This window comes from Gymnoscopelus braueri (genome assembly GCF_963280865.1).
Source record: "Gymnoscopelus braueri genome assembly, chromosome: 13".
NCBI classification, from domain to species: Eukaryota; Metazoa; Chordata; class Actinopteri; order Myctophiformes; family Myctophidae; genus Gymnoscopelus; species Gymnoscopelus braueri.
In genome coordinates this window covers 27,282,429-27,426,607 of record NC_137615.1, presented here as the reverse complement: position 1 = coordinate 27,426,607, position 144,179 = coordinate 27,282,429, and the positions used below count along the sequence as shown (strand labels likewise).

The following is a 144,179-nucleotide window of genomic DNA, read 5'->3' as shown; positions in this document are numbered from 1 at the left end:
ATAAAAATGGGCCATTTTCCAGATTTTAAGGGAAAAAAGAAAAGTTTCAAAATGAAGCAATGTTTTATTTAGGATCTGAAACGAAAATCAGTAAAATATACTTTTCAGACGCTTATTCCAATTGAAAAACAAATAATAAATAAGATGCCCTGACTCCAAAAGCCCGGGGGATCTTAGTATAATCTGAGGTTTAATTTGGAAGTGATTATTTGAAAAATGGAACAATATTTAATTTGGTTTCTGAAAGGAAAATCAGTAAAATTATTGTTTAAAAAGTGAATTAGAATTGAATTTCAAATTATACTAAGATCCCCCGACCATCACCCAAGGACTAAATATTAATGTGCCCCATGGTCTCTTGCACACCAGGGATCATTATCAATATGTTTTACAGCAGCAATTATTAATAATAAATTATTGAAATATTACAGAATCCCATCCATTTCAATGTTATCTTTCAAAAAATCATAAAAAATTCAAAAAACATAGTTATCACCCAAGGACTAAATAGTTTTATTTCCCTTGGTCTCCTGCACACCAGGGATCATTATCAATACGTTTTACAGCAGCAATTATTAATAATAAATTATTGAAATATTACAGAATCCCATCCATTTCAATGTTATCTTTAAAAAAATATTAAAAAATTCAAAAAACATAGTTAAACCCAAGGACTAAATAGTTTTATTTCCCTTGGTCTCCTGCACACCAGGGATGATTATCAATATGTTTTACAGCAGCAATTATTAATAATAAATGATTGAAATATTACAGAATCCCATCCATTTCAATGTTATCTTTCAAAAAATATTAAAAAATTCAAAAAACATAGTTATCACCCAAGGACTAAATATTAATGTGCCCCATGGTCTCTTGCACACCAGGGATCATTATCAATATGTTTTACAGCAGCAATTATTAATAATAAATTATTGAAATATTACAGAATCCCATCCATTTCCATGTTATCTTTCAAAAAATCATAAAAAATTCAAAAAACATAGTTATCACCCAAGGACTAAATAGTTTTATTTCCCTTGGTCTCCTGCACACCAGGGATAATTATCAATATGTTTTACAGCAGCAATTATTAATAATAAATTATTGAAATATTACAGAATCCCATCCATTTCAATGTTATCTTTCAAAAAATCATAAAAAAATCAAAAAACATAGTTATCACCCAAGGACTAAATAGTTTTATTTCCCTTGGTCTCCTGCACACCAGGGATCATTATCAATACGTTTTACAGCAGCAATTATTAATAATAAATTATTGAAATATTACAGAATCCCATCCATTTCAATGTTATCTTTCAAAAAATATTAAAAAATTCAAAAAACATAGTTAAACCCAAGGACTAAATATTAATGTGCCCCATGGTCTCTTGCACACCAGGGATCATTATCAATGTTTTACAGCAGCAATTATTAATAATAAATTATAGAAATATTACAGAATCCCATCCATTTCCATGTTATCTTTCAAAAAATCATAACAAATTCAAAAAACATAGTTATCACCCAAGGACTAAATAGTTTTATTTCCCTTGGTCTCCTGCACACCAGGGATGATTATCAATATGTTTTACAGCAGCAATTATTAATAATAAATTATTGAAATATTACAGAATCCCATCCATTTCAATGTTATCTTTCAAAAAATCATAAAAAAATCTAAAAACATAGTTATCACCCAAGGACTAAATAGTTTTATTTCCCATGGTCTCTTGGGTCGGGGGATCTTAGTATAATTTGAAATTCAATTCCGATTCACTTTTCAAATAATTATTTTACTGATTTTCCTTTCAGAAACCAAATTAAATATTGCTCCATTTTTCAAATAATCACTTCCAAATTAAACCTCAGATTATACTAAGATCCCAAGGTCAGTTGGGGGTATCTTAGTATAATCTGATATATTATATTCAATTCAAATTCACATCTGAAAAGTCTATTTTACTGATTTTCCTTTTAGAATCTAAATTAAACATTGCTTCATTTTTCCAATTTTCTAGCCCACAAAAAAATCAGGAAAATGCTCCATTTTTCTGATATTGTGCTTAGTATTTTGGCGTCTTTTGATTTGGGACTGACACTGAGAAAAGCTCAAAATAGGGTTTTTTTCAGTTTTTTCATCCCAGAATAAAAATCAAAGAATGTCTTCATTTTTTCAATTTTCTAGCCCACCCAAAAATCAGGAAAATGCTCCATTTTTCTGATATTCTGATTAGTATTTTGTCATCTTTTGATTTGGGACTGACAAAGGAAAACATCTTTATTTGTCTTTGTTTTTCAAAATGTCAGTCATCTTTTAATCTACATTTTTCATCAAAACAAAGATGTCACGTGACCACGTGTTACATCACATGGTCTTTGTCCTTCAAAGTAAAAGTTGTAGTCTAACATGTAAGCAATAGGATCTACAGACAGTCATTAACACCACATCTAATGACTGTATGATGTTGTTTTTAATGCCTTTTCTGTCTTTTTTTTTAGATCAAAGCTACGGCTCACAAAAGTATGTTGCAAGACTACCAAACCTTTCTGGGACATAAAACCGTAAATCCCTTACAACTATATACTTGTGGTGTGGAAGCTCCACCAGCAGGGGTCATTCACTTTCCCCTTGTGCCTCCCAACTTCACAGCACCTTAGTAGTTTTACTGAGGTGCTGTCAACCTAACAACCTTTTTGTTCTTCTATACAAATATTTTCTTTCACATCAGGATTTAAAGGACGAGTTCACCCATTTTCAACCTGTCTTCATATAATTGTTCCTCAATAATGCTCATGATAATATGGCACCCATCGAAAAAAAAAATCCGATGGGGAATCCAAGATAATAGAAACTACAGGCTTTCTATTCCTGTTAGCACGCTATAATGGAAACCATTGTTCTCGCGTTAATAAAAACAAATATATACAATTTTAAATATTGAAGGGAAAAAAATCCTTTCTGTTGAACTGATAATCGGCTGATTCTTTGACCAGATCCGAGAGCCGCCATGAGAAGTAAGTAAAATCGATATGTAAGGCTTAGGCTGTGAAAACCAACTAGGCTGATGAGTTGTCTGATGCTTATCTAAGAGTTAATGTCGCTCGGTTTCACTGATGAACTCCCTTAGCCATGATGTCAGTCCTGATGAACTCCCTTAGGACTTTGATGTTTGTCCTGGACGTTTTGGTTATCTCCATATATGGAGTTCCAGTAGGGGTTCTCTGATGTCAGCGCTAGGTATGTTAGGTATCTCCATGATAATCGTCTAGGAGAGATTCTATGATGTGTTGGAGATTTCAGCTATTTAAACAACAGACAAATTGTGCAATGACATAATTTGTCGTTTGTCCGTCCATTGTATTGGTGAAATTAAGAGCAGACAAGACTGTTAAAATTAAGTGTATTAATTAATCAAGCAGTAAGTTAAAAGTTAGAGAAATGTACTTAACAGAGATCTCTGGGCTCACACTAGCTTTCCTTATCAGCAACAAATTGCATCGAGGTCACCTCACTAAGTCTGAGCCCTCTTATCTGTCCCTAGAGCCCCTACAGTATATACTGAAATGTGGGATGGTCTTCAGGTTGGTTCGCCACCTGACTCAGCATTTGTCTTCAAACAATGGGGGGGGGGGGGATTTCTCTCCAACCTGCATCTTTCTAAGATTAGGGAAGGACAGAAAGGAACAGAAACCACAAATGCATACACATGTACAGACAGATGACCTCTCATCACTTCAACGGCCGGGCCATCTGACAGTTTTGTCTTCTTTATTGGGACAGCAATTAAACAATAGTAATTAAAGCAATCGCATATTCTTATAATACCAACTAGTATTAACTAAAGCTTTAAAGGGATATCAATTGCCATCAGATGTCAGACTTGGGGAGGTTAATTGTCTCCATCTATGGGAATCTCCATTTGGGAAGGTTGTGATCAAATAGGTCACTAAAGTCGGGACTGAATAGGTCATTCATCCCATTAGGTTTCTGGGCACCTTGCCATGATCCACCTTGCGGTGTTATCCATCTATGGCTAATGCTGGCAAGTATTAGCCTGGTAAACACCCCCTCCCTCCGGAAATCTCATGCATTGCATTGCATTTGGTTTCAGGAAGGAGGGTCTGGGATTGCTCACAGAGTAAAGCTGCCCGAACCGCTGCGCATACGAACCAATCAGCGGCTGCTAGGGGCGGGATCATCCAATCACCTGCCTAGTATCTTGAAAAAATGAAACTCCGTCTGTCATCGATTCTGCGCCCGAAGTCTCAGATGCAAGTACGCTGTGAAACAAAATGTGTGTCGCAAGCTTCTTCCATTTGACGGAGTGAGGTTAGGCAAGTATGCCCTGAACGTTCTTTATACTTTCACTGGTAGATGCGTTTCTGAAGTGTCCATAGCCCTCCTATGAGACACAGACTGAGAAGAAAAAAATCACACAATTTTAGCAGGAGCATTAGTGAGGATCTATGAAGATAGGTTGAAAATGGGTGAAGTCGTTCTTTAATGATCATTAGACTAATAACCCATTACCCATTATCAATAAGTAACCCACCTATATCCCAAACTCCCTCCCCAGTCAGAGTTCATAGTTTTATTGAATGTAGAATTATGTGCAGGATGTCATTTGTATATGTGAGGGAACTTAATTTACTGTCTTTCCCTAGGAAAGACAGTAAAAAGTAGGACTGACCGTGGGTAGCTACCTGGGATGTAAGTTGGGGCTTGATCAACCCCGGCTGGGTCACCTGGGCGAGGGTTCATGTTGCGAGACCCGAAACACCCTATGACCCCAGGCTACAACACTGATGATACATCCCAGGTGCATCCATGTGATGTATTCTTTAGTGTATGTACTTAATATCTCAACTGTTCTTGGCTAATATGACCCCAGGGAACAACTTAGGAACTGTGACTAATTCTCTATCCGGAATGAAATACCCGAAAATGACCACGCTCTTTTTTTAAATGACCATAACCGGTGCACTACTTCCAACATGGCTCTGGAGCTACAGATTTACTGAGGTGTTCAAAATGTTCAGAATACTTATGATTAGGGGAACATAGTAAAGTGTAAAATTTCTAATTTGATATTTGACAGAACAGCTAAAAGAAACGTATTACTGTCCAGGGCCATAAGGATATTTTTGCGCAAATCAATCTAAGAGCACCACATTTGTCCCAGATGTAACCCAGGGCATGCTCTAATGATTTAGCAAGAGCGCCCGAGCCAGCAACCTTCAGGGTCATCATAGTGGCTAAATCCAATATGACCACCACCTGACAAAGTTTTTGGCTATAATGTTTGAACCACATTTTCAGCTATGCAAACTTGGTGTCTAAATCAAGTTTTTTTGACAATTAAAAACATGTTTGAATGCTTATCTTTATGATTTAATCTATCTAGAGGACACTAATTTGATTATCACAAATATGGCTACTATGTTCTGAAACAACCAATGTATCTTACGATGTAATTTCATTGAAACAAGAATGATTTAACAGTAGAACTAATTCCTATGATGATAGACCTACAGCTAGAGCTAATACAGTATGTTCAACAATGCTCAGCATAAAGTGTAATACTATATAGTATTACTATTCTATACACCATTGACTAGTATGATATCATACGGTACTAGTCACTAGCCACTGTCAGGATTCATCTACTCTGCTGTGGCCACCACGGCTCTTGCCGGCGTACAGTATATGATGATGACCATATACTCCAATCTTTGGACATGGAAAGTTGATCTTTTCAGGCTCCAAAGTAAGGGTGACCAGAGTTTATTTGAGATACCTGCACTCCTTTTCCCATAGTCAGGGAAGGCTGATGTTGGTCAAATGGTAACCAGGTCCCTTGAGAACTTCCTCCCACCCAAGCTGCACTGATTCAGCATGTCCGAACCTGGGAACCTTACTGGACCCATCTCGCAGATGCCAGTAAAGCTTGCGCCATCCTCCTCCACTGTGGCTGCAAAAGTCATGTAGTGGACACAGCAAATGCTGCAAAACTGGAGTCTGCTGCATCTCGATATTTAGATGTTGTGTGATTAGACATTAAAAACAATCATCACCCGAGGAATCAAAAGGACTGAGCACATGCAACTGTGTGTGTGTGTGTGTGTGTGTGTGTGTGTGTGTGTGTGTGTGTGTGTGTGTGTGTGTGTGTGTGTGTGTGTGTGTGTGTGTGTGTGTGTGTGTGTGTGTGCGTGCGTGCGTGCGTGCGTGTGCGCGCGTGTGCGTGTGTGTGTGTGGTGCAGTATGTATCAGTTATCGCAGAGCTGTTCTGTTGTTGTAACACCAAGACACATTCCTAGCAACGATTTGTTGTTTAGCAATTCACTTTTCAGATTCTAATTTGAACATATTGTTCAAATTCCATACACCTTTGACTATTATGATAGTATTCACTTTATGCTGAGCATTGATGTTATGGTTTGCTGACCAGCTGCTGCTGGAAGTGCCAACTGCACCCACTAAAGTTACCAGGGGTGACCGGGCCTTTGCCGTGGCTGCCCCCTCTGGAATGACTTTACTTTACGCATCAAAGCAGCCCAGTCATCTTTACTAAAGACTCATTTTTTGTCCTTGGCATTCAGTAACAACTAAAGCAGCCTTACCTTCCTCTATTGGCGCTAATGTTTGTTTGTCTGTGCTTACTCATTGTTTACTATTTTTTTGCTTTGTTTTGCTTTTTACCTGTACAGCACTTTGGTTGACCTGGTCATGTTAAATGTGCTATATAAATAAACCTTGATTTGATTTGATTTGATTTTTAAAAGGGCGTGGTCATTTTCGGGTATTTCGTCCCGAATAGAGAATTAGTCACAGTTCCTAAGTTGTTCCCTGGGGTCATATTAGCCAAGAACAGTTGAGATATTCTCTCCTAAATGAAGTGCACACATATCTTAGCCAGGTCCTAGAAAGTGAATGACCCCTGCTGGTGGAGCTTCCACACCACAAGTATATAGATGTAAGGAGTTTACGGTTTTATGTCCCAGAAAGGTTTTAGTAGTCTTGCAACATACTTTTGTGAGATGTAGCTTTGATCTAAAAAAAATGACAGAAAATGCATTAAAAAACACATCATACAGTAATTACATGTGGTGTTAATGACTGTCTGTAGATCCTATTGATTACATGTTAGACTACAACTTTTACTTTGAAGGACAAAGACCATGTGCTTTGACCCATGGTCACATGGCTTCTTTGTTTTGATGAAAAAGGTAGACTAAAAGATGACTGACATTTTGAATAATAACCATTCCAGGCTTTTGGATTCCAGATGAGTTAAGAAAAACAAAGACAAATAAAGAGCTTTTTCCTTTGTCAGTCCCAAATCAAAAAATGCCAAAATACTAATCAGAATATCAGAAAAATGGAGCATTTTCCTGATTTTTTTGGTGGGCTAGAAAATTGGATAAATGAAGCCATTATTTGATTTTTGGTCTGGGATGAAAAAACGCCAAAACCTTTTTTAAGAGCTTTTTTTCAGTGTCAGTCCCAAATCAAAAAAAGCCAAAATACTAATGAGAATATCATAAAAATGGGCCATTTTCCAGATTTTTTTGGGAAAAAAGAAAAGTTTCAAAATGAAGCAATGTTTTATTTAGGATCTGAAACGAAAATCAGTAAAATATACTTTTCAGACGCTTATTCCAATTGAAAAACAAATAATAAATAAGATGCCCTGACTCCAAAAGCCCGGGGGATCTTAGTATAATCTGAGGTTTAATTTGGAAGTGATTATTTGAAAAATGGAGCAATATTTAATTTGGTTTCTGAAAGGAAAATCAGTAAAATTATTGTTTAAAAAGTGAAGTAGAATTGAATTTCAAATTATACTAAGATCCCCCGACCCTCTTGCACACCAGGGATGATTATCAATATGTTTTACAGCAGCAATTATTAATAATAAATTATTGAAATATTACAGAATCCCATCCATTTCAATGTTATCTTTCAAAAAATCATAAAAAAATCTAATAACATAGTTATCACCCAAGGACTAAATAGATTTATTTCCCATGGTCTCCTGCACACCAGGGATGATTATCAATATGTTTTACAGCAGCAATTATTAATAATAAATTATTGAAATATTACAGAATCCCATCCATTTCCATGTTATCTTTCAAAAAATCATAAAAAATTCAAAAAACATAGTTATCACCCAAGGACTAAATAGTTTTATTTCCCATGGTCTCTTGCACACCAGGGATGATTATCAATATGTTTTACAGCAGCAATTATTAATAATAAATTATTGAAATATTACAGAATCCCATCCATTTCAATGTTATCTTTCAAAAAATCATAAAAAAATCTAATAACATAGTTATCACCCAAGGACTAAATAGATTTATTTCCCATGGTCTCCTGCACACCAGGGATGATTATCAATATGTTTTACAGCAGCAATTATTAATAATAAATTATTGAAATATTACAGAATCCCATCCATTTCAATGTTATCTTTCAAAAAATCATAACAAATTCAAAAAACATAGTTATCACCCAAGGACTAAATATGAATGTGCCCCATGGTCTCTTGCACACCAGGGATCATTATCAATATGTTTTACAGCAGCAATTATTAATAATACATTATTGAAATATTACAGAATCCCATCCATTTCAATGTTATCTTTCCAAAAATCATAAAAAATTCAAAAAACATAGTTATCACCCAAGGACTAAATATTAATGTGCCCCATGGTCTCTTGCACACCAGGGATCATTATCAATATGTTTTACAGCAGCAATTATTAATAATAAATTATTGAAATATTACAGAATCCCATCCATTTCAATGTTATCTTTCAAAAAATATTAAAAAATTCAAAAAACATAGTTATCACCCAAGGACTAAATAGTTTTATTTCCCTTGGTCTCCTGCACACCAGGGATGAGTATCAATATGTTTTACAGCAGCAATTATTAATAATAAATTATTGAAATATTACAGAATCCCATCCATTTCAATGTTATCTTTCAAAAAATATTAAAAAATTCAAAAAACATAGTTATCACCCAAGGACTAAATAGTTTTATTTCCCATGGTCTCATGCACACCAGGGATGATTATCAATATGTTTTACAGCAGCAATTATTAATAATAAATTATTGAAATATTACAGAATCCCATCCATTTCAATGTTATCTTTCAAAAAATCATAACAAATTCAAAAAACATAGTTATCACCCAAGGACTAAATATTAATGTGCCCCATGGTCTCTTGCACACCAGGGATCATTATCAATATGTTTTACAGCAGCAATTATTAATAATACATTATTGAAATATTACAGAATCCCATCCATTTCAATGTTATCTTTCCAAAAATCATAAAAAATTCAAAAAACATAGTTATCACCCAAGGACTAAATATTAATGTGCCCCATGGTCTATTGCACACCAGGGATCATTATCAATATGTTTTACAGCAGCAATTATTAATAATAAATTATTGAAATATTACAGAATCCCATCCATTTCAATGTTATCTTTCAAAAAATATTAAAAAATTCAAAAAACATAGTTATCACCCAAGGACTAAATAGTTTTATTTCCCTTGGTCTCCTGCACACCAGGGATGAGTATCAATATGTTTTACAGCAGCAATTATTAATAATAAATTATTGAAATATTACAGAATCCCATCCATTTCAATGTTATCTTTCAAAAAATATTAAAAAATTCAAAAAACATAGTTATCACCCAAGGACTAAATAGTTTTATTTCCCATGGTCTCATGCACACCAGGGATGATTATCAATATGTTTTACAGCAGCAATTATTAATAATAAATTATTGAAATATTACAGAATCCCATCCATTTCAATGTTATCTTTCAAAAAATATTAAAAATTTCAAAAAACATGGTTATCACCCAAGGACTAAATATTAATGTGCCCCATGGTCTCTTGCACACCAGGGATCATTATCAATATGTTTTACAGCAGCAATTATTAATAATAAATTATTGAAATATTACAGAATCCCATCCATTTCAATGTTATCTTTCAAAAAATATTAAAAAATTCAAAAAACATAGTTATCACCCAAGGACTAAATAGTTTTATTTCCCTTGGTCTCCTGCACACCAGGGATCATTATCAATACGTTTTACAGCAGCAATTATTAATAATAAATTATTGAAATATTACAGAATCCCATCCATTTCAATGTTATCTTTCAAAAAATATAAAAAAATTCAAAAAACATAGTTAAACCCAAGGACTAAATATTAATGAGCCCCATGGTCTCTTGCACACCAGGGATCATTATCAATGTTTTACAGCAGCAATTATTAATAATAAATTATAGAAATATTACAGAATCCCATCCATTTCCATGTTATCTTTCAAAAAATCATAACAAATTCAAAAAACATAGTTATCACCCAAGGACTAAATAGTTGTATTTCCCATGGTCTCATGCACACCAGGGATGATTATCAATATGTTTTACAGCAGCAATTATTAATAATAAATTATTGAAATATTACAGAATCCCATCCATTTCAATGTAAATTCTGAATATTGTTTATTGTTTATTGTTCATTGTTTATTAAGGATCCCCATCAGTCTAGACCATAGCGGAGACTATTCTGCCTGGGGTCCAGGCAAAAATCATCAAAATACAAATCATAAAATGCTGTACAACATAATCAATTTGTTAGTGAACAAAAACACAAACTTGGAGAACTAAATTTACATTAACAGTAAATGAAGAATTACAAATAAAACACAACAATAACAACAACATAATCTAATCTAATTTCCTCTTTGATTATTGCTTCCTTAAGTTTCTAAAACATTGTTTTTGGCAACACTCTACTTAAAGGTTATAAATGTTTATAGTTATGCATAACTATAGGTTACTAGCGTAACCCCGGTTTTATGATATAGGGAGAGAGAGTCTCGCTTATGGGAGAGCGCCCTCTGGCGTGAAGCACTACTTATTACCCTGATTGGCTGGACTTGGATAACTCTCCTGTCCGGAGGTCCTGCCCTCCGTGGTAATAAATACCCAGGATAGATCCGCTCCCTCCTCATCAAGATAACAGTTTTCTTCTTGTTCGCCTAACAAGAAGGGTGTTGTGGGCGAGACTCTCGCTCCCTATATCATAAAACTTGGGTTATGCTAGTAACCTATAGTTTTATTACGAAGAGTCGCTTCGAGTCTCGCCTATGGGAGCAAATTTGATAAATTCCCGTATTGTTGTCACAAAGTCAGAGGTCCCAGACTCAGGTACCGCCCGGTGCCTGGAGGCAACGCATGGTATCGTATGTGCCCCTAAGGCGCAGATACGTCTCACCCGTAGAAACCTTCCAAGGTCAGAGGCGAAGCTCGGCAAGTGGCACACCACAGGGCCTCAGGCCACAGGGCCTGAGACATCTCCAAACAGTGTCCCATATGCCGCCCCCTACAGGGTACTGCCTAGAGCCTTGAGGCCACGTTTAGGACTGTATGCACCACTGAGGGTGCAATAACATCCACACTATAGAACCTCACAAAAGATGCCGGGCGAGGCCCAGCTGGCAGCATCTTATATAGCCTGGATAGAGACTCCTCTAAACAAGGCCCAAGATGCATTCATTCCCCTGGTGGAATGCGCCCACAGTCCTTCTGGGGGCAACGTGCCACTACTGGAGTAAGACAACTGTATAGCCTGTAGGGCTGCACGATTCTTGCTCAAATGAGAATCACGATTTTCCTCCATAAGAATTGAGATCACGATTCTCACACGATTCTCACACAATTCTCTTGTAAATATAAAATTATTAAGCAAAAAAAAAAAAAAAAATCGTAATAATCTAAAATCGAGATCGCATAGGTGTCTGAATCGAGATCACGATCTTTTTTCGATTAATCGTGCAGCACTAATGGCCTGAACTACCCAGTGGGATAGTGCTTGCTTAGCGATGGGCCTACCCCGCAATCGTGGTGCCCATGACACAAACAACTGATCCGACTTCCTAGAAGTCCTGGATCCGTCCACATACATTTTCAGTGCCCTCACTGGGCAGAGATGATGCAGTCTTTCATCCTCCCATGACGCAAATGGGGGCGGATGGAACGCCGCCAAAGTCACAGGAGTGCAGGGCGTCAGAGGGTTCTTGGGGATATACCCAGGTCTGGGCTTAAGCACCACCCTCGTCGCCACTCTGAGGCAGCCCCTCGGTGCCCAGGTTCATCCGCTCACGTGCCAAGCCCAGAGATTCAGTTCCTCTGGGTGTGGGCAGAATATCTCACCCTCCGCTTGCGTTAGCATGTCCCTGCGTAACGGTAGGGGCCAAGGGCGCTCATGTAGTAGAGGAGTGATTTCTGAGAGCCAGTGGCCCCACGCCGGGGCCACTAGTATCACCCTCAAGCCCTCCGTCCTCACTCTCTTGAGTGTAGGAGCGATGAGAGACAGTGGGGGAAAAGTGTACAGCAGTGTCCTGAGCCACACATGTGCTAGCGCGTCCAGGCCCAGAGGTGCTGCCCCCCTCACTGAAAAGAACAAGCGACATTTTGCGTCGTCTTGTGAGGCAAATAGCTATATCTATCCGAGGTCGCCCAAAACGAGCCCAGATCTGTTCTGCTATGATGGGGTGTGCTTGCATGCAGGGCTGTGTGATGCGTAGTGCGCTAGATCTGTAGTATTAGTGCTTGTAGTTAGTGCATGCTGCTTCTGCTTGCAACTCTGCTTTCAGCTACTGCCGCCGGCTAGCCCTCCTCGTGGAGGGTGAAAAGAGGAGCCGAGTGCGTAAGTCTCCTTCTGCCGGTACAAAGCCGCTCCACCGTCAAGACTCCTGCAGTGTCTCCCCGTGGCCACACATGGTAACTGGGTACCGCGAGGTCCCAGGCTAAACTGTTGGGGATCTCGGAGCAACAGTGGGCCCCAGAGGCAAGGCGTGCAGGCCCACCGGCGTGTGGACATGCCCTGGCGCCTGCCAACCACTGTCCCAGCTATGGGCAAATAACATGGGCAGATGGGGCTCATAGCTATGGTATGCAACCCATCTAGGAGAAGGACACTCTGAAATAAAACCAGGAATGTGAGGAGTTGCGCCCCACAGTCCTTATATAGCATTGTAAAGCCCAACATGGAGAGTCTAGTTATTTCAAATCCTATACTTCCAGTGGCGGGAGTCCGTAGGAGCCTCGCAGCGGACCGTAGTGCTGGTCCTCCTCATGGGGGACAACATGACGACTGGACCCCAAACCCGCAAGGGAGGATTCAGTCCGAAAACAGCACTCGGTCTAATGCTATCTTGCGTTGCAGGAAAACATTTATAATGGGGACCTTCAACGCATGCACAGTCAGAGAAGATGGAAGGTTGGAGGAACTTACACACTGTGTAGAGAGCAGAGGAGTGGAGATCCTAGGAGTCCAGGAGCATAGAAGGGTGCACGCTGAGATTAACATCAAATACTGAAGGGTTGAGAGTTACACCTTCGTCACCTCCTCTGCATGGTGGAACGAAGCCCAGGCAGCAACCGGAGGTGTGGGGCTGCAGTTGAGCCCTCGTGCACGCAAGGCAGTCCGGAAAACCCACCTTCTCAGAGCGGATCCTCATTGCTGAGTTTGATAGCAGCCCAGTAACAACCATCATGGCAGTGTATTCACCCACCAATGTGGCGTCAGTTGAGGAAGCAGAGAAGTTCTACAGGGACCTGGCAACAGCAGTCCGTAACGTCCCTGCTCACAACTTTCTTGCGATTCTGGGTGACTTCAATGCAAGACTCGGTCGAAAGGACGCACCTTACACATTCCATGAAGACACAAACCGGAATGGAGCATATCTTGCTGCTCTACTCCTGGAACAAGAACTAATGGCTGCAAACACCATGTTCAGGAAAAGAACTGGCAAAAGATGGACCTTCCAGGACCGGCCTACTGGTATGAGACGTCAACTAGACTACATACTAGTGAGGCGAAAATGAAGGAATTCCATCTTGAATGCGTAACCCACAGAGTTGAACACCAACTCTGTGGGTTCTGACCACCGGGTGGTATCCATGAGAGTGAGGCTGAGCCTTAGGATCCCAAAACCGAGCCCCAGGGTACGCCATGACTGGAGGACTTTCTCCACAAACCCTGAACAAGCCAGATACACAGCAGAGGTCAGGGACCGCGTTCACATACAAGATGTGAAGGACGAACCGGGCGCAGTGTACATGAAGTTCATGGAAGTAAACGAGGTAGCAAGAGCGAGGTGTGTACCGGTGATGCAGAAGACCAGAAGCCCTGCGAGATCGAAACACCCGGATGTCATAGCAGCACGTCAAAAAGTGGAGGACGCACGCCACGCAGCTGGTCAAGACCCGTCCACAGAACAACGCGAGACACTGAAGGAGGCCAAGCGACTTCTCTTTGCTGAGTACGACAAAATCAGAGGTGAGGAGCTGATGCAAACGGTCCGCAGAGTGGAAGCTGCTCAGGGAGAACACCAGTACAGCGAATCATCGAAGGTGATCAATGAGATGTGTGGAAGGAAAAGACCAAAAGAGGGACAGGTTGCAGGAAACAGCCCAGAAGAGAGAGTGTCCACCTGGTTAACTCACTTCAGGAACCTTCTTGGTACACACCAGACAGTGGAAGATGCCGAGAAGGAAATACCTGCAGTCCTGAAGGATCTCAACATTGATGACGGCCCTTTCACAGCTGGGGAATTTGCCAAGGTCAAAGCCTCCCTGAGGCAGGGGAAGAGTGCTGGACCTGACGGCATTCCCCCAGAGGTAATCAAGAACTGCAATCTTGATGATGTCATCTTGGAGATCTGCAACCAAGCTCTGATGGAAAACATCATGCCAGAAATATGGTCTCTCTCATACATCATCCCGGTACCAAAATCTGGGGATCTCTCAAAACAATTACCAAGGTATCAGCCTGACCTGTATCATTGCGAAAATGTTCAACCACATGATACTGAACAGGATACGGAGTGCTATCGACCCCCACCTCAGGGAAAACCAAAACGGATTCCGAGAGGGGAGAACCACCTTAGCCCAGATCCTTGCGTTACGGAGGATCATTGAGGAGGTAAAGAGGAACAACCTGGCGGCGGTGCTGTGCTTCATCGACTTCAAGAAGGCCTTCGACACTATCCACAGAGGAATGATGTTGAGAATACTTAAGGCCTACGATGTTCCTCCCAACCTACTCCGAGCCATTGGGACCATGTACACGGGAACGAGAGCCCAAGTGACAACGCCCGACGGTAACAGCGAGGAGTTCAACATCCAAACCGGAGTGCTGCAGGGTGACACCCTAGCCCCCTTCCTTTTTATAACAGTACTGGACTATGCTCTGAGACAAGCTATGAAAGGAAGGGAGCATGAGCTCGGCTTCACTATCACGCCCGGAAGGTCAACGAGAAACCCTGACAGACCTGGACTAAGGTGACGACATCTGCCTGCTATCTGACCACGTAAAGTAGGCACAGGAGCTCTTGTCCAGAGAGGAGTTAGAGTGTGCTAGGGTTGGCCTCATGCTAAATGCAAAGAAAACCGAGGTCATGACCTATGTTATCCCCCAAGAACATCCGCCCCAACAACAACAGAAGGCACTGTGCTAAAGGAGGTCAGTGACTTTAAATACCTGGGCGCATGGGTCGGCTCCACAGAAAAGGACCTTAAGGTGAGGAAAGCAGTAGCCTGGAGAGCTCTTAATGGCATGACCAGTGTGTAGAAATCCAACCTCCCCCGATGCATCAAGATCAGTTTCTTCTCTGCGACTGTGGAGTCCGTTCTCCTCTACGGCTGTGAATGCTGGACACTAAAGCAAGACCTACAGAAGTCCCTGGACGGGTGCTACACCAGAATGTTACGTGTGGTACTGAACATCAACCAGGACGAGCACATTACCAACAAGCGTCTGTACGGGGCACTACCAAGTGTATCAGAAAAGATAGCAGTCAGGAGGATGAGACTAGCCGGCCATTGCCACCGGCACAGAGAATTCCCGGTCAAAAAGCTCGTACTGTGGGAACCAACACACGGGCATTGATCAAGAGGACGTCCCACACCTACCTACGTGGATGTACTATAGAAAGATGCTGGTGCAGAAAGCACAAAGGAGCTGGCCAGATGTATGAAGAACCGAGATGACTGGAGACTCCGATGGAGGGCTCATCTGAGGACGACGTAGAGAGAGAGAGAGAGAGACCTTTCTGCGTAATGGCATCTACCCCTGGATAGTAGACCTGCCCACTTGTTCAGGAGTCCCGCCACGTGTGACACTCTGAGAGAGAGCAGTCGTGGTTCGCTCAAGATAAGCAGTCTGTGTGCCAGCTCGTGCAGCATACGAGACTTCGTGCCTCCCTGCCTGTTGATATAGCACAGCGTCGACATGTTGTCTGTCCTGACCAACACATGGCCAAGATCACGGCCAGGAGCAGGTAGTTTGTGTTGGGTCTGCCGTCGGCTGTCCCACACACCCCTGGCTATCCTGCCGTTGTAGGTGGCACCCCACCCTGTCAGGCTGGCATCCGTGGTGATCACTACTCTGGGGGTGATCATGCCCATCGTTACGCCTGAGGAGAGAAAACCCGGTTCTCTCCACTGGTCGAGTGCTGCTACACCTTCCCGCGTGACTAGCACTCTGCTGTAGGGACCGTGACTGGGAATCCCCAGTAACGTCATCCACATTTGAAACGGCCTCATGTGCAGCCTCGTCATGTGTATTAGCGGGATGGCCGAGGCCATAAGTCCCATCATCCTCATGCAAGTTCTGAAGGTGACCCTGTGGTCCACTTGGAACTGTCAAAGACATCACTGAAAAGATTGGACCCGCTCTGGCTATAGGCGAGCCGTAAACGATACAGAGTCTAGAGCTATGCCTATAAAAGACGCAGTCTGGGTTGGTATTAACAGCTCTTTTCGTGGTTGATCTTGAAACCTAGTTTCTGTAGATGATCCACTACTCTCCGTGTGTACTGCAACGCCTTGGGTTCCGAGTCTGCCTTCAGTAGCCAGTCATCTATGTACGTGGACAGGCGAATGCCCTCTCTCCGGAAGGGGGCGATCGCGGTGACTGTACATTTGACGAAGACTCTCGGGCTGAGTGACATACCGAAGGGCAGTACCGTGTACTCGTAGACCTTTCCCCTGAATCCGAACCGTAGGAATTTCCTGTGCGGCGGATAAATGGGCATGTGAAAATAAGCGCCCTTTAGGTCGATTGCACTCGCCCTGGCGCGTTTAGGTCCAGGATGGGCCGTAGCCCCCCCCCTCTTTTGGACCAGGAAATAGTGGGAGTAAAACCCGCTGTTGACCTGATGTTGTGGCACCTCTATTATGGCTCTTTTTGCCAGACCCAAGGGGTCGGCCTACATGAGGCTTTGTCGGTCGGTCGGTCGGTCGGTCGGTCGGTCTGTCCCTCTTTTCCTGTCCTGTCCCTCTTTTCCTCTGCACACACGTCATGCGAAGTCCGGCCATTCGGATTTCAACCACTAGGGGTCTGGCAGTACCAGGTCTCCTGGTTCCCTTGTTTTCTAACAGGGTGAGAACCTCCGCCTGTAGTATGTCGCTCGCCTTGCCCCTCGCTTCTGAGAAAATGATTTTCGCAAAAGCGGGGGGCCTCGATGCGAACTGGAGCCTGTACCCCCTCGAGAGAGTGTGGATGACCCATTGAGAGGCTCCGCACTGGATCCACTCTGGGATTCTCGAAGTGAGAGAAGTACCTACCATTGTGTGCCCGGCCACCTGAGGTGCGAGGTTGCCCTCTGGTGGACGAACAGTGTAAAGACTTTGACTCAAAACCCTGTGGAGAGAATTTACCTTTCTTTCTTTCTACTTCGTCCGATTGTCGGCTCTGACCCGCCTCCTGATCGTCTGCCGTGGAGTCAGGAGGTGGTGTCGAGCCTGCCAGAGGGAATTTCTTGTCCCTCTTGCGGAGTTAGCGCAGGTCTTTGTCCCCACAGACCGTGCAGAAATCTGCCCCCTCTCGTAGGCCTCGAGCGGCGTGCTCCCGGCCCAGACAGGCTACACACTGGGTGTGTTTGTCTTGGCCGGACATCAGGCGGCTGCACATCTCACACGTCTTCTGTCAACTGTTGAGGGTCGTGGACCTCACGCTGCGTCTGGTTCCCGAAGCCATGCTCTTCTTGGTGAAGGCGTGGGGGGAAGGGTGGGGAGGTGGACTCGACCCGTGTGGGAGAAAACACGAGATTCTGTCGTGCTTGTCCGAGCGCATACGTTTTGGTAGCTTAGCACTATGGTGGCGAGCGCCACGTGTTGCCCAACCGCTTAGGCTATGGTAGGCTAGCTGGTAGACAGGGCTAGCTATGGTAGTGTAGCAGAACAGCCACGCGGAGTCACCCGATAGCAAGCTAACGATGTGCTGTGCGGTTAGCTGGTGGTTAGCGTAGGCCTGAGACACCGTTAGCTGTGAAGCTAGCGTGTGCTGGGCTAGGCTAGGTAGCAGTCGCGAGGCTCGAAGACGCGAGCTGTGAGTTCAGGCTTAACTGTTGTAGATCCGTGTGTTCGTCACCTAGCGGAGAAATAATCAGATCACCTGGATTAAATGCGCCTCGCGGTCAGAGAAATCTATCCTGGCCTGGTGAAGCTCGATAGCAGAGATAATCCTTGAGGTGACTGAGTTGAATGCGTCTGTAGTTCTCAACGAGAAGAAACGAAAAAGGAGGAAGCGGAGGTGTCCTGGGTATTTATTACCACGGAGGGCGGGACCTCCAGACAGGAAAGACATCCAAGTCCAGCCAATCAGAGTATTGCCCGGAGTGTATCAAGTAATGCTTCTATGTTCACCCAGAGGGCGCTTTCCCATAGGCGAGACTCTCGCTCCCTATATCATAAAACCGGGGTTACGGTAGTAACCTATAGTAATGCATAACTATAAACATTTATAACTAGTGTTATGAAGCATTATAAGTGCATTATAATTCATTATGTGATTATAATGCATTATAGACAAGACCTTTAATGTGGTGCCTGGTAGGGATAATGTGCTGTTCCACTGAGTTTATAATGCATTATGACCAGCACTTAAAAATGATATTATTATAAGTTACACTTCATAACCCTTGTTATAAGTTGTTATGTATAATTATAAACATCTATAACAACTGTTATAAAGCCTTATAAGTACATTTTGCGTTAAAAATTTAAGTATAGTGTTACCAATTGGTTGCAAAAATAAACTTATGGAAGCAATAATCAGAAAATAATTTAGATTAGATTATGTTGTTGTTATTGTTGGTGTTGGTGTTTTATTTGTAATTCACAATTTACTGTTAATGTAGATGTTGTTCTCTAAGTTTGTGTTTTTGTTCACTAACAAATGTATTATGTTGTACAGCATTTTATGATTTGTATTTTGATGATTTTTGCCTGGACCCCAGTAAGAATAGTCTCCGCTATGGTCTAGACTAATGGTGATCCTTAATAAACAATGAACAATAAACAATGAACAATATTCAAAATTTACATCGAAATGGATGGGATTCTGTCTTTTTATGATTTTTCGAAAAATAACATTGAAATGGATGGGATTCTGTAATATTTCAATAATTTATTATTAATAATTGCTGCTGTAAAACATATTGATAATCATCCCTGGTGTGCAGGAGACCATGGGAAATAATACTATTTAGTCCTTGGGTGATAACTATGTTTTTTGATTTTTCTATGATTTTTTGAAAGATAACATGGAAATGGATGGGATTCTGTAATATTTCAATAATTTATTATTAATAATTGCTGCTGTAAAACATATTGATAATGATCCCTGGTGTGCAAGAGACCATGGGGCACATTAATATTTAGTCCTTGGGTGATAACTATGTTTTTTGAATTTTTTAATATTTTTTGAAAGATAACATTGAAATGGATGGGATTCTGTAATATTTCAATAATGTATTATTAATAATTGCTGCTGTAAAACATATTGATAATGATCCCTGGTGTGCAAGAGACCATGGGGCACATTAATATTTAGTCCTTGGGTGATAACTATGTTTTTTGAATTTGTTATGATTTTTTGAAAGATAACATTGAAATGGATGGGATTCTGTAATATTTCAATAATTTATTATTAATAATTGCTGCTGTAAAACATATTGATAATGATCCCTGGTGTGCAAGAGACCATGGGAAATAAAACTATTTAGTCCTTGGGTGATAACTATGTTTTTAGAATTTTTTATGATTTTTTGAAAGATAACATTGAAATGGATGGGATTCTGTAATATTTCAATAATTTATTATTAATAATTGCTGCTGTAAAACATATTGATAATCATCCCTGGTGTGCAGGAGACCAAGGGAAATAAAACTATTTAGTCCTTGGGTGATAACTATGTTTTTTGAATTTTTTATGATTTTTTGAAAGATAACATGGAAATGGATGGGATTCTGTAATATTTCAATAATTTATTATTAATAATTGCTGCTGTAAAACATATTGATAATGATCCCTGGTGTGCAAGAGACCATGGGGCACATTAATATTTAGTCCTTGGGTGATAACTATGTTTTTTGAATTTTTTAATATTTTTTGAAAGATAACATTGAAATGGATGGGATTCTGTAATATTTCAATCATTTATTATTAATAATTGCTGCTGTAAAACATATTGATAATCATCCCTGGTGTGCAGGAGACCATGGGAAATAAATCTATTTAGTCCTTGGGTGATAACTATGTTATTAGAATTTTTTAAGATTTTTTGAAAGATAACATTGAAATGGATGGGATTCTGTAATATTTCAATAATTTATTATTAATAATTGCTGCTGTAAAACATATTGATAATCATCCCTGGTGTGCAGGAGACCATGGGAAATAAAACTATTTAGTCCTTGGGTGATAACTATGTTTTTTGATTTTTTTATGATTTTTTGAAAGATAACATTTAAATGGATGGGATTCTGTAATATTTCAATAATTTATTATTAATAATTGCTGCTGTAAAACATATTGATAATCATCCCTGGTGTGCAAGAGACCATGGGGCACATTAATATTTAGTCCTTGGGTGATAACTATGTTTTTTGAATTTGTTATGATTTTTTGAAAGATAACATTGAAATGGATGGGATTCTGTAATATTTCAATAATTTATTATTAATAATTGCTGCTGTAAAACATATTGATAATCATCCCTGGTGTGCAAGAGACCATGGGGCACATTAATATTTAGTCCTTGGGTGATAACTATGTTTTTTTTTTTTTTTTTTTTTTTTTTGAAAGATAACATTGAAATGGATGGGATTCTGTAATATTTCAATAATTTATTATTAATAATTGCTGCTGTAAAACATATTGATAATCATCCCTGGTGTGCAAGAGACCATGGGAAATAAAACTATTTAGTCCTTGGGTGATAACTATGTTTTTAGATTTTTTTATGATTTTTTGAAAGATAACATTGAAATGGATGGGATTCTGTAATATTTCAATAATTTATTATTAATAATTGCTGCTGTAAAACATATTGATAATCATCCCTGGTGTGCAGGAGACCAAGGGAAATAAAACTATTTAGTCCTTGGGTGATAACTATGTTTTTTGAATTTTTTATGATTTTTTGAAAGATAACATGGAAATGGATGGGATTCTGTAATATTTCAATAATTTATTATTAATAATTGCTGCTGTAAAACATATTGATAATGATCCCTGGTGTGCAAGAGACCATGGGGCACATTAATATTTAGTCCTTGGGTGATAACTATGTTTTTTGAATTTTTTAATATTTTTTGAAAGATAACATTGAAATGGATGGGATTCTGTAATATTTCAATCATTTATTATTAATAATTGCTGCTGTAAAACATATTGATAATCATCCCTGGTGTGCAGGAGACCATGGGAAATACATCTATTTAGTCCTTGGGTGATAACTATGTTATTAGAATTTTTTATGATTTTTTGAAAGATAACATTGAAATGGATGGGATTCTGTAATATTTCAATAATTTATTATTAATAATTGCTGCTGTAAAACATATTGATAATCATCCCTGGTGTGCAGGAGACCATGGGAAATAAATCTATTTAGTCCTTGGGTGATAACTATGTTATTAGAATTTTTTAAGATTTTTTGAAAGATAACATTGAAATGGATGGGATTCTGTAATATTTCAATAATTTATTATTAATAATTGCTGCTGTAAAACATATTGATAATCATCCCTGGTGTGCAGGAGACCATGGGAAATACATCTATTTAGTCCTTGGGTGATAACTATGTTATTAGAATTTTTTATGATTTTTTGAAAGATAACATTGAAATGGATGGGATTCTGTAATATTTCAATAATTTATTATTAATAATTGCTGCTGTAAAACATATTGATAATCATCCCTGGTGTGCAGGAGACCATGGGAAATAAATCTATTTAGTCCTTGGGTGATAACTATGTTATTAGATTTTTTTATGATTTTTTGAAAGATAACATTGAAATGGATGGGATTCTGTAATATTTCAATAATTTATTATTAATAATTGCTGCTGTAAAACATATTGATAATCATCCCTGGTGTGCAAGAGACCATGGGAAATAAAACTATTTAGTCCTTGGGTGATAACTATGTTTTTAGAATTTTTTATGATTTTTTGAAAGATAACATTGAAATGGATGGGATTCTGTAATATTTCAATAATTTATTATTAATAATTGCTGCTGTAAAACATATTGATAATCATCCCTGGTGTGCAGGAGACCAAGGGAAATAAAACTATTTAGTCCTTGGGTGATAACTATGTTTTTTGAATTTTTTATGATTTTTTGAAAGATAACATGGAAATGGATGGGATTCTGTAATATTTCAATAATTTATTATTAATAATTGCTGCTGTAAAACATATTGATAATGATCCCTGGTGTGCAAGAGACCATGGGGCACATTAATATTTAGTCCTTGGGTGATAACTATGTTTTTTGAATTTTTTAATATTTTTTGAAAGATAACATTGAAATGGATGGGATTCTGTAATATTTCAATCATTTATTATTAATAATTGCTGCTGTAAAACATATTGATAATCATCCCTGGTGTGCAGGAGACCATGGGAAATAAATCTATTTAGTCCTTGGGTGATAACTATGTTATTAGAATTTTTTAAGATTTTTTGAAAGATAACATTGAAATGGATGGGATTCTGTAATATTTCAATAATTTATTATTAATAATTGCTGCTGTAAAACATATTGATAATCATCCCTGGTGTGCAGGAGACCATGGGAAATAAAACTATTTAGTCCTTGGGTGATAACTATGTTTTTTGATTTTTTTATGATTTTTTGAAAGATAACATTTAAATGGATGGGATTCTGTAATATTTCAATAATTTATTATTAATAATTGCTGCTGTAAAACATATTGATAATCATCCCTGGTGTGCAAGAGACCATGGGGCACATTAATATTTAGTCCTTGGGTGATAACTATGTTTTTTGAATTTGTTATGATTTTTTGAAAGATAACATTGAAATGGATGGGATTCTGTAATATTTCAATAATTTATTATTAATAATTGCTGCTGTAAAACATATTGATAATCATCCCTGGTGTGCAAGAGACCATGGGGCACATTAATATTTAGTCCTTGGGTGATAACTATGTTTTTTTTTTTTTTTTTTTTTTTTTTGAAAGATAACATTGAAATGGATGGGATTCTGTAATATTTCAATAATTTATTATTAATAATTGCTGCTGTAAAACATATTGATAATCATCCCTGGTGTGCAAGAGGGTCGGGGGATCTTAGTATAATTTGAAATTCAATTCCGATTCACTTTTCAAATAATTATTTTACTGATTTTCCTTTCAGAAACCAAATTAAATATTGCTCCATTTTTCAAATAATCACTTCCAAATTAAACCTCAGATTATACTAAGATCCCCCGGGCTTTTGGAGTCAGGGCATCTTATTTATTATTTGTTTTTCAATTGGAATAAGCGTCTGAAAAGTATATTTTACTGATTTTCGTTTCAGATCCTAAATAAAACATTGCTTCATTTTGAAACTTTTCTTTTTTCCCTTAAAATCTGGAAAATGGCCCATTTTTATGATATTCTCATTAGTATTTTGGCTTTTTTTGATTTGGGACTGACACTGAAAAAAAGCTCTTAAAAAAGGTTTTGGCGTTTTTTCATCCCAGACCAAAAATCAAATAATGGCTTCATTTATCCAATTTTCTAGCCCACCAAAAAATCAGGAAAATGCTCAATTTTTCTGATATTCTGATTAGTATTTTGGCATTTTTTGATTTGGGACTGACAAAGGAAAAAGCTCTTTATTTGTCTTTTTTTTTCTTAATTCATCTGGAATCCAAAAGCCTGGAATGGTTATTATTCAAAATGTCAGTCATCTTTTAGTCTACCTTTTTCATCAAAACAAAGAAGCCATGTGACCATGGGTCAAAGCACATGGTCTTTGTCCTTCAAAGTAAAAGTTGTAGTCTAACATGTAATCAATAGGATCTACAGACAGTCATTAACACCACATGTAATTACTGTATGATGTGTTTTTTAATGCATTTTCTGTCATTTTTTTTAGATCAAAGCTACATCTCACAAAAGTATGTTGCAAGACTACTAAAACCTTTCTGGGACATAAAACCGTAAACTCCTTACAACTATATACTTGTGGTGTGGAAGCTCCGCCAGCAGGGGTCATTCACTTTCTAGGACCTGGCTAAGATATGTGTGCACTTCATTTAGGAGAGAATATCTCAACTGTTCTTGGCTAATATGACCCCAGGGAACAACTTAGGAACTGTGACTAATTCTCTATCCGGGACGAAATACCCGAAAATGACCACGCCCTTTTAAAAATCAAATCAAATCAAATCAAGGTTTATTTATATAGCACATTTAACATGACCAGGTCAACCAAAGTGCTGTACAGGTAAAAAGCAAAACAAAGCAAAAAAAACAAAAAAAAAACAGGAAGCAAACAATGCAATGTAAGCCGACAATAGTAAACAATGAGTAAGCACAGACAAACAAACATTAGCGCCAATAGAGGAAGGTAAGGCTGCTTTAGTTGTTACTGAATGCCAAGGACAAAAAATTAGTCTTTAGTAAAGATGACTGGGCTGCTTTGATGCGTAAAGGAAAGTCATTCCAGAGGGGGCAGCCACGGCAAAGGCCCGGTCACCCCTGGTAACTTTAGTGGGTGCAGTTGGCACTTCCAGCAGCAGCTGGTCAGCAAACCATAACATCAATGCTCAGCATAAAGTGAATACTATCATAATAGTCAAAGGTGTATGGAATTTGAACAATATGTTCAAATTAGAATCTGAAAAGTGAATTGCTAAACAACAAATCGTTGCTAGGAATGTGTCTTGGTGTTACAACAACAGAACAGCTCTGCGATAACTGATACATACTGCACCACACACACACACGCACACGCGCGCACACACACACACACACGCACGCACGCACGCACGCACGCACGCACGCACGCACGCACGCACGCACGCACGCACACACACACACACACACACACACACACACACACACACACACACACACACACAGTTGCATGTGCTCAGTCCTTTTGATTCCTCGGGTGATGATTGTTTTTAATGTCCTAATCACACAACATCTATATATCGAGATGCAGCAGACTCCAGTTTTGCAGCATTTGCTGTGTCCACTACATGACTTTTGCAGCCACAGTGGAGGAGGATGGCGCAAGCTTTACTGGCATCTGCGAGATGGGTCCAGTAAGGTTCCCAGGTTCGGACATGCTGAATCAGTGCAGCTTGGGTGGGAGGAAGTTCTCAAGGGACCTGGTTACCATTTGACCAACATCAGCCTTCCCTGACTATGGGAAAAGGAGTGCAGGTATCTCAAAGAAACTCTGGTCACCCTTACTTTGGAGCCTGAAAAGATCAACTTTCCATGTCCAAAGATTGGAGTATATGGTCATCATCATATACTGTTCGCCGGCAAGAGCCGTGGTGGCCACAGCAGAGTAGATGAATCCTGACAGTGGCTAGTGACTAGTACCGTATGATATCATACTAGTCAATGGTGTATAGAATAGTAATACTATATAGTATTACACTTTATGCTGAGCATTGTTGAACATTCTGTATTAGCTCTAGCTGTAGGCCTATCATCATAGGAATTAGTTCTACTGTTAAATCATTCTTGTTTCAATGAAATTACATCGTAAGATACATTGGTTGTTTCAGAACATAGTAGCCATATTTGTGATAATCAAATTAGTGTCCTCTAGATAGATTAAATCATAAAGATAAGCATTCAAACATGTTTTTAATTGTCAAAAAACATGATTTAGACACCAAGTTTGCATTCATAGCTGAAAATGTGGTTCAAACGTTATAGCCAAAAACGTTGTCAGGTGGCGGTCATATTGGATTTGGCCACTATGATGACCCTGAAGGTTGCTGGCTCGGGCGCTCTTGCTAAATCATTAGAGCATGCCCTGGGTTACATCTGGGACAAATGTGGTGCTCTTAGATTGATTTGCGCAAAAATATCCTTATGGCCCTGGACAGTAATACGTTTCTTTTAGCTGTTTAGCTGTTTAAATCTGTAGCTCCAAAGGTTTAGCAGATAGAGCCATGTTGGAAGTAGTGCACCGGTTATGGTCATTTAAAAAAAGAGCGTGGTCATTTTCGGGTATTTCATTCCGGATAGAGAATTAGTCACAGTTCCTAAGTTGTTCCCTGGGGTCATATTAGCCAAGAACAGTTGAGATATTCTCTCCTAAATTAAGTACATACAATAAAGAATACATCACATGGATGCACCTGGGATGTATCATCAGTGTTGTAGCCTGGGGTCATAGGGTGTTTCGGGTCTCGCAACATGAACCCTCGCCCAGGTGACCCAGCCGGGGTTGATCAAGCCCCAACTTACATCCCAGGTAGCTACCCACGGTCAGTCCCATAGGGAAAGACAGTAAATTAAGTTCCCTCACATATACAAATGACATCCTGCACATAATTCTACATTCAATAAAACTATGAACTCTGACTGGGGAGGGAGTTTGGGATATAGGTGGGTTACTTATTGATAATGGGTAATGGGTTATTAGTCTAATGATCATTAAAGAACGACTTCACCCATTTTCAACCTATCTTCATAGATCCTCACTAATGCTCCTGCTAAAATTGTGTGATTTTTTTCTTCTCAGTCTGTGTCTCATAGGAGGGCTATGGACACTTCAGAAACGCATCTACCAGTGAAAGTATAAAGAACGTTCAGGGCATACTTGCCAGCATTAGCCATAGATGGATAACACCGCAAGGTGGATCATGGCAAGGTGCCCAGAAACCTAATGGGATGAATGACCTATTCAGTCCCGACTTTAGTGACCTATTTGATCACAACCTTCCCAAATGGAGATTCCCATAGATGGAGACAATTAACCTCCCCAAGTCTGACATCTGATGGCAATTGATATCCCTTTAAAGCTTTAGTTAATACTAGTTGGTATTATAAGAATATGCGATTGCTTTAATTACTATTGTTTAATTGCTGTCCCAATAAAGAAGACAAAACTGTCAGATGGCCCGGCCGTTGAAGTGATGAGAGGTCATCTGTCTGTACATGTGTATGCATTTGTGGTTTCTGTTCCTTTCTGTCCTTCCCTAATCTTAGAAAGATGCAGGTTGGAGAGAAATCCCCCCCCCCCCCCCCCATTGTTTGAAGACAAATGCTGAGTCAGGTGGCGAACCAACCTGAAGACCATCCTACATTTCAGTATATAGGGGCTCTAGGGACAGATAAGAGGGCTCAGACTTAGTGAGGTGACCTCGATGCAATTTGTTGCTGATAAGGAAAGCTAGTGTGAGCCCAGAGATCTCTGTTAAGTACATTTCTCTAACTTTTAACTTACTGCTTGATTAATAAATACACTTAATTTTAACAGTCTTGTCTGCTCTTAATTTCACCAATACAATGGACGGACGCACGACAAATTATGTCATTGCACAATTTGTCTGTTGTTTAAATAGCTGAAATCTCCAACACATCATAGAATCTCTCCTAGACGATTATCATGGAGATACCTAACATACCTAGCGCTGACATCAGAGAACCCCTACTGGAACTCCATATATGGAGATAACCAAAACGTCCAGGACAAACATCAAAGTCCTAAGGGAGTTCATCAGGACTGACATCATGGCTAAGGGAGTTCATCAGTGAAACCGAGCGACATTAGATAAGCATCAGACAACTCATCAGCCTAGTTGGTTTTCACAGCCTAAGCCTTACATATCGATTTAACTTACTTCTCATAGCGGCTCTCGGATCTGGTCAAAGAATCAGCCGATTATCAGTTCAACAGAAAGGATTTTTTTCCATTCAATATTTAAAATTGTATATATTTGTTTTTATTAACGCGAGAACAATGGTTTCCATTATAGCGTGCTAACAGGAATAGAAAGCCTGTAGTTTCTATTATCTTGGATTCCCCATCGATTTTTTTTTTCTCGATGGGTGCCATATTATCATGAGCATTATTGAGGAACAATTATATGAAGACAGGTTGAAAATGGGTGAACTCGTCCTTTAAATCCTGATGTGAAAGAAAATATTTGTATAGAAGAACAAAAAGGTTGTTAGGTTGACAGCACCTCAGTAAAACTACTAAGGTGCTGTGAAGTTGGGAGGCACAAGGGGAAAGTGAATGACCCCTGCTGGTGGAGCTTCCACACCACAAGTATATAGTTGTAAGGGATTTACGGTTTTATGTCCCAGAAAGGTTTGGTAGTCTTGCAACATACTTTTGTGAGCCGTAGCTTTGATCTAAAAAAAAAGACAGAAAAGGCATTAAAAACAACATCATACAGTCATTAGATGTGGTGTTAATGACTGTCTGTAGATCCTATTGCTTACATGTTAGACTACAACTTTTACTTTGAAGGACAAAGACCATGTGATGTAACACGTGGTCACGTGACATCTTTGTTTTGATGAAAAATGTAGATTAAAAGATGACTGACATTTTGAAAAACAAAGACAAATAAAGATGTTTTCCTTTGTCAGTCCCAAATCAAAAGATGACAAAATACTAATCAGAATATCAGAAAAATGGAGCATTTTCCTGATTTTTGGGTGGGCTAGAAAATTGAAAAAATGAAGACATTCTTTGATTTTTATTCTGGGATGAAAAAACTGAAAAAAACCCTATTTTGAGCTTTTCTCAGTGTCAGTCCCAAATCAAAAGACACCAAAATACTAAGCACAATATCAGAAAAATGGATCATTTTCCTGATTTTTTTGTGGGCTAGAAAATTGGAAAAATGAAGCAATGTTTAATTTAGATTCTAAAAGGAAAATCAGTAAAATAGACTTTTCAGATGTGAATTTGAATTGAATATAATATATCAGATTATACTAAGATACCCCCAACTGACCTTGGGATCTTAGTATAATCTGAGGTTTAATTTGGAAGTGATTATTTGAAAAATGGAGCAATATTTAATTTGGTTTCTGAAAGGAAAATCAGTAAAATAATTATTTGAAAAGTGAATCGGAATTGAATTTCAAATTATACTAAGATCCCCCGACCCAAGAGACCATGGGAAATAAAACTATTTAGTCCTTGGGTGATAACTATGTTTTTAGAATTTTTTATGATTTTTTGAAAGATAACATTGAAATGGATGGGATTCTGTAATATTTCAATAATTTATTATTAATAATTGCTGCTGTAAAACATATTGATAATCATCCCTGGTGTGCAGGAGACCAAGGGAAATAAAACTATTTAGTCCTTGGGTGATAACTATGTTTTTTGAATTTTTTATGATTTTTTGAAAGATAACATGGAAATGGATGGGATTCTGTAATATTTCAATAATTTATTATTAATAATTGCTGCTGTAAAACATATTGATAATGATCCCTGGTGTGCAAGAGACCATGGGGCACATTAATATTTAGTCCTTGGGTGATAACTATGTTTTTTGAATTTTTTAATATTTTTTGAAAGATAACATTGAAATGGATGGGATTCTGTAATATTTCAATCATTTATTATTAATAATTGCTGCTGTAAAACATATTGATAATCATCCCTGGTGTGCAGGAGACCATGGGAAATACATCTATTTAGTCCTTGGGTGATAACTATGTTATTAGATTTTTTTATGATTTTTTGAAAGATAACATTGAAATGGATGGGATTCTGTAATATTTCAATAATTTATTATTAATAATTGCTGCTGTAAAACATATTGATAATCATCCCTGGTGTGCAGGAGACCATGGGAAATAAAACTATTTAGTCCTTGGGTGATAACTATGTTTTTTGATTTTTTTATGATTTTTTGAAAGATAACATTAAAATGGATGGTATTCTGTAATATTTCAATAATTTATTATTAATAATTGCTGCTGTAAAACATATTGATAATCATCCCTGGTGTGCATGAGACCATGGGAAATAAAACTATTTAGTCCTTGGGTGATAACTATGTTTTTTGATTTTTTTATAATTTTTTGAAAGATAACATGGAAATGGATGGGATTCTGTAATATTTCAATACTTTATTATTAATAATTGCTGCTGTAAAACATATTGATAATGATCCCTGGTGTGCAAGAGACCATGGGGCACATTAATATTTAGTCCTTGGGTGATAACTATGTTTTTTGAATTTTTTTTTTTTTTTTGAAAGATAACATTGAAATGGATGGGATTCTGTAATATTTCAATAATTTATTATTAATAATTGCTGCTGTAAAACATATTGATAATCATCCCTGGTGTGCAGGAGACTATGGGGCACATTACTATTTAGTCCTTGGGTGATAACTATGTTTTTAGAATTTTTTATGATTTTTCGAAAGATTCCTTGAAATGGATGGGATTCTGTAATATTTCAATACTTTATTAATAATAATTGCTGCTGTAAAACATATTTATAATTATCCCTGGTGTGCAGGAGACACTTGGGCACATTCATATTTAGTCCTTGGGTGATAACTATGTTTTTTGATTTTTTTATGATTTTTCGAAAAATAACATTGAAATGGATGGGATTCTGTAATATTTCCATAATTTATTATTAATAATTGCTGCTGTAAAACATATCGATAATCATCCCTGGTGTGCAGGAGACACTTGGGCACATTAATATATAGTTGTTGAATGATAACTATAATTTTTAATGATGTTTCGAAAGATTACATGTAAATGGATGGGATTCTGTAATATTTCAATAATTTATTATTATTAATCGGTACCGTAAAATATATTGGTAATAATCACATATTGTAAAGGACACACATTGGCACAATAACATTTAGTTGCTGGTTGATAACTTTGTTTTTAGATTTTCCCAAAAATTACATTGAACTGTTATATTTCAATATTTTATTATTAATAATTTGTGCAGTAAAACATTTTGGTAATAATCACAGACGAGAACATTAGACACAAACAATGTTTTTAGATTTTTTTAGATAGAGTTTTATTACATTTTTACATGTATATATTGAAGTGATTGGGATTTACGATTTCATTGAACGCACCATCAGTTCGCCTAACCGTAAAAGGCCACGTAGTTGCGCAGCAATTTTTGAAGCACGGCTAGTGCGACCGTCTCTCTCTGAAGTGCGGCCAGCGTGACCGCAGTTGTATGTACCACATAGGTTCTAAACCCACCCAAACCAACCAAGGATTCATTGTGCTCACACCTTTATCCCCCACCGCACTTTTCCTCCTTTTTTCTCTCCCCCTTCTTGTCTCTCTGACTCAGTCTACTTCATTCCATGGATCCTATTGTGCTGGTGGGTCTGGTGGCCACTAAAAACTCTTGTTTTTGTTCAGTTTTTTATGAGAAAAAGAATAATGATTAAAATACTTAACTACTGTTAAATCAAGACGCAAACACTGCATAGTTTCACTTAAAATGATCATTAGGCCTATATGAAACAAAGATATCATATAGTCTCCTGTAAATATTGAACAGTAGGTATAGGACTTCAAAAGAGCTCTTTAAAGTAGAGTTATTTAAAGAAAAATGTAATGGATGGATCATCGATTGAGTTCTGTACAATTACAATTGGGCACAGTTGGGGTGGGCTGGTGTGGCCCCAATGTCATATTTTCATGGGGTTCAAAGCTCCTGGTGACTGTCCAAGCAAAGAGCCAACAATCTTATGGTGATGATGAACTTTGGTCAAACCCTTGGGTTTTGGTTATAGCTGATATAAGTGCAAATCTTTTTTTTATGTGTTGCTTTTGTGCTCAGTGAGTGAGAAATCTGAAGTAATAGATCCATTCTACACACAATCACATCATGTGACAAAACATTTGAATTGCTACTTAAAAATATACTTCCGGTTTCTCGCTTACAGAGCAGAATCCATCCAATTTGGACTTATATAATGCAGGAAATCGAAGGTTCTACAATGTTCAACATTACTTTATCTATAGTTTTCCAAAAGGGCAAGTGTAAATCTGTATATGGAAGATATAGATAGAGGGATATTTAGGCTCTCTATATCATGCCACGTTTCTTGACCAGAGAGAGGCAGGCAGCTGGTGAATTTTCAAAACATGCTCTGCTGATATGGGCACTTTTTAATTAATTTACATTTTTTTACTTTGCGGGCTAGATTTCCATATTTGCATAGATCAAAGTGGATAAGATTGATCGTTTGGACCCATTCTCATGCTCTATGTATCAGGACTGTTCTGTCATATCCTGTTGCTGTGTGTGACACCAAAGATACACCACAGATACTACTATCCACAGCCAAGCTATGTCCATTTGTCAAGGACTGTCCCAGTTTCATGCAGTATTTTTGGGGTCTGCATGGGAGCACCTGATGATATATGGCAAGACAGAAGGGCCATTTGTTCTATAATAGACCAGTGTGTGTGTGTGTGTGTGTGTGTGTGTGTGTGTGTGTGTGTGTGTGTGTGTGTGTGTGTGTGTGTGTGTGTGTGTGTGTGTGTGTGTGTGTGTGTGTGCCTGCACCTGGGTATGTGTGGGTATGCCTGAGCATGTGTGCATGTACGTGCACGTGTGCACCTGCCTTCAAGCATGTGTGTGCCGATGTGCATTTAAGCACATACCCGTGCAGTTACATCAATTCATCTATGCCTCCACTCATTCAGTCAGTGGCTTGTGTTTGGTATTGAAAATGTATTCCATCTCACTGCACCCCTTCTGTGATTCTGCTGAGACGGCTTCCCTCTGATATCCTTTTACTGCCACGCCAGCAAAACACTTACTGCCAGCCAGGGAGAGATGGTTGTGCGTGTGTGTGGGTGGGTGGGTGTGTGTGTGCTTGTGTGTGTGTGTGTGTGTACAAATGTGTGTGCATGCTTGTGCATACAGTATACGTGTGTCTGTGTATTTGAGTGCATGCAGGTGTGCTTACTGCAGGTGTGCCTGTGAATTAAAAACTGTAACCACTCTCCTAAAAAAAACTCTGTCACAGCACAATGTCTCTCCTTGAAAGATGGCCCAGAAAGAGACTGGAGTGGGGGGCGTTTTTAAGGAAATAAGGCCAACTGTGTTCCACCATTTACTACACACCTGTGCCACTTTACTGAAACTCTTTTGGGTGGGTCACTGTGGTCATGCATGAAGTTCTCCTTATTCCCCAGCAGAGGGGGTCACTGTCCTATATGTGTCATCTTGGCATATAAACTGGGTGAAAGGCAAATGGAAGGCTAGTGCTGCTGACAGAAGGAGGCCAGCAGAGAATAATAGATCATATTTATATACAGCTGCACCTCTCTCGGCAGTATTCAGGCTGATTTGCATTGTACTGAGGGCAACACATTGACTGAGGGTAGTCTACCCTTCGTGTATAGTAAAAAGTGAATTTAATTTCCTTATTTTGACTGTCTATGCATTTTTTATGAGTCAATTTGATCATAGATGTCCATATGCCAGTGATCAGACAGATAGCAGGGTTGAACACCGGCCAGTTTGGTCATATACCTTCAAGGGGGGATGGTGAGGAAGGTGACATGCTGTTTTTATTCTGCTCTATACATGTAAAATCACCTCCTTGTTATGAAGAGACATTGTATCAGAATGGGAAAAATGGAAAGAGAGAGTGAGGGGCAATGTCAGAGGTGTAAAGAGGTGTGGAGGCCCCCTGGGAACTGAATGTCTTTTCTTGTGGTTTCAATGGCCTTGACAGCACACCACATCTCCACCCCCTCTTCTCCCCCTCTCACTCCCCCTTTCTCTCATTTTCATTGCTCAAACCACAGCTCCCCTCCTTTCTCTCTCTCTCTCTCACTCTCTCTCTCTCATTTTTACATAGTTCACTGCAGTGCCTGTGCATTTTCCTCAGAAGCAGATGGCTGTGCATGCATCATGTCTTCCTATCACAGTGACCAGGTTGCATGCATGGTGTTTCTCCAGAAACCCTGCGGCTTCTCAGATCTCTTGACCACACACAAAAAAACACAGGAACATACACAGAGTCACAGTCACAGACACAGACACAGACACAGACACACACACACACACACACACACACACACACACACACACACACACACACACACACACACACACACACACACACACACACACACACACACACACACACACACACACACACACACACACACACGTGCACCAGTGACAGCAATGTAAATCCTGTTGTTGCTGTATTTGAATATATTATTATATATTATATATATTATATTTTATATACAGTATATACCGTGTGTGTGTATATATATATATATATATATATATATATATATATATATATATATATATATATATATATATATAGATCAATTACATTTTTAAATCCTTAATTTATCAATTTGTAACTGAGAGTGTACAAATGTAACCAAATGGACCCACAAGAGTCCATTAATAAGGGCTGCTCGCACCAAGCACTAACTATAACGATAACTATATCGCTCACCGTTGTCTTTCTTATATCAGTGAGGAACTTTTTTTTTAAACTATATCTGTTATAGTGCTTGGTGTGAACGGCCCTATACTCAGGATTTTACAATGTACTATATAATTACATTTCAGTCAGTCAGTTTGCCGATGTTTCCCTTGTTGGAGTTGTGTGTGTGCTCCTTTAAACCCTCCTCTTCCAGTCCTCTTTCTACATCCATGTGAGGCACTGTCTCTGTTGATTGGCAGCTACCTCATGAGAGCAGCAAGCCTGTATGTGCGTGTGTGCGTGTGCGTGTGCGTGTGCGTGTGCGTGTGTGTGTGTGAAGGGGGTATGGAAGATGTTTATGTCAATCATCCCAGTGGCATGTTTATTACAGCAAGGAGAGGAGGGCATTCATGTGTGTGTGTGTGTGTGTGTGTGTGTGTGTGTGTGTGTGTGTGTGTGTGTGTGTGTGTGTGTGTGTGTGTGTGTGTGTGTGTGTGTGTGTGTGTGTGTGTGTGTGTGTGTGTGTGTGTGTGTGTGTGTGCTTATGTTTCAATCAGTTTGTAAATATGACACTGTAATTAACCTTTCTTACAAGTAATTCAAATCATGTTCTGGATTTGTCTTGCTGCAATGCAGTAGCATTTCTGTAGAGTAATAACAATAGAATGCTTGTGTAGAGACTGAGATAAGGTATGATGAATGATTTAGCCCTACAGGCATGCAGTGGCCGTGTATGTGTGTGCGTGTATGTGTGTCTGCGTGTGAGGGAAGGAGAGAAAGAGAGAACACAGAGTGGGTGGAGATCACCTACAATATCTGTAGGCTTTTGATGTGATTTACTGCTGCCAACCTCTTATCTGCCTTTCATGTCGTACAGCTATAGCATTGGAAATGGGCTTATGAGAAAATGAAAGCATGGGCATACAGTGATCTGATATTACAATATGTGTAGATCAACTACCTGACCAGTGTTATATTGAGTTAATGATTGTTATTGTGCCCTTATAAAACACACAGTTGTTTGACTATAGATACTGTGTTGAGGGGAAGGTTAAGTGCTTGTGGAGGACGCCTTTTTTATTTTCATTTCCAGGGAGGCATTTGGAACCCATGCTGAATTAATCATCAGTCTCTCCACTCCTCATGTCCCTTGTGGGTTAATACAACCACGCTCCATGATAGTCTAGACGCCAAATCAAATAATTTACCTGATCCTTCATCTGATAAGACATAATTAACCCAAAGCCCAACGATGACGAGAAAAGTCGCGAAAGATTTCGGAATGCAGCATGAAAATCTGGCCAACATATTATATTCCCCAATGCTGCAAAATGAACCGAGCTTTAAATATTTTATTAAATAGCTTCTTGTTTTGTTTTCTTTCATTAATGATACACACAGCTGAACCGGTTAGATTCAGTCTGGGCTTATTTGGACCATCCTAAAAAAAAGCAGTTAATAGGCTATAGGCTATAAAAACGCATAATCTACCAAATGGTGCCATCTGGGCCCTATGTAATGCATCCCTTTGAGAAGCATAACCTAGAAATAAGCAGCTAACTCTCATCTTGGTTATTACTTGACCACCAAATAAATGATGTTACGTCAATGAGACAGAACCGCTATTCTTTTGAGCGTAAGTACAATAAGGATCTGGAATGATCACTGAGTTATTTGGCCACGGGCTGCAGGCAAACAGCTGAGCAGGTTGTGACAGAGCTGTCCTGCTGTCATCATTCCCTCTGCCTCCAGGACCCACAGGAAAAACAATATCAGTGCAACACTATATCAAGCTTTGGACATTTAAAGGAAATTGGTTCACACATAAGGCTTCAAATGATTGTGTAGTGGACAGGCCTATATTGACCCATAGTTTATAGGCTACTAGATGTTCTGTCATTATCTTATCCCATGTCTACTTGTGTACAGATTAGATGCCTGTAGTTTTAAATGTGTTTTATGGTACTTGGGGTTTGACTACATATACGGACTGTGAGATCATGTGATTAATAATATTATATATTGTATTAGTATATGAATATGAATATTAATAATGACACTATGGCATAAAAATTACAAGTAAGAATATATAGTTTATCAGAGACTGAAGAAGTAGGCTACAGTATGGTTTATTTTTTATTACAGGCAGGCAGCTGGGGAAAACAGCCCACATAATGATTTATGGAACGACCGTTACCTCCAGGCTACATCTCATAACCTAATCTACGGCCTAACTAGATACCCACCTCGGATTAGAGACAGACCCTTCATGACTACCGTGTGATTTGAAAAGAAAAACAATCAGAAGATGAAATTGTCTCCTGCCCGGAGTGCGAAAAGAAAGCAACAATAGGCCCTAATGTGACGCCATTGTTCGAATCCCCAGTCGGAGCTGGCGAGAACAAAAGAGTAGCTTGGTCCCATCGGACACCCGGACGGGACATCACTGTGATCTCCTCCTGGTAATTCCCTCTTCGGGTCCCGTCAGGGGTGACAGGCGCAGCGCGCAGACAGGTCAGCGGGGTGAAAGCTGTTGCATCACGGCCTCCTTCTCCTCTCCCTTCGGCACGGTGAATGAATGTGACTGACTGCCTGCCTGCAGCGGGGATCCGGTAAAATACAGTGCACTTATTTTCCCGTCACTGAATCCATGTCCTTATCACCCGGATTCTCGCACTGAACCGCCGCGGCTCGGTGCGGTGTGTTGTCGAGGAGGAAGAGGAGGAGGAGGAGGAGGTGTGGATCGAAGCGAGTTCAGTGGAGCTTCTGTCTCTCTCGTTTCTGCAGCTCTTCCTCTACCCCTACACCGGGGTGCCTTGAAACTGTCTCGCGAGAGGAGGAGGGGGTTGGCTTGATATGGGTAGTTTGAAACCGCCTCAGATTTTTTTAATCAACATTTTTGTCACACTGAATTGAGGGAGCGCTTTACTTCACACGAAACTTATGTATACAAACATAAATGGACGGAACCGTGAACGAGAGAGAGAGAAAGGTAGATTGGGGGAAATGTATGTGAAATCTTCAGAGACGAGACGATTCACACGTTCCGTGCTGAAAGGTCTTCTGTAGTCTGTAACCTGCACTGAATGAATCCAACACTTTTTACCCCCTCTCCTCTTCCAATTCAAATCTATTTGATCATACTCGGACAAGGGTAGATTCTGCTCAGTAGGAGACACCCAGTGTTGCCTCATTAATTTATATGTATAGGTGAAAGTTTATAGACGTCTTTTTTAAGATTGCAAATGGGTCTGTTGGAATTGAGCAGTTGAAATGTGGGCCACAGGTCTAGCCTAGAGAAATCGTGGTTATTATGGTAAACTCGTGTTTAGAGTGCCCTCTATTAAACCAATGTGGATTGGACAAGATCTGTTTAGCCCAAAGGGGCGTTGCATAATGACAAAGTAGAAAACTGGTTACACATGGGTCTATTCTCTACAGTGAGCCCCGGAGGGCTCCCAGTGATTGTTCTTAGGGTTCAATTCACTGCTGCACAAGTACACATAACACTCTAGAGCAGTTGTCTTCAACGTCTTTTCAGACCAAGGACCCCTTGGCTGAGAGAGCGATGAAGCAGGGACCCCCCCACTACATATTGTTTAAAATTGTGTTGCAGATTAAACTTTTTCATAGATTTCATAGAGCTTCATAGACTATCAGTGTTGTGTGAATTAATGTTTTTGTTTATTTCAGACATTTAACCACTTCAACCTAAGTAAACTTGACCTTTGGCTCTGTTTTCCCTCTACACACCAACCCTCTTTGCCGAAAATGGCAGATCTACAAGCTCACAAAATATCAAGCATAGTGTCATTTTAGGAGGGGCGAGGCTTGTGAGCTTGTAGAGCTGCTATTTTAGGCTAGTAAAGTTCTCCTCAGAATAGAGATTCTAGGGTGGAAGTGAAGAAGAAAAAAATCCCTATCACACTCTGTGGACCCCCTAGGGGTCCCGGACCCCTGTTGAAGACCCCTGCACTAGAGGTCATATGCTATCCGTCTTTGCAGTAAATGCGCAGTCCATATGAGATTAAAATGTGCTTATACGAGCTATTAAACCGCATTCACAAATCACAAGTGCTTATAATGCTCTTGCGAAGGTCCAAGGACGCCTCCCGCATGACAGAGCGGAATGCCTCATCATGCGTCCTTACGCGTCTATTTTAATCGGCGTGGAAACTGGGGAGTCGCCTTGAAACCATCAGCCTGATCCCCTTAAAAAAAAAAAAAAAAATCCCACTGCTTGTTTTGATCATTCAGTCTTGAAGGAAGAGGGGACCTTGAAACGGCTCAACCTCCTTGGTCCATAATTGGTTTTATAGAACTGGCGAGCAGCCAAAGTGTTTACATCGTGTTGAAGGACACTTGACGCAGCCAATCAGAGAGGCGGCTGGTGAGTGTGTTGGGGCTGGGTGGAGGGGGGCGGGTCTTGTAAAACAATGCTTGTTTCATTGCTGAGGAGTTTACGGACGAGGAGTGAGTGAGGGGCTTTTCTCCCCCCGTTCTCCCCCAGTTTACCTTCGGACGAGCCTCTAATGGACTACTCCACTTATTTCAGCAGCCGTTTGGATTCTGAGAAACATTTACACTTTTTCCTGCTCAGATTTTCCCTAACAAGTAAGACGTAGACATGTTTTTTTCCCCTCCTAAAGTGACACTACGCTCGATATTGTGAATTATGTTAAAACATATTCGTACATTTATCTTATAGGTCCTAAGTAAAAAAAAAAAAGGCGCGGAGGTATTCATGTAAATACTTGTGGCTACATTTTTGTAATTTAGCTGCGTTTTAAGCACTAAATAAAAAGCATGTTGCCCTCGGGACTCGGGAGATTTTCTCAGAGAAAGTTTTTAGTCTCGTAATGGAACCGTGAAAAGTTTGAAACGTGGCTGATCTGTGCTGCTGTGCTGTGCTCCTGTACCGCATGGCTCTCGGGTCTGAAACGCAGTCTATCGACCCCGTTTTCAAGCGCGTAGAGAAAATAATGTTCAAATGGGTTTGTTGTAACGTCCAACCCCGGGTTTATGGTGCTGATTTTCCAACCGAACCCGCCCGAGCTTCACGAGCCGTGGTTGTGATCTGTAGCCCCGCGGCTTGGAGCCGCTGCAAGTCACCCTGTTTTTGACTTAAAATTAGGCAAATAGGCATTTGCTATAAATATTTAACTCGGTTTTAGGTTAGATTACAGCTTGGATTAAACGTGAAATTAGCCTACAGTTCATGTCCTTTTTTGTGAGACTTTAAAAATAAACATACGGGATAAAAAAAAAGCCTGCGCGTCGTTGTCGTGCTTAAAGTAGCCTAACTTTGTTCGAATTCGCTATGCCCTATTCTCTATGTAATTGTCTCCAAGTAGCTCCAAAAATATTTTTAATTGACCCTTTGCGCATTCTAGTCATCGCATTTCTGGAAAATACAGATTACCGTAAGTGGAATTAGGCTATCTGAGCATTTGTTGGCTATTTTAAATACACATAACTTTAATACTAATCTAAACTTGGCCATCGATTGTAAACTTATGATATCTGTGGTTGCAAAGGAGGTTATAGTTTTTTTTTTAAAGATCGGAATGAAGTGTTTACGGACTGGGTTTTGATTTCTTTCCATGGGCAGCACCCGTGTCCACTTGCGGACTAAATCCGCATATGTAGGCAACAAAACACCACTAAAGGTCCTTGCACACTGGTGCGTCTTTTCGTTGCGTTTTTTTTACAACAATGAAAAAAATTGAAAAAACAATGAAAAAAAAAAAAACGCAACGAAAAGACGCACCAGTGTGCAAGGACCTTAACCCTCCTGATTAATGATGCAGCCTTTTGCAACCTTATTTATTTTTAACCCGTTTGAAATTTATATTTGATGCGCCTTAGGTATTTATGGTGTATTGGTTTACATAGGGAGTCGGCCCTTAACCCACATCACTGGTTTACGGCTTAGGAAACAGCTGGGCTACACGGAAAATACAATCTGGAATATGTTATTAATATGTGACTATATATTTCCCGTGGAGAGTATTTTTGATCGGCCGACCTAACGGCCAACCGTGTGTTTGTTGCCCGTGGAAGCGGAGCCCTGGAACGGCTGCTGGGTCGGTATGCAGTGGGGGATGGAAAGCTTGCAGTCCGTTTAAACATCACATAATAGAAGGCTATCGTAGAATTAATTTAAAACTGCACTGCGACTAACATAAGCGACACCAAGACCAGCTCGTGTGGTGTTTTTGTCGACAGAAACGGCTCTAAATTTAGTTTTTAAAGTGTTTTCCCGAACTGCGTCATTGCTCGGCTAATGGGCGAAACGTTCGTTGGGAAGAAGAGCAGAAATCCTAAAACCATCTGTTTACGACGGTAACTGTGATTAGCCTGATCTGTTGTAAATTGTGTGTCAAGCGATTTCTTCCCTGTGGTGTTTTGTAGGTCAGCAGGATGGCTGAAAAGGACCCCGAATCTCTCGGAAAACTAAAGACATTATTATAGCCTTGCACTGGCTCTTCGGAATATCCGAACGGACAATTTTCTTTTCCTAACTTCCCCTCCTGTGGATAATGGATGGCCGAGATTTTGGACCTCCCCGATCCGTCCACGTCCCACCTCCACTGTTGGCAGGACTCGCTATGGAGTCTCACCGACTCGGAGCAGCAGCCGCAGCCGGGAGAATCCCTCCCTCGCCCGGCCACTTGGGCTCAAGTCATCCGCCGCCTCTCCACTCCGGAAAATTCTTGCCATCGGCCATTAACCTACACCCACACCACGGTAAGTGCACGGTGTTGACCTGCTAGCATATTGTAATGCATAGAACGTGGCTCCGATAGCCACAACGCCCTGAAATATAGATATATAAACACTTTAAATAAGGCTGCGCAGAATGCGCACGTTTTCATAGGCTACTTGTCCAAAGTAGGCAATGCAGTCATCGGTTGAGCCTCTGGTGTTGATTGGGGGAAACTAGCCCCTATTTTGGTTATTCTTACAGGGGAGTGGCTGTTATAAACAAAATTGTAGATTTAGCTGCGAAAATGTGGATGCCTATGACTTTTATGGTTTCCCAACCTTTCCTCTACAACGGTCGAAAATGTGTTGGCAGTTTGCATTGACGTGCATACCGTGAGCTCATAGGACAAGACATACCCAAACACGAGTGGGTGTTGTTGCAGTAGTGCAAGTCAGTGAAATTGGTCTTGGATTATGGATCATTACACTGCCACTGCTGTGAAAGCAGAGGGGTGTGTGTGTGTGTGTGACTGTGTGTGTGTGTGTGTGTGTGTGTGTGTGTGTGTGAGAGCAGGCAGGTGTGATAAAGTTGTGACTAAAAGGGAAGACAGACCACTCCTCACTATGTCGGGGAAAATGGCTCTGCTGCTATGCTTGTGAGAGTGCAAATGTGTGTTAGACAGTGTAGTGTAGAGAGCAAGGCAAATGGCTGTGGTTAAGTCACCCCTATTTGAAGTAAAACCCGCCCTTCTGGAACATTTGGCAAACGGTTGATCGTGTTTTTCCTGCATTTGTGCTGTTCTGTTGGATTACCCTCATTGCTGCTCAAGTGCTAGGGGGTGCCTCCCTATGTTTATATATAAATGGATGTATGTGTATGTGCAGTCAAATGAACAAGTCTGCCAGTATGCATTTAAACTCAAAGTGGTGCATGATTTGATCTGTTCAGCTGATAAAGGGAAGGTTTAGTAATTCCCAGACTCCCTTTATAGCAACCCATAAATGTGTTCTTTCGCTGCCATGCCTGTGTACTCTTCAGTTTGTGTGTATTTAGTTTTTTTCTTCTGCCCAGACAGTACATCACATCTATACCGTATGCTATTCCCTTCAGGGCTGTTTTTGATTTTCTCATTATTTCTACTGGTGTACAATGACGCATGGTACTGCTAATGGAAGCCTTGCAGTTGAACTAACATTATGCAAAAAGACAGTGTTTCTATGTTTGCATACATTATTTTGTGGTCAGTACATAGCGAGCAACAATGCTGACTTCAAACCACAGAGTATGTCGAGGAAACTCAGGTCTGCTAGGCCTATATCTTTTTTAGAAAGTGGAAAGTTTGACACAAACACTCGCATAGAGTTACTCACATCCCTTCACAGTAACGTAGCTACAGAAAGAGATACAATTGCAGTTGTTTCTCTAGTTTCTTGAAGAGGTAGCGGCCCATATCCGGAAGTGAATATCCCAATTTAGCAGGGCTCAGTTGGCACAATTGTAACCATGCCTGTTCACTACAATTCTAGTCATTTGACACAGTAGTAGAGAGGCTTGGACTGGGCTACACACTGGATCCGAGGCACATACAGTAAAAAGCAGCTGTAGAGTCCAATTTTAGGGCAAGGACAGTAAGAATGATTGACATAAAAGAGCGTGAAAGGTAGAGAGATTTTCATGGAAAACAAGTGATGGCAATGTCTTTATTGCAGGTGATCTGCCTTTTGAGCCAATCTTGTGTTTTTTAAAATGACATGGAAACATTTTGGGGTGCAATCATTAGATTTGTGGAATTACTATTAATGTGCTATTGCCGTTTGTAGATTAAGTGTGGCTTTATGCCACATGCGTGTATCCATTCTTGTGTTTATATGTCTGTATGGCACGCAGTGTTGTAGTTCAGGACATCAATATTTCTTTATCTCTCCGTATGAGTATGAAAGAAGATGAAAACTGTGTGTGTATTCACACGCATGCATACTGTATATGTATGTGTGGACTGGAGCAAGTCGGATGTGTAACCAGGGGTTGGGGAAGTGGAACAGCCTCCGCTGCTGTTCCATTCCCTGTTTGGCAGTTTTAAACACTTCTTAAAAGCAGGATCCATTTTTATTCTGCCCACACAGTGACCTCTCTGTGATTCTCATCTCCCCCTCTATGCGCTGTTCGCAAAGGCCTACCCTCCACCCACTAAAACACACCACTGTACGACACAGGTCATTTAGCTTTATGGCTCACTTCAATATCAAATCCCCACACATTACATTACTTGAGCAGAATGGGATCTGAGTCCCCTGCTTGTAATAACAGCACACAGCAGCACTATTACATGATAATCACAGAGTAATTGCAAACATACATAATGGTGTCCTCTAATTGCAATAAAGCACAGATCAAGATCCACTTGAACCCTAGCATCCCTTTTCTGGGGGGACATTCGCCAAAAATAGCAAGGTCACAATGCAAATATATTTGGTGTAGACTAGAGGGAAAAACAGAGCAGTCCTTAAGTACAGCGCCAACTGTACTTCCAGTTTACTAAGTATAGAGGTTGAAAGGTTGTCTGTGTGGAAACTAGGGTGCCAGGAACCCCCCCCCCCCACACACACACACACACACACACTCGCGCATACACGTTTTTGTTGAGGCATTCTCACACTGCCTATCTTAACTCTTTACCGACAGACTGACTCGGTTTACCAAGGCCACCGTTCGCATATTTCCCAGTTCCCACTAGTGTCCCCTTTTTCATATTTGAGATTTATAGGATTTCAGCACGATTTTAATAGAACAAATTGTTCCCCAAGGAAAATCTCCCTTATTTTCACAACTTGGGTGTCAGCAGTTCCATGTATGCAGCAGCTAAACATGAGTTCAAAACTTATTTTTGAGCTGTAAATACTTTGACAGTTGTGTCACTTGTAAACACTGCAGCATGGGTGGGTGTGGGGGGGTCTATTTTGACTAAGAGTATTTTCCATCAGCAAGTCATGCATGCCCAGTTTTTCTCCTCTGAGTAGTATACGGTAGTATAGAGGGTTTAAAGGGGTATTTCACTTTCAAACATGTTTGGGGTCATTTTATTGTCTACTCAGGCTTTTGTGTGCACCTCAGACAGTTTTTAAGGTGTTTTATTAAATATTTATACATTTGTAATTGATATTCATTTGATCAGACACGCCACCTTCCTTCCTATATAAACCCATTTTACCTTCAAACTCCATTTTGACCATGTTAGACTAATTTAAAACACACATCCCTGTCTCCTTGTTTTTTTCCCCCATTTATTTTATATCTTTTTCTTTTTTGAAAATGAAATAAATAAAATAAATGAACAGGCCCTCACGCATTAGAAGGACAACGTCAGTGTCCAGAACCAAGGATGTGTATCTTCAATGAATCTAATGGGGTTAAAATGGAGTTTGAAGTTACAATGAGTTTATATAGTCTAATAAAATGAATATCAAATATCTAAATACTGAATCAATCTGGGTTGCACACAATTGCCTGAGTAGATGTTAAAATGACCCCAAACATGTTAAACTAGTGAAATATCCATTTTAAGTGGTTAACTAATAGTGTACAAATTTAACGGGTCCATTTGGTTATTTTATTGATATTGTGATATGAGATTAGATATTGTCTGGGATTTTGGATAACGCTTCATGACATGGCGTGACATGACTTAAGTCTTTTCCTGATTTTAAGGCTGCATGACAGTACGGTGATGTCATTTTCTGAACTTATCTGATTGTTCAAGCTGTTATATTATTTGCCTTTACCCACGTAGTTAATATATAGCCTAGGCATTACTTATTTATCGAAGATCTCATTGTGTAAATATTTAGTGAATGCACCAATAGTCATCCCCGCAATAAAATATTGTGATATATGATTTGTTCCATATCGCCAAGTTTTTCCTCACATTCTCGCATGGGAGAACAGAAGAGGTAGGTAGGCTTCAAAAGAATGTGTGTAGTGGACTGCAGCACTGATCTATAAGCTTGTGTGTTTATCTATCTGCAAGATATGACTACAAAAAATGATGGCAGGTTTCTTGGTGACAGTTTTACCAAACTTATGGTGTGCGGAAAGCTTATTTTAAGAATAAAGGCTACGGAAAGATTTAGCCTAATATGATATCAATAGCATGTAGTATCTGGGATGGTTACATTTGGGCTGGTTACATTTGGGCTAAGGCCATGAATGCAAGTCAACTGAATGACTTGACAAGTAGGCTACAGAAGTTCTAATGCCAGGCGATGCATGTTTACATTGCCAAAGCACCAGTGTCTTCAGGGTGGTGTGCCTCCTCTGTGAGAATGGAGGATGACATACATGCAGCTAACACACAAATTCCTTCACTGCTCAAACATGAACAACAACATTGAATGGTTTTGTCCTCTAATTACCGGTGTGACACAGAGGCAAATCTAGGTGTATTGTTGGAGACGGAGAGAGGAGAAGGTGGATGTATGGGTTTTAGTGAAAAGATGAAGAGTGTTGCATAAAGGGGAGGGAGAGGGTTCGTCTCTGAGAGAAAGAGAAGGAGGGCGTGATCCCAGAAGTGGAAAGTAGTGTTTGCTACTAAAAGCTCAGGCTTTTGTGTGTGTGTTTGTGTGTGTGTGTAAGAGAGAGTTGGTGAAACTGTGTACATGACAAACGGGAATGGGAGCATGTGATTGTGCTTAGTGCAGTCAGGCCGGGGTTTCCCCCTGGGACTCACTGCAGAGAAAAAGAAAGATTTATCCTGACCACAACTCGTTTATACACGGCTTGATAAATGTGGTAGCCCTTTAAGTACCCCCCCCCACCCCCCTCCGCTCTCTCTCAAACACACACACACACAGACAGAGTACAGTGTATTGTACACATTCACACAGACATAAAAGCATAATCTGCACAGCATGCAGGGCAGGCCACTCTTGGCATGGCATGGCTCTGCTCCATACCACGTTGTCTACCATGCTACTTGGTGTGTGCAACTGTTTACATTTTGAATTAATGTGGTGAGTGTGTGTTTATATATATTCAAGACACGGAACGGAGTGAGTGCGCGTGCATGTCTGTCTGTCCGTAAGCAACTGCACGGACGCGTTGTCTCTCAGATTAATTGAATCCTTCAGGAGGGAAAACAGACTCCTTAAGAGAAAGCACAAGGCTCTGCTGCCGTGCTACAATAAACCTGTCACAGGCAGAGACAAATGACACACACGCACACACATACACATACTCGAACATAAATGACAAACGTATAAGACCCACACACAGACAATTATGCACTCACACACGGCACACATACAAGGGGGGCTATCCCTCTTATGTTTGACAGCTGTGGTATGTGTGTGTGTGTGTGTGCATGTGCGTGTGCGTGCGCATGCACGCGTTAGAAGAGAGCTTGTCATGGCATGTTGAAATACCCAGTGCATTAGCTAACTGACTTATCTGCCAAAACCCTCCCTCAAGCCTCAAACAACAGCCTCCCCAACATGCAAAGGTCACACAGGCTATGGCTGTCTATCTTATATGGAAGTATATTGGTGTACCTTATTATGTAAAACAAAAAAGGGAAGAAAAAAATCATTATTTTTCACAATGGAGATCGTGAAGAAAGTTGGAAGCAACGTAACAATATAATAATAATAATTATAAACATATAATAATAATAATAATAATAATATGGAATGTGCATCAGATTCAGCATGTTGAGTGACATGGTGACATTTACATCAGATTGTTGGTAGTGAAAGTGAACAACTTTATTTTAAGTCACCCCACATTCACATAGGCCAACTGTGAACTCCACTTTGCCCACACGTGTTTTTAGAGGCTGTACTTTTGTGGGGGACTATATTCACATTCATGTCTTTCCACATGTGTATTGTATGTTTGTGTGAGAAAAGGTGTTTCATTGCGTCTGTGCGACTTTGTGCCTTTGCATTCCATTGTATCTGTGTTTGTACATATCTCCATGTCTGCGTGACTGAATTTCAGTGTGTATCTCTGTGCTTGTTTGTGAGTTTGTTCCCATTTGATGCTATCGGCAACTGTCAAAGGAACACCTGTCATCTTCACAGGAGATTTCCACAGTAATGCAATGCTGCGAAACAAGCATTACCTAACTCGCACACATACAAGGCACATACAAGGTGTAACGAGAACAAAGTGAAGTGGCAGAGGATTGGATAGTTCAATGAAGCTTAGAAACATGTGTTTTGATTTGAGCTCAACCATTCTTTTTCTTGGAATATGGACGCTGTTTAAAGCAAACACATAGTCATACACCCATAATAAATTACAGACACATGGTTTAGACACACATTTCATAACTAGGAAGGAAGATGGGACTTGCACTTTTAATTAAATGCTCCGAAGCCAGCTTTATTTCCCTTTAATAAAGCAGGGTTTGGAGCGTTTAATTAAGTCTGCGATTCCTATCTTCGTCTCTATTTTTATCTCTGAACCTTTAAAAAGTTTTTGGTGTGCATGTTTCTTCTTTACACTTTATGCGCGCGCGTGCACACACACACACACACACACACACACACACACACACACACACACACACACACACACACACACACACACACACACACACACACACACACACACACACACACACACACGCCTGTATGACCTATATGCTGATTAAGGGCCAGAATGAATTATTACCGATGCCATAGCGCCAGCTAGTTGTTCTGGGAGAGATGGATAACATGGCTGAGTTATACTATTTGAGTGTATTCTTCCTGTAGGGAATAAAACCCAGAGATCAATAGAGATTCCCCTTGTGCTAACCCTGCCCTGAGTAGCACTGATGGAGAACAGATGGGTACAGAAAGTGTGTGTGAGGGAGAGACAGAGATAGTATGCATTTTGACCAGAAATAGTTTTTCCATACATTGTACATGTTCAGAAGCATTCAGATTTGTGTTTGTTTCTGTGAGCGCTTGTGGCTTTGATCGATCATTGATTGAGGATTCACTGTTGCTTTGAGTCTGTGTGATTCCACAGATTTTTGTGTGGGTGTCTTCAGCCTGCTGGTGGTTGTTTATCTCCAAACTGATCTCTCCAGTGGTTCTCTCTCTCTCTCTCTGTCTGATGGGGAGGTACTGTCATGTATGAGTCTGTGAAAATGGAGGTTCAGAAATGTGTCAGGAGTCAGAGTGCTTCTCTTGGCAACTCACTTTTCCCAATATGGCCAACATTACTGTCTTGAGAAGAGTGAGAGGGGAAGAGAGGGACTAGGCGGGAGAGAGAAAAAGAGAGGCAGAGAGAAAGGAGGTAATGAAAGAGTAATTCCAAAACGTTTAAAAGAACGTTTCCCTCCCAGCCACCATTTGGATGTTTTTTCTGGAACATGGAGTGCAAACATTTTCTCTCGTTCTACCCCTCCCTATTTTTTCCTCCCTCCCTCTATCCCTCTCTTTTTTTCATTCCCCCTCCTTGTTCAGGGAGGGAATTGGGATTAGGGGTTCTTTCCTTCAGCCATTAGTATAGGTCTTAACTGTTTTTGGGTAGGTATAGTTCAGTATTCTATTCTTTGTGTGTGCACGCGAGTGTGTGTACTGTGTATGTGTGTCTATCCTCCTGTGTACACATGTATGTTTAACATGCCCATGGGCATGTGGGATGCAGAGATTGATCCACTGTGTGTGTGTGTGTGTGTGTGTGTGTGTGTGGTGTTTAGCCTGGAGGAATGGGAACTGCTGACATCCTATCAGGACCTCAACAGTCTTGACAGCAGGGGGGGTGGGGGGTTCGTATGCAGTCTGTACACACACACACACACACTGTGTCAATCATTGGGAAGAGGATTACGGGTGGGAATGTGGTTAGATACACATTGTTGTAACACAAACACATGCAGAGACGCACACATGAGTAAAGAAAAGAAAAACAGACAAAATAGGAAGGGATGGAATGGAGCCTGCAGAGGAAGAGACGGTAGTAAATGCTGTTTACTTTCACTTTTAGTGGTTGATGAAATTGTAGAGACCACGTTGTCAATTTGGTCAACCATCAGGTAGTTGAATTGCATTCCATCTGCATGTTGAATTAAGTGAATTGCATCGTTCAGACCAGGCTCACATGTTACTCTAATGCTATTTTTCATGGTCTCGCACAAACAAAATAATGGTTTACGACACACACAAATCGGATCATCGTACATTTTTGTCAAATGTGTCACAATACTATGTACCAGCACAAAACACCATAGGGATTAGGAAGTGTATGACAGAAATATAGATATTAATGAAAGTCACGATGAGACAGTTACAGGGCATCTGATGGGCATAAAATGAGAATCTCTTCTGTGCAGCATATGAAGGACGCACGTGTACACACAGATGGTTTATAGATGACCGCCAGCTGCATTCAGACAGGCCAACAACAGTTGTTTGTGTGTGCGTGCATGACTTTGTCTCTCTCTTATCTGCTATGATGAATTATGGATGGTACAATAAAAGTATACATCCAAGTAATGCATGTCTCTTTATTGTCTTGCGTTCCTGTCCATGTAAGATCTCCGCCGTGTCCTTGTGCTGTCCCAGAACCACTTTATGGTGGAGCCACTCATGAGGCCATGTCATCCACACTAAAACGTTTTATTCTTTAATCCGTGTTTTAACATGAAAACGATTTAGCATGCTCCACAAGAGCGTTTTAGCACTGTTTCAGAAATGATCTCTGTCCATAATAACATGCCTGAAAATGAATATCACATCATAGGGATCCTAATGCTAATTTAGAATTTGTAACATGACTGTTAACCAACCCCTGCTAATGGTTAGTTAACCGATAAAGGATGAATGTCTGTGACTGACTCGGGGTCCCAAATTAAAACCCAATGAGGACTGTTTGAGTATATCCACAACTCTAGATATCCTACACACGGTGGAGAAGTTTGCTGTTGCTATCGACTACTGTAGATCTGTCCTGCAGCGTGTTATCATGCACAGTACGGAATTGCATCAGCCATTCAAACCACACGATGTTTGATCGATGCAAAGCTAAATTATTGATTCAGATCATAACTTTATAGCAAAACACTGTTTTATTCTTGGAAAAGACATAGTTTTGAAATGAATATCCCACAGCCGTCAGGGCTGTCTCAGCTTGTCAACCTCCTGAAGTGTGCATGGTTCTTCATGTTTTATTTCTTATTTCCCAATGTTTACTTGTGTAAGGCAGCAATCATAAAGCAGTTTGTAGCTTCATAATGTGACTGCTGCCTCCAGGCGTCACTTTAGGGGGATAAATGTAGTATGTACTATAGCACCAACCCAAAAAGTTAAATATTTAATCTTTAGTATTAATCGGTTACAACCATTATTATCAGTTAACATATATAGTAGTTTAAGCATTTAATTATTAACATTCCCAGACTATTCATGTACACTGGGCTAGTCGAGGTGAAATCCAAAGTCAAGATGAAAAAAAGTAAACTACATCTACGATAAACTTCTCTGTGGATCTCTGTGGAGTCTTAACTATGCAGGAGTGGATACTAGAACAATGGACACATTAAAAGGATGACACGTAGAGCTGCAGAAAGATTATTTTTTGGGGGAAATTAAGCGAACACCAAGGGTCATCAAATGCTTTGATGACTGCTTTCAGGGGAGAGGTGTAGTTTTAAATCTTCAAATAGCATTATAGGTGTGGTTTTATGAAATTAAGCAAGATTTCTATGCCAGTATCAAACGGCAAAGGACGACAGGCAGAGCTGCACAAGGATAAGAATGACGAACTTGACAAAAAAATTAAATGTTGCGTAGCAACCGCCTTGTTTGTGCAGACAGTCTGAGACTACTTCTTGTAGATATTATTCTTTTAATGAAATTGTTAATAATACTGTGTAATCGGGACGTATCTATGATTATCTATTTCCATGGTGCCATGTTTGGTAATTCTCACTCCAGGCATTTTCAAAAGTCACTCTCTGCCTGTCCAGACCAAAATTCAATCCCTGAGTTTTCAAACTAAAACAGGGTCAGCTCAGCTGCATTTTCAAAATAGTAGTGTGGATGCTAGGCATAAACGTAGAAAAAGTTATATTATATTTTTTGAATTAAAATGTATTAGTGTGGCTGTAGCCTGAGACTAACTGAAGGTTAAGCTTAGAACTGTGTGTGTGTGTGTGTGTGTGTGTGTGTGTGTGTGTGTGTGTGTGTGTTTTCTGATATGTGGGGTTGTTTCCCACATGTGTGTGAGGGGGTGCACGTGTCTGTATATCTCCCACTGAGCTTCTGACTCAAAGGGCATTCACTGCGAACACACACAAAACTGTTTGCACATGTCAGTGATCACACAGCAATGCAGTGCAGACACTTAGAATATGCACACATGGGGTGTACACACACACACACACACACACACACACTTTCATAAATCTGTGTCTAATAGTGTGGAAGCTTTCCACCTACACTATTTTCAGGGCAGAGACTAAAACACACTACACCATTGCATGCTTGTGTGTATGCACAACTCTGTTGGTGATTCATTTAAAAGGTGTATTTGCTATTGATTTAAAATTCTGTGCGTACACGTATGTCTGTCTGGTGTGTGCACGCTCAAAGCCCCTGATGGACTGTGGCTTTAATGTACTGATTTAGATGCAGGGGAAACTCTGTGAGCACAGCATGTGTCTCATAGTCCCATGGGACTAATATGTAACTCCTCTCCCAAGCCCCACCCCCTCTCAGCTATATGGGCAGCACCCTTTCCCCTACACACATGGTTAGTTTTATCAGGGTAATGGCTGTACTGTGCATACAGTAATGGGCTGGGAGGGCAGTGGACATTGGGGTGGATGTGTGTGTGTGTGTGTGTGGGGGGGGGGGTTGTCTAAACTAAACATAAACAGTTTTCCATTGCTGTTGGAAAGGTTGTGTGATTGGAAGGGCTGGAATTGGTTCAAAAGGTCCAAAGTTTACAGATGGTCATATCATTCAGTGTGGAGTGGAGTGATTCAGAGGCACATGACAACAGCTCATGCTGTAAATCCAATAAAAGGAAAATCAATGGAGGCAATCGCGGGCGACGGTTGATATGAAATGTTTCGAAAGGGCTTCACCGTATTGACGTTGCAGTGGCCCCTGAGGTGATATTGTGGTTGTGTGTAAAAACATAACATTGCATACTGCACAGATCTCAGAGTTGGCTGTCTTTGGCCAACTTTACCCAGATGCATGGTGGGAAGGCAATTTTAATTAATTGAATTAATGACAGTAATATAATCACTGATAGAGTGTGGCCTGACAGCCAAAGTCTACCTTTTTAAAATGAAGGGTTATGGGTTTGCTCTCACACACACGCATGCAGCCCTGGATAAGAGCAAAATGTCAAACTATTACGACATAATTTGCTTGAATGAGGTAGTTGCAAGTAACTATCGTCCTAATCCAGACTCATGTTATACTGTTAGTATTAAACTACCTCCTTTTATGGACGCACAAACCCCCCACTGGTAGTTTGGGGGTCGGCTGCCCTTCAGAATGCACCACATGGTACTGCGGTGTTGTGGTGATCTTGGTGGTGAGGTTGAGTGTCCTTCTCTCTGGTAGCAGTCAGTCTGTGGTTTGGCTCGTTGAAATGGAGTGCACCATGGCTCGGGAATAATGTGATTACAACAGACTGCTCAAGCATGGAAACATCAGCGCTTATCGATTCCGTGCAACAACCCCGCCCCCCGGTCCCCACCCTGCCGCACCCCGCCACCCCTCTTATACACAATGCACACAACACACACAAACATGCTGGTAAGAATCCATAAACCACCTTGAGCAGTTTGTTGTGGTTAGTTACCAAGTTGCGTTGCCTTATAGTCTTCTTCTGGTTTCCTAGGTGATGCCTTCCCAGCAGGCTCCAGTCCTTTCCTGTCTGGCTTCCCAGGACCATCCCACTTGACCTCTGACCCTGCCTACAGAGCAGCCAATCCCAGCAGTCTGCAGATGGCTCAGCTCTGGGCCTCACATGCCCATGAAGGTAAGTTGGCAGTTGGCACACGCAATGCATCCATAGGCCTCAGCAGACAGACAGAGAGCCAGACATACGGCAGATGCACACACTTAAACAGCTCTACTTTTAAGTTGGGCTGGGCAAGATGTATGGGATGGATCTATTTTAATGAATGATTAGAAAAATCCAATATCATGATATTGAAAATATTCATTCAATATTCTATATTATCATTATTATTATCATGTCTTCTGATATTAATTATGGCTAGTAATTGTTCATTAACACGGGGCTCTCCAGCTCTTTAACACATCGGGTGCCAAACACGGTCTGAACCGTGTTTTCACAGAGTAGCGCTTTGGTGCCGAACACGGTCTGAACCGTGTTTGGTGTCTTTTAGTTTTTTTAGTTTTTTTCCACACGGGAGGGGCTGGAGCAGCTCTGGAATCACCCGTGGTGATTCTGAGAAGGATAGGCCAGATGGATCACCGTGTCAAAAAACGTGGCTCCCATCCGCTTCCGTTCTTTCTCCTTCTCTAAAACCCCTATAACTCCGAAACTTTTTACGCTGGGGAAAACGATTCATTTTGTATGCACGATCGCTCCGCCATTGTTACTCGCGTGAGAGATGTTATCGTTCCAGGCGTTAGCCAGGACCATCGGGCAAAATGGAGGCATGCTTTTTTTCACATGGAATGCATGTCGTGGAGTCTACAGCTTAAACAGCGCTGCGCAGCTCAACGGTGAGATTTCTGGCACCGAACGTAATCTGTTATTATAAAATGCTGGCACCCAATGTGTTAACAGAAAATACGTTTTCAGGTGGGTTGCCAATTTCAGCTAATCAGGAGAGTACCCATTTATCAGCTTCAGTTTTATAGTGTACCAGTTCCAATTTTCGACTCATTTCTTTGTGTCATCACTTCCAATTTCACTTGTTTATCCTGTAGGAGATCTCTCTCCAGATTGTATAAAATAGGTATCCCAACCTGAAGTTCTATTTTCTGTTTACTAAAGAGCTGGAGATACAGGAAGTCTCCTGTTACTGAACAGGATATAGAGCTACAGTATTTAAAACTTAATTGAACAAAATCACTTACTGCACCTTTTAAAGTATAACATGACACGTCATGGCGGTATGTTCCTGCACTGTGTAATGATGAACGAAGTTTTGGTTAGAACATGACAATGATGGAGATGTATTGAATATTGACATTTGGGGAGATGCAGCAGCAACTGAATGTTCTTATCGCCCGGCTCCGCTTACAAGCAGCCACCCGGTACTTCGCTCTGGCTGTAACGGACACAAATGGCTTCAGATCGCTCTGCTGTCCAATGCCCAGGGGGTCTGTTCCTCTTCTGTTTCCCCTTGCTTACACCATTGGGACGCTGTTCCATTTCTGTCGGCCTGCTGATAGCTACGCTTCTGCCTCTGTCCTGTCTGTCCTACATGCGTCCCTTTTCTCCTCCCCTCTACTGTTCCCTTACTCTTATCTTTTTTTTTCTTTCTCCCGTCGTCCTTTTCTGTAATCCATCTTACTCTTGTTCTCTTTTTTTTTCGGGTAGGGGGGTGGAGGATAGTTGTTCTTCCAATCCTACCCTCCAATCCTACTTTGTATCAGTTCTCTCTGCAGTATATCGGTTACCCCCCCACCTATTTTTTGGGGGGGGGATATCTATGATGCCCCACTTTCCCATAACATCCTTCTCCTGTCCTCCCTTTCTGTCCCCTTGCTACCCTGTGTGTACACAGTTTCGGATCACGCACGCACACACAGCGGTGTATTTTCATCCTCTCCCAGGATCCTGGTACTCATTCCTCTGTGTCTCTGTACTGTGCAGTAGCTGATTGAATCTCCATTCCTCCCTTGTGTCCTCCTCTGTCTTCTTATCAAATCTCACTGGAGTAGAAGGTCAGATAGGAGGAAAACTCAGATCCTGTCCCACGATGCCTTTTGGTTCAAGGTAAATGGAGAGCGAGAGAGAGGACACAAGCGTCTTCCACGCAAAACAATTAAAGTGATTACATGGCCAATGTGGCACAGATCTTTGCTATCTGAACGGGACAAATTAGTTTTTTTCGGATATAATTTTTTTAGTTACGATTTAATTCAGCAGTGTCAATCCACCCTACGGTTAAAGCTGCCCCCTCGAGCCAATTTTACTTACTGTTCTCAACAAACCGTGTATGGTTGTAGTTTGAAATTGTTCATTAGAATGCAATGACAACCAGGCAGAATAGGTGGAGTCTCACAAAGACAATGTAAAGTGAAGACCAGCGTAGTTTATCTCCTCCAGCTTCCCATATAAAATCAAAAAATCGAATCAATCCAAAACGGTATGGCTTAGATTTGAAAGCCAACTAGCCAGTCACAGCACAACCACCCCTCCGGACGATGGGATTGTGGTAATCATACATTACTTTTAGACAAATGACAGTTTCAAGAGGAGCTTAAATGTTGAACTTCATGTTAAATGCAAAATGCATAGAACTGCAAGTTGGCACTGGAAACCATGAAACAGCTGAAAAATGCAAAACAAATAGCCTACTGGATGGGGGCTTTAAGATGATGGACCTTGTCTTTGAGACTCTTCCAAAAAGACCTGTGATAATACAGGCTGAAGCAACTAAAGCTAAAGAAGCTAAACTCTTACCTCCTGGCTGAAATGGCTGCAGATTTAACTTGCTCTGATATGGATAAAATCCTCTACAACTTAATCGAAGCTTTAAGATCTGACTGCTGCTGCTGGCTGTAAAAGCAGCTGAAGTTACTAAAAGCTGAAGACGTTTCCGGGCAGCAGCTTAAGTAGTAGTCTTCGGATATGATTAGGATCCTGAGTGGGTGCCCCATATCAAAGGTGTGAAAGATCAAGGCTAACTGTTAGCCGTGGTTAGCTTCTTTAATAGACTGCAAGCAAGAGAGGAAACTGCCCTACATAGCTTCACTTTCTGCACCCAGCTCTTCTGTGTGTCTCTGTCTCCCTTTGCCCTCCGTCTCTCCTGCTCTCCCCCTCTCTTTCTTCCCAGCATAGTACAGCCCTCCCTTAGACACAGAGGACAGATTTATACTGCGGACCACAGCTCCATTCCCGTGCACCGTGCTGGCAAGGCCAGCCTTGTCTTTGATGTCTGCTGGGAATGGTTAGGGTGTGGGAACACGGAATGTTGCACCGTTCTGGGCTGGTGTCGGGAGGTAAAGCTAGCCTGATACTGACATAGTAATCCTGAGAGGGTTACACTAGTATTGGAGGGAGTGTGTGTGTGTGGCGGGGGGTGTCTATATTAAGAACTAGTCTCCGAGCAGCAGCAGCTGGGTCTGAGGCAGACTCTGCTTTGCCAACATCAACCAATAACCCCAATATGACCCCATAAACAAAACTATTTACTCTTTACAGAAGACTTTTGTTTTGATCCAAAACAGTAATTCAGTTCTGAAATTCAAAACATTCTGCACACACACACACACACACACACACACACACACACACACACACACACACACACACATATTAACTTGAGCTTTCAGCCCAAATCCTTTTTTAAATGATTTATTACAGTCCATCATTAAGCTATGCTGTGCAATTTCTTTCCAGAGGCAATGCATCATGAATCCAGGCTCTGTGTGGGAGAATTGCATTTAGCAGCATAAGGTGCTGTTGTATTTCTAATGTATATTTATATACCACAACATGTGACATGCTGTGTGCCTCTCTCTCTTTCTCTCTCCGTCTCGCTCTCTCTAGGGTACCCCCATCTGCCAGGCAACCTTTACCCCAGCCCCTACCTGCCCCTGGGGCACCTCGACCCCCCCACCCTCTCCCAGCACCCTCTCTATGACTCTCATAAAGGTCAGTGGTTCCCAGCTGCCCACGACAAGAGTACACAGGGAGAAGTGACTGACTTGTGTATTTACACAGTGGTGGGGGGGGGGGGTGTTAGTGGTGTTTGTTGCTAAGTCTATTCATTATCAGTGGGCGTTTGTGTTTAGTGTTGGTCTTTCTTTTTTAAACTTCCTGTTATTTCATAGCTCTATAATACATGTTTTTCTGTTCCTCTGCTGTGACTTGACCATATTCACACTGTAGCAATACTCAACCCCCCTGTGAATTAAAAGTAAAGTGGCTACCGTGTGAATATGGTCAGTGTTGCACCTCTAGTTTTCTTAAATTTTATTTCCATTTGCCGTCTTTACTTAAACTAGCTTGTGTTTGTGTGCTGTATTGGAGTTCATTATATTGCCTTTTGGACTGTATGCATTATGTACTCTTTTGAAAAAAAAAAATCATTATTTATTTTTTAATCTGTTAGTAACATTAGAAATCAATGACTAATAATTGTAAATATGTGTATACCACACAAGACACAATCCCACATCCCACCCCCCCACCCGTACAATGCACAATTAGACAGACAATACAAAAAAAACATAAGAATACAGAAATAAAACCAACATACAAAGGATGTTTTGTTCTTGTTGTTGTTTGTTTGCATTATGTACTCTTAAGTGTGATTTTCATAGGGTCTTTTGTGCTCATCCGGTGTGCATGTGGTGTGTTTACTATTCATTCATGTGATCTATAATCATACTGTCTGTGTATTTCAGAGGGCTTCTATCTGCCAGCCTCCTTGACCCAGTCCTCCCTCCACCCGCCCTCTGCTCCCCCCTCTGCCCGGTCCAGTGCCACACCCCCCCAAAGGACATCCCGGGAAGGGGGCAGGGACAGGGACAGGCCTTTCCGGGGGGATAGGGAGAGAGAGCGGGACAGAGAAAGAGAACGGTCGAGAGAGGAGCAGCGGCCACACAGCGTGGTGGACCTGACCCAGGATGGGAGGAGTGAAGAGGACCGGAGGCTGCGGAGCGGAGAGAGGGAACGAGAAAAGGAGAGGGAGAGGGAACGAGAAAAGGAGAGAGAGAGGGAGAGGGAACGAGAAAAGGAGAGGGAACGGGAAAAGGAGAGAGAGAGGGAGAGGGAACGAGAAAAGGAGAGGGAGAGGGAGCGCGAACGAGACAGAGAACGAGATAGAGAGAGGGAGGCGAGCTGGTCCTTCCACCCTCATCCCCAGCAACAGTTACACTCCCAGCCCTCCATAACTCCTGGGGAGGCCAGGTCTAGAGCCCCCCCTCCCCAGCCCTCCTTTCCTCCAGGTGGTGGTGGTGGTGGAGGTAGATACCCCGGCTTGGAGGCGGACCGTGGAAGTCGGAGGGAGGACGAGGGCAGCTCTCGACCCCACCACGACCACAACCACCAGAACTCTCACAACACGAACTCCAACCCTCACCCCTCCCCTCACACAGACAGAGACAGGCAGAGGAAGAACGACTCTGTGGCGGGCCTCCACACTTCCTACGGCGTCCCCCCCTCACTTCAGCCGTCCACGGCGGCCGGCATGTCACTCCCCCACCCCTCCTTACCCAGAGAGCCCACCAGAGAGCAGCGGGTGAGTGCGCCCACATACGTGCCTTCTGTGGAGGTTTATGACGAGCGGGCAGGGCCCATCCAGATCGCCTCGCAGGCCCGCGACAACAAACACGGAGACAAACAAAGAGACAGAGAGAGGGAACGAGACCGCGGGGAGCGTGAAAGAGACAGGGAGAGAGAGCAAGACAGAGAAAGGGAGCGGGAGAGGGAGAGCTACAGGTTCCATGATAGGAGCCTGGCGGAGCACGCTCGCCTCTCCCACTGCGAGTCGACCAATCAGAGAGAGGAGGGCTCTGTGATCCGCTCCAATGGTTCCATTGGCAAGCGAGCCCAGGACGTAGCCTACTCCTCCAGCCAATCAGGGTTCAGCCCAGACGCCAGGGACCCGCCCAAACATTCAATCCGATTGGGTCTCGAGCGGGCAGGGGCGGAGCCTAAGTGGAACAACATAAACTCTTTGGCTAGCTACGCTACCAGTCACATGGCGGCACTGGCGGCCCAGCACGGACACGCACTTCCCTCACCCCACAACCAGTCCTTGCACACGCATGCACCCCACTCCCCCCACACGCACCAAACTAACCACAACCCCCACTCCCCCCACACACACCCCTCCCAACACGGACACACGCACCCCTCCCTCGTTCAGTCCAGTCCTGCTGGGCGTGGAGCCGACGAAGGGGGTCAAAGACGCTACCTGGACCCCTCGGCGCTCTACCGTCCTGGTGTAGGGGTAACGGTGGGAGGACCCCACAGTAACGGGGAACGAGGGACGGGGCCTAGCTCCGATCCCACAGAGGTCTCTGCTATGCAGAGCCTGATAAAATACAGTGGAAACTTCCCTTCAGAAGGACACGGGGCCTCCAGGCATGCTGCGGACAACCGAGGGCCCTTCGGAGGCCTGGGAAGCATGCGGCAGGAGGCCGAAAGAGAGCGGGAACGAGAGAGGGAGCGTGAGAGAGACAGAGAGAGGGAAAGGGCTGCCGCAGGGCCAGGAGGTCCTGGTTCGTTGCGGGTGGCCCCCCAGCTGAAGAGGGAACAAGAGCGACCGGACAGTGCCCGGTCGTTTGGGCGGGAGGGCGAGGGGGAGGTCCGCCACCCTCCAGTTGGCATTGCTGTAGCTGTGGCGAGGCAGAGAGACAGTGGAGGAAACAGCAAACAGAGCAGCGGCACTTCAGATCCACAGAGACCCCTGCTGCAAACTACCATCAAAGGTAATGACACCTTTTCTGTTCATCTTTTGCATCAGGTCTCTTTTCAGACGTCTCCTCATACAAATCATTTTATCTTTCTTATTGCATGTTCTGTCAAATATGAAATTCAGCCATTACATAAGGTCCTTTTCTTTTATCTCCCTTGCACAACCATTATTCAACATTTCCTGTTCCATTATAATTTCTTTGCGACTGTGTGTTGTCATTGTACAAATAGAGAATAGATCATGGTCAAGATAAATGCAGCAAAGCTCAGTGCATCACCCGCATATATTAACATTTAGGAGACTTCCTGTCATCACTTGAGACATGTATCTGTATGGAATGGTATTAAAGCTTACCAGCAAATCAGAAAAGTGACATGAACTGTTTGTTTATCATATTTGTGAGAGGGAAAGCTGAGAGAATTATTGTTTTGGCCACAATCATTTCTGAGGGAAAGGTGACATTAGATCACTGAAGTATCACACAGAGGAAGTGTCACACTGTGTAGCTTCTGGCATTCTGAGTCATGCCCCTCGACCCCCCCCCCCTCCCCAAAGTAGTAAATACCTTTTTTAAAATGGTCTTTCAGTGTGTTTTTGCCGTGGCCTGATTTTTAGCAGCACTCCAGTCCACTGTGGTTACTCGCATAATCACACCGCAGGGGAAGTGCAGGACCCCTTTACTTTTAATGCGCCAAAAGCAAAATGATTCCTCATTTTAGAGCTCATGAATAATGGAGGATTAATTTTCCTTTCAGATCAAAGTTAGATTTTCTGGGCTCTGTTTGACTTTGAGGTGGTCATGCGCGTGACGTGATTGGAATGACAAAGCCAACTTTTCTTCTGAATAGCTAATTATGTCATATGAGATATTTGTGTGTGTGTGGGGAGGGTGGGTGGTGCTCATTTACTGTCTCTGTTGGCTCTCTGCTGCTGCATAGCGATAGCTGCCGGGCTAGGCCGCGTTCTATTCTTAACACGCCAAGGTCATGCAGCTACACATCTCTCTCTCACCTTCTCACTCTCTCTCTTATTCTTACTCTCTCTCTCTCTTTCACACACACACACACTTCCCATTCTCTGCTTCATTCGTTCCATGTTCTCATTGCTGCTTTCATTTTTTTTTTACTGTCTCGCTCATTCTACTCACCCAGAGTTAGTGTTTAAGAGTTGGTCTTTCCTTGTCCCACCTCAGTCACCCCCCCCCCACCCTCCCCTTCTACTCCACTCTTTTTCTTTATCTCCTCTCCTTCCATCACCCCCCCCCCCCTCTCTCTCTCTGCATTAAACATGTCATTACAGAGTGCAGCTAAAAGCTACAAACAAGCCTTGAATTACAATAAGACCATGGGTGCGTTGCTAAGCAATGGATCAGTCTTCAGAGAGAGAGTGTGTGTGTGTGTGTGTGTGTGTGTGTGTGTGTGTGCATGCGCGTACACACACATCCACGTATTTGTGTAATTATTTGTGTGTATGTGATGTGTATATTTTGGTGCACTCACTCCTGTGTGTGTGTGTGTGTGTGTGTGTGTGTGTGTGTGTGTGTGTGTGAGAGAGACACGGGCATGTGCCTTTGGGGGGCGTTTATTCATTTCCTTGGTTGAGCAGAGTGATTGGTCTAATAGCATTAGTCCCTCGCGCTAAGAGCAACTCTACATAAACGGCAGAGAATTTACATGGATGGATGGATGGATGGATGGATGTGGAGAACAAGAGAGGGAAGGACAACAAGGGATCGACACAGGAAAGAGATGGATGATGGATAGGTAGAAAGCGCTAGAAAAGAAGAGAGATGGAAGGAATAGATGGATGGACGGCATGAGAGTGACTGTGAGGAAGGGGGCTAAGTAGAAGAGAAGTAGAGAGAGAGATGGGAGCACAGCAACCAGAGGGCAGGGAAGGAATGACAGATGGAGAGAATGAAGATGGAGAGATAAAGGGAGGGTGGGATGATGGAGAGAGGGAAAGAGGGGGCGTGCATCACTAATCGTTTGCTTTCTGATGCAGAAAGGATAGCATGTGGGACAGGCTCCCTGTAACCTTGGTAACCATCTTTAAACCTTTCCTCCGGAGCATGTCAGGGATTGTTATAGTCTCTTGTCCCTGTACGGGCTTTACACACTCACAGATGCATGTGCATGCACACACGCACACTCGCGCACACACACACAGGCACTCCTCTAGGTCATAACTGAAGGGTTCAATACACTTTTATAAAAAGCCCTTCTCTCTATATGTGCTGCTTGGGGACCTCCAGTCGTCCTGGCTTCACTTTCACAGATAGAAGGGTGGAAATGAGTGTGTTGGGGGGGGGGCAAGAAAATAGGGGGGGGGGGGGGGTGAGGAGAGAGAGATCCTCATGTTTATTCTGGGGAGCAGTGGAAGGTGGAGTGGAAGTGGGTGTATGTGATATGTGATGCCTCTCCTATGTGTTCCTGTTTCTAATATGCCAGAGGGTTGGATGGAGGAGGATTGAGAAAAAGATGAAATTGATATTCGGGCTGCCTGTGTCGTTAGTAGGCCAGGAGTGTTGTGTTCACACATCTCCTATAGTAGGAGTACTAATAACTGATAAGATCTGACACTGTGGAGTGAGAGTTGTCACTGTGTGGGTGTGTGGGGGGGAGCGTGAACTCCATGCTAGAGCTATGGCCTAACATTGTATTTTTAGCCCTCTCACTTTGACATGTTCTGTCATGTCGCCATTATACAGGGAGCATCACCTTGTCTCTCCTTCCTGTCCCCTGTGCTACTATCGCTCATCTCTTTCCTCCTCCTCTCTTTCCTCCTCCTCTCTCATGTGTCTTTTCAGGGCTGAATTGCGCTCTGTGCTGAAAATGGCTTTCCACCAGGTTTACTTGTGTGGTAATTAATGACCCTTGTGTAACTTAATGTTTCTCTGTCCTCTGACCCCATGCTAATCTCCAGACGAGGAGCGAGGTGAGGACCGTCCTCGTCACCATGATGACAGGCTGCTGGTGGGCCGGTTGGAGCGGGAGCAGGAGAAAGTGCTCAGGTGAGGGGGCGTGGCTATGGATTGGGCTGGATGATGCCAAAAGATGGAAGGTTGTCTGTGAAAAGCAAGCACCGCATTGGTGCATTTCTTTCAAGGCCATGTTGGGAGATCTCTTTGATGTAGTTTTCTGTTTTGTCATCATGATGTTTGCCTCTTGAATTTTTTTTTAACTTGTTTAGCAGTTTTGATATTTTACTTTTGCCAGACAAGAAATAAAATGTTTGACCAGGGGTTTATTCTTTGACAATCCATAACCCTTGCGGTCTAAACGGACCCATGTCAAATGATTAGCATATGTATTAATTGATCTTTAATTTCCATGTATATTGTTACTTGTATTGCCACTGACTCATTCAGAGTTGCCCCAAGTACTTCTAAATCCTGATTTGTGCAAAATTATCCTCATTATCTATGATTTGAAATTTAAATTAACACAAGATCCTACAAGAACGTCTAGTTCTCTCCTGTGATTTCACAACGATCACGTAGTCCTTGTGTTATTCAACATCAGCCTTTGGGGTTCAATTTCCCATGGGGTGACTCCTGCCTAAATTGTTTTCACTCTTGGCACTCAGCAAAGCACTTTTGATAAAAGCATCCACCAAATGGCTAAGACTATGATTATGGCCTTGTATTGGCTCAGTCGGCAGTGCATAGCATGAAAGAGCTGCGAGTTTGATTCCCACAATCACTCTTAACACATAAACATGTCAGCACCCATAACCCTGATTACGTGTCATGTTTTTCAGTCGGAAATCTGTTATTTTGGTCAGATGACACGGTCTTATGCTAACTAACAAACACGACGAGTTATCTAAACATGAATGTTTTTGTCCCTCCAGAGAGTCCAAGGAGCTGGCTGAGTTCACTCAGATGCATCCCACTCCCATGTCCAGTGGGTTGACTCCCAGTATGATGACCCCCAGCCTTATGACCTCCAACCTTATGGTGACAGGAGGAGCTGCCCTGGCAGGAGCAGGGCGCTGGGCTGCTGACCCCTCAACTATGACCTCTCACCCCTGGATGGCCCGTCCCGGAGCTCCACCAGTCTGGTTACCCAGCTCACCCTATGGTATGTGAGGCAGGGTACTGAATGGGACAGACATCCGTACATTATGTGACTTTAGACCTTTTTTCATTTCAAGGACCCCCAGTTTGACCCAAATCTACACTGTAAAGTACTGTACAAATGTACTGTGAACAAATGGAACCAGATGGACACGTAAGGGTCCATTTGTGTCTAAAGCACATTGAGAACCAGTAGCACATTGAGAACCAGTGCTTTAGACACACATACTTTTACTCTTTCTTGCATTTGCACAGTCATGTACGTAGTACGTACCCTTTTATGCAAATCCATTGTCATTACACAAGTTGTATTTATAATATAGATTCACTTTAGCATAGCATAATTTGAACACGTTCATGTAGTGTTTCCAGTGCCTTACACATTAAGCCCATGCTTTAGTAGACGTCTAAATTAGTAGCACAATAAATATTCTGTCATGGCTTTTTTTTGTGCACACAACCTACATTTTACGTGTGTGTGTATGTGTCAGCAGAAACTCATTGGCCACAAAAGGGAAGTGGTTAGGTGCCTTCTGAGTGGCTGGTCCTGCAGCACTCAGGGGTCAAGTGCCACAGACATTCCAGAACTTTGTAGAACATTCCAGAACCGCTCCTTCTGTCCCTCTCATCCAGAAATAACACAGGCACTACACAATTGCATACATTCACTAAAGTCTCTCTAATCTATCTTTTGCACTGTTCACTCACACTCTCATATGGACAACCCTGAAAAACTTGTGACACACACACACACACACACACACACACACACACACACACACACACACACACACACACACACACACACACACACACACACACACACACACACACACACATTCATATCTGAGAATACACATGTAAAAACACTCACACATAATACACACTCTATCACACACGCACACTCTTTCTCTCGCACACACACACACACACACACACACACACACACACACACACACACACACACACACACACACACACAGTCCCCCCTGAGGCTCAGCTCTGTCTAGACATTGAGGGCAAAACAACAGGAACCTCACAGGCAGCAAACTTCAATGTGTTGTCCCAGATGGACTCTGGTATAAATACTGGATGAAGGAGGATGCTGGGCAAACATTGGCTTTAGCTTCTGAGAAAAGGTTATAATTTTCTCACTTTATCTTACTCTCCCTTTGCTCTCTCCCTCTCTCTAAATGTATCCTCCTCCCTCCCTCCGTCTCTTTCTCCCATTACATCTCCTTCTCTCCTCCCTCTCTTGCTTGCACCACCTTAAAGGCCTGGGACCCTCTTCGCTCCACCAGACCCTCCCTCCAGGCTACGGCCCCTCTCTGCAAGGCTCCATGCCTCCTCCCTACCAGTTCGCCAGGGACCCACAATCTGGGCAGCTAATAGTCATCCCCACTGAACACCTGCCACACTACGGTATGGAGGCGTGTGTGTGTGTGTGTGCCTTTGTGTCAGAATGGGTAGGAGATATAATGCGCTCCTGGATTATTAAAGTGTCAGCTTCAGAAAATGATACTGAATAATGATTTTTAATAAATGTATTGTTTGCAGTGAGGCTGCCAAGGCACACTGACTATTTTTGTATGATAGTATGAGAGATTTTAAACATGTGCAGATGCACGCATGCATGCAGATATTTATCGCTGTGCTTGAACAGTCAGAACTCAGAATGGTCTCAGATTTTGGAACCTGGGTGTCAAAGTTAAATTTGTAATGTTGAGTTGACCCACCCTTGCCCCCCTACAGGAAGTGATGTTTTGGAGCGTGGCGCCCCGGTGTGGTCGGGGGTTTACGGTGCAGGCAGCTCGCTGCAGCACGCTGCCCAGGCCCAGCTCCAGCTCCTATCCCAGCAACAGATGCTCCGTCAGCACGAGCTGCTCATGATCCAACAACACACTGCACAGGTCCTAGAACTGCAGAGGAACGCACAGCTAGTGGTGAGAGAGAGAGAGAGACACACACACACACACACACACACACACACACACACACACACACACACACACACACACACACACACACAAACACAAATGTCTACACATAAAATATAATGCACAGCTAGTGCAGAGAGACATGGGCTACTACAACTGCTGCAAACTACTCACACACATTTACATACGTATGCTTACATATCTACATGAAACACAGGTTGTTGAATTGCTCAACAACACATGAATTTGTGGTGAGAGACCCAGGTTCTGTGCTCCGCTAGTTGCCATAGACGAGTAGACATATGCATGCATACAGAACACTGGTTTTGCACACTGCTAAAGATGTTATGTACTGTACATGCATACATATTGAACAGATGCTCTAGGCACAGCTAGTAGAGTCATTAAAAAACTCCATACACAGAACAACATAGCTGCAGAGCAATGCTTAGTTTGCAGGGACAAGCATACAGATATTAACATATAGCTCAAGTCCAAGAGCTGCAAAAGAATGCAGTGAGTAAATGAGAGCATATACACAGTACATACAGTCACCAACCCTGTCCTAGGGTAATAAAGGAACGCAAAGCTATGTTTAAGATGGCAAGTGTACACAAGCAGGTAACTCATTAATGCTAATGATTTGACTTGTTTTAAACATTATTTGTAAATATAAATTGTATTGTCTAATACATTTGCAAATGTCATTGGCCACTCAAGACAATGCACATGTTGACATTCATAATTACAGCAGAACCAAGTTGTTTCATACAAACTTGTCACCTTCTGGCAAAACAAATTCAGAAATGGATCACCTGTATGATTTGTACAGATAGGATGAGAATAAACGTTTTATTTATATATTTTTTGGGGAGGTGGAGGCTACTCAAGGTGAAAGAGTGACGTGTGCCTGCTCAAAGCCAAAATGATGCATGTCTACCCAAAGCCAAAATGATGCATGTCTACCCAAAGCAAAGGAATTGTGCCGTGTGTCTACTCAAAGTAAAAGAGTGTGATGTGTGCCACTGTCTGGGGTATGTCCTCTCTGATTAGAAGGCTACTGGCTATGCTACGCTGTGTCATTGTAAAATCACTAGAGGTTCGAGCCGCTGTAAATAATGTCAGTTATTCCCTCATATCCCACAATAAAAAGATTGACTGTGCACTTTTGCAGTTACACGGCGTGTGTGTGTGTGTGTGTGTGTGTGTGTGTGTGTGTGTGTGTGTGTGTGTGTGTGTGTGTGTGTGTGTGTGTGTGTGTGTGTGTGTGTGTGTGTGTGTGTGTGTGTGTGTGTGTGTGTGTGTGTGTGTGTGTGTGTGTGTGTGTGTGTGTGTGTGTGTGTGTGTGTGTGTGTGTGTGTGTGACACAGACACACGGCAATAAGTCAATACACACACACACTCGCTGTATCGTGATCCATACGATCTCTCTGAAGTGTCTGTCCACACATGCATGCACTGTATGCGTTAGAAAGTATTGCGTAATAATGTAGTTTCATAAAAATGCGAAGTGTACAGAAAGTATGAAATTAGCAAGCATAACATTTAGTGAGTTGGATTTCCCACGGCATGCATTGTTATTTGTGCATACTGTGGAGGCAAATGCACGACTGGTGTGGTAGAAGAAGGGTACACAGATAAACAGGAAGTCCACCCACTAGGCAATTTTATTATAGGATAGACTTACTTCCTGTGCCTACTCAAAGCAAAAGAATGATGCGGGTTTGGATGTATCATGCACGTGAATCGACTGTCAACCAACAAAACCCCCCAGACCCCCCTTAAGGGTCTGTCTTTATCTACTCATGCATTCTTCAGACCATTCTTCTTTACCCCTAACCCTTCATTATTTGCCCTGATGAAAACATATGTTGAAATGTTGGCAGTATGCCAGATAAATATTTTTGCATTGAGGCGAGTATATTTATTTTTTCCTTTTGCTTCTTGAAAATGAGAACACATTATCACAATATGCCAATTTGAATCTCGCCCCTGACACACCATATTACAATAAAACGGTAAAAACAAAAACTAATAAAAATGATCTAAAAGTAACCCTTTTTGAAAAACTAAACTAAACTAGCATACCCTCTTTAAAAAAATTAATAAAACTGAAATGGAAAACAAAAAGTCAAAACAAAATGAATAAAAATGCAAAACTATAATAACCTTGATTCCCATAAATGTACAAGGCATTCTATCTAATATCGTATACCATCCATTAACACTTTCGTTCAATGCTTGTCTCTCAGGAGCGGCTAAAAGCCAGCGAACACAGGCAAGAGCTGGAAGACAAAGCTGACAAGCGGAGCTGTGAATCCAAACCCCGCCCGTCGTCCTTCTCCTCCCCTTCTCCCTCTCCGGTCCTACACCCACGCAAACATCCACCCCCCTCTCGCACGCCAACCCCCTCCACCACCTCCCTCACCCCGCTGGCACGGCTTCCCTCGCCGATCACCACCCTAAAGTCAGAAGAAGGAGGCCAGAGAACTCTATCCCACCCTCCTACACCGTTGCCCCACCCGCCCTCCCCGCGCTCCGCCTCCCCTCCCCCGTCATCGCCACGCCGGCCTAAACAGGAGTCAACAGAGGAGGAGGAGGAGGGTGGGGTCAGGAAGAGGGAGGGGAGGGAGGGGCAGAAACAGGCCACCTCCCCTTTTCCAGGCATCTACTCAGGTGAGTGAAGTCTGGTGTTTGGGGTAAAGTACTCCCTCGCCACTGTGACGACTGGGGTTCAATTCTTCTAGTGCCCTCCTTCGAACAGAATTGGCCATTATTGCGGGCGGGAAGCCGGCAGGGGAGGGATTGTGTTTTTTGCCGCTGTACTAGAGACCCCTACTGGCTGGTTGGGGTGCCTGTTCAGCAGGGAGCGGAACTGGGAGGGATATGCATGTTCCTTCACACGCGTTATGTCCTCCCGGTGAAACTCCTCACTGTCGGATGAAAAGAAGTGGCTGGTGACTTGTCTACACCCTCTCCAGACCAACAGTAGGGGTTAGCAGCAACAGGGAGTGAGATGTAGTTCATTGTTCGAGGGGAATTTACATGGTGACTAAATTGAGAAGAGAGAGAAAAAAAGCTGTCACAGATTTTCTTTTGTGTTGTTTGTTTGTTCTCTTCAGAAACAATTGTACACTGCATTTCCGCAAGTTTTCTAAGGATGTTTTTTCTTGTATCATGATGGTGTCTTAAAGTCAAATTCTGCTTTTACAGACGTCCCCCCAGGTTATCCATACCAGTCCATCACTGCCCCGTTTGGCTCTCCGTTTCCCCCGTACCGCCTGCCGCCATCTACAGTCGCCAGCAGCGAACCCATCCCACCCCGCCACCCCCGCTCTCCAGCTCCAGCCGCCCCTCTGCCTTCGGCCCACCATCACCCGAGACCGATGGACACAGACATCAAGCCCCGTACCGTGGAGCCTCCGGAGCAGAGATCTGCTCTCAAACAGGAACCTGACCTGGAGCAGCCCCAGCTGGGCTTGACTCTAGCAGCTCTGGGGCCTCTTCACCGGAGCTGCAGCCCTGCCTTAGCAAGCCAGGAGAGGGAAAGAGACAGAGAACGAGAGATGGAAGCCCCCCAGCTGCATCTGCAACCTCTATCTCTCTGCCTCAGTCCTCAACCCAAGCCAGGGGAGAGACTGGATGAAACCAAGGAAGAGGAGGAGGAGCGAGGGCCAATCAAAATGGAGGTGTCGTCACACACCTGTCAGGCAGCCTATACCCTGCCTGCTCCCCTCCTGGAGGCGGAGTCTAAAGCAGAGGTCGCGGTGGAGCCGGAGCACACATTGCACTATCACCCACACATCGTTGCTCATTCAGATGCCTGCCAGGAAGCGGCGGTGGCTCAGATGTGTGTCCCATCAGAGCAACGCGCCAGCACCGCGTGCGAGCCACAGCCACCGGACACTCACATAAACCCACACACCCCTGATCAGAAAGACAAAGCACCTGAAACTCCCCTTTTCACCCCTGCCTCCCCCACCTCCCCTCTATCTCTCACCATTGTTCCTGAGGATCCCATGGCAGGCATGCTGGCCTTGCTGACCGCCAGTGAGATGCCGCAGGCGAGCCCCAACGTCCCTCCTTCCATAGCTCTGACTGAGGGCCCTTCCCTGGGGAGAGATGGCAGTGGTGTTGAGCCCCTAGAGATCTTGGCTTTGGAGGGAATGGCACTGCTAAGCCAAATGGCCCAGCTGGAGATGGACCGAATCAGCCAGGAGCAAGGTGAGCCAGTGAACGATGGAGGGAGGAGAGATGGTTGTATGAAAGAAATAATGGATAGATGGTTGGTTGGTGGGAGGTAGAAGGGGTGAGTTAGGAAGAGAGAGTGTGGAGGGTTGGAGAAAGAAAGCAGAAAGAGCAACGATGATGTGGTAAAAAAAAGAAAGAATGAGAGAAGAGTAAGGGCCCGTTCACACATGCGCTTCATAACGCATTGTAGCCAACAACAAGCCGAGACTTCAGACACATCCATTTTCCATGTCATCTTGCAGGGCTGTGGGAAGTGCCAGCAGGAGTGCCAGTTTTCTGTTGTGTAGTTTGTTTCACTTAATTTGGAGTGTTGGCTCTCTGAAAGAAAACTACAAGTGAAATGGCTGCCAATTTGGGTCAACACACAGAGCTTCTGTCCTATTGGTTGGTGCCCGGTCAAAGTTCACCAGTGTTGAGCCCCACACTTCACACACTTCAGAGCATCAACGCACTGCAACCAGTCGCACCGCCCCGTTTCACCCATATAACAGAAGTGAACGGGGAAGCTGCTGAGCCTGAAGCGTGTGTGTGACTGTGTCCTAGGATGGGGAGGGGTCAAAGAAGGGATGGTAGAGAGGCTAAAGGAGGAGGTGGTGGTGAACAGATGGAGGTTTGGATAAGGGGTGGTAAATAAGGAGAGGGGAGTAGAGCCAGAAAATAGTGAGAGAAAGGGTGGAAGGATGAAGCAAAGAAAGCACAATTTGAGGGGATGGTGAGGAAAGGGAAACGGGGAAGAAAGAACACTGGAGAAAGTGAGAAGAGCATTAAAAACCAAAGTATGAGGCAGAGATGTTTGAGCTTCACAAATTATCATATCAAAGTGATTATCTCTAGGACTTACTTGATAAACTACAAATTAAGCTGGGACATGAGGAATTCAGGGCGCTAGGAATGTTTTTTTCCCCGTCTTTTTCTAAAGACACAATACTTTTTTTTCCTTTATTTGTAATCATTTTAAGCATTTCTAATTCATATACAAACAGTATAGTGGAGAGAAACTGGAAATATTGTCCTTCGCCATCCCATCCACCTGTAATATCTTTTATTTTTCTGCTGATAAGAATGTACATTCTGTTACATTCCTCTAAAATGTGTATCCTGTCTAGACGCGGCGATGGGTGGCATGGACTATCTCCTGCAGGCTAGCAAGCAGGTTCTACTGGAGGCCATCGAGCAGCAGTCCCACATTAACCTGCCCAGGCAGCTGGACCCCAACAAGAAGTACAGCTGGAGGCAGAGGAAAGAGGGGCCGGTAAGAAGATTTCATAGACTTAGACAAAGACCTGCCGCTAGGCTACACAGTAAAATCCTAAGTGTTATCCATTTGTAACTCTGAGCACATACAAATGTAACAAAATGGAACCTCATGGGTCCATTTGGTTACATTTATATATAAGAGTCAATTCTACATTGTAGGCTCTCAGAGTTAAATGGACAGAGGATTTTACAGTATACTGTTTAAAGATGTTGTTGCATGGGTTGTGGCTTTAATCTCATGCTTAGGCTCTTATGTTGTCTCGCTCTCTTTTGTTCATTCTCTCCTCTCCTTTCACCCCTCTCTCTTCCCGTCCCTCCCCACAGTTCAGTAAGGAATCGCTGGACGTATTGGATGCAGTTGAGGTGGATTATCGCATTCGCCTGGCTGAGCTGCAGAAGACGTACAAGGACAAGCAGAGAGAGCTGAGCAAGCTACAGAGACGCAGAGACAGGCAGTGAGTATTATTTCTCTCTCGCGTACGTGCACACACACAATGTTCATACATACTTTCAGTGTTATACATTTTTTACATTCTATAACACACACTGATAGCCACCTGACAAACTTCTCAGACACACACACACACACACACACACACACACACACACACACACACACACACACACACACACACACACACACACGCATCTAACACGTGTATGCTGTGTCAGTGAGCGGCAGCAGCAGCAGGAAGATGAGAGGCGGAGTCTTACGAGACGAGGGAGGGGCAGACCCAGGAAGAGGAAACACTTGGCCACACCCACCAAACAGGACAGTAGGCCTGGAAAGTGAGTGGTCTCTTTACCTTTAGAGAGAGAGTGTGTGTGTGTGTGTGTGTGTGTGTGTGTGTGGGGCTATACTCAAATGACAAAATGGACATTTGCACTTTTTTGTAAGCGTGGTATACATTGCTCCCTATGCATGCCTTTGTGTGGATGCACACAAACGGTAAAGAGTCTAATCAAATTATTTTGATGAATGCATTATCACCTTTCCCAATGTCGCAGCAGGCTGGGTAGGACATCGCAATACTCTGATGACTCTGAGGCTGGGGAAGTACCGAGGAAGAGGTTCCGGCTATCGAGGGAGGAAGAAGAGATGGAGGGAGGAGTAAAACTAAAAAAGAAGAAGAAAAAGAAGAAGAAGATCTGGAATGACCAGGAGCCATCCACAAGTCACAACTTGGAGGTAAACAGCGCCTTGGAAATGTGTGTGTACACAGTCAAATGTGCAGTGTTAATTTATCCATTTGTAATAAAGTAGAAAATAGCTCTTCAAGGAATACTTCACCTACAAAATAGCTTTTTTCTATCAATTAAGTCACCCTTTGAAGCCTTGAATTCATTGAGGATTTTTGTTTGTTGAATTCCTTCACTGTGAATGAAGAACCCAAAAATGAAGAGAATACTTGATGAATTGAATAAAATAGGAGTCCAGCATTAACGACCACAAAAACTATATAAAAAATATGATTATAAACTCAAACACAGCTCTCAGATTATAATCCAACTGTCTTGCATCCAGACATACGGACTGGATACAGACTTTTGGGGTGAAGTATTCATTTAGTGGTTAAATTAACACTGAGGATTTTACTGTGTTGTGTGTACTTCACAGTGTGTAAATTTGTGTGATTGATGAAATGTGTACGTGTGCTTTTGCTTGTCACCCTTGTGCACATGTCCCTTTGTCAGTAAAGGCCCCTAGATTGCGTCCATCAATTAACAGTTGTTGGTGCTGTTCACAGGTATTGAAGGCAAAGCGCAGCCGTGTGTGTGAGCAGGAGCAGCTGGCATCGGACCTGGACAGGGCTCTGTCGCTCTCGCAGCTCTGCTCACTTGGAGCATCCCGCAAACTCTCCTCCGACCCCAAGATCATGAGGTCGAAGGGCAAGTCTGTGGCAGTCCAAGGGAAGGAACGAGGGATCCACTCATCCAGTAAAGAAGGGAAACACAAAATGACCATTAAAACCTCTGCCTCGGAACCTGGCCGCAAGGTGAAGGGTCAAAAGAAGACTTTGACGTTCTCTCCGTTGAGATCGGAGCTCAGCAGCTGTTCAAACAGTGAGTATCTGGCGAGAGATAGCTCTCAGCCACTTGAATTCTATGAAGGGGCGGGGGCGGGGCTTTGATACGAGGCGGCGCGAGGAGGAGGAGGAGGCGTGAAGCGGGGCTTTGATACGAGGCGGCAGGAGGAGGCGCGAGGCGGGGCTTTGATGCGAGGCCGACCTGGCTTTTGTTGTTCCCCCCCACATAGCAACCAGGAAGCTACGCTAGGGGAACGCTGAACACGCGTTCACACGCACACGTGATAATAGTTATTGTCCATGACGGAGGCGCGCCGACTCAGTAGAGCTTGAGGCCGAGGAGGCACGAGTGCCCGCGCCGAATCAGCGCCGTCCGAGTTGTGAACCGATAGGGGGAGAATAGATCTTTTCATGGGTTACAGTCTATGGTTACTATCCAGTGTCCACGACGACACACATGTGTGCGCACACATGCACATGCGTGTGCGCATGTGTGCGCATACAGAATTGCCTGGGTGGGTGGTAAAAACAAGCGCTCCTTTTTCAATTTCCCTGGAATGCCAATTTCCCTGTAACATATATACATTTAATTATTCAGAGTTGCATATGCATGTATTTAAAAACTCCAGAGGCTATATACTTTCCAAAAGATTGAGATCCATATTAGATGGCCTCAGCGAAGATAGATCACTCTTGTAAGGGTTTCTTTTTTTATGTCAAAGCTTGAGTCTTTGGCTGACCTCTGGACTCCAATGTGTTGGATGAACAATAATGTAGCATCATGAAGCTTTTATAAACTGTATGTTTAACAGTGGCAAGCACGGATGAGCATTTCATAGCCTAGCTGTAACAATTTCTTTTGACTTGACTGGGGTCCCAATCAGAATCAGAATCAGTTTTATTGTCACATCACAGGTTTACAAGGTAAAGAAGTGGGTGAAATTCTTTTTTGTAAATCGTTCCCATCGCAACGTTAATTTCCATAGAAAGAAGAGGGGGGGGGGGAGTAGAAGAGGGGTGGGGGGCAAGTGGGAAGGAGATCAAAACAAGAGAGCAACAGAAGGCCAGACAAGTTATCTACATATTTACAAAGTACCTGAGATAATAAAAAACTAAGGTGCCTGAGCATAGCAGCACAGTGTCTGTAAGCTGTATCCCCATCTTGAATCTAACAAATTGCTTCATGACAACCATATACTCGCATGTCATTCATTTATTAACTTACTCATTTATACATTGTTGCATGGCCATGTCAAAATAATGTGACATAGTATGTATTTTCAACTGACAGAAGTGCATGCCGACCCATTTCTAAAGTTAAAGATAAACAACAAACATGGACTTTAAGGATTAAGCCTATAGCCACCTGTTTGTTTTCCCTGTATCTATAGTGGCTAATTTGATTGGCACTCAAATGGTGTTGTGCATTAAAAATCAGTACCAAAATCCAAAATGAATGGAGCCTACTCAGACCTAACGGTACAGCATTAGCTGTAGCAGTCGGCATTAGCCAGGCTATGAACCCTCAGCACTTTCTGATCAATTCTCCCCTCTCAGTCTGAGGTCTTCTGGGTGGCTGACTGTGCTCCTGTTCATCATTGTGACTGTGTGAGTCACTAACCACATTCTCTCCATGCCAGACTCTGATTCTGAGGAGGATTCCGCACAAGGGGGCTGGCCCCCTAACTCAGGGATACGTTCCCATGGCAACTTGACCAGGAAGAAGCGGCCTGCAGCGCCGACGACGACCCTGCTGTCCAATCAGAAGTCTCCGAAGAAGAAACACAAGCACTTATCTCTGCTACTGGAGGAAGCGGGCCTTAGCTCCTCCGACGACTCCTTCGACCAAGGTTACTGACCACTCCCCCTGGTTACTGACCACACCCCCTGTTTACAATTCCATGCCCCCTGAGTCAAAGAATAAGATGTCTTTGAGCATTGTCACAGGTTGTGTCCTTGCTTGCAAGGCTGCCATCTTAAGAATGTGGCATGATCATCCCTACCTCTCTTGCTGCTGGCTTCTCTTCAAAGTTGCCTTTTTTTTAAAGAGTTGCCTTTTTTCTATGGTGTTTTGGTTACTTTTTTGGTTTGTTTTTTTGCCTGGCTTTGCAGCGTTTTTTGTAGCATTTTGTACATTAAACATGGTGTGAATTTTGTGAAAAAGTTTTTGCATATAAAGTTGTAATGCAGTTTGCTGCCTATAAGCTTTATTAAAGGTGTTGATTGTTTGGTACAGAAAGCAAAAGCGCTGTGGTCCTTGTGTCTGCTTCATCTGTCTGTCTGTCCAGCTACCACTGCACCTCACATCCTTACAGTGCTCTGTTCGTCAAATATCCCTCTTCTTCCTTTGGCCCAAGGTTGGAAAACGCATCTAACCACTTTTCTACATTTGGAAACATTGGATCCTATTTGAACAAGTTTATTTCTGAGTACATAGAAGGGAATTCAGTGGACAGTGGTTTATTGGGTTTGGGCTTTTGGATACAGAAAGAAGTGTCATGAAATTGCCAGTTGTTTGCATTAGTCTTGGCTAATTATATGAAATGAAGATAAATATTTATTTGATGAGGTTCGATGGTTTTTAAGAGTTGCATGAATAATAAACCCCAAATTCATGATTCATTCAAGCATTCTTAATGGTATGCTGCTGGGATATTTGGACAATAGGGCTCCTCCTCCCTGTCTACTAAACCTTCAAATAACCCCTTTTCCCTTGTGTCGCACTCTCAGACATCTTGCTCTGTCACCTTTCACTCTTCACCTCTGACCCCCTACCCTACCCATGACGCTTTGAGTGTCTCTCAGCCTGTTCCGTGTGCTTGTGCTGCTGCTGCTGCGACACATTACAGAAGCTTGGCAAGGACTAGCGCAGCCCTGAGCCTATGCTACCTCGCTACGGCTAGTCTATGCTGCGGCTAAACCTTTGCTCAAGCTAGGCTATGCTAAGGCCAGGCTACGCTATGGCTAGGCTGCGCTCTCAGCGCTGCACTGCCCCGCCCTGCCTGAGGCCACACCCCTGTCACCTGCTCTGTAAGTAGGAAGTGCCCCTCCCTGTATTATTTTCTGACCTCTAACGTGGAATTCTTTGCTAAAAATGGGACAACAAAATGAATCTGGTGTTGCTTTCGGAAAATATTAACCGCCTGAATTATGGTTTTTAATAATAATGTTATTCTCACAAATTAAAGCCCATTTAAAGTGTATCGTGCTTACATCCCCTACCCAAAACCAACTCAATATCCAAGGGCTTATCAAAAATAAGATCAATATTGTGTGCCATTTAATCTTGGTTAGAGGATGTAACCACAAGGAATGAGTCCCTACATGGGCATTACCAGGGGGCCTTACAGGGATCTCTGCATTGCTTGTCTGTTTACCTGTCTTATTGTCTGTCTGCTACCGTTAACATTATATGGATACACAGTGCAAGACATACTACAGTATTTGGACCAGGGTGCTTTCACATCAGGGACCCGGATCTGAGTACACTTGACCCAAAAGTCCAATTAGTTTGATTAGTGTGACCACAGTGTAACGTTGACAATTTTGATTGAATGAATTAATGCTTTATTAACATGCTTAACAGTACAGGTAGTACAGTCAAAGGTTATGCTAAAATGATAGCACAAAAAGCCCCAGGGGCTTGTTTCCATTGTGGTCCTCTCAAGTATGGTTCATGTAGGCCTACCCTGGTATGGTTTGCATCAAAAAATGAAAACGGCAAGTGTACTGGGGTAGGGAACAACATTACTAAATGTGAAAGCTGAGTGGCATGGGATTGGAGAGAGTGCCTAATATGAAAACACCCTAGTGTCTATAATATGTACCACTGAGTATCATCTTCTACTCTTAAAGATGGACTGAATTATGTTTTGATGGCAGTAATATCTGCATTTCTATAACAAATATACATTCCACTTCAGAAGACCGCCAGTTCTCTCTATTCTCATAGGTGCTGGAAAACCACCTATTGATTTTAGGTGACTTGAAAATGTTTGGTGACAATCCCATTATTTATTATCTAGCAAACATCAAACATTGTTGACTTTGCCTTTTGGAATGTTGCCGTGCTACAATTTCAGTCCAACTTTAACTGATTTGCAATAACATAGTGACCGCCATAAGCCTCATTTATACATCGTCATACGAAAATAGCCAATCTACAAGTTCACACTCGCAGCGCTTTGGGGTGAGCTTGTAGAGTAGATATTTACCATTACACCATTGTATGACGGCGTACAAATCGAGAATTAGTTGCTGGTCGTATGAAGCTTGTAGTGTTGTCCTCAATCCATGTTAACGTTCTAACCCTGGAGAAGATGCTCTTCTTAAGCCTGATTTATACTTGGTTGCGCCTCATGTCTTGTACCGAAAATAGCACATCTACAAGCTCACAACCTGCCGATGCGTTGTGAGCTTGTAGATCGGCTATCTTCGATGCACGACATTGCGCAATCAAGTATAAATCAGGCATCGTGTTCATCTGTTCCATGGTCCTAACCGCTATCTACCAACAATGGCTAACCATTTATAATACTCTGCTGCTATTACTTTGTGTGTGTGTGTGTGTGTGTTTGCGTGTGTGCGGTAGGCTACATGTCTGTTGAGCTCATCTGCAGATTTAGGCAGTATATAGATGAAGTGGGCCCGCTGGTTTCCCTCTCTGATTTCTCTTCTCTCTGTTTGTGGCTCTGTTCATAGGTATCTGTCTCTTTTCGTCTCTTTGTCCCTCTCTCTCTCTCTCCCTCCCCCGCTCTTTCTCCTCCTGTCTCTTCTGTCTCTCTCTCTGTCACATTGAGCTGAAGAGTTTTAATAATAAATGATATCTGAGTCAGTGCTTCTGCTCCAATAGCCTCAGCAGCTGTGTGTGTGTGTGTGTGTGTGTGTGTGTGCATGTGTATGTGAGTCGCTGTGTGTGTATATATTGCATGTGTGAGCTCAATTCTTTTGCCTGTAATTTGCTTACACAGCATTACAGTATGAAGTCAGGCTGCAGTGGTTTGGACAATCTATCTTTCTTTCTCGCCTCCCTATTTCTCTCTCCCTTTCTCTCTTTTGCGCTGTCTCTCTCCCTCTCGTTGTCCCTCTCTCATGTTGTCTATAGGCTTGAGATAAAACGAATTGCCTAAAGATTTGTGATGGCATGTATGAGAGTGTTCCTTTTGCATTGTTTTGTATGGAAAAAGTGGAATTCATATTCTTATGATGGCAGGGTTAGAGCCTTTAATGCAAGCCCCTTCATCCCCACATACATGATGATGCCATAATGTCTCAGCAGGACTGGATTCAAACTTTGTATTCAGCCCCCTTCTGCTCTGGGAATATCTCAGTCTGGCCACTTAATCTTGATCCCATCTGCCTGCTTTGTAAAGCTACCCTACATACTTCCCATACAACAGTGCAGCATTTGTGTTCAGAATCAATGGAGACAAAGGGAATTCAATTGAATTTTGGCCCATTGTGTTTACCAGTGTTGTAATCACCCATTCTCTGTGTTGAAGTAAGATGGTATTTCTCTGTGAAATGCAGAATCATCTGAGGAAGACATGGATAATGACGACGACAATGAGGAAGAGTCTGAATCTGAAGACAGTAGCTATGAGGAGAGCGGGCTGGGTTTGCTGGCAAGATTTGCAGCGAGCGCGCTCCCTGTCAACTCCACCCCCTTGACCCTTATTCATGACAACAAACATCGCAACAGACAAAGCACTCTCGGTAAACAAGCAAAGAATTGACTTATATTCATGATCATCCAAGTGAGAAGAAAGCTAAGATGATTAGCTAACGCTCAATAAAGAGGGCAACTTAAGGCAGCACATGAAAGGAGAAAGTCTAGGGATTTGATTAATGGTTTATTTTCTTTACGCAGAATGCCCCAATTTGCACAAAATGTAAATAGTCCTATTGATTACACTGTTAAGTGCACAAAAGCTCCTGCATTTAATATCATCTTTCCCCTATGGTCCTGAACACATTCCTGGCCATAATTGGAAGGTTTTGCGGTTGATCAGGTTCACTGCTGGAGTCTTTGTCCAGGATTATTTTATTGATTCATGGTTAAATATTAATTCATTTCTAATTGTCACGTTGAGGTGCACATAATGATCCATTCTTGAATAATTTATTAGTTTCAAATGGATCAATATTCCAAGTCACAAGAATATTGATTTCAGACAAGAATCTGGCACATTACTTTGTTATTTGGTTTCTGTATATGGCAGTAACCCTTTCTGCTCTATACATGTGTATGCATGTATACATATGTAGATGTGTTTCTTTGTGAGTGATGTGTGATTCTTTGGTCATGCATAAGGTGTGTGTGAGACAGCATCATCTGACACTCTCCTCTCCTCAGGGTCATCAGAGTGTGAGTGGTCCGACTCAGGTTCTGACCTGCGACTGAGGAAGTTCCCCTCTCTGCTTCATGGAAAGCGTTCTGCCCCCGAGCTCCCCCTGTTGCCCCCGGCAACCCGCCGTGTTGACCAGACCAGCCCTACCAAGCGAGAGGAGCCACAGCCAATCAAACGCAAACCTCTTCCCAAGCCACGACCCTCGCCCCGGTCACCACGGCGATTCAGCTTTGACCTGGGCAGCGGGTCTGGGTTTGGAGCATTCAGCGAGGAGGAAGGCTGGAACCGTCGCCGTAGTGAGAGAATATTTCTTCATGATGCTACGGCCAATCAAATCTCCCCATCAACCTCCGCCTCCACCAGTCAGAGCTCTCCCTCCAGTTTGGCCCCTCCCCTCACACCTAAGTCCGCCTCCAGACCCAAAACGACTCCGCCCAGCCGTGATGGGAAAGACCTGGTGAAGGTATGTCAATAATTCATCTTGTTGTGCAGCCACTGAGCCAGGCCAAGAATACATAAAGAGTCCCTCTGTGTGTGTGTGCATGTATGTGTGTTTCTGTCTGACAGAAAAAGAAGCTAAAGACTCCCTCCTCTCTTCCCATCCCCAATCTCAGCAGCATTGCCTGTTAGTGCATTACATCACTTCTCCTCCTTTGGCTCCCTCTCATCTTCTTATCTCTTGACAACTATCGCTGCCTATGTGTGTGTTTGTCTGTGTGCGTGCGTGTGTGCGCGTGCCTGTGTCAGAGTGCCAGCAGGGTTTCTTAGTACTTCAGTCACTGCGGCAGTCCCCCTGCTGTCTGCGCAGTGTTGTTGACAAGAAAGGACAACTGCAGGCCGCCTGGCAATGTCCCACCACTACTGTGTGTGTGTGTTTGTGCACATGCTCATGTAGCCATGAATATGTACATCTGGACAGAAGAGTCAGCATTCATAAGAGTCTTTTATGCGTGTGTGTGTGTGTGTGTGTGTGTGTGTGTGTGTGTGTGTGTGTGTGTGTGTGTGTGTGTGTGTGTGTGTGTGTGTTTCCGTCCAACAGAAAAAGAAGCTGAAGGACTCTCCTCTGCCTATGAGCCCTCCCCTTCTGTCTAGTCCAATCACAGACAGTCCTGTGAGTCTAACGCTCAGCCCGACCCTCAAGAACCAATCAAAAGCCAAGGCCAAACCAAGAGAGGTCAGTGGAATGATAAATCATCTAAAAATAATTTTCACACATAAAATGTATGTCATGATCAAATAAATGTTTCCTCCTCTCACAGAGAAACTGTGGGAAACAAACAAACAAACACACAAACAGAATTCACTCCATTGCAATATTCTTATTAATCAGCCAGTGATTTATTCTGATGATTCCTGATAACCCTAGAGGTAATCTGCCTGAACCAATATTGCAGTCTAATTCTTAACAAAATGTAAACCGATGACATCAAGTGGTAACGAGCAGTATGTTCTGCTGCAGTCCCATGTGTTACTAGCATATACTGTATATACTATTAGTTTTAGGTGCTGTTACATTATTTGTTTGCATTTTGGAATGGAGCTTGTGGTGTGTCTGTTTTGTATTGTGGTGGACTGCTACACATACATCTATGTATGGGGGAAACACTATATATGCGAGGAGGCACCACATGCAATGAATATTAGATGATATGTAACAAACTATGAGACTTGGGACAGGGGGTGTGTGTGTGTGTGTGTGTGTGTGTGTGTGTGTGTGTGTGTGTGCGCAGTGTGCACATGCATATCTGTGCCTGTATGTGCTGGTGTTCATGTAGATTTACTTTACCAGCTTTGGGCACAATATTGTGTTTATGCAGTATAACAGCTATATTTTAATGATGCAAAAACATTATTTCGATTGTATCTTTCCACACTGTCTTATTCGTTTTTTGCTTCAGCTCAGTTTCTAGTATATAAAGACACAATACAGTGCAACATAGAGATTAATTACAGGTTAGGTTAACATTTAGGACAAAATCGCCAATTTTCGCCACTCTTCCTTTGTGCCCACTCTTCCTGTTACCCATTGATGAATTGTGAACATAAGCCTGTGTTATACTTGGTTACTGAAAATAGCCAATCTACAAGCTCACATTCACAACGCATCGCAATGCAATGTGTTGTGATGGGCTATATTTGGTGAACAACTAAGCTATAGATACTTTATATGGAAAGCATCACTTCTGGTCTGCTTCAAATCATTTTATTGCCATTGACAACCAGTAGGTGTAATACCTGACACCTGGGTTCATATTTCTCAATGGACAAGTAGGGAGACCACCTTCAACCACTGCAGATGTGCTAGTTGTATTGTTAACATACTGTACCATACAGGTTGGTTAAAATAATGATTTATTCATTTAAATGTGTGTGTGTGTGTGTGTGTGCGCGTGTGTGTGTGCATCTAGCCGTCGCGGGGAGCAGTGAGTCGGTTGATGGAGAGCATGGCGGCAGATGAGGACTTTGAGCCCAATCAGGATAGCAGCTTCAGCGAGGACGAGCTCCTCCCAACTCGCAGTAACAGCCTATCAGAGAGGTCCACCACACCTGGTCAGTACACGCACATAACACAGTCTCTCATCAAACAGGTTAATGTGCATCTCCTACTAGTTTATTGATTAACTTAAGTTAATAACTATTGAGTTACATATTGATTAATGCATTGACATTCTATTTAATGATCTACAGCTCCACAGGGCAATTCAGAATGGCTATAACCCAACTGTCTACTCTACACAGTAAAGTCCTCCGTATATGTAGCTCAGAGTGTAAAAATCAATTTCTACACTCTGAGATGTAGGATTTCCCTGTGGAGCACTGCACTTTTGACTGTTTGTTGTACAGCATCAGCTGATCATTGTTTTGCTGCTGCGTTGATTTGCAGCTCCAGTGCAGTGTGTCCTGGATAAGGATTCTCTGGTGGACGGACTCAGAGTTCTGATTCCCATGGACGACCAGTTGCTCTATGCTGGACACGTCAACACTGTACACTCCCCTGACATGTGAGTACGCACAAGCACACACACACTCTCACACGCATATTCCATGAGCAGGAGAACTGCTCACTTCCTCAAGTCCTGAGAGGTATGGAAGTATTGTTTTTTTCCCTTCCACTTCCAGTCCAGGTGCAAACATCTCTCACCAGGCTGACTTTTTACAAGGTTCTCACACTACAAACTGAGGATTTGAAATACTGGTATGCCCAGAATGAGTAATAAATTGTATACAGATGCTAATGCAGGCGAAACATGTGAGCACATGTACACTCACACATGCGGGAAAACTATATATGCATCTACACATGGAATATGTGGAGACACTAATGCAGTTGAGAGTCCAAGCTCTCCCATAGCATTAAATATTTAGCTTTGCATTTAATTGAAGGCATTTAGCCGGTGGTCTTGTTCAGAATGACGTGTTGGGATAAGTGCACGCAGCAGAACAAGCTTTTTTTTGTACACAGGTTATGAAAATGTACAAACAAATGGGAAGATGGAGAAGAAAAGAAACCTGGTAGAGATGTTTCATTACCGTACTCAGTCAATCAGCTTGTGCGTGGTGTAAAAAAAAAAGTCTGCCTAGCCAGCCCAGCAATAAAGAACTTCAGGGAACCAAACCTGTAATGCAGAGAACTAGTAAAGCAATCACGTCCGTCCTCCATTTGGGTGCATTTTTATACTCTTTCATTTAAATTAACACTGAGGAATTTATTGTGTATGTGACACTAGTAAGAAGGAAGATGAAAGACCCAAGGTTGAAAACAACGTGAATTTGTCTTTGGAAGTACCTGTGTGACAGCACGCTTAAAACCACTGACACTTGCCCTTTGATCCCAAAACTGCTGACCCCTGACCCATGGCTTGTGTTGTCCCTCTGCGTGAACCCTGTAGATACAGCGTTGTGGTGGAGGGGGAGAGAGGAAACAGACCACACATTTACTGCCTGGAACAGCTGCTGCAGGAGGCTGTGAGTAAACCGGACGCCTTTAATTATTCTGTGTGTGCCATGCACATGTGCGTGCCTGCTCACATATCTCCACTCTACATTAGTGGATGATGACAAACCTCTACATAGGTGTTATATCTTATACATTTTGGTCAGTTGCAAATTTTCATTCTTATGCTGATGACACTGTTATAATATGCAGTACTGCTGTGCTGTGCATCAACTCTTGTAAAGGCCATTTAATACTTGCAAAATGCTTTTATTGTTGTCCAAAATATCCTACTTCAGCTGAAACACTAAACTTATAGGAATAGGCCACCAAATGTACCTTCGGTGGTCACTCTTGAGGGAAGTGAAAGAGAGGTTGTTAACACTCACAATTATCTGGATATTTTGATTGATGGCTCTCTCACTTTTAAATAAACGTTCTGTTACCACCGCGCTCTGACTCCTCTGGTGGGATATCCTCTTAGATCAACGACATTTATAAAAGTAATGGGTCGCACTCAGAGTGGCAAGAGTGAGTTTACTTTTTTATTATTTCTTACATGTCTCTAGAATGAACAAACGTTTCGGATATCCAGCCTTTGTCAGTGTCTCTCAATTTTAAGCCACATGTGCTGTACCTGGTGAAAAAGCTGAGGCTAAAACTAGTAATAATTTCGTAATAAATTGTGTTTCAGAGTTAGGTTGATATTGTGCGTCTCTCTGTGTGTAGATCATTGATGTGAAACCTCCGTCGGTGCGTTATCTTCCTGAGGGCAGCCGCATCGCTGCTTACTGGAGCCAGCAGTATCGCTGTCTATACCCTGGAACTGTTGTTAATGGTACGAACACACACACACACACACACATACACCATATGATTGAATATGTCATCACGCTCACACATACACAAACCACATGCACTTACAAACCATATAATATAATATGTCATCACAAACCAATTCATGCAGTCAAATTGATATTGATTAATGACTGGACCTATTGTCCAAACACATGGACAATGTCTTTGTGAGGCCGGCAGCGCCAACACAATAGGTCTCCGATAGCCTCCAATATCTACCAACATTATGATGTTGGTTGAATGAATCAAAGTGACCTGAGCTCAGTTTTTATCCACTTTCAACGTGCTGACCCTATTTTGGGCCTGTTATAGGTGCTATTTTTTCTATTAATCGTACGGTATGGTAAGTATATAGGGCTTAAGTGGTTACATAAATAAAAACGTGATATGCTATTGATTTGTGTTCAATGCATAATTGGTCTTAACTCACAAAGGGGAACATTAATTTTCATCTCTTGTCTTCAGTAGATAAACATCCATTAAAACACACCAGCAATGTTGTTTTGTTTGGTCTGTAAATTGTTACCCATCTGTTTCCTACAGGAAGCTCAGATGTTGACGAGAACGATGACCTCATTACAGTGGAGTTTGACGATGGTGACACTGGACGCATCCCCCTCTCCCATATCAGACTGCTGCCACCGGACTATAAGATCCACTGTCAGTACACACACATCTATATTGTGTATTTTATTTCTCCCTCTCAGTCCAGCCCCCTTCCTGTATCGCCCCCTCCCCACACACACACACACACACACACACACACTAGAATTGTGAGTGTTACGGGTACAGGTTACATTTGTACACTCTTAGAGTTACAAATGGATGAATTAACACTGAGGATTTTGCTGTGAACACACACACACACACACACACACACACACACACACACACACACACACACACACACACACACACACACACACACACACACATCCCTATTAACAGCACACAAGAGACATCACTGTAAAACACTTAAGCCACCCATACATCTGCTCTTCAACTTCCTCTTGTTGGCTTCACTCTATTTCAACAGGTCCCACCTCATCTGTTCTCTGAGGCGAGCGTGAAGGAGAACAGACGAACACTTATTCTCCAACACTTAAGATAGATTTAACCTTAAAGAGATACACACATACCATCTGCAGTACATTAAGTCAAATAAACACTCAAGAAGGACTTTTCTCTCCCTCTCTCTCTCTTCCCCTCTCTGCTTGGTTTGGACTGTGTTATATTTGCTTAATGTGTGTGTGTCTGTGTATGCGTGCGTGCATGTGTATGCACGCCTGGGGGCATCTGGGCACAGGTCTGTGCCCGTGCCTGTGTGTATCCATCCATATGCATGAATCCATGTGTGTTGACAGATTTACCATTGGTGTTTTTCCAGCTGAGTGCCGCTAACTAACTGCTAGCTCCTTTGGCACAGCGCACAGTGCTGCTCATTAGGAATACTGTGTACATATTTGTTATATCAATGAAACTTTATTTATGCAGTGCATTTCATACAATAAAATGCAATACAATGCACTTTGCACTAAGTTGAAATTACTCGGATGAAAAGTATAATTTGAAAAGAATGAGACAGAATAAACAAAAAGATGAAACAATCTGTAGATCTTTATGTGAACCGTAATCCCGCCACCCTCTGCTTCCAGGTGCTGAGCCCTCCCCTGCACTGCTAGTGGCCAGCTGCTCCAGGAGGCGTGTCAGGAAATGTAGCAAAGAAGGCAAAGAGGCGGGACCAAAGCCAGAGGAAGCCGCTCCCAAGATCAAAGGCAAACCTGGCAGAAAACCCAAACCAAAACCTGGTGAGCCAATCGTTTTCTCCGTTCAGAAGCAGTGGGTCTTTTCAGTGTTATCATGCTGATACAGTTTCACTGTTTGGCATTACAAGTATTTTTCAGGAAGTTGTTTTTGCTCATCTACTTCGTAAAATGACACACAGTCCATTGGAATTTTAACTATTACTATTACAAAACATGACATTCTTGTCTAGTATTGTTACAAAATAACTCTTATATCCATAACACATTCCCTGCCAGACTTATTTCTGGCTGTGTTTGCCCACTGCCAGCGATTTAGTGTTTTTTATAACTTAAAAAAAATCACAATTATTTTTTTCCATTATGATCACAAGTGCAATCGTTTCTAAACACACAGGCGAGTCGTGCACGCCGCTCAAACAACAAACATTCCGATCGGGGCGGAGTCTCTCTCCTCCAGCCCAGTGTGAAAACACCATGTTTCGCTATGTAAACGGAAAACTCACTTACTTTTTTCACCTCGCCACAGACCTCGCTAAATCCCTTATGATCGCGTGTTCAACTGTTTGTAGACACACAGGGTAGTTGTGTGAGTGGCCCAGAGAAGAAATTTTCAATCGGCGACATTCCATTTTGCAGTAGTAGCAGTTTCAAAACAGCGTCGCTAAACGGAATTCCACAGCGGAGAAATGCAAAGCTGAGAAAAGACCGTTTTAGGGCGGGACCTAAACAGGAAGCGGACGGAAATCTTCGATTTGACGTATTTCCGTATCCGGGTGTGCTACAATGAAATGTGTCGTGGCGAGAGATGAAGGAACGTGAGATCTTGTTTTAAAAAAATCTTTTGCAAGATTACGTTTTTTACGTCAGTGGCAGATTTGGTAATTGGAAAAAAAATAGTTTTTTACGTCAGTGGCAGTGAATGAGTTAAATGGTTCAACCTGAGAACTAAGACAGGCTGAGCTAAATATGTAAAATCAATCAATTTTTTTACCACAAGAATAAAACGTAGCACTTTTAACCGAAGGTAGAAATTAAAATAAATCTAGTCCACACAGCGTGCGGAAGGAACTTCCAACATTTTTTCTTCTTTTTTTTCTTTTTTGAGTAATTCCTAGGGACCAGTAAAATACTGCTACTCCCACACAGGAGCCAAATGCATCTGCATAATGTAATAAAATAGAGATGGATTTGACATTTTTGGCTCTGCTGCTCATGGACTTTCTCTCCCCAGTATTTTACTGATCCATTTAAAACAATTGGCATTAGACATAGTGGTTGATGGATGTTGAAATTCTAAATTTGCTACCGATTGCATACAGTCAAAAGCCTAAGTATTGAGTCAGAAGGCTAAAGTTTGAATTTGCTGTTCCTTGCTTTCTTTAAAAAATAATGCAGTAATTATTCAGTGTAAAACATTATGGGCTTTCAGTATGGATTGTGTTCACCTTTTGCTATGAAATGCATATCACATGCAGATAGGATAAGTCCCTATCTTTTAATATCTTGGATAAAGAATAGAACCCACAGAAATAGTCTCAGGCTTAAAAAAGGCCCCTTTTATCCTTTATTACGCTCTTTGATGTCAGTTTCATGTCTAATGCAGTTTTGCCAAACATCCCCTGTTGTCGCACTACAGTGTTCAGGGAGCCTATTATTCTAGCTGTAATAACTGCCATGTTGCATGTCTGATTTGCTGACACTGGCCTTGTTTTTACTTGGTAAGCAATTCTTAAATGTGAGGTTTTTGTTTCCGATTTGTTGCTTGCTGATGTCTCTGTCTGTCGCAGTGTGCGAGGCAGTACACCACAGAAATCCTTAAGCCGCACAATGAAAGCGTTGCTGTATCCAGTGTAAACCCAGTTATAGTGTGTTTTGGCCAAACATAAAATAGAGGCATTAAACTTTGACTCTTTCCCCCTGCTCTTTTTCCAGAGACCTCAATGAACCCAGATGGCCGGGAGAAAGTTGATCCTCCAACCTCCTCCACCCAGCCCTCAGAGAGACCCCAGCCTGCAGCCAAGCCCGCCCAAGATAGGCCCTCCTCCGTTCAGAAATCGGCTCAGGAACGGCCCCTTTCAGCCTCCAGGCCTGCACCTGGAGCCCAGAACAAACTGCGCCGAAAGAACTCCTCCACAGCCACGACCACAAGCAGCCCTTCTCTCCAATCTACCCAAGCCCCTAGGAAGCCCTGCTCCACCCAGCCTCCTCCTTCTAAACCTGCCCGTACTCTCCCTCCATCCCTCTATCCCTCAACCTATGGCAAGGTCCTGACAGTAGATCTATACAGTGAGCCCAACCTAGGGACATACAACAGTCAGCGTAGAGAGAGGGACGGTAATAGCAGTAATGTGGGTCTTGGCAGTTCACTCAGTCCGACCACCAACAGACCAATGAATAGACCCACTATGCCAGCATCGTCCACCACATCAAAACCTTGTGGGGCGTCCACACCGAGGCCCACTTCCACCTCCACTCCAAAAACCAAACCTACTCCTGACCACCACAGTGGGTCCAGACCCGGCCTGAGCTCAGGGCTCACCCCCAGCCCAATCTCCAGGCTCCCCAGCTCATCAGCCAAACCCAACGCGGCACTGACCTCCAGATCGCCATCAACATCTGTTTCTTCATTATCGTCCTCATCCACCCCTCGGCCCAAACCCAAGCTTACGTCAGACCAGTTGTCCTCCACCCCGAGACCCAGACCCAGTCCAGGACCGGGTCCTATTTCCAGACCAAAGCCCAAGGCGACGCAGAGCGATCTGGGGTCGGGAGTAAGGCGGAAGCCCTCATCTGCAGAGCCTCTGGTCAAACTGGATCATGAAGGCGTGACTTCCCCCAAGACCAAGAAGACCAAGGCTCTGATGCTACTGGAGGGGCGGGGCATCAGACAAGACCACACCCCTATTCCCGTTCCCAGCACCACAGTCAATCCGAAGCCACTGAAGGCCAAGGTGAGACCTCCAGAGAGAGAGGCAGTCCCACCGGAGAAAGAACCTTCCTATAAGGCGCCGATGCTGGGTAAAGAGAAGGTGGAAAGCCGCGGAAGAGGCCAGGAGGGCAACAAGAGGGAGGAGCAGGGGAAAAAGGAAGAAAGGAAGGTGGTGGAGAAGAGAGAGGAGAGAAAGGTGAAGGAGCAGTCTCCAAGCAGCAGCAGCTCAGAGTCCGAGGAAGAAGGAGCGAAAGGGAAGATTAAGAAGAAGAAGAAATGCACCTCCAGCTGCTCGTCATCCTCATCCTCCTCCTCTGGCTCGTCCTCGTCTTCCTCCTCCTCATCCTCCTCCTCGTCCTCCTCATCCACCGATGACTCCTCCTGCAGCTCGGACGAGGAGAGGACTCCCACGCCTCCTCCTCCTCCTCCCCCAGCCACCTCCTCCTCTACCCCACCGCCGCCGCCGCCTCCTCCTCCTCCTCCGCCTCCTCCGGCGCAAGAGAAACGGAAAGAAGTGAAGGAGGAGGCCATAGAGGAGGTGAAGAAGGAGCCAGACATAAAGGAGACAAAGGAAGAGGAACCTTCTCCTTCTTCTCCTCCGTCCTCCTCCTCCCCTCCATCCTCTCCTGCACCTCCCACTCCTTCCTCGACCACCAAGCCTGCGAAACCTGCCACCGGGAAGGGCTCGGGCCAGAGGGGCCGTCCTCCCAAGCCGAAGCCCAGCGGAGGAGGTGAGGGGAAGGTGGGGCGACCCAAGAAGAAAGAGGGGGTGCACATGCCCACCACCAAGGAGCTGGCCAAGCGCCAGAGGCTTCCCAGTGTGGAGAACAGGCCCAAAATATCAGCCTTCCTTCCGGCCAGACAGCTCTGGAAGTGGTTCGGTAAACCCACACAGGTGAGGAAAACCTTCCGAAACACACGGTGACACATGCTCACGCACGGCCTGTTTAACCCAATAAAACAGGGTTCGATTTTAACCAATTTAACCATTATTTTATACTTTGGCTATTCAAAAATAGCAGAAATACAAGCTCATGGCACTGCACAGAGTGCCGCACTATGAGCTTGTAGATCTGCAATTTTTTTTAAAATCGTAAAGATTTGCGCAAATCTCCGAATAAATATATATTTTTTTTAAAGCGATTTTTTTTACTCAAATCTTTGCTTCTGGGGGTCCCTAGAACAACATATTTTGAGATGGGGGTCCGCGGCCAAATACATGTGATTTTGGGGGCCCTTGACATGAAAAAGTTTGAGAACCACTGATATAGCAACATAAGTTTTTTCAAAAAAACTGTTAGAAAACATTTGTAGAATCCCCAAAAGCAAAGATTTAAGTTACAAATGTTCGCTTTAAAAAAAATATATATATATTCAAAGATTTGCACAAATGTTCACGATTTTTTAATAGCCCAAAGAAATCAAAAGAATTACACAGATGGGTTCCCGGTCTTAATGGATTAACAGTCTGACACATGTGTGTTCTCTTTCCCCTCACCATAGCGGCGTGGTATGAAGGGCAAGGCTAAGAAACTCTTCTACAAGGCCATCGTACGCGGGCGGGAAATGATCCGCATCGGCGACTGTGCGGTTTTCCTGTCTGCGGGCCGGCCAAACCTGCCCTTCATCGGACGCATCCAGAGCATGTGGGAGTCGTGGGGCAGCAACATGGTGGTCCGGGTCAACTGGTTCTACCACCCAGAGGAGACCAATCCCGGCAAGAAACTCACTGACAAAAAGGTAGCCATCCTTCGTTTGACTTCATAAATTGTTCAAATTCTAACCTTGATATTGTCACTGACTCGCTGTCGGGTTACTTTTCAGGAAATGTAAAAAAAAACGGCAAAAGCGAAACAGTTTTGCAATGGAGCCAATGTAGTTATTATTCATCACAGGCACTTTGGATAATAGCATCATATCCCGGATCAAAAGCTATTTTAATACTTTTCTTTGGTTTCGGGGTAGCTCAGTCGGTAGAGCACTCGCTTTTCGGCCACAAGGACATGGGGTTCGATCCCGGGTACCGCCAACTCAGCGTGTGAGTAGCACGGCGACCCAGGGGTCTAGCGCATTGTGAAACGGGGATAGACTCCTGCGCTCTGGCTGATACCGACAATAAGCCTCTCCGACCTACTACTACTACTAAACACAGTATTTTTAAAGCCCATAGACACACTTAACCACTTTCAATCTGGCGTCCCTATTTTGGATATTAAGAAATTAATTATATATTTTTTTAAATAGCAGAAATAATAGATCTACGAGCTCACAGCATGTCACATTGTGGCGATTTGTGAGCTTGTAGATCGGAATTATTCTCTACTTTTGCACAACGCTCTTACGAAGAAGTATAAAACAGCGCGGTCACTTATGAAAAAAACATCAAATGATTAAATTAGGTGATACAAAGGTTCTGCTTGACAGCGATGATAGAGTAAGCTACAGTAATGTATGCATGCCGTTTGATACCAGGCTCCTTTGTGCCTTATTGAAATACGGCATTAAAGTCATCATTTATAGAAGTTAATCAACCCAGACGCTGCTGTAAGTCTGAAAGGCAGCACTTGGATAGATTACAGGTAAAGAAGATCTGTGTCCTGAGAGCAGTTTCTCACTGTTGTCTTCTTGATAGAACTGGGATCAGATGTGTGGCCAGTCATTACCTGCAGCTCTGCAGTCCTCTATCCAGAGAAAAGACTTCATGGAGGTGAGAAAAAAAAACTGCAACATATAAGTTATACCAGTAAGTGCTGCCCGAATGTCTCCTTCTCTCTTTTTCAAAGCATTTCTCCGTACCCATAATTTCATACATGTATACTTTGAGGTTTTCAGACAGCTCAAGATTAAACGGCTCCGTTCACTTACTATAGTCGTCCAAGGATGAACTGGAAAGAGAGAGAGATTCACTCACTATGCCTGTTTGTGTTTCCACTTCAAGGTAGCAATTGTTCCAATATGGATGTAGGGTTTTTTCTGATAGGATAGTGAATATAATGTAAATACAATTTTAAAAGTTAAACTTTCTGAGTAATCGCAGTCAGGTTCAAGTAGAAAGTACCTCATATTCTTAGCGTATTTAGCATAATATAAAGTCATAATGTGTAACTTTTTCAATTAGACAAAATATATTTTTGACATAATCTTTCATTGGTATGTTTTTACAATAGCCGTTTCACATACGGTAAACGTGTTTTCACTCATGCCAAAATGACGCGGGCACTGGAAATGTATTTATTTATGTATTTTAAGGAAATATATACTGTTTCTGAAAACGTTCCAAAATATCTTCGGCACTGGGACTCTGCAGCATTCATTTTGGGGCTGTACTTAGTGGTTTTGTTATGAACTGAATTCTGGGAATCGCAGAACTACCAGAGGTGTCGCCAAAAAGACTACGAAAATGTATATTACGCAGTATGACTTTAAATATGTTTCTGTGATTTAGATGCAGATTCATGCAGATGTTGTTCTGTGATATTAATAATGGCAGGTGAATTGTAAACCCTGGTTGGGTGAGAGGGTGACGTTACCGCTGTCTGGTGCGTCTGTTAATAAAACGTTTGTTCTCTCCCTGACACAGCGTGCCCTGTACCAGTCATCCCACAGCGATGAAAATGACGTGCAGACCGTCAGCCATAAGTGCCTGGTAGTGAGCGTGGAGGAATACGAACAGATGACCCACACGCGGCGCTACGCTGACAGCGAGGATCTCTACTACCTGGCCGGCACATACGAACCCACCACCGGCATGATCTTCAACACCGACGGAGTTCCTGTCATCTGCTGAACACATGTACACACACACACATGTGCGCGTGGACACAATAACATCCTCCAGTGTTAATTCAACCCGGAGGATTTTGAAGTGTACACACACAACCAACATGGGAACAGATAACGAGTCAAGTGAATCCAAAGCCCGACTGAAACAATGGACCTCCCTATGAGTTGACAAAAGCGAGCCCGGACCCACAGCCTTTTACAATTGACTAGTCATTTGATGACTTTTAATTCAAGATGGATCCTGCACACCAAGACTCACTCCACGGATGATAATAATTAAGTTAATTCTGTACATTCTGTATGAGTTGTCAACATTGAACAAATACTGCAGACGGGAGACACTACAGACAGTATTATAAGGACAAATGTCTCCTAAGACATACAGACATAAATTCATGCACACATATACAGCATATGTATCTCTTGTGCACAATGCACTTGGCAAAAATCAAGATTTCTGTGAAAGGGTTTGTGTTTTTCCTCTGGAGCACTTCTGTCATTTTACATGTTAATACCACACTTACATCCAGAAACACAACCAGATGCACATACTCCTACACAGAGACACTTGTAAATACTCACTCCTGTAGATTACACACACACACACACACACACACACACACACACACACACACACACACACACACACACACACACACACACACACACACTCACACTCACACTCACACTCAGATATATGAATTAGATGAACACACAAGTGTTTTATTTTCATGTAATAGATTTATGTGAGAGTAATCTTTTTGTAAAAGGTAAAAGAAAAGAAGCTTTAACGAACTGTGAATGAGCGTTAAAAGAGACAGGGGAGTCTGTCCGTCCCCTTACGCTGAATTCCCACCACCAGCAGCAGCGATTTCTGTCGCTTCCCTCGTTCGCAAAATGCAATAAAACGGGTGTGACCAAGGTATGAATGACACCCTAAATAAGCTAGTTGTGGTCCAGCTCCCAGGCAGGCATGAGATGTACAGACACTCGTCGCTGGCAGCTTGTTTGTAAATGACCTGTAAATTTTATGTAAGAAATAGGCCATGCAGTTGCTCAGTCTTGATTCATTTCACATCTGCAACTGCTAGTTTAAAACTTAGTTTGTTCCATTTCTGTCCATCTCAAGTGGTGTTGAGTGTGTGCCGCTAGTATACACATGCTTCTGAGTACGGCACACTTCTGGTTCGGCTGCCGCTCTTTCTCACCACAAAGTGGCAGCGTCAAAGTTGAACCTTTCTCAATTTTTGCTGGCTCCGCCTCCTGGAGCAGTGGGGAAAGCGGTGGTCGCTCTTCTACATGGACGATGCATTGAAACGCTTCTGGTGTGAATTCAGCGTTAGGTCGTCCCCAGCAGGACGGATGGCGGGACGGACGTGCTGCGGACATATTATAACATTGTGCTAATGACGTTGCCGTGGTGATCTTAGTCATGTTGCAGTAATATATACATGTGTCTACAAAACAGCAGAAGAGATAGAGAGGCAAGAAGTAAGAGAGAGAGAAAAAGGATGGGAGGGAGAAAGAGAACGAGAGATACCTTCCATTGCTATTCAAAGGAGAGCACATAGACCCCCTTGTTTCTCCCTCCCTTCCATCTTGATTCTGTTTGACAATCCCTGCCCAGGCAGACTATCTGCCTGTATGCTACTAACACTTTCTGACTCCCTCAGAGACTCAGGCTAAAGAGAGAGGAAGGTATCATTGTACTACTCTTAATAGCACGTCCTGTTTTCATCTTTTGAGTTCCTCGTGAAGGTGTATTCGATTTTGCAGGCATTGCAAGATGCATCAAGGCCAGTAGTGGTACATTCTGTGGAACCTGCCACCAGTAGATACACTGGTTCAATGCAGCATAGAAATGGAATGAACAAAAGGCTGGGTTTGGTTTGATTACTATCTGCCCATCTAACATACCATCTGGCCAATGACTGCAATGTCGGCAATATGGAACACATCTTGTGTCCTGTTGTTTTTCTTTTTTTTTAATGGGTGTCCATCTCACCCCTTTCTCACCTCCAAGCAATCAGTTGTGTCTTTGACACGAACGCACTTTGTATCGACCAATCGCCAGACGTTACGGCAGAGGAGAGTCTGTGACTCGAGTCGGGAGTCTTGTATGTCTTCCTAGAGTGATTTCTAACCCCTCCCCCTCTGTTGTCATCGACTCTCCTTTACCGTTCATGCCAGCAATGTCCTTTGCTCTTTCATGTACACACACACACATACACATACTGTACATATTTACCATGTCCCATTCACAAGCTTGGCCCTCTTAGCTGCTTTTTGATTTAATGTGCCTAATTTGACTGTTTTTTTTTAATAGGGGGTGACTGTTGAATGTTGTGCTCAGGGTTGAGCGTTAGGGCGGCCTTACTCCCCCAGGCCTTATCATGAAGATTCACCAAATCTCCTAGTTCCCACCCTATTAGCCTTATTCACACGGCAGCCATTTTGACATCATACTTGTGGGAAGTGGGAAACCCCACCGTGAGAATATGGTCAATTGCCACTATCAGCTTTTTTCTCTGATTAGTGCAGGGTAGAAGAGAGGTTGATCTGATTGGTATTTTGCCCCGTTTGGCTACTTTGGGATACGCCTTTTATCTTCCAGAATTGTATTTTACTCAACTCTTATGTTCCTGAGCTCTTAACCCCACTTAGCATTACACTATTGTGTATAGAGTGTTTACCACATTATGTCAGTATGTATCTACAGTATAGATATTGATATATATAGAGGTATATCTGTGATGATCGTGTTTATTTTCTTATGTCTCATACCACATTGCCCTGTCTCTGTCTTCTGCAGAGACTGAAGATTGTCTTGTTGATATTCAATAGGTTTTAATATTTTCTACTCTCTTGAGATCGTTCGGTCTTGTCTGATTATGTCCAATTATATTAGGTTATATTGTATTTTTATTCACTCTGAGTCATTTAATGTCTGGAGGAGGATTCTTGATGTTGACAGCTGAGCTACATTTTTCGTACAGACACGATGGCTGTTTTTAAGAGTCAACCATCTTAGTAGTATTTTAACATTTAGTGGTCATACTTATATATTTAAAAGTTGATAGGCACCCTGTAAATGGAATTTAGATGATTTGCTGCTAGACTGAGTTTTGGGAGCCCATATTATTTGGTCTTAACCAGGCATAGTTTGACTATATCTGTTTCTGATATTATGGTATTAATACCAACCCATTTGATTGACAGGTGGCAGAAAATCCTATCTGCTACAGTCCCCCTATTCTCCGAAGCTGCTGCTCTTGTTTAATGCTCCCCATGGGCTGACTGACTCCCGACTCCAGATTGTTGCCTGAAACTCACGTTTCTGTAGACAATCTCACATTGACAATCAATGCATTGATTGGCTGGAATAGTTTTGAGTGACAGACGAGCCAAAATGGATCTCGGGTTGGGATCTTGAGTCCAGGAGTAGAATGGATATACAGGTTGTTCTGGTGGTGCAGAGTGAACAGGTTAAAGTGGCCGTTAATGAATGTTTGTTTACCCCTAGAGCTGCTCAAGCACTTTTCTCCTCTGTGTGTGTACGTGTGTTGGTATGTAAGACGGATAAGTGATTATCCCCCGCTATTACCACACATGCACACAGACAACGCATACGTTTCTATCCTGTTGAGGGGCGCTTTATTGCCTTCCAGTCTCTATTTGCCCCTCTTTCTCCGTCCAAAGCCCAGCCTTAGGCCTTCATACAGGGTCCAACATGCACACACACATCATGCGCTCATACACAGCCACACGTATTCCCAACGTCCCCCTCACTTTCGTTTGGTGTCATATGTTTTGAGAGCCTGACTTTCTGTGTACGCATATTTCTGTTGTTTGTCACTGTTTGATACGTTTCCCCTGTTGCTAGTGTTTTGATTTTGCTATAAAGGAAAACAAAGTTTTTATCATATGTTCTGTTTTTGCATGTTCGTCCTTCTGTCATCATTGTGTTTTGTTTTGGGTCCTTAAAAAGAATTGTTTGATTTTTATTTCATACATCCCGTTTCCTTGCTTCCCCTCTCTGAACAATCGTCCACGCCTCTCAAGCAATACACTTTAAAATTGTGAGTGTTAATTTAACTCTGAGAGTGCACAAATGTAACCAAATGGACCCGTACACTCTCAGAGTAACAAAATGGATAAATTAACACCAAGGATCTTACTGTGTGCTGCTGACAAGGCACTGGGAGTTAGCTGCTAGAGAGAGAGAGGAATGGGAGAGAGAGAGAATGGAAAAGAGAGAGAGAGAGATGTGGACTGGAGACTGGTTCTTCGTCTGCTGTTCCTTCAATAAATATCGTTATTGTCCTGTTACAGAAAAAAAAAGATTATTTTAAAAATGAATAGAAAAATCATCTAAGTTTTGTAAATGATCCTTCACCAGGGGAGAGATGGGAAGGGGGAAAAGCTATCAGAATATCATTTGTAAACACGTCAAATCTTGCAAAAGAATACATTTTAGAGATGAAAACTGCAACCAGATATATTCTGTTGTTCTAATCTATACTATTATGTGTAAGAAACTGTTTTCACTGTTATACTTTTTTTTCTTTTTTTTTTTTTTACAGACTGCAACCAAGTTTATCAGTGTTTCTTTTTGACCGTTTTAGTAACTCAATATTTTATAGTTAATCAATAAACAGGTGGAACTGTAATTTTTGGTCTTGTGCATTTCTGCCTGGTTCTCCTTTTTTGATTTTGATACCTCTGTGTTCTCTCTGGGGTTTTCTTTTCCTATACTGAGCGTCAACTATTTACTTCAGTCATGAATATTAATACAGACAGCAGGAATTTACCCAATTCTTCCTCTTTCAATTTCCATCTTGTTTTAACATGGTTCAACTACTCTGGTTTCGTCTGCTTCTTTTTCTCATTTATTTTTGTCCTAACACCTTACTACTTTCATAAGTGCAAAAGTATCATTTTTACCTGTTATCTAGTTCAGCCAGTGCTGAGATCGTATCAACCAACCAACTGCTTGCTTGGTTTTCACCTCACCGATGTCAGCTGCCATATTTTCCAAAAAGTACTTCACTTAAAAGTTTGTCTGTGCTCAGTTTCTACTGGATACATTTTTGTTGTCAGGGCGACCTGTCCCTTTAATCACAAGTGGGCTCCATCAGGACTCCATTTTGGCAGGCCAGTAATGAAGCTGCTGCTTGTGATAAAATGGAGGAAAGTTCAGCTTCCTCTGCTCAGCTACACAGCTGACCACAGGAGACACATTTTCCACTGCTGACCGTTCATGGCTCTGCCCTCAAAGAGCTGGCGCAGGACGAAGTGTGTGTGCATGTGTGTGTGTGTGTGTGTGTGTGTGTGTGTGTGTGTGCGCGCGTGCATGTGTTCTGCAAGACTGTCGACCTCTGTGTCCCTGTGTGTGTGTGTGTGTGTGTGTGTGTGTGTGTGTCCATCCTCTGTATGGCTGCCTGCTTGCCTTTGCGTTGGTGTGTGTTCTGTGTGCCTTTGAATTCCTGTGTGTCCGAGTGTAATTAAATCTTTGCTGACGTGAAGTTGGTGTGTGTGTGTTCCTGTTTCAAGATGAGAGCAGCAGTCAGGGGTTGTGCTGCCTCTCTGGTTCCCCAAAGCAACAACATCAGCATAACATCAGAAACCCACTGGGAACTTCCCCTGCCGGGGAGAGAGACACACACACACCACATCACATAAACACGCATAAGCATGAAAAATACATGTACACACAGGTAGACACACACACACACACACACACACACACACACACACACACACACACACACACACACACACACACACACACACACACACTGTATATACAGGTAACCTACACAAAGTCACACTCAGGCACACACGGATATTATCTACTGACATGTATTTATTCTGTAAACTGGAAGACAGACTTGCACAAGCAGCGCTGACACATTGACTCAGCCTGCCTCAGCAGCATCACACACACCCTCCTGTGGGTGTGTCAATATCTGCTGCTGTCATTGGCCGGCATCAAGGGAACAGATGCATCTCATTGGCTGAGACATCATTGCAGCTTGAGCACAGTGTGCAGAGGGAACTGAGACGGGTGTGTGATGGAGGGATATAGGTGTGTGTGTGTGTGTGTGTGTGTGTGTGTGTGTGTGTGTGTGTGTGTGTGTGTGTGTGTGTGTGTGTGTTCAAGCTCAGTTCATTAATGTTGAATTCTCCCAGCCCTCTCTTTCTCTCAGCAGTCTCCCAGGCAGCTGTGGGTCTATAATATAAAGGGTGTTTTCGCTCACAACACACACACACACACACACACACACACACACACACACACACACACACACACACACACACATACTGGTTTCCCAGGAGATAGGTATCTGAGTGAGGGGGCGTTCAAATGCACAGCGAGCACAAACACTTTGAAAGGCTTGTTATTCAGACTGTGGTCTGCTCTGAGACATTTAGAACCATGTGTTTGTCCCCCAACTGTTCTATGTCAAAGACGCATAGAGGGAGGTAGAGGAAGGCAGGCTTTCCCTTCATCTTATCCCATTCTTTCCTCCCTCTCTCTATTAGATTTAGCTACTTAACTTACTTTCTGTCTTTCTTTCCGTCTCTCATCATTCTCACCCGTGTCATTCCAGGTCTGTTTTCCTCATCACTACAGCTGTCATGGCCGCCAGAACAGCCAGCTGCCCTGGGCTCTAAGCCTGAAGGGGAAGGGCCAGAGAAGACACTTCACAAACTCTCATGGCCTTACTTGTCCATATCTCGCTCCCTCCCTCCCTCCTCCCTCCCTCCCCCCCTCTCTCTCTCTCTCTCTCTCCCTCTCTCTCTCTCTCTCTCTCATCCCATCTTTCCATCTATCTCTTTCCTATATTTCCATCTCTCTCTATCGCATCCTTCCATCTCTCTGTCTCTCCTGCAGTTTCCTTCCTTCTCACATTCTGTCTCCCTCTCTCTGCCACAGGTATTTTGTCATCATAACTACTTTCTTCCCCAGGTGTCATTTGATCTCCTGTGTCTTTTAGTAAATTTGAATTCAGCACAATCCAGCTTCACAAATATTAGTTCAGAATGAGATCACACATGGAGGACTCTGTCCTCTGTAAGGACATTTTTCAGGTCTCTTTGTGTGAAAGGGTAATATTCATGGCGAAGAAAGATTTTTAGAGCGACGGTTACAATTAGCAAAGGATTCAGGTTTGGTTCAGATTTAGGATTAGGCACTTAGGGATAAGTTTAGGGGTTGGGGCTGCGGTTGGGGTTAGGTTTAGGTTTAGGGTTATGGGTTAGGTTTTTGGTTGGGATTAGTGTTGGGAATCTTGGGACCAGGGGTAAAAATGGCAAAGACAATTATAGAAAATTGTATTTTCCATTAAACATTCCTTTTGATTTCCCCACAGGTACATACTGTAGATATATATGCAAATGTGTGTGTGTGTGTGTGTGTGTGTGTGTGTGTGTGTGTGTGTGTGTGTGTGTGTGTGTGTGTGTGTGTGTGTGTGTGTGTGTGTGTGTGTGTGTGTGTGTGTGTGTGTGTGTGTGTGTGTGCGTGCGTGCGTGCGTGTGTGACAAGTACACATGCCTGAAATACAAAGACTCTGATGTTTCATTCATTATGTTGTCCACATGAATAATGGATAGCTAATTGAAATGCAGTAGGTAGGTATACTCAGGCACACACACACACACACACACACACACACACACACACACACACACACACACACACACTCACACACACTTTTATTGCTATCCCCGTGGGAACGTCAAAAGTAATTTACCTTTTTTGTGCGGCATTTTGCTATGAATGAGATATGGAGGGAGTTAGTGGGCAAACATTGGTGTGGAAGATGCCATTGTCATCTAACTAGAAGGAATGCGAGCACATAACTACATAACTACAGTCAAACAAACTGAAGGTAAACTTGCCGGGGTGCACGGCTCCAGAAATCCAACAAAAAAAGATTGATGCCAGCATTCACGTTGTGTCCCTTGGGTACTTTTTGTTTTTGATTTTAAAAGAGGCAATAAGGACACGTTTTGGCTCTATGCCTTCATCAGCTAACGAATGGATTAGCTGATGATGGCATAGAGCCGAAACGTGTGATGACGTTCTCAGTGATGGAGCCTGGATTATGGACCACCTCAGCAGACCACAGTCTGTAGGGCAGCCTGTCAGATGTGCTGGTGAGCAAGAGTGGTGCTCCCCAAGGAACTGTGCTGTCACCTTTCCTGTCCAACTTTTAGAACATGTCCAATTTATGCTTCAACTTGAGTACATGCCATCTAGAGACGTTCTCTGGTGACTCTCCCATTCATTGTCAGCTGCATCACGGGATGACAAGGGGTGCAGAGCCCTGGTTGAGAGCTTTGTTGGGTGATGTGATAACAATCACCTCCAGCTCACCTTCGCGAAGACCAAGGAGCTAGCGGTGCACTTACTGCACTATCTTCCAAAACAAGTTCTATATAAATATATATTCCTAGCTTGCTATGCTCTGGGATGTCAAAAGAAAAAGGACAACATTAAAGCAAACATCAAAAAGTGCCACATGGACCTTAACACCTGGGAAGACACAGCAACCAACAAGGAGACCTGAAGAAGATTTGCCCATGAAGGTGCAGCACTGTATAATAATGACTCTTTAATAATGATTCAGAAAGGAGAGAGCCACTACATGTACCAAAACCCAAACCCACTACCACCACGACTCACCCGTGTTCACACTGCACCAAAATACGTATGCAGCTCACCGGCTCCAGGATCAGCCTTTTTGCCCAAGACCAAGAAGAAGGACAGTCACACTCGACCCAGAGTGACCGCTGATGATGACCGGCGAAGAAAGAAGAGGCCCCCAACCCGCATCACCATCCATGGGGAGATGGTAGACACCTACAGGTTCCTGGGAGTACACATGAACAATAAACTGGACTGACATCCACATCTCTGAGGCCCTCTATAGGAAGGGACAGAGCAGGCTGTTCTTCCTGAGGAGGCTCAGGTCCTTCAACAGTCCTGTGCAACATCAACACAGGATATGCCACAAACTGAACAAGCTGGTGAGGAAGGCTAGCTCCGTATTTTGAAATTAACTGGACGATCTGGAGGTGGTTATGGAGCGGAGGATGAGGAGGAAGCTTGATGCTGTCCTGAAGAGCCCCTCCCATCCCCTCTATGATGAGCTATAACGAAGATGTTGTTGCATGTTCAGCCACAGAATCTTCCACTGTTACACACACTTGCACATAGACTAGGATATACTTTGCCAAACTTTGCCAGATGCCTGTTGGATAACTGTTCATATGTTCACTGGCGATATAGCGATAGACATGATTATATCAATTCATTTTACATTTGTATTTATTGATCAAGTATGTATTTCATATGCTCATTCAGGATCCAGTGCAGGATCTAATGCCGGCAGCTCAGTTTTATTTATTCTTATTTATCTTGGTTTGGTTCTTGACTCTTACCTGTTATCTCTACCCATGTTTTATTCTTACTGCCGCTGTTGCTGCTATGACACCTGAATTTCCCTTCAGGGATCAATAAAAGTTTTTATTATCTTATCTTGTTAAGATCATAGACTGATAGACATCTTGTTTAGCTCAAGACTGCCATCTGTTGGATGGACAGAAAACAAGGTTCTTTTCTTTCTCTGTTATGTTTTTCCTCTTTTTTCTACACCTATCTTTTACTTGTCCCCTCTACCTGCCATTGTGTGTGATTATTTAATTTGCTCTGTCTTTCACTCTCAGTTCATTAGATATGTTTTATTGGCAGGAGTTGTGGTGGCAGAAAATGCACCCCTTGTATTTTGAAGTTATACTTTCTTCTTTTAGTCTATTTGAGATTTCCTTTGGGTCACAGTACTGTCACAACCCCTTGCTGAGTCAGTGAACAGCTGATCACACGCCACCTTTTCTTAACTGTCACCTGTCAACCTAGAATATAGTACAAAATTAAATGACCATACAAAGTCACATTTATATACTCCTCTGTTCACTCTCACGGTATATAAGTGTGCTGTAACATGTGTTTGGGGCTCTTCTTCTGACTGGCAGGCCGGAGGATTGACTGACTGTTGTGAGAAGTTCCTATTAAAGATGCGGATTGATCCATGACATGCTGTGAATTTCACTCTTTCTACCAAAGGCTCTTAGTACGGCTAAAGAATCCCATTATAGAGTGTTACGTGAACAGTATTGGTCATTACACTTCCATGTGGATCTATGACATCATGTTGATTACATCATATTGATGACATCATATTGATGCACACTGCATATAATCAGACACAATCAGACAAGCTGTACTTCACCGAGCAGATATGGGTGTTTTTCATTGTCTCCGCCAGAGGTGGAGAGTATGTTTTCGTTCTTGTCCTTCCGTGTGTGTCCCCCGTCTCAGCCAAGCTAACATTGGTCAAGCTTTGCGTGACACGTGACAATATTGTTGTCACCAATGCTCTGATTGGCTAGCGAGACGCATGATGACATAGAAACCTATAAATAGGTGTGTCACTTCAAAAAATTATTTATAATATTTAGATTTTTTGAAGTGAGCTTCCATCAGCCAAGCTAACATTGGTCAAGTGACACGTGACAATATGTAATATAAATAGGTAAGACAGGATTAATCAGGAACAGTACTGGCGGAGACCTGTGCTCCGAGGAGCACATTTTCTAGTTATTATTATTATTGTTTTCAGACTTCCTTGGGGTGTATCAAAATCTATGAGAAGTATGTGTCTCTGATGTCTTGCTACAGTTGGCTCACTTGGCTGGTAGTTAGAAAGTGCAGCTCAGTTTCCACTACATCTTGTGCTGTGGATTTTGTATTTATTACTTTTGACTTTTCGCTCATACTGTCTTGATCCTTGAATCTTACTTACTATTAATTAACATTATTACACAAACACATATAAGTACAGAGCATACTATGCTGGAGTGATCAATCATTGTGTGTGGCGGTGCTGGTACAGAAAAGGTCACTGCACACATGCCAACACATTTGTAATCATGTTAATAGTCATTATAAAGCTAGCTTGTAGAGCCTTGTGCCATTGTTTCACTATGGAGCATGACTTAACTGTGTGCTCTGGGGTAAAAGGCTCACTAGCAGCTCACTAACATAGTATCGCTTGGGGGAAAACTTCTGAGTTAGGCTCACTAGCACCTCACTAACACAGTATCGCTTGGGGGAAAACTTTTGAGTTAGCATCACATCACATTGCAGCATCACCCAGTTGGTTTTTCATTGAAATTCGAAAATGAAATTAGCTATATTAACACAACATAATTTAGTCCTTGAAGAGCTCCGGGTGCTCTCTCTCTCACACACACACACACACACACACACACACACACACACACACACACACACACACACACACACACACACACACACACACACACACACACACACACACACACACACACACACACACACACACGAGAATCATACTTTACATTACCAAAGCAATGTTCAATCGAAACTAAGAAATGCATTTAGAATAATATAATAAAGAAATGTGTAAACAGAGCTGTAGTACATTGCAACTTTACAATCAAATATATTGTTAAAACTTAAAAGCAAGAATACAAACAAATAATTTAGCTTTTGCTGTTAAAATACTCGCATACATATAAGTACGATTACCATGATATAAAACGTCTACTTCAAATGTATTTAAAGGCATCTGCTCTGTTTGTATTAACAGTAGTTCTATGTACCAAGAACAGCACGGTGCGTCGGTGCAGATAATGCAAAAATGCAAAAATACACATATGATTAATAATATTCACGCTTGTTGTACTGTATTCCATTGAACATCCTTTTCCTGTCACAACAGCTGGCATATTGCTGCTGTGTTTGCACATAGCTGCACTTCACCAAGCAGATATGGGTGTTTTTCGTTATTAGTCATGTTTTCAAACTCTCTAGGGGGTGTATCAAAATCTGTGGGAAGTATGTGTCTCTGATGTCTCGCTGCAGTTGGCAGGTAGTTAGAAAGTGCAGCTCAGTTTCCACCACATATTGTGTGCAGTGGGTGCACAGTCTGGCTTCTCTTGGGAGCCAGGTCTTCCTGTGGCGGCCTCTCTTGATCGTGAGACTGTGCTGGTTGAAGTTACTGTACCTGTGGTGCTGATTTTTGGGCGGAGGTATTTTAGGTATCGTTTTTTTGTGTGTTCTCGGGCAATCTTACTTAGAAGGAAGTTTGGTAATTTTGGTGCTGGAGGCTGGATCGTTTTTTAAATATCATAAATGTGTCTTGGTTACATTCACTGTTAAGGCCCAGGTCTGGGAGAATTTGTACAGAAGATCAAGATGCTGTTGAAGACAGCAGCATCAGATCATCTCCAAACAGAAGATATTTGACTTCTGTGTCTGCTAGGGGGATGCCAGGTGCTGCAGACTGTTCTAACGTTTTTGCCAATTAATTGTCTCTGGGTAAGGCACCGGCGAAAAAAGTGCCCTAACGTTTTGTCCAATAACTCTTGAAACGTAGCTCGTACAATAACAATCTTTTTTCCCTGGATTCCTTGGATTCTCACTCTACATATAGGCCCCGGCCACTTGTGCCAGAATACATTTTCTGCCATTTTGCGTTTTCTTGAAAACACACATTTTGCTACTACTCCTACAGATTTTGGCTAAAACTCACACAAACTGGGACACACTATCTCTGGGATCATGTGCTCAAGATGTATACGTTTGAGGCGGAGGCGGAGACCTGTATTTTGTTGTTATTTTTATGCTATGTTGATGAATTGAATACATAGCACCACAATGGAAACAAGTCCCCAGGACTTTTTTGTGTTATCCTTTTACCCCAAATGTTTGACTGTACCTCGTGCTGTTTACATTTCTGTCTAATAAAGAATTCAATCCATACTCCGAGGAGCACACTTTTCTAGTTTACGTATATGTTGAATTTGAGGAGGTTTGGACCCCGGGTTCATCCCCGTCTAACCCCCCTTTGGGGAAAAGAGTCTGTGTTTTTCACCAATCTTAAAAACTGTTTGTACAGCAGACTCTCACGCCAAATTGAATAAAAGGCTTTTTGGAAGTCAACTAAACAGGGGAATAAATTACATTTGTTTTTTATTATTTAATTAAGGTGCTGAGGGTGAAGATATGGTCTGTTATACAATGGTTTGGTAAGAAGCCAATTTGTAATCTGCTCAGGGCTTTATTTTCAGTGAGGAAATGTCTGTGGTTGATGATCATGCAAAGGATTTTGACCAAGGTTGCTGTTGACACAGATACCACAGTAATTGGGGTCAAATTTGTCTCCTCTTTTGTGGAGCATTTTCAGTCCTTGGTTCAACATATTTGGTAATGCAGCTGGTTTCTAATAGGTCCCTTTGAAACCGTATAAAAAATATAGTAAGGAAAAGTGTTTTATGATACATACTGACCATGATACTGACCATGACTAACCAGTATACTGTGATGACATTGACAAGATATTGACCACGATAGTGACAATCTTGATCATGATACTGACATTATATTGACCATGATACTGACACGACACTGACCATGATACTGACATGATACTGACATGACCCTGACCATGATACTGACATGATACTGACCATGACACTGACATGATACTGACCATGATACTGACATGACACTGACGATGATACTGACATGATACTGACCATGATACTGACATGATACTGACCATGATACTGACATGATACTGACCATGATACTGACCATGATACTGACCATACTGACCATGATACTGACCATGATACTGACCATGATACTGACATGACACTGACCATGATACTGACCATACTGGCCATACTGACCATGATACTGAGAATACTGACAAGATACTGACCATGATACTGACACGACACTGACCATGATACTGACCATGATACTGACAAGATACTGACCATGATACTGACCATGATACTGACCATGACCATGATACTGACCATGACTAACAATGATACTGAGTGACATGACACTGACATGATACTGACATGACTGACGATCTACCCATCCAAAATAGTGATGTATAGGTAAACTACTTCTCCAATCTCTCTGACCCATAGACCAACATAGTGCAAAACTAAACTACAATGCTTAGAGTCAAACAAAAAAGACCACCATAACCTAGATTCCACAATTACATTTTACAAATTACAAATACATCACTGATCTTGCCTTTTCCATCCTCACAACCACCCTTCCCATGTCTTGCTGTTCTGTTCTCTGGTAAGTTCATCCTGATCCGTGTCACAGGGAATACAGGGAACCACAAGCATCTAATTTTGCTCTAAGAGTGGCTAAACTGTCATTGCTGGGAATGGACTACCAGACTACAGGCTAATTTATAATAATGATTTATGAAAATAACAGATTTTCATCAAAAACTCTTCCCCACTCTACACAGGTGCACCTCTCTCTCCTTCCTCCCCTGTTTCTCTCTACAGTATGTGGAGCAGAGTGACTAATGATCAGTTACTCTGTCACACACCAGAGACTTTCTTTCCCTGCAGCATCGGCCAAAATTAGCATACACACACACACACACACACACACACACACGCACGCACGCACACACGCACATGGAAGGTCACCTCTTTATGTCTCCTCTGGAGCCAAAAACGTATAAACTGGTTTTATTCATGTCAAGTGTAATAAGCTGCATGTAGGATCAAAGTTGAACTAGTGAGGTAATTAGAATATAGAGGATGTCTCTCCTCTGTAGTAGGCACTAGGCAGCGCACACAAACACATGGACAGTACACATCCAACTGTAAGTGCTGTCACACATGCACTCAGTGGTGGAAGAAGTACTCACAATTACAATTTTGTAGATGCTCTTATCCAGAGCGACTTAATAAGCAAGGTAATCCATACCTGCCAACCTCAGACCGTCCGATAACAGGAGATTTTTCCCCAGGATTTTTTTAACAGAGTAGATGTAATTTCCAGTATAGAAAAATCTGCGTTAGAATCTCTGCTGATGATGTGGCCATAGCTGAATGGTTAGAGAGCCTGCCTGGCAAGCCATAAATCCCAAGTTCAATCCCAGGCCTCAGCAATGTGTCAAAGTGTCCCTGAACAAGACACTTAAAAGAATAGTTCACCCAAACATGATTTATTTTCTATCAATTACACACTCCATGAAGCCTTGAATTCATGGATTTTTTGTTTGTTTTTGACACATTCCTGAGCACAGACTCAGACATATTGGTTGGATCGGCGGTGCCACGTATTGTGAGGGTAGCGTAGCGGCCAGAACCTGAATCTAGTAGAACATAATCACGATTCAAATAACCACTTTTAGCACTATTTAGCACCATTTTTGTTTAGTGTGACATATGATCTACAGCCTGTAGATCATGTGTTTACCTGTAGACTACTGGTAAACACATTTGAACATGAAGTTGATGATCAAAGTGACAGCTTCTGTAACGGTAATCACATACTGTGTAATAGGCTACATACTGTAGAATGCAGAGAGACATTGTAGTGCCTCAATAAACTAGGATCCCAGGTAAACCAAGATCATCAGTCAAACTATACTATTGAAATAGCAATCTGTACATTGAAACTCTAGGATACCAGGCTAACAATGAACCTAGCATCTAGGTAAATCCATATACAAATACTCTGATTTTGGACTTATGCAAAAGAAGCAATACCACAGAGTAAAAATCATACTTAAGTGAAAGGACAAAACTATTAGCATCAAAATATACTTAAAGTAGCAAAAGTACACATTATGCAGAATGCCAATTTTCAGAATCATCATGTTATAGAGCGTCGCAGTTCCCGCCCACTTCCTGTTTTTTTTGGTGCCGGAAGAAAAAACTCAATGCATTTTTCCATTGACATTTCCAAAAATATTTATATCTATTAATTTAAGCCTCGAATCAAGCCATCACGACATGACATGAATCATGACCATAAAACGTTTTTTTCTGTGATTTTTTTTAATTTTATATTTAATTATATGATATACTATATTTAATAAATACCCTTTGTTTTGCCGTTTTCAACAAAAAAAAAATCACAGAATCAAACGTTTATGGTCATGATTCATGTCATGTCATGATGGCTTGATTCGAGGCTTAAATTAATAGATATAAATATTTTTGGAAATGTCAATGGAAAAATGCATTGAGTTTTTTCTTCCGGCACCAAAAAAAACAGGAAGTGGGCGGGAACTGCGACGCTCTATTGGACTGGAGTGGACCCTATTTGATACTTCCATGAAAAGTACAGCATTTACCTCTGAGATGTAGTCGAGTAGAAGTATCAAGTAATGGATATACTTAAGTAAATTAAAAGTGCTTTAAAATGTTAGGTAGTACAGTATTTGAGTAAATGTAACTTTACACCCCTGTATGCACTCATAAACGCGCGCGCGCGCGCACACACACACACACACACACACACACACACACACACACACACACACACACACACACACACACACACACTCTGTTGTGTCATGGCATATATGTCACAGGGTGAATGGAGAACCAGGTAGATTGAAGACAGAGCGCTCGTTTTTAGGCACGGGGCTTCGGGGCGAGGCGGGGCTTTTCGAGATAGGGTTTATTAGCGAGGCTCGCGAGGAGGAGGAGGAGGAGAAGGAGGACGCGGCACTGCGAGGCGGGGGTTTATTACGTGAGGCGAGGAGGAGCTCCTCCTCGCGAAATAAACCGTCCTCCTCCTCCGAGGAGGAGAAGGAGAACGCGGAGAGGCGGGGCTTTGATGTGCCGACGCGGACCTGTCTTAGTGTCTTTTGTTGTTCCCCCCCACATAGCAACCAGGAAGCTACGCTAGGGGAACGCTGAACACGCGTGCACACGCACACGCTTGTCCACGACGGAGGCGCGCCGACAAGTGGAGCTTGAGGCCGAGGAAGCGCGCCCTCGCGTGCCCGCGCTGACCGGCCGATGCTCCACTTGTCGACTCAGCGCCGTTTGAGTTGTAAACCGATAGGGACAGAATAGTTCTTTTCATGGATCACTGTGTGTGTGTGTGTGTGTGTGTGTGTGTGTGTGTGTGTGTGTGTGTGTGTGTGTGTGTGTGTGTGTGTGTCAGGGAGAAAGTAAAACAAAAGCCAGAACACAATAAAAGTATCTTAACAGTCCTGCTTTCAATAAACCAAAAAAAGCATGAGCGCGTGTGTGTGCGCTGTGTGTGTGTGTGTGTGTGTGTGTGTGTGTGTGTGTGTGTGTGTGACTGTGTGTGTGTGGTCGCAGCCATATGTTTGTGCACAAGCCTGGCTTGTGGCTCCCTCTAGTGTTGCTTCTACAGAATTGCTGGGTGGGTGGTAAAAACGAACGCGCCTTCTTCAATCTACCTGGTTCTCCATTCACCCTGTAACATATATACCATGTATTAAGTCACCAGGAGTGACTCAATGTAACTCCTGACTGACCTCATACTTGTCTTCACTGCCTCATTATGGCTGATGCTGTTTCCACTTTTTAATTAAAGTTTCTGTGTGAAGCGCTGCTGGCTTTATGTAGACCATACTGTGAGGAGAGACAGGAAAGTGAGGGTGAGAGGTGGACATGCAACGCTGCTCACTCACTATATGGCTCTTTCTGACTACAAAGGGTAACCCAGAACCTTCCATAACCTTAAACTGTACAGAACCCGTTAAGTTCTGTGATGGTTTATTTTGTTTATGTTTCCATTATAACCAGAACCAGGGAGGTACTTAACAAAAAGAAAACTAAAATTGCTGATCTACAAGCTCACATCGCAATGTGTATGTGTATGTATATGTGCGAAACCGAGCCAAATCCAGAACCTGTGAAAAACGTTAGATGGCACGGCATGGTTCACATAATTCCTGTAGTCAAAAAGAGCCATTGGTCATCTTCAAACCTGCTTCAAACCCAGAAAATTGTGGTTACAGTACATGGATGTCAAACCAGTGTCCACATTGTTGTTTTCAGTGCAGCAGCTCCCTCTGGTGGAAAAAAGCTGTCAATACACTGCTCTAATTAGTAGTATGATGAGAACCTGAAATTGATTTTTTTTGCCCTGATTGATCAAGCAGCAAAGATCTACTGGATGCCAAGACTGGTTTGTTATTTGAAAAATTCCAGAGAGCTATGTGGTATTTTAAAGAATATTTTGGATTCAAATGAGGATCATCTGTTTTCATAGACCACTGCACTATAACACCTTCCATCGCTACAGGTGTCCCCTGTTTTTGAATTGTTCTTTCGTATACTTACTTGCCTCAAAAACAAAGTATGGAAGGTCAGGGACTCAAACATGCAACCTCTGTGTTCACAGAGAGAGCTTTAGACTACACTACAACAAATACACATTCAAAATGTGTCCCTATAGGGCCTAGTGATTTTAAGTGTTCTTTTGTATGCTGAAGTTTATGTTGTATATGCCTCAAAATGTAACTGTAGTCAGCCTGGGACTTCAAACCCTAACCCTTGAAACTGTGCTAAGACTACACACGAGACCACTGCACCAACACATCTTGATACCAAACAGTTGTGTCCCCTAATACCTTTGAAATGTTGTTGTAAGTTAGCCTTCAAAATGTTAACATGCTCCAGCATTTAGCGACAGAAGACCTGGGACTCAAACAAGGAACCTCTGTGTTGAGCAACAGAGCATTAGACCACTGACTCAACACAGCACCTCAACATCATCACAGTCAAAAGAAGTCTCCAGGTGTTTTTGAGGTTTTCTTTGAGATGTTTGCCTTAAAAAATGCTCCAGCTTTTAACTAAAGGTGTGGGACTTGAACAAGGAGTAACCTCTGCTTTCAGAAACAGAGAACACTGCGCGAAAGCCTGCGCTCATGTTTCAAGGTGAAACTATCAAGAATGGTAAACTCTATTAAAAAAAATGTGACCTTTCCAAGGCTCTAAAATGGATCTTGGACATGGCTCCAATGTGGATGTCAGACTTCATGTGGCCAGCCTGTGACATCAGTCATCTATGACGGCAGTAGACAGGGGCCCCCTGCCTTCTTTCCACCAAGGACCACTTTAATGTAGTCAGTGTTTTCACAGATCACCGCACGTGGACGGGGGTGGGACGGTTCACAGATTGAAATAACCTATAAAATATGCAGGCCTACTAATTATTACCCACAAAATATGTTTGTTTTAAATGACTTTTTCTTTCTTTCTAGAAAGCCAACAGACAACAGAAGGTCAGATCTGGACAACAAGTGGTTTAGGGTTAGACAGGAAACAGCAATCTTGATGTAAAAGATTCCTTTATTAATAGCTGCAGATACAATAGTTGGCACATGTAGAGTGGTTGTGTACACACTGTAGTTCAAAGAAAGCTCATTTGGGTATATTTACAGTAAATATTAAATAAAGGGTTTCATTCCAAAATCAGATATCCATTTTTATTTTTATTTTTTAAGATTTGACTCTCACAAAATAGTATTATTTTAAAGTATCCTTTTAAAAGACTGAGCAACCATGACTTCGAGGGAATTTTTGAAATGAAAAACTACTTTTCAGTCTGCATTTCTAGTCTGTGACTGTAAACAGTATAGGGTTCATCTAACCGACTACCATCTTAGCTGTATTTTTGGACCACTCTCCTCTGTAACTGATTCTCTGAGATTTTCACTGCAGCCTGTAGTTTGTTTGATAATTAAAACATTTTTTATTTAGGAAAACTTTTTTTTCCCAAGCATATTGTGCAACATAATCATTCTAATCTAATAACCATCTATTTTTCCCTCAGCGGTCTTTGGAACCATTCTATCGTTGGGAGCTTGAAGATTTTCGGTGCACGACGTGCGCAACAAAGTATATAAAATCCTTCTGTGCAGAATAAATCAATTGTTTTTCTTCAAATGCCTCATTTAACTGCTCTTGCTTGCAGTCAGGAGGATGAGTACTAATTCAGTCTTTGTTGCCCGACCATGTCACTCAATGAAAGGAATAGATTTTAAACAGAAAAATGTGGCGTGTCATTTTTCTTACTTCAATGTCAGTTATGTTTAGTCAAGCAACACAGTGTGACGGAGTATAAATTAGCTTAACTATTAAAATAGCAAGTTAATTGATTATTTTTCAATTGCTGACTGACCCATCTTCAGTGTAATATGGATTTTACATTAAAAGATGAATACGAAGCTTTTTAAGTATCTTAATAGATCTTTCTATTAAACTCACACAAAGAATCAATACAGCCCACTGCAATCACTTGAGCTAGTGTTTTACAAGTGGCAGTTCACTGTAAAATATTTTTTTTGTTAAGTTATATATCATCTGTGTATAATCTCATTCTGTACATTTGCTACACTATGACAACATTTCACAGCATTCAAGTGATATGAGCGTTCAGTCTCATATGGTCATGACAATAAAGTCTTTGTTTACAATACATACATGAAAAATGCCCCAAAATGGCTCCTTAAAAAAAGGAAATGTCTCTAATAAACCAGAGTAGCAGGACATTACATGACAGGCTGATGAAACCAAGAATGTCAAAACCATAATTTACATGTTATGCTTAATTAGCAAAATAATAATGTGAAAATAGCAGACCTATACGCTCACAACGCTTCGCATACCTGTAGCATTGTGAGCTTGTAGATTGCTATTTCGGCACTGGTGTACGACGGATCATAATGGTGCATCCTGGTTGCTCAACCAGTTAGTGCACATACCATAGAGACAGACCTCATTGTGAATCCCATCTCTCTATTTGTACTAAATCACTAAGAGAAAATACCTTTAAAACAATAATGTGCAGAAACTGAATATTCTTAGGTCTTTAAAGATGAATGTAAGTGAATCATCTCACTTACAGATGGTGGTGAGATTTGATAATGTCACTTAACTGAGAAATCTAAAATTTATTTGTGTGGTTCTTAATCTCGAGGATTCATTTATAATTTGGTGAGATCAACTCTCTCTGCGTTGACACTTTTTTTCTTTTCTTTTTTACTAACATTTGTACACTCTCAGAGTTAAATGAACACTCAGGGTTTTACTTTGTAGAGAGAGACAGACAGACAGACAGAGTGAGTGAGATGAAGAAGTGCATGGAAACATAGGAGAGAGACTTAAGGCAACATGGTACCATCAGCACAGTGGAGAACACACAGTAATGAAACTAGAGACTGGTTCACAAGCGGCACCATACATAGCTAAATCCTCAGCGTGCATTTAACCCAGACAGAGTGAAAAACAATTAGTATTGTTTAAGCCTAGTTCAGACCAAAGATTCATGACAAGACGAAACCGCTAAAGCCAGATTCATTAAACACTGTCGTATGACAGAGCATAAATTAAGCATTAGCACATTGTGTAGAAGAATCGCTAGTTAAATCAACACTGAGGATTCTACTCTTTTACCACCCCCTCCCTGCAGGTCCTGCATTCCTCTACATTCTAGAACTCACCCCTACACCTACATAATGTAGTGGCCTTCATGGCAAACACAGCTTTTCCAGTGAGGTCCATTTTTCATAATGTATAAACCCTGAACTCTGCTACAGTATAACCCTGCAATATATCAGGAGATTCTCCTATGTCGTGACAAATTCATCAAAGCCAAAAAGATATATATGTATCTGAGTGCAGGTTTTTACACAAGGAGCAGAGTCTTTTTTTTTCATAGCCTATACAGTACATACAGGGATAACCTGTGTGTACTACTGTAGCCTACATTTACACACTTTTTTTTTTTCCCCTCCTTTCCTAAATTTGTTTCTGTCAACCCTACTACATACCACACCTAGTTCAAATTACTATTTGTTTTGGATTTAATCACTTTTGTGCAAGTGACGGCACAATGGAACCAGCCTGATTGTCCCAAAGCTGAAAAGATGTGTCTATTTTACATTCTGGGCAGGAAAAAATCTTTAAGGAATTCAGTTCCCTGACATTGTGACACCGAGGTGTGTACTGTGTGTCTACTAGGAACTCAGTATCAGATGCCTCTATGCAAAACCTCACCATTATGGTTTATCTCACTGTCATGTTTTTCAGAGGAGATATAGATCACAATGAGGAAATGGCCAGGCTCAACGTGTTCTAGAAAGAACCACCATTGTGTTATATATCTCTTTCATAACAGCAATGGTTCCTGAAAATCTGGAAATGTGAAGTGTACAGTATAGTATGTGGCCAATGACATCCTGTTTCCTTGAAAACCACTGCTCAATCCTTCCAGAGTCGGCCATTAGCACAGACAAACACGATCACCAGCAGCACACAGACTTAAGCAAAATAATCATTTACACTGTACAAATGTCAAATGTCTGTTTAGACCACAGGGACAATCATTACACTGTGAGACATTCAAAGGACCAGCATTCATGTTGTGATGCCTGCTTGTGTAGGTGCTACTTGACTGGCATTCGTGGCAGTGACTGCGATACTCGACCAGCCATGACTGTACGTGAATCACAGAATATGCATCTAAGCTACTTTCAAGTATTCATCCTGAAGGTGGAAACGTCATTGAATATTTGAATACAGAGCGGAGAAACATGCAGGCCGGCTGGTTGGTAGAAGTGGCCACAAAGGTCATGTGTTCAAATCCCATACTGTTACCAGTCAAAGTATGCTTTCAATGCCAACATGTAGAGAACACATGCATCCAGACTGTGTGGCTCAAAGTGTTCAGCAACTTGGTTTAAAATGTTCAGGTTGTTTGTTCAAGTCTTAAGCTCTTAACCACTTACATAAACATAACATACTACCATTTTTTATTATTATAATGTTTTACAGTTATCTTAAAGGAGTAGTTCACCCCAAAGATTACTTACACTTCTATGCTATGTCACACATGGATGAAACCTAGCCACAAAACACAGTTTCTTTGGATAGTGTGGTCGAATTCATGGATGAGGAGACACTGGAGTTTATCCAGGTGCGAAGTAAATAAACTTTTGAGCGAAAACAGTGACCTCAAATCACAATCTGAGCTCCATCAGCAACACATTGAGCTCTATGTGTTCTCCAAGTGGTTCTCAAGCTTTTCCCTGCAAAATGGCTCACAAAAAAAATACATTTAAGTTGTGGGGCTTGAACACACACCAGCATATCTTCAGATAAGTACTAGAGTCACTGAGCCATTGAGCTCAGGACAACCTCTATGTGGGTTTTAAAGGGGGTTTTAAGCTTTCCTCTGGAAAATGTCTCTCAAAGATATAAATGTATAAGTTGTTGGGCTTGAATAAACAACCCTTAGCATCTTCTGCCAACTGCTGAACACACTGTGCCACTGGGACTGAGACAGGGTGGACTTGTTCTCCAAGAGCTTTTAATCCTTTCCTCAAGAAAATCAAAGCACAGATGTAAATACACAGCAAAAACTTCAGTGTTAATTAAACCCTGAGAGTGTACTCTTAAACTCTTTTAGTAAAAAATATATATAATAAAGAAAATGTTGACACTGTCCATACTGTGTGCACGTATGCAAGTATTGAGCGTCGCTGTCGCTATTGCTGCCACGAACATCAGAGTGGCACAGGCACAAGCGAGCATCCTGATGTTGTAAGCACGGCTGGAGGTTAAGCTATCAACAGTTCCTTAATTCAAAGTATATCCCAACCATTTTCAGGGTCACTAGGCCAGCAGAGGGCCACAGAGGCAGGCCGGGATAATGAGGGTCCAGCAGAGAATGAGAATGGAGAGAAATCCATCCAACTGTCACTGTGCATGTCATGTCACATTTTCCTTTCTGTCATTCAAGTCTTTCTTTCTTTTTCAGGCAGAGAAAAGGCTGCGTTGCTTTGGTCAGCACTCTCTGTATGGTAGGTATGCTAGCACTAATATTCACTGCACAGTATTCAGACTTGATAACTGCAGCAGGCTTGGTGATCCACTGTCATCCTGCAGGTGGTTGTCTTCTTGTATTCTGTGGCTGCGAAATTCCCCGGCATGTTTTGTAGGTTTAAGTCTTACAGGAGTACATTGCCTGTGTGTTGTTAGTGATGCTCCTCCTTGCAGGGTGTGTGTGTGTGTGTGTGTGTGTGTGTGTGTGTGTGTGTGTGTGTGTGTGTGTGTGTGTGTGTGTGTGTGTGTGTGTGTGTGTGTGTGTGTGTGTGTGTGTGTGTGTGTGTGTGTGTGTGTGTGTGTGTGTGTGTGTGCGCGCGTGTTGCATACTTTCAATACCCTGTAGAATTCCCCGGTGGGTGTAGGCGCAGAGGGGGGAGATGCATCCCTGATCCTGGTGCAGTGAAGCTGTAGGCTGCATAAGCCACAGAAGAACCCAACATGAGGCCTACCATGTAGGACACTGTCATAGTGTTCCCTAGAGAGAGAGAGAGAGAGAGAGAGAGAGAGAGAGAGAGAGAGAGAGAGAGAGAGAGAGAGAGAGAGAGACACACATGCACGCACACGCGCACACACACACACACACACACACACACACACACACACACACACACACACACACACACACACACACACACACACACACACACACACACACACCCACACGCACACACACACATAGAGGGTTTAAAATCTCTTTAGCTCCACTTTATTATCTAATGAGAGCAATTGCATAACCATTGCATATCAGATTCACTCATTACACTGTTCTTTGCTCTTCATGTGAATTTCACCAGGCTTTAATTTCATCTTGCGATCAATGTTCCTTGTGTGAGAAATTCTGAGAAACCTAATTCATCCTTCATTGCAGGATGGTGTCATTTACCGGAAATAACAGATTTTCAAGTTGACAATGCGATGCAATGTGTTGTTAGCTTGAATATCAGTTATTCTTGGTGAGCAAGACCATTGTGCGTCAGTATAGTATACATTAGGGTTGTCAGTGGCCTGTCACTACCGGTCGCTACCGATGACCTACCGATTCAACAATTATTTGAAAACTTTAGTTACAAGTTACTTGTAGATTTAGATCATTGCACAACATACATTAACCCGTGGCCAATGATGTATCTATGTCTATATATCTATGACCTTTTACCTGCTAGCTCCCTCTGTTCGGGCGGCACCTTGCCTGCAGCCTGTATCATCGGCACAGATCCAAAGTAGCCATTGGTGACCCCCATGAAGAGGGAGAAGAGGCAGGGCCAGGCAGGGTGGGACAGGGTGGGGGCATGGGCCGGGTATACACACATAACGAACAGAGGGATAAACACCACCCTCAGACAGGAGAAGAAGAGCAGGCGGCCTCCCGGCCAATCGTACGGCAACGCCGCCAGGATCTGTGGAGGATAGAGTTTATTAATAGGCAAACTAGAAAAAGGTCCCCGCCAGGTCAGGTAGGTTATTGTGGGCCAGCAATGTTCAAAATCCGGAAATCAGGATGGAATATGAAAAACCGGACTGATCCCTTTTGATCACATGACTATAGAGATAATGGGTAACGATTTGCATGATGTTTGGACCTGAGAAATCGGCAGGAGTAATATAAAAACAATGTTTCGCGAAAATCGGCCTCCTGGCGGCGCTATAACAGAACAATGTGAAAGAGGGTGGCATGTGTTCCTCGGCCTAGTGGGAATGTGCGTGCAAAGTTTCACGACAATCGGACGCTGCATTTATGATTTGAGGCATTTTGTTCAAAACAAGCCACTCCTGCAAACATTACAGTAGATGCCAATCTTAGCCAATCAGGATGGATTATGAAAAATGTAGGGTGGCATTTCTTCCTCGGCCTAGTGGAAATGTGCATGCAAAGTTTCACGGCAATCGCACACTGTGTTCATGATTTGAGGCATTATGTTCAAAACTAACCGCTCCTGCAAACTTTGGAAGCCAATCTTATCCTCCTGGTGGCGCTATAACAGGCCAATCTGAAAAATTCAGTGCAGAGGTTCTGCTCTGGCATCCAGGGAGTGTGCGTGCACAGTTTCACTGCGATTGGGCCAACGGTGCCGGAGATCAGCTGTTCACGGACGGACGTACGGACGGACGGACGTGCGGATGGACGGACGGACAAACAGGGTGCAAAACATAGTCTCCGCCATGCCTTCAGCATGGCGGAGACAATAATCTGAGCAGTGGTTCTTCAACTTTAATTTCAAGGACCGCCAGTTTGGAGTGCATCAGACCACGGACCCCCATAACTAAAGAGCAAAGAGTGTACAAATGGAACCGTAAGGGTCCATTTGGTTCGATTTGTACACTCCCAGAGATCATTAGGTTCCTAACTATCAATCATTTGGCTGGTGACCCCATGCAACCCCCTCAAGGGGTCCTGGGGGTCCCCGGACCCCACTTAGAAGAACCATTGAATCAGAGCGTATCCAGCTATGCCATTTTTTCCTCTCCTCATTAAAAGGAGACAGCGTGCACTGCATCTCACCAGTATTTCCATAGGAACATTGAGAGGGAGACAGCGGCAACAGGAGAAAGGCATTGGCTGGATTCTATCCCACGCCAGAAATCTCTGGTGTGTGTGTGTGTGTGTGTGTGTGTGTGTGTGTGTGTGTGTGTGTGTGTGTGTGTGTGTGTGTGTGTGTGTGTGTGTGTGTGTGTGTGTGTGTGTTTTTTAGGTCTTTCAAACACATTCATATCTTTCATTCGTGATGTTGATTCCTGTTTCCCGCTTTGTGTTTTTTTTTTTGCCTGGTTCCCATCATATCCTCGCGTTGCATATTCAGTACCTTCAAAAACGTATTTCTAACTTATTTTAGTGTGCCTTCTGGCAGTGTGCTTCCTGAGAAAGCACTGGCATGAATATCCTTTTTTCCCACTCAAGCCCTTGCACTGCCTTATCAGGAATTTTCCCTCCTGTTTCTAAATTTGTTCTTTCCCTCTCATTTCTTATCACCCCTACCCCCATTTCAACACAAATGCTAAATTTGCCATGAGGACATAATCAAGCACACAATCGAGAAGAATCTCACTCAACCAATCATACTTTTGCATTCAAAGTCAGAGTAAGACTCAAGGACAGGAGATAAGGTTTAATTTCAGAGCACATGGAGATAACTTGAATTCTCTGAAAATGACAGCCAACTTTTCCTCCCATCCTTACTGTCAGGCCTAATAAATGACTACTTTACAAGGTCAAGTGCTGTGTTAATGTGAAGGAAGGATGCTTAGTTTCCTCATAAAAAAAGCCTATTTCCTGCCAAGTGAGTTTGATGAATAAGTGAAAACCAAGGGGGCAATGGAGGTGGCTTCATGAGCACTCAATAACTAAAGATTAAAATCTCCCTAATAGTGTTCTTTTAGTACACCGCTGCAATCTGTAAGATCTGGGATTCAAACCCAATTTATACTGCTGAGCTAAGATGTAAATCGAGTGTGGGCAGGGGAGATGTCATGTTTTGAGCTTCAGGCAATACCTTTTGTCAACGAATAGGTATCCTACCTGACCACAGGGTCTAAATGTATATTGTATTGTATCATACAGATTGGTTAAAATAACATTTTATTCACACACAAAAAATGGACTGCAGCTGTAAAATAACATACTACCATTTTTTATTATTATAATGTTTTACAGTTATCTTAAAGGAGTAGTTCACCCCAAAAATTACTTATTTTGTATCAATTACACACACCATGAAGCATTGAATTCATAGAGATTTTTACGTTTTTTGTCGCATTGCTAAGCCAATAATTTGATGACCGGCGGTCTCTCCGGCAGGAGACTCAAAGAGTCTCCTTTTGAATCTCCTACCGGATACATAGTGGTTTGTTGCCATTCGAGGATTTCCGCAAAGAAACGCTCCGTTCCCATTGAAAAGCATTGGCAGAATCCGCCCGCATACAGTAGGCAGAATTAAAGTTCGGTGTGACCGCACCCTTAAGCCCTATTTCAAAAATTACATTTTTAAAAATGTAATTTTCTTAAAATCCATTGAAGCGTTAAAATAATAATAATAATTATTATTTATTAATTAAATAATAAAAACCTGTGATATTTACCCACAAAAACAGGCAGTGACCCTATGTTTGGGAAACACTGCACCAATGCAATGCCTATATAACTGTGACCCTGCCTCACCTTGCCGACAAAGTCAGACATGTTGAATATGGCCATGATGAGGATGGGTAGCCACTCCCCCAGGGTGGCGTTACGTATCTCTGACTCCAGCCCAGGGAAGAGGCACAGCGTGACGCTGTAGGTCACTGCTATGGACAGCATGTAGGTCCAGATCACACGGGACACCATGTAACGATGTAAGAACATATCTGATTGGAAGATGGAGAGCAGTGTGAGAGAGGGGAGGGGAGGGGCAGGGGAAGAAAGATGGAGGAGGATGCGTGCAAAAGAGAGAGAGACACACAGAGATACTGTAGAGGGAGAGGGGAACTAGATATGGGAAGTATTTCAATTTCTCTGTTTTCTCTCCCACATACAGTAGTGTCTAATGCCTCATTTATTCTTTGTCTAATGACCACGTCACTCGCCGAAAAATAACAGATTTTCAACTGAAAAGCTGACAGAGATAAGGAGATAGCAGAACTGAGAATGAGAACACTAGAAGCCAGAGGAAAATTACAATACAATGTTAACATACTGTATAATCTGCTGTTTCTTTGTTTCTTTGTCAGTTTTAGTAATATATATAACTGCTGAAAGTAAAATAGCGAGAGAGAGACAGAGACACACAGAGAGAGAGAGAGGAGAGAGAGAGATAGAGAGAGAGAGAGAGAGAGAGAGAGAGAGAGAGAGAGAGAGAGAGAGAGAGAGAAAGAGGGGAAGTTACCCCTGACTCCAGGCCAACTCCTCTTCATCTTGGCTTTGGGAGCGTCAAAACGCACGTACGTCCCTCCTGCAAAGTCATCGACGGTCTCTTCTGTGGGGGATGCTCCCTGTCCGCCATTACCCTGAGCGTGTACAGTGAGAGACAGGCAGTGAGAGCAATATCCTGTGACAACATCCATACACATTGTGTTGGTTCCCAGCAGAAGTCAAACATATTGTTGTTGGGCGGAAACCCAAGCTCTTCATACTTTTCATTGGTTAAGCAATTAACCCCTTTCAACCTGGTGTACCTATTTTGGGTATGTCATTACAGGCAAAAATTTAATAAATACAAAATCAGATCAAAGAATTTAAATAATTCAGTTTTATTTTTTTAACTTTTTTAATCTTCCAGTAACTGACCTCTGACGCTGTCCTCCATATTTGTACAACAGAAAATATGTGATCTTCCAATAAACTTATTTCCTAAAAACAGCAACACAGTTTTGTTTCAGGACTGTAGGATGAAAACAGAATGAGACAGAGAATGATAAAATGCCATTATCTTTGAACAAACTATATTAGAGATATTTTTCCCACAGTGAATGAGGACATTCTCCCGTAACAACTCTCACACACACTTTGTACTGTTAACTTTCCCTTTTTCTGTAATAGCTTCCCGTCCGAGCCTGACATTGTTTTTTATAGAGACAACCATTAAAGTGAATAGTGGTGAGGTCCTGCAGGCTGACGTAACCCTGTTAGTGGGAGACAAGCCACCCTGATGCATGATGGCAATAAGCCAGAGAACCAGTTTATTTACACATATAGTACAGTCTCTCTCTCTCTCTCTCTCTCTCTCTCTCTCTCTCTCTCTCTGTCTCCCTCACTTTCTTCCCATAATTCTTCTCTTTTATTTCTCTCTTTTTCGCTCTCATTTTCTCAGGTTTGCATATGCACATCAGAATAAACACAAACACACAATCACAGAACCATGCACAAGTGCACAAATGAACACACACACGCACGCGCACACACGCACGCGTGCACACACACACACACACACACACACACACACACACACACACACACACACACACACACACACACACACACACACACACACACACACACACACAAATGAGTGGGAGGGGTAGAGCAAGAGAGAGTAGAGATCCATTAGTTGATTATAGGTAGTTGTGGGCCAGAAGGCACCACTCTCCTTGATTATACCATAATGCAGAGCAGTCCTTGTATCCCCCCGGCAACAAGAACAAAGAACTCCCTGAATCAGCTTGCAGACACAGGCTTCGAAAAGCACACACAACCACAGAGCCACAGTAAAGCCCTCAGTGTTCATTTAACTCTGAAGAGTGTGAAAATGGACCTGTAAAGATACACTTTCAAGATTTTGTTGTGCAGGTATGTACAAACACAAGTACGCATGCACGCATGGATGCGCAAACACACGTACACACACACACACACACACACACACACACACACACACACACACACACACACACACACACGTGTAAAGTCATACTGTCAAAACGTTTGGTCTTCTGAGACTAGAAGGTTCCCAGGGTTCAGAAGTGTCTAACAGAGTTAACCACATGAACATAATCTATGGAACTGCAGTGTATATAACCATAACCTAAGGAATTGCAAGGCCATAATCTAGGAAAACGATTTTAAGTAAACATAATCTCAGACATTGTATGTTATATGAAGAATTAAACAATGTATCTATAATCAAAGCAGAGGCATTTCTGTATGTGTTTCTGAAACCAATGCAGATAAAATATGAAAAGGAACTGTGGTAAGTGTGCTTGCCAAAACGGTGGCCATGAGTCCATGTAGGGTTTAGAAAAACTGCACAAGAAAAATACATCCAATATGCTATCAGGAAATGCTGTCAGATGTTTTGCGCATTAATTCTTGTTTTTGTTCCAATACCCAGGAGGCATGGCCCTGTTGGCTGTGTATATCATATAACCCAGAGGGGCTGTGCTGGAATTGCTAGTTGGTTGTCAAAATAAATGTAATACATTTATGCTATTTCAAAGATGGACATCCTGCTCAGCTAAAAATACAATTTGCATGGTGTCTGTATTAATGTTTTTATAGTACAGTAGCCAGACGAATCTCCTCAGATCAGCCTACGATTCTTAGAATCCTAGATTCACCACAACTAAACTGTAGGACACAGGGCTGATCTGGGGCCTTGTACAAAGCCTACCATGAAACAACAGGCACACACACTCTCTCACACGCACGCATGCACGCACGCACGCACGCACGTACACACACGCACACGCACACACACACACACACCATACTGAGTCATACCATCCTCCTATCCTCCTATAATTCTACAAACCTCTATCCTTCTGTCTAAACCGCATTCCTACTGTCTGACCAGGTTTTTCTCCTCAGTGCGTTCAACAACTGATCTGAACTTGCACACAGGCAATGAGCATTACCATGTGCAGACACTTAGGAACGATATTTTTCACTTTTCCCAAATTCAAGCTGTTTATTAGTGTTTTTTTTGGAAAATCTTTAACTCTACGGCCGGAGTTTTGCATGCGGCCACGGGGTCTGTTGTCACGGTTACGGTTCCCCCCAGGCTATGGGATGTAACAACAACGTTAGCGCCATGTTGTTCGCCATAGTTGCTACTACTACTTTGTTTAGGGATGTTCAGCAATACAAATGCTATGCATGTACTGTACACAGCGCATAACCCAAAGTCTGCAAATACTTTGAGTGTGCATATCCCCGGGTATGGACTAGTAGTACTACATAAACACAAATAGAGATAGACAGAGATAGCGACAGAAAGAGAGAGTGAGAGAGAAAGAGAGAGTGAGCAGAGTGATATCTGGAGGTGCTCTGTGTTCATTTGAAGGTGGTCCTCTGAGGGTATTGTAAGCCTTTGGCAATTCTAGTTTACGAATTGCTTCCCTGAACTCAAGTACTGAGAGTATTTATCCTCAACATCTCAAGGTCCCAGGAGTAATGTTCCCTCTTCTTCACCACCTCCCCTCGTCTCTGTTTCTCTATTACATCATTTCACAGTTTGGGTCCAAAATCTCTCTCGCTGTTATAACCCTTTGTGCATGCTTTTCCTCGCTAGCTGCCTCTTCCTCTATCTCTCCCAGTCTCCCTACATCCCATTTTCCATCTATACATCTACTGTATCAATCTATCTATCTGTCTATCTGTCTATCTATCTATCTATCTATCTATCTATCTATCTATCTATCTATCTATCTATCTATCTATCTATCTATCTATCTATCTATCTATCTATCTATCTATCTGTCTGTCTGTCTGTCTGTCTGTCTGTCTGTCTGTCTGTCTGTCTGTCTGTCTGTCTGTCTGTCTGTCTGTCTGTCTGTCTGTCTGTCTGTCTGTCTGTCTGTCTGTCTGTCTGTCTGTCTGTCTGTCTGTCTGTCTATCTATCTATCTATCTATCTATCTATCTATCTATCTATCTATCATCCATCCAACCAACCATCCATCCATCCATCCATCCATCCACTTGTTATCTATGTACCCTATACCTCATTCTCTCCACTTTCATCCGTATATCTCTATCTATCTTTATTTGGTTTGCATTACTGCTCGTTTGGCCACTGCCTCTCCTCTCTACCTGTCTTCTTTACTCGTAATATTGGTTTAATTTATTTTTCACTGCCGCAAAATGTTTTCCTTCAATCCCTCCTCTGTTAAACTTGTCTTTCTGAGTTATCTTTCCCCTATAGGCAACTCCGCACCAAACAGACTATTGCAGACTACTCCAGACTGCAACAGACTGGTATTCGGTTGGCAAAAGTTGCCATTTAAGTCTGTCAGCCGACTGGCCATTCATGTGCTAATTAGACTTTTAGCGTGCCAGCGTTGCCAGGTCTGCTTATTATAAGCGACTTTGGGCTTGTTTCCCTGCAAAGCCACTTAGGGATGTTCCCAGCGTTTTTTCTTCACTGACGTGCAGTGGTGTAAAGTAACTAGTACATTTACTCAAGTACTGTACTTAAGTACAATTTTGAGGTACTTTTACTTTACTGGAGTATTTCCAATTGTCTATACTTGTACTCCACAACAATTATTTGAAATGTTTAGTTACTAGTTACTTTGCAGATATAAATCATTATGAAACATACATTAACCACTTTAGCCCTATTTTATACTTTTAAGCTATTTGAAAATAGCAGATCTACAAGCTCACAACGTGTTGCGATGCACGCGTTCTGAGCTTGTATATCTGCTATTTTCAAACATTTTTGTACTTTTACTTTTGGTACTTTAAGTACATTTTTATACCAATACTTTAGTACTTTTACTCAAGTAAATGTTGAATTCCAGACTTTTACTTGTAACAGACTCAGAGTACATCTATTGCATTCAAGCCTGGAATTTCGTCATTTTAGGGGCAAGGCCACTTGGCCTTTGGTGTTGTAATTTTTTGGAGGGCACAAAGGCCCTGCCCGGCCCTGGGCAGGAAGGCCATCCAAAAAAATAATAAAGATTTTTAAGTCCAAAAATGATTTTTAAGTCCACGGAAATAATGCATTTAACTTGAAGGTTAAGGATGATTGTATTTTAATATATTATAAGAATAGTATAACTATCTGTGAAATATTACCCATTTATTTCACAAAATAATGTGTTGGCAAATGACCAATATTTAGTTATATAGGTCTCAATATGTCACATTCAGCCCTGGACTTCACTGACTGAAGTAGCGGTCACATTAATCACATTAGATTCACAGAATGTATTTTACCCACAAGTTATTTTCATTCAAATGAAATGTGAATGAACTTGCACTAATAATGACTTTAGTTGATTTTTCACTCTTTAAAATATAGTATTTCTTAATTATTAATAATTACAGCTTGTAGATTGGCTATTTTCACGATTTTAAATTGTTTTTAAATAATAATAAAAAAGGAACATACAAGATTTCCACCCGACAGCCATAATATATAGCCAATATATGGTTCTGTATCAGTATATGAGTCCGTTTTTGAAGATTTCATTCTAATTGGCTACTAGCCTGAATATGAATTTCATGAGCCTGGGTAGGTCACCCTGGCTTGGCGGAGATATGCCCTGTAGCACACTCCGCACAGCAGCAGCAGCAGCAGCAGCAGGTGAAAGCAATTCACTTAATTGCTCGTTCTCTCTCCCTCTTTCCGTCTCCTCAATCTCTCGCTCGCTCTTTCTCTCTCAATCTTTCACTCTCCCTTTTTTCTCTCCCTCTGTCTCTCCCTCTTTCTTTCTTTCCTTCTCTCTCTGCCGCTTTTTACCTCCCTCCGTTTCTCTCTCCGTCTCCCACTTTCTCTCTGTCTTCCTCCCCTCTCTCTTTCTCTTTCTCTCCCCTCCTCTCTCTCTTTCCCTCTCTCTCTCTCTTTCCCTCTCTCTCTCTCTCTCTTTCTCCCCCCTCTGTCTCTCCCCCTCTACCACTCTTCCTCTGTCACTATCTCCCTGCTTTACGAGCCTATTCATGCAATGCTTGAACTCCCACTCAGAAGGACATGTTTACATACTTGCGCATTACATATTTATACATAAACACGGATGCATGTGACTCCGTCACTGGACAAATTTACACACCTGCTCCCAATCACCACAGCGCAAAAGTAGGGCAAATCAATCAATCTCTCTCTCTCTGGGAGCAACAACAAGAAACAGTGAATGTAGGTTTTCATAGACATGGTCGCTTGTTTCTCTCACATAATCTGGCAACACCGACAGCCCTCTGTTGTCACTGCCACTGCGCTACCAGTCGGCTAAAAAAGCTGAACATGTTCGGTCGGCTCTGGGTCGGCCGAAAAGGTCCCGACGGACCCCCCGACGGACCCCTAACCGACTGGCCGACGCTTCCCGAAGCCAATTCGGCCCAAAATCGGGCCGACTCAGATTGGTCTGGAGAGGGCTTATTACCCATCCCTCACCAACCTCACCCTATATACTCTCTCTGTCCGTTTCTCCCTCTCTTCCCTATCTCACTCTCTCTCTCTCTCTCTTTCCCCCTCTCTTCCTTCTTCTGTATTCAGAGTGGCAGCCAAAACCTGACGCATTACACAAGCACACAGCTTAAATAAATGATTCTGTGCTTGACTGGTACTTAATCAAACAGTACCATCCTCCACACCTACGCATACACACTAAACGAAACTACTTAAACGAATGTCCATAAGACACACACACAGACACACACACACACACACACACACACACACACACACACACACACACACACACACACACACACACACACACACACACACACACACACACACACACACACACACACACACACACACACACACACACACACACACACACTTACTTGAACAGGTACACAATAACACAGACACACATATTTTGTCGCATGCACACAATGGCACACACGTGAACACTCACAATTTGCTAGTTGACATACAACAAAGAGAAGAAACATTAGGGTTTAAGTGGCTAAGATCAGTTTATCATTGCTTTATTAACCACTTGAACCTTAACATTCCTATTCTGGGGGAACATTTGGCGAAAATAGTAGATCGACTATTTTTGGCGAAGAGATTTGGTGAACAGCGGGGAAAAAAGAGCGGACCAAGTACAAAGCCAACCCTGGTGAACTAAGTATACATTTTTACTAAGTATACTGTAGTGTGTAAGTGGGTAACGAGGAGCTTAATGAATGAGACATGGTGACGTGTAACGAGGGAATCAGACCTTCTTTGTATGGCAGAAGGGTCAACGCTCTCACTCACATTCTTACTAGTGCAATGGTTCTCAAAGTAGGGTCCAAGGACCCTTACTGTTCCTTGAGGGTGTTTCAAATGGACCATTACAGGTCTGTAACTCTGAGAGTTATGGGAGTCCTTGAAATTAAAAAGTTTGAAAAGCACTGCACTAGTACTGCAATCTACTCAAGGTCTGACTGCAGGTTAATACAGCAGTGGTCTTCAAGAGCCCCTGGTACTGCTGGTTTCCTGTCCTACCAGGAAGCAGGTAACTTGGATTGTATCCATTTCATTATAACTGTCCTATCAGTGTCTAGTCATAGAACTACTGCTGGTAGGATAGAAAACCAACAGCACTAAGACCGTTGTTGTATAGTACAATATTGCATCACACACAGTATATATACACAGTACAGTTGGTCTTATACTTTAGAAGTAGGGATATATTTAACCCCAGGACACCAGGGGAATTCAATGAACTACCAATTAATTAAGATAACATAAGATAAACCTTTATTGAGCCCCGGAGGCTCAATAAAGTAAAAAAAAAAGAAAAATAAAAAAAAAAGGTTTTTTAAATACAATTTAAATTAAATTAAATAAAATCATAAGTCTGTTACTCCTCATTATTAAACCATGCATATACACAGCAAATCCTTAATGTAAACAATTATTTTTACACTCTCAGAGAAAAATTAACCCCCCCCCACACACACACTCACAATATAATAACAAACCATCCAAAAACTTACAAATCTTACTTCCTCTGAGCTGACATCATGGTGGACCCTGTATCCGGTCCCGTTGTCACGGGGGTCATGACCTTTGCCCTGACCTTTGCCCTGGACCTGGTTGGTGTAGTAGTGGACAAAACGCGAGCGGCGGACCACCAGGTGAAGCAGGAAGCAGAGCATCTCCATGGCGATGGAGACCAGGAAGAAGATGAGAGTGTTCTTCCTTTCATCTTTGATCAGCAGCTTGGTGAAGATGCGAGACAGAGAGATGATCACCCCCGCCGTGCCTGAGAGAGAGACATCACAAACACTTTCATTATTTATTCATTTGTATTTTAATTATTCAAAATAATGGATAATCAAATGGAGAAATGAGGGAGAGAAACTGAAAAAGGGAGAGAACAGAAAGCTGTTCCATTTAAGGATGTGAGGAGGGAGGGAGGGCAGAGCAGAGAGAGAGATTGACAATTAAATATTAGCAACAGGGTCTAAGACAGTGTGTTAGGGAGGGTTCTAAATGGACCCTTATTTGAAACCCACCAAAAAAGCGTCTGCATCTTCTTTATTATTTTTATTGCACACGCAGGTTTGTGCGCGATTGTTCTCGCCTAACCTCGGCACAGCGGGATGTCTGGTCAATGTATTTCAAAAAATAAGAACGGCCAATTAGAACGGCTACATCCATTAACAAGGAACGGAAGAAAATCAGCGTCTGTGCACGCCGCTTATGCGCTTGCACGCCTGGTGGGTTTCATGGCGTTACAGGTCTATAACTCTGAGAGTGTACAAATGGAACCAAATGGACCCTTTTGGGTCTCTCAGAGTTATGGGGGTCTTTGAATTATAATAAGTTTGAGTACCACTGATCTAAGAAGACAATCTAAGAGAGAGAGAGAGACAGACAGACAGACAGACAGACAGACAGACAGACAGACAGACAGACAGACAGACAGACAGACAGACAGAGACTGAGAGAAAGGAAGTGAATGGGGACCACTCACCCACTCAACTATACAAACAAGCATCCACAAAGTAAATGTCCCTGCTCAAGAGAGAGAACGTGTGTGTGTGTGTGTGTGTGTGTGTGTGTGTGTGTGTGTGTGTGTGTGTGTGTGTGTGTGTGTGCGCGTGTGTGTGCGTGTGCGTGTGTGTGTGCGTGTGCGTGTGCGTGTGCGTGTGCGTGTGCGTGTGTGTGTGTGTGTGTGTGTGTGTGTGTGAAGATTCTGACTTTCAAATGTACATATTTTTTGTTTTGATTGTATTGCTGTATTGTTGTACTGTGCTTTCTGCTTTGGCAATGTAAACGTATGTTTTCTCATGCCAATAAAGCCCTTTGAATTGAATTGAATTGTGTGTGTGTGTGTGTGTGTGTGTGTGTGTGTGTGTGTGTGTGTGTGTGTGTGTGTGTGTGTGTGTGTGTGTGTGTGTGTGTGTGTGTGTGTGTGTGTGTGCGTGTGCGTGTTTCTCAGTACTTACTCTCTCCAGTCATCACCCCCTGTGTGTAGCGCTTGGGCAGCATCCCCATGTAACCATAGAAACTGGACTGCTGCACTGGGAATGAAACGAGGATGTTCTTATCAGTGCAAACAGTGGAGTGAGAGAGTCAACACATTAATGACACGATGATTAACACACCTAGCTCATTGAACACTCCAAACACAAGAAATAATGGAAAAAGCTAGCGCTACGTGTCAGTAGAGTTGGCTATGGCTATGTGTTATATTCCTACCAATACCACAGTGGGGGAATTCAGTTGTTGCAAATCTTGCGGGTTAGATATTTTCGGTGCAGGAGTGCAAGGGAGTATACATAAGTGTTACAAATTGAGAGGTGAAATTGAAATATTATTTAGTCAACTTTATCAACTAAACAATCGAAGATGATTCCGTTGTAAAATGCTACCTTCTAACATTTTAAAATAATAACATTTTAGATCATATATCGTCACTATCGGTTAGAAACCTTGTATCTCCAAGTTTCAAAATGTTATGTTTTTTCAAAAATGTATGCCCTAATCACCATACAACAGTGTCACACAAAAGTAGTGAAAATAGCAGATCTACAAACACGCGAGGCATTGTGTGTGCTTGTAGATCAACAACACGTTGTGTGTTTGTGATTACCTGTACATCCAAAGGCCACCACTCCCACTGAGATGAGGTTGAAGACGTAGGCCTGTCTGGTGGTGAACTTCTCCAACCACACATCAAACACACTGATGAAGACCAGAGGACCCAACGCAAAGATATAACCTGAAGGACAGAGAGCAGTTGATAGTACTGGGGGTCCTTGGGTAGGGGGGGGGGCGGTCCCCAGCTAAATTAGTTCATATACGGTAGCTTCAAAATTAGTTTAACCACTTTAGCCCCATATACACTGGCTATTTTCAAATCATCTTGAAGTAATTTGAAAAATGTGGAATGGTTTTGAAACACTGTGCCGGTGCTAGTTTGTTCATCAAGCTCCAGTACCTCCAGTAGCTCTGAGTATACGTGTGGCACATAATGAATTGAAAACTTTTTAAACGTTTTCTCTCAGGGGAACCCACATTATAATGACCCCAGTTATTTTTTTTTATTATTTTTTTTTATATTATTTTTTTCATTTTAATTTTTCACACAGTATACATACAACCCCCCCCACATCCCTCCCCCCTCCCCACATACAAACCCACATACATAAAGACAGCACAGATAAAAATAATCAAAACATAATAAAAATAAAAGGTACAAAAAAGAAAGAAAAGGAACATCCAGAAGAGACAAATCTGTTAAAACATTAAGTAGCTTCGAGAAATAATAGCTCTAGACCGAGATAGCTGTAGATAACAACCTATACCATCTCTGATACAGGTTGAGGTAGGGACAAGACCCCAGTTATTTGTTGTGTGCTTCCAGTGTAATTTAGGTGGGTTGGTGAAGAAGCATAACATCATGCTGTTTTTATGTCGGTAGTCTACAAGGATTCAGTATTTTTATTTGGCACCTCTGCCCTTGCAGGGGACTTTAAAAGGGCTTTAGTCAAGTTAAGTCAAGTTAAGTCAAGTTTTTTGCCGCGCTAGAAACTCCTACAGGTTTGTCAATGGCGCTTGTGAGCAGGGGTGTTGACCTGTGAGGAATAGGGTGTTCCTACACATGTGCTGTGCCCTCCAAGTAGTAAGGCTCCTCAAGGTGAAAAGAAGTGCCAGGCGTTTTCATGTGTCTTGGAGGAGGCATGTGGTTTCAATACCACCCTAGGACCTACCAGTCCAAAGATCGAAGATCAACCAAAGATAAGATTACATGAGTCTGTGGGGAAATCAGGGAACTGGCATAACGACTAAATTGGGAGGAAAAAGCCGGGTAAAATTAGCAAACAAAAAAAGACTAAAAGAAAGGAAAAAAGAAAAAACTATGTGTGATATGTATTCTTATTTGTCAAAGGTCACAATAATTCAAATATACCGTAGTTGAAAGGAAGCCAATTAGGTGAACTACAAGCACACTCCAGACGAGCGCGGGTAAAGGTTAAATGCCTCATCATGGCATATACTGTTTTCCACCCGCGTGGGTCTTCCACCAGAGTGTGGCAAAAAGCCCTGTAGGTTCAAATCCCCGTTCTTGGGTGGTTTTATTGTTTTTAAAACTTGTATATGCCCTGAGACATTAAAGGCATTTTAACCTTTATCTATGCTTGTCCACAGTGTGCTTGGAGTTTGCCGAAATGGCTTCCTTTCATCTATGGATTGTTATTGACTTCATGAGCACCTCTTAACCACCTGCACTGGAGTTGTCACCGTATGAACTCTAACCGAGAGCACTCAAGTTGTCCTTGTTCCTCAATTCAAATATAGTGTCCATTCATGCACCAGAATTTCCACAGTATATGTATAGGGTATACTAAATACTAAAACAATCCCTGCCAAATGGGATGAATATATGTTTTGAAGAGGTGCTGGTGCTGGTCAATAATACAGAATAACGTTATAAGACTCAGTCCTTTGAATCACAATAAATAACAACTGATAAGAAAGTATCAGGACAGCAGCTTGTTCCCTTCAATAATGTATTGGTACCAACAAGGGTACATGAGGTATACCTCCAAAATAATTACTGAAGGGACCAATACATTATTGAAGGGAACAAGCTGCCGTCCTGAACCTTTTATCTTTTTGTAATGTACAGTATTAGGACAATAAAGTACTACATACATTTAATATGTATTAATCTTTCCTCAAATAGCAAATGGCGGACAAATAAACAACAGAGAACATCAAAGGGGAGAAACATTTGTACGCCATGGAAAACAGTCCCTTGTGGTCTCATAAACCTTGCCAGAAACCCTGGTTTTAATCACTGCAAGACTGAAACTACAAGGAAGAATTATTGCAAAGTGTATTATTCACTTGTCATTTTGTTCTGCATCGTCTACCCCCGTAGCACTAGACTAGAGTGAGTCCCCGGGGGCCCTTTCAGAAAATGAACGGTATAAAATTAGCATACTGAAGGAAATTTAATCAGCATGAGACCATGTTTTTATATTAGGGTGTCCTCCGCAATATGTCTTCAGTTTTTTGGGAGTATCTCAGACAAAGAATTGACTCTCTGCACAGAATGTTAATTTAACGACAAAGAAGTGCACACATGGAACAGAAAATACATTTTCAGGTGTTCCAATTGTATTATCAATCAGGAGAGAGAACCATACAAAGCTAATTTATCAGCTTAAATGTTCTAGTGTTCCAGTTCCATTTTGTCTGTTCATTTATTAATTTTTCCATCAATTCCATTTCACTTGTTTACGGTGAATTCTGTAAGACCTCTCTCTCCTGATTGAATAAAATTGGTATCCGGACCTGAAGATTTATTTTCTGTTCACTAAAGAGCTGGAGAGATGGGAGGCCCCTGTTACCGAACAAACACTATAGCAATGATTACTATCAGAATATTAAGCTATTTAACTTACACCAGCTGCTCTCAACCTTTTCTGGATCAGGGCGCACTTGAAAATCTCAAAAGCGTTCCTGGCCCACCCATCTGACCACCATCGGCTGCCATGTTATGTGGTCAGATGGCCCCACTGGTTGAGAACCACTGACTTACGCCCCCTTTAACAGAGGATTTTACTGTGTGGGGTTGCTATGTGGTGACATTTGACAGAGGTTGATGTGACACTCACCCACTGTGATTCTGGTGTGGAGGCTGAGTCTCTCCACCAGCACGTTGTTGACGATGACGGCCACCAGAGCCACCAGGATGTACGTCAGACTCATGTCAAACACGATGGACGTACCTGCAAGTACACACACCATAGTGATGCAGAGCTGCAGGTTCAAGGGTGTTTACTGTCACATACTGTACACAACTACACATACAGGCATTATAGGCAGAGGAAAGAGTGTACTTTAAAGGATAGTTCACCCAAATAATTACTTTTTTTCTATCGATTAGTCACCCCATGGAGACTTGAATTCATGGATGTGTGTGTGTGTATGCGTGTGAGAGAGAGAGAGAGAGCCTGAGAGTGTTCAACATTGTGCGTATGTATATATTGTGTGCACTTGCGTGTGTGCAAACTCACACATACAGTAGAAGTCATCATCGGTTTCATCATCAAGTTTCTTCCTGGCCAAGCAACTGGCATATGTCTTCACAGTAACATCAGTGTTCATTTATCCAAGTCTAAAGGTCATTACACACCAGGAGCGACGCAAATAAATTATACTTAAATGTGTTGCCTTTTATTTTGATGCCTCCATTCATACAGGCTGATGATTTTATTTGTGCTGAAATGTCGACCTCGTTTCAAAAATGTATTACGTGGCTTCATTGCCTCGTTATAATCTGTGTGCTGTGTGCATGTACTGTACTCATAACACAAACAGCAGTTAACATATATGCGAATTAATCGCACAAAATTTGGTTACATTTGTACACTGTCAGAGTTAAATCAACATTCATACTATACATTCATACTATACGTCTACTATACGTTTTGGTTCTTTTAGTTCGTTGGTTCTCAAAATGGGGGGGTACTAGGGCTTCCCAGCTAAATTAGTTAATATAGTGTATACAATCATTTTAACCACTTTAACCATATTTTATACTTTGGCTATTAAAAAATAGCAGATATACAAGCTCATATCGTGCCGTGCTATGAGCTTGTAGATCTGCTATTTTTAAGAAATCTTGGAAATTTCAGCAAATCTTTGAATATATACTGTATATGTTTTAAAGCAAACATTTTTAACTCAAATCTTTGCTTCTGGAGGTCCCTGGCACAACATATTTTTTTAGATGGGGGGGTCCTTGACATGAAAAAGTTTGAGAAGCACTGTTTTAGTTTCTACCTTCAAACTTGTGGTGCAGGTAGTCCACATCAGTGATGAAGCTGTTGTAGGGAAGCAGGAAACCCACTCCAGCCAACAGCATCGCAAAGTAGATGCCATGGTAACGGTCGTCAGGGATCGGCTCTTCAAAGGCTGAGCAGGAAGGAATGACGACAGGAAGGAGAAAGGGGAACGAAAGGGAGAGAGGGGTAGACAGAGGTTAGAGAAGAAAAGGGGTAATATAGTTGGTTAGCCAATAGCCACTTGAACCCTAGCATCTATAATTAACCACTCTCTGACCACTTAACCTGGATCAGGTAAGTACAACATCGACTGTAATGTAATATTAGAGATGAAGCAAATGCAGACATATTCTGTGGCTGAATTTGGCAGCTTTCTGAAAAAAGGAACTGATGTTCATTGCTCAGTTACATCTTCAAACTGTTAACTCAAGCTAATAAGATTTTTTTTTTTCATGCTAGGAATGTTTTTGTCTTGCCCCGGCAAGAATAATCGTCTGTGTCCTGAGTGTATTGAATGCAGGTTAGAGTTTTTTTAAACCAATCACTTTGCTTATACAAGGTCATGTGAAGGAGTTGGCCTTAGCTCTCAAAGTTGCTGTGTTCCGCTCCGCTACCACCCATGGCAATTGCGATTGGATACGTCTCCAAATTATGTGGCTACGTCACAGTGACGTTGATTCTATGGGTTGGACTCAGACTAGATCATTTTCTCTATCCAGCAATTCCAGACAGCAGATTCGTCGCACTGGGTGGCAAAATGCAGCCGGGAGGTCGATGGAATACATCGGCGTCAATGAGGGCCAGGTGGACCAGCTTATGAACAAACAGTATTTCTGAACGATTGAGACCTTTATACAATACTCGGCTCAGGAAAATAAAAGAAGACATATCACACATTGTTTTTGTGTTACTTTTCGATGTGTACACTGTATAATTTTATTGAGGTATCTAAAAAGCACAAAGTACGTTTCTGAACGTGCCAAAGTATCACGATACTGTCAATCATGTCCTGTCTGGCAACCAAATCTCGCGATACCACCGAGCCAGAAACGATACCTGCCGCTGTTTAGATGCCTCAAGTGATTAGAAAACAATCTGTGATATGTCTTCCTTTATATTCCTGAACCGATTATATGACAAAGGTCGCAATCGTTCAGAAATAGTGTTCAGCTGTCCAGCCGGCTCTCATAGACTCCAATGTTATTTCACCAAACTTCCGGTGCTAGTTTGCCACCCGTGAGCGTCATGGCGCATACCCGGCATCCAGCGTGTCCTTTCCTTAATCTACCTTCCTTGAAGGTAAATGCCGATTTTGTATATCGTCATATTGCGATATGGCAAAGTGTTTTCTTCTCCTGGTTTTAATGCCTTATTTTATACTTTCAAATATTGTAAAAAAGAAATAGCTCAAATAGCCGATCTATAAGCTACAACACTGTCCTCCGTGGTGGAAAATAGTGCTCGGCACTGGCATTGCCTAGGGGCGGGGGCGATAATTCCCTATTCTGTACCTATCGGTACATAACTCGAACGGCGCTGAGTCGGCTCTGGCGGACTTTGCAACGTTCGGCACAGCGACTCGCTCGTCTAACGGCTCTGTCGGCGGTGCCTCTCGTTGCTCAAGTCCACCAGAGACGGCGCGCCTCCGACGTTGTAACTGTTTTTTTCCCCAACTCCTAACTTAATATTAGGGGCTGTAGTCTTTTCTCACCAAACGGGCCAAGTGGTCAGCCTCGCTGGGGACATTTATTGCATTTTTTCCATTAATAAAAGCAGTGATAACAAAAGGTGATAGCCTTTGTTTCAAATTTTGTCATATTTTCAGTTGGTAGATGGTATCTCATGTTTCTATTCTTGACAACACACTTGTTTTTGTCAAAGAAACTGATCAGCAGGGCTCCGTGATGGCTCACTGAGTTTATTCCATATAAATAAAATAAGACTTAAGTTCTTAACACAGCTGGCCTGGGTTTGAATCTGACCCGAGGCTCATTGCTGCATGTCATCCTCCTCTCTATCTCGTCTTTCCTGTCTCTATGGACACTGACTGTCTGAAATAAAGTATAACAATGCAAAAAAGAAATGCTAAGAATCTTAAAGAAATTGGTGTTTATTGGTATTAATCAAAAGCTTTAATAAATGATTTGATCATTAATAAAGGTAATCAAAACAAAACGCATAAAAACTATTGTCTGATGCACAGTGGGAGCTCAGTGCTGTGATTGCACCTACAGCAGGAGCAGGATTGCAATGACATTGCACAATGGTGCTAGAACGAATGTTGTCTGTTCAGTCTCTTTTCAATCTCCTGCATGACATCACTTGCTTCTAGAAGGTAAAAAGCTTCCGTCTGTGCCTCTGTGGAGATTGTGTATTCTCTCCATTCTGTTGCCTAAACTCTGAGGCATAGAGATTGACAGTAAAGGAAAAGAAAACAGGGGAGGGCGTAAACTGAGAATGGCTGACGGAGATGGAAACAGAGGGGGACACCGGAGAAAGAGGTAAAGCAAGGACGTGGGGGTGTAGAGGCAGTAGGGAGGGGTTTCTTTAGACCTTGCTGTTTTGTCCTTGGTCACTGATTTGATTGACCTTAGCATGACCTGTGTAACCAGGCAACACACCAATTTCATAATAACATGATTACCACCCGTGTTGTAGAAACTACTTCCAGTGTCACAGTCTGCCCCCTCAAAATGTTATTTGCTTTTATAATGTCCCACATGTCTGTCTGTCTGTCTGTCTGTCTGTCTGTCTGTCTGTCTGTCTGTCTGTCTGTCTGTCTGTCTGTCTGTCTGTCTGTCTGTCTGTCTGTCTGTCTGTCTGTCTGTCTGTCTGTCTGTCTGTCTGTCTGTCTGTCTGTCTGTCTATCTATCTATCTATCTATCTATCTATCTATCTATCTATCTATCTATCTAACAATATGTCAATCTACACACACACACACACACACACACACACACACACACACACACACACACACACACACACACACACACACACACACACACACACACACACACACACACACACACACACACACACACACACTCACCAGGTTCGGACAGAGCCAGTACCCCTCTCTCCGGGGCGTCTTTGGTGATCTCCTCCTCCTCCAGCTGATAGGAGTCAAAGCTGTAGCTCTGCACCACGCTGCTCTCCCTCCCATCTCTCCATCCCTCTCTCCCTGGCTCCCTCCATCCATCCCTCTCCTCTGGAGTCTGGGCCGGCGTGGGCCTCCGGCGTTCTGCCCCCACCGATCCCATCACTGCACGAGGACACACACGCTGTGCATGCACGCACACACGCACACATGCACACACACACACACACACACACACACACACACACACACACACACACACACACACACACACACACAAGCACACACACACAGACACGCACATACACACGCAAAGATGAACACTTCACCCTGCTACAGACTCTGTCAAGGACGCACAGTAAAATCCCCAGTGTTCATTTAACTCTGACTCTAAAACATTGATCCAAATGGACCATTGTATTTTTACACTCCCAACGAGTTAAATGAATGCTTGGGGCTTTACAGTGCAGGCACTACGTTCAATCTGGGATACACATGACGAAGAGAGACACACCTGGCAGTTTGTTGTTGGTGGAGAGGAGAGGCAGGAGACCTTGGGGGTGATTGAGGATCTGTAAGCACAGACGCAACAGGGAAACATGAAACAAAACAAAATAATCACAACAACAAACTGTCACTTTACAGGTGACATCAAGCTGACAAGAGTCATGGTTAGAAACCTCACTCAAGGATGGCTCATTGTGTGCGTGCGTGTACGTGTGTGTACGTGTGTGTACGTGTGTGTGTGTGTGTGTGTGTGTGCGTGCGTGTGCGCGTACGTATTTGGCTGTGTGTATTTGCATCTGTGTGTGGGTTTGTGTTTAGTCGCGTCAGCAGGTGTGTGTATTTGCACATGAGTGTATATAAATAATGTGCATTATGCGTGAGGCATACTTAATGAGAAACTGAATGCATGACTGAGTGACAGAGAAGGTGAGTTAGACAAGCACGCATGCAGCCTTACATTCACTGAATAATACCTAGTTCACTGTGTTGCTAGGGCAATAGCCAGATCACAAAATAATAGAACAGAAAACGTCATACAATATGACACAAAAGATTTCTATATGTCAGTGGCAGCATGGACCCTTTTCCCAACAGCTATCTTGACAATAGGACTGGGCAATATAGATTTATATTGATATTGTGATATGAGACTAGATATTGTCTGGGATTTTGTATATCGTAATATTGAGATATGGCAAAGTGTTTTCTTCTCCTGGTTTTAATGCCTTATTTTATACTTTCAAATATTGTAAAAAATAAATAGCAACCTATAAGCTACAACACATTGCAGCTGCAATTTGGATTGGATTATTATAATTGTTTTAACTGATATTATCATCACAATAAGATATTATCGTCACAGTATTGACATCGAGGTATTTGGTCAAAAATATTGTGATTTTGTCTTTATCAACCAGTCCTATAAGTAATTGCAGCAGAAGGTAATAACGTTAATTGTGGGTGCGGGTGTTTCATTTAGCTGTTTCTGTGTGCCAGCATGAAATTTAAATGTACAGGAGCCAGGGGCGTCACTACTAGGGCCCCAAAAAAAGATATATATATATATTTTATTTTTTTTGGGGTCTTTTTTAAAGAAAAAAAATCTTAGGGGGGCCCACAGTGAATCTTTGTCCCCAGGGCCCAGAATTTGGTGCTACGCCCCTGACAGGAGCTGTCCAGCTGACACTCAGTAACACCTATTTCTGTAAATGAAACACATCCTCCATCAATGTTATTATCATAAGCTGTATTTACCTGTCAAAATGTCTGCTGTAAAAATAAACTATTCTTTGTAATATAACACAATTACACCTCATGCATAATACATGTGAGTTGAGACAAAGACATGCACATGTAAATGATGAGCTATGCTGAATCGTTCATTGTCGACATTATAGTATTATAGAGGATGCGCGTTGATCCTTTTTTTAATATATATATATATATAGCACAGATACAGAATCAGTGTGGACACAGTGTTTTGTAATGATACCGCCTAAACAAATAAAAGGCATATCTTGTCATTGCGGACTGGGGCTTTTATTTTACCACTTGAACCCTAGCGTTCCTATTCTGGGGCAAACATTTGGCTGCTATTTTCTGCGAAGATATTTGGTATTGGAGAAAAAGGAGGGAGCCTAGTATAGACCCCTGGGGGACTACAGTCAACAACATATATGGGTTCTTTAATGTGCTTCTGTGACTTAAAACACTGGCGCCTCAGGCTTGAATGTTTTTGCAGTGTGTTTCATAATTATTTTCAAAGTGTAAAGGGAGACTGTTCCCCCATTTTATATGTGAATAGACTCCCATGTTTTGGTGTCTGTGATGGAGTCATATTGTAACAGATCTGTCTGGGATGGATCCATATGGCTCAATAACAAACGTTCAGCTTTTAGAGTCACAGAAGAATGGTTAAAGAACACAGTATTGTCACAATGGACTATTCTGGATGGGTTATTGATATTGTTTCGGTAAACACACAGACGCACACACACACACGCACGCACGGACGGGCGGGCGCACGCACGCACACACGCACACACGCACACACACACACACACACACACACACACACACACACAAAGGCGGGCGTGTACATGATACACATACACTGTCGCACAATAGATCAGTTTAAATGAGTATTGATATTGTCTCCCTGTGGAAACAATACCACACACACACACACACACACACACACACACAGAGAGAGAGAAAGAGAGAGAGAGAGAGAGAGAGAGAGAGAGAGAGAGAGAGAGAGAGAGAGAGAGAGAGAGAGAGACTGTTCAAACAATTACACAGTATGTGCTGTCACCAGAGCTAATTTGTCCCTTACAGAGGCTGCCCGCCTCCTCTGTATCCCTGTGTAATAGTAGGCCTACATGATTGATTGATTGATTTTTCTTTATTAAAGTGTCATGCTTCCAAAGGAAGCCCAGCCCATATGGACTTACAGGACACTAGCATTTAATTTGACAAACGATGAACCGACATAATAATTCAAAAACAATAAACAAACAAATAACAAACTAAAACAAATAACAAACTAAAACACTCAAGCTTCCTGCCCATGGCAGATTACATAAATACAACTTAAAATACAACATTGGGCCTGTTACCTCACATCTTAACAGAGGACCGGACAAGAACCTATTTGAAGAGATGAGATTGTCTTCTACTCCAGGCACTAGAAACAAAATGTGCCATCTTAAATACCTCATAATTAAACAACCACTCCAACTTCTGGCCATCATCTTGCCAGAATAGATCAGGTTTTTGTTTTTGCATTACATCAAATAAAGGAACCCTCAAATCGTCATACAGAGTACAATAAAACATAAAATGGAATTCATTTTCGACATCTTTCATGTTGTTGGTAGTATGTACTTTTGGCCTATCCATTCCCTAACAGGCAAAAAGGCTCATCACAAATGATGAAATGGGGGGGGGGGGGGGGAATAACAAAAGGGTTCTGGTTCTCCTTCAGGTTTAAAAACTGACAGCATTAGATTTTGTTAGAAGGCAACATTCAGTGTAATTTTGTTCATTGCTTTCATCCTGCCCAATTACGCAATTAGACATCCAATGCACTGAATGCAGCAAATGTTTTAAACTGGGGGCATTCTCACACCCCTGAGACAACATAGTGACTAGAGGTTAGAGACACTGTGGTGTTTTACTGTTTTAGTCTCTTTACCACTTAAACCTCAGCATCCTTATTGTGGGGAAAGCTTTCACAGAAAATAGCAGATCGACAAGCTCGCGACGTCTTGTGAGCTTGTCGATCGGCTATTTTCAGCGAAAGCTTTCACCTCAAAAACCCAAAACAGAAAATACACTAGCACTGAGCCCTGAGGGACTCCAGTGGCAGTTACCCATATGGGGCTTAAGTGGTTAATGACCTGATATAGCTGCTGCCTTCTGGCAGAGTGACAAGGCTAACCAACAGCTTAGGTCCCCTCTTTTTTTCAGCCAGCAGGCGGCGCTCAAAGCCTTCGCACAGTCTGGATTAAATGGACCCTGGACAGCCAGCAGCTGCAGACATAATTGAATGTAGGCTAATAATATGTTTCACGATTCGTGAGTTACCAAAGTAATACACGAATTACATCCATCCATTCATTCTATTTCAGAAAAGATCTGACAGCAGAAGCCAATTCTCTTAATTTGATGTCTGTAGGCTAATATTTTGGCAGACTGAGAATGTGTGGGGGAAGGTGAGCTAATATAAGATGCAGAAAAAACTAAAAAATAATGCAATGTTTAGGGTGCTTTTCAAAGCTTGCCACAATAAAACAAATCTAGGCACATTTAATGAACAACATAGCCTGCCTTACACGCTTCTCAATATTTAAAAAAATATTCGGGCAGGCTGTACAGTGTAAACCCAATTAATTTGAAAGCTTAGGCTTGGTATATACAATTCATTATTATTTTTTTGCCATCATAAAAGATCCCCGCAAGTGTATGGAACGATAAAGGAAGGTTTGTTCATCTTTTGCGGCGGCTGTTAATTATTCCACCACCTATTGTTCCCTGAGCATCCACGATCAGCACGGGAGGAAAAACGGAGGAAAAAGAAAAAGAAAACAAACAACAGGTTATGAATCGCCTCTTCTTACCTCTGCTCTCCTCTCTCTCTCTCTCTGTGTGTCTGTGTCCCTCAGTGGTTGTTTTGCTCCCTCGGCTCTATAGTGAACCTGGACCGTCTGGAATCATTGTTGTTGTGCACTGATCATCCTGGTGTGTGGTGGTGGACCTCAGGGTGGTCGCTGGTCCTCCTCAGCCACAGTGTCCAACAGAGGGAACTCCCGGACGGACCGCTGCTGCTGCTGCTGCTGCTGCGCTCTGCCGTACGCACGACCACAAGGAGAGGGAGAGGGAGGGGGGAGGGTCTCTCTCTACGAGCCTCTCTCTGTCTCTGTCTCTCTCTCTCTCTCTCTCTCTCTCTCTCTCTCTCTCTCTCTCTCTCTCTCTCTCTCACACGCACGCACGCACGCAGCACGCACGCACGCACTCCACACACACACACACACACACACACACACACACACACACACACACACACACACACACACACACACACACACACACACACACACACACACACACACACACACTCACACACACACACACACACACACACACACACACACACACACACACACACACACACACACACACACACACAGCCTGTTCATCTCTTGCTGTCTAGCGCCTTTTCTTTACCTTGTTTATTGACATTTATTCCACGCTTGCACGCACATTCAGCATGCTAAATTAACAGACCACACGCGCGCGCGCACACGCACGCACGCACGCAGGCAGGCAC

General features: G+C 42.4%; 2 protein-coding genes across 3 annotated transcripts; one reads left to right on the top strand and one right to left on the bottom strand.

Moving 5' to 3' along the window:
* The first annotated feature begins 39,301 nt into the window (after positions 1-39,301).
* Positions 39,302-97,980, top strand: tnrc18 (trinucleotide repeat containing 18). 2 transcript variants are annotated; one of them, XM_080446334.1, is made up of 30 exons: positions 39,302-39,459; positions 41,260-41,595; positions 53,402-53,542; positions 57,260-57,364; positions 58,120-60,150; positions 63,063-63,150; positions 63,993-64,222; positions 65,494-65,640; positions 65,971-66,161; positions 68,408-68,831; positions 69,369-70,379; positions 71,513-71,658; positions 71,988-72,118; positions 72,336-72,452; positions 72,675-72,852; positions 73,412-73,727; positions 75,331-75,540; positions 79,220-79,405; positions 80,046-80,503; positions 81,080-81,214; positions 82,449-82,590; positions 82,925-83,042; positions 83,931-84,006; positions 84,704-84,812; positions 85,376-85,492; positions 86,488-86,640; positions 88,531-90,422; positions 91,031-91,267; positions 92,160-92,234; positions 93,108-97,980. In XM_080446334.1, exons 2-30 carry the CDS (start codon positions 41,388-41,390, stop codon positions 93,312-93,314), a joined length of 9,579 nt encoding a protein of 3,192 aa, XP_080302460.1. In that variant the 5' UTR covers positions 39,302-39,459; positions 41,260-41,387; the 3' UTR covers positions 93,315-97,980. The 2 variants fall into 2 exon arrangements, with proteins under 2 accessions (XP_080302460.1, XP_080302459.1); XM_080446333.1 differs by having other exon boundaries at positions 72,672-72,852.
* A 19,428-nt stretch (positions 97,981-117,408) lies between these two features.
* Positions 117,409-143,555, bottom strand: slc29a4a (solute carrier family 29 member 4a; the record flags this gene model as incomplete). The annotated part of the gene is made up of 12 exons (XM_080448237.1): positions 143,470-143,555; positions 139,356-139,413; positions 138,794-139,006; positions 135,740-135,871; positions 134,569-134,682; positions 131,535-131,663; positions 130,888-130,962; positions 129,439-129,698; positions 121,939-122,059; positions 121,233-121,420; positions 118,236-118,476; positions 117,409-117,554 (listed from the first exon to the last, which is right to left on the bottom strand). Exons 3-12 carry the CDS (start codon positions 139,002-139,004, stop codon positions 117,409-117,411), a joined length of 1,617 nt encoding a protein of 538 aa, XP_080304363.1. The 5' UTR covers positions 139,005-139,006; positions 139,356-139,413; positions 143,470-143,555.
* Between the last annotated feature and the right edge of the window lie 624 nt (positions 143,556-144,179).

What these genes read in the sequence shown, in the direction of transcription:
- tnrc18 (XM_080446333.1), top strand. Translation starts at nt 41,388, where the DNA reads ATGGATGGCCGAGATTTTGGACCTCCCCGATCCGTCCACGTCCCACCT. An exon ending in TAACCTACACCCACACCACG is followed by an intron (nt 41,596 to 53,401) that starts GTAAGTGCACGG and finishes CTGGTTTCCTAG; the next exon opens with GTGATGCCTTCCCAGCAGGC. An exon ending in AAAACCCAAACCAAAACCTG is followed by an intron (nt 86,641 to 88,530) that starts GTGAGCCAATCG and finishes CTCTTTTTCCAG; the next exon opens with AGACCTCAATGAACCCAGAT.